Source organism: Trematomus bernacchii, unplaced genomic scaffold (genome assembly GCF_902827165.1).
Source record: "Trematomus bernacchii unplaced genomic scaffold, fTreBer1.1, whole genome shotgun sequence".
NCBI lineage: Eukaryota > Metazoa > Chordata > Actinopteri > Perciformes > Nototheniidae > Trematomus > Trematomus bernacchii.
The window spans coordinates 11,514,411-11,658,589 of NW_022987973.1; the positions used below are offsets into that span (position 1 = coordinate 11,514,411).

General features: G+C 40.8%; 5 protein-coding genes across 9 annotated transcripts; 4 read left to right on the plus strand and 1 right to left on the minus strand.

Moving 5' to 3' along the window:
- The first annotated feature begins 27,435 nt into the window (after positions 1-27,435).
- Positions 27,436-78,150, plus strand: LOC117471543 (ephrin type-A receptor 6-like). The gene is made up of 20 exons (XM_034116634.1): positions 27,436-27,774; positions 34,617-34,681; positions 42,901-43,029; positions 43,633-43,782; positions 43,889-44,050; positions 44,152-44,380; positions 52,901-53,056; positions 53,909-54,259; positions 64,486-64,610; positions 64,924-65,086; positions 66,476-66,581; positions 68,383-68,453; positions 73,096-73,221; positions 74,104-74,289; positions 74,389-74,450; positions 74,614-74,823; positions 74,940-75,089; positions 75,178-75,371; positions 75,824-75,973; positions 77,352-78,150. Exons 1-20 carry the CDS (start codon positions 27,696-27,698, stop codon positions 77,464-77,466), a joined length of 2,979 nt encoding a protein of 992 aa, XP_033972525.1. The 5' UTR covers positions 27,436-27,695; the 3' UTR covers positions 77,467-78,150.
- A 615-nt stretch (positions 78,151-78,765) lies between these two features.
- On the plus strand, positions 78,766-85,304 carry arl6 (ADP-ribosylation factor-like 6). The gene is made up of 8 exons (XM_034116636.1): positions 78,766-78,950; positions 80,122-80,275; positions 80,878-80,939; positions 81,136-81,204; positions 81,306-81,400; positions 81,565-81,694; positions 81,800-81,855; positions 83,061-85,304. The coding sequence occupies exons 2-8, from the start codon at positions 80,156-80,158 to the stop codon at positions 83,084-83,086; spliced, it is 558 nt and encodes a 185-aa protein (XP_033972527.1). The 5' UTR covers positions 78,766-78,950; positions 80,122-80,155; the 3' UTR covers positions 83,087-85,304.
- A 2,587-nt stretch (positions 85,305-87,891) lies between these two features.
- slc5a7a (solute carrier family 5 member 7a) lies at positions 87,892-93,815 on the plus strand. Its single transcript, XM_034116847.1, has 8 exons — positions 87,892-88,075; positions 89,048-89,161; positions 89,585-89,740; positions 89,853-90,001; positions 90,268-90,411; positions 90,749-90,902; positions 91,587-91,804; positions 91,929-93,815. The coding sequence occupies exons 1-8, from the start codon at positions 87,892-87,894 to the stop codon at positions 92,595-92,597; spliced, it is 1,788 nt and encodes a 595-aa protein (XP_033972738.1). The 3' UTR covers positions 92,598-93,815.
- A 10,226-nt stretch (positions 93,816-104,041) lies between these two features.
- Positions 104,042-105,705, plus strand: LOC117471710 (BTB/POZ domain-containing protein KCTD12-like). The gene has a single exon (XM_034116903.1). It carries the CDS (start codon positions 104,172-104,174, stop codon positions 104,973-104,975), a length of 804 nt encoding a protein of 267 aa, XP_033972794.1. The 5' UTR covers positions 104,042-104,171; the 3' UTR covers positions 104,976-105,705.
- Positions 105,706-114,735: 9,030 nt separating this feature from the next.
- lmo7b (LIM domain 7b) lies at positions 114,736-142,656 on the minus strand. 5 transcript variants are annotated; one of them, XM_034116433.1, is made up of 31 exons: positions 142,535-142,656; positions 142,277-142,363; positions 139,777-139,847; positions 139,508-139,577; positions 138,428-138,534; positions 137,928-137,958; positions 135,481-135,594; positions 135,242-135,392; positions 134,211-134,364; positions 128,109-128,168; positions 127,233-127,401; positions 125,314-125,459; positions 124,950-125,133; positions 124,229-124,855; positions 122,856-123,200; positions 122,333-122,447; positions 121,499-121,660; positions 121,194-121,360; positions 121,009-121,072; positions 120,850-120,909; positions 119,573-119,598; positions 119,332-119,439; positions 119,155-119,244; positions 118,551-118,738; positions 118,263-118,307; positions 117,877-117,929; positions 117,625-117,802; positions 117,313-117,498; positions 117,115-117,223; positions 115,626-115,728; positions 114,736-115,369 (listed from the first exon to the last, which is right to left on the minus strand). In XM_034116433.1, the coding sequence occupies exons 2-31, from the start codon at positions 142,343-142,345 to the stop codon at positions 115,347-115,349; spliced, it is 3,975 nt and encodes a 1,324-aa protein (XP_033972324.1). In that variant the 5' UTR covers positions 142,346-142,363; positions 142,535-142,656; the 3' UTR covers positions 114,736-115,346. The 5 variants fall into 5 exon arrangements, with proteins under 5 accessions (XP_033972324.1, XP_033972327.1, XP_033972326.1 ...); XM_034116436.1 differs by lacking the exon at positions 128,109-128,168; XM_034116435.1 differs by lacking the exon at positions 120,850-120,909.
- Between the last annotated feature and the right edge of the window lie 1,523 nt (positions 142,657-144,179).

Genomic DNA, 144,179 nt, shown 5'->3' on the forward strand with positions numbered 1-144,179 from the left:
GCCATGGCAACGGCATTTGAAAAATCTCAAAACTTTCCCGTAGATGTCTTCATGGCTGGACTGTTAGCACACATGTGAAGTTTTAGCACTTTTTGACAATTTTCATTGGAGTAAATAGCAATATCGTGTTTTATTGCAAGGGATGTGTTGCCATGGCAACAGCTTTTGAGGAAAACTCACTAATGGCACATAGACATGTTGAGGGCTGGACCATTATCTGTCATCTGAAGTCTGGTGGTGTTTTGACCATTTTCATATCAGTTACGACAACATCGTGTTTTTTGGCGAGGGATGCGTTTCCATGGAAACAGCTTATGGTGAGATCTCAGATTTGGCGTAGAGCTGTTGAGGCATGGACCGGTGATATACAAGTGAAGTTTGGGGACGATCGGACCGTGTCCATTGGGGTTACAGCGACATCGTGTTTCATGGCGAGGGATGTGTTTCCATGGAAACAGCATATGATGACACCCCATAATTGACATAGAGCTGTTGAGGGCTGGACCATTAACCATTATCTGAAGTCTGGTGCTGTTTTAGACCATTTGCATAGGTATCACGACAACATCGTGTTTTATGGCGAGGGATGCGTTTTCATGGCAACAGCCTATGGTGAGATCTCAGATTTGGCGTAGAGCTGTTAAGGCATGGACCGGTGATATAAAAGCAAAGTTTGGGGACGATCGGACCGTGTCCATTGGAGTTAAAGCAACATCGTGTTTTATGGCCAGGGATGTGTTTCCATGGAAACGGCATATGGTGACACCCCATAATTGACGTAGAGCTGTTGAGGGCAGGACCATTAACCATTATCTGAAGTCTGCTGCTGTTTTATGGTGAGGGATGCGTTGCCATAGTAACACCACATTACGTAACATCAGATTTGATGTAGAGCTGTGTTAACCATTATCTGAAGTCTGCTGCTCTGAGCATGTCAGTTGGAGTTATGACATCATCGTGTTCCATGACACAGGTGTTTATATTTGAGCTAACAACGTGTCCAGAGATCAAAGGTTTCCATGGTGAGAGTAAACAGTGAGAGGAGAGCATTTGCATTGTTCTGAATGAGAGATAAACCTCTTACATGTGAACGTTTTGTTGAAGAACCGTAACAGATATCGGTGAAATTTCAAAGCGTGAAGCATGTCAAGGAACTTGAATATCTGAAGTGTACTTTTTGTGTACTTTCGGGTTAATAATGTGGCCTTTTTGGCAGATTAACTAAAGGTGTGCGGCTGCTGTGGTGGGGAAAGATGAGGCTGAACTTACAATGGGGTTTAATGGAGACATGTTGAAAGTTTTTGTCACTTCATGCCCTCAAGAGGCATTTTGTTTAATTATTTTTGCTTAATTTTGTTTCATTTTTCAAGCTACGAGATGTTTTCCTACGTTTCTCATGAAAAATTATGTCTCAGGAATGTAGGGTTTGGGAATGATGGCAGGTTTAAAAGAAAATATGAAGGCAAAATTTAATCTGTCCTCCACTCTAGCTGTGACATCACACACTCTAAAATCTGGAGAAGGCCTCTTTACCAAGGTCTGAACAATGTTTAATATCTCTGAATCAGATTTCAAAGTTGTGTCAAACGAATAATGTCAGAAAGATGTGTCACATTTTAAAGTTGGAATGAGGTTTCTGAGTGAAAGTATGAAGGAACAGTTAGCAGTTGAAGTCGCATGAAGATTGTTCAAGTCTGTAGAGTTTCTCAATTGACTTCCATGTTAGAAATGTTATGAATTATGGGATATATCTCTGGAATTATGAAAGTTATGAATGAGAAAAGTAATAGCCATCGATTCCCGACCGAGCTGAACGTTTTGATGTTTGAACGGAGTTTCTGCGATGTGGAATGTGGGAGCAGAAGAGGCGCAAAATAACCCGGCGGAATAAAGAATTGCGTGCGTAGCATAACAAGTAGTTGGAATGCTGTATCAGCAACTAAATGATGCTCTAACGCTCTTTGTGGTCCCAGTCAGTCAGCAGGGGCCTCATTTATAACGCCTTGCGTAGGATTGACGTGAGAAGGTTGCTTACGTAGTACAAAGCAAAATAATAGGTACAGAAATGTTCCGACATTTTCCGATTCACAAAACATTGTGTACCGGCGAGGGAAGTGCGTACCGGCACTTCCTACGCCTGTTTCCCTTTATAAATCACAATCGACTCGAAATGCGGCGCAGCTTTTGCAGGCTTCACGTAACGCCCATATTTGCCTATAAATAGTCAAAGAAACGCCCATTCATTCATTCATTTTGACTGACTGCATGAAGAAGATCGCAGGAAATTACGACCGAACAGCTAAAAAAGACATCTCACACCGTGTCAGATTTTGGTTATTTTGGGGAGGTCGAGATAAATCAAATTGTTTGGTGGATGCAGTTTGAACCAGAGTAGCAGCATGGAGGTCGGATCGTCACCAAAATAAATAAATAAGTGGTCCGAAAAAAGTTAATGACAAAAAAAATACACATAACCTTCCTCAGGCAGTGTGTTTGTACCGGGGACAGGAGACACCCCCTTGATGAGAAACGGTAAGAAATTATCGGGGAATCCCTCCGGAGTGGAGTCATGACGACTGGATCTGAATTATTTTGTTGTATTTGGTGGTTTGTGTTCCAGCTGTCGATCAGCAACTATATATCCATAATCCACCAGTTAAAGGAAATACAACTAATGTGTTGTGTTATATTAGCTGTACAATTTACCACATATGGTGTTCTTAGTTTCCATACCTCCTGTGTTTACGAGCGACTTATCAAGTCTTGGCAAACGGCATAACACACGATTAAACGTGATAGTATATAAAACCATGCTCGTATCTACAACCTATAGAAATGCAAAACGGCGTCAGTTTAGACGTAATTCTGTCCTCCTACTTACCGCATCATTTATGAGAAAACATTTCATAACATTAACACAACATATTCGAGGTGGTTTTAAATAACATATCCGTATTTATTTATTTCTCCAAGTTATGTTTTTGTGTGCACTGAGGAGTCTCAAACAGGCGTTTGTTTAATCATTTTAAGATTGGCTTTAATCAATGTTTGAAAATGAATTCTTCATATGATAAATGAGAGGTAACATTTTATTTATTTCCACATATTTCTCTCCATTCTTCCTTCTGCCAACGGTGTCGCAGTTTCTCGTCTCTCCCGTTGTTGTGCTTAGTGCGTACGCATGGGTTAGAGTTTGCGTGGAGGACCGCACATTTTCCCGTCAAGTTAGTATTTTATAAATCGCAAACATTGCGTAGAAACTGGCGTATATCCCTTTATAAATGAGGCCCCAGGTGAGGAGTGATTATCCCCATCCAGAACTTAATGAGGAGTTCGTTTTTGACAGGTCACTCTGTCCTGGTATCATCAAAGACTTCTCGCTGGTGAAGCTGCTTCTTTTACTTCTACTACTACCTCGGCTATGAAGGATCACTACTCGTTTGTAATTATTTTCAATGGCATTTTGTGAAGTTTTGAGTTTCTGATACAAACAACAGTTTCAGAGCCCATCTTTACAACATGTAAACGCTGTCAGTTTTATCTGCTCTTCTATTCACTGTATGGCTCAGTGTTGAAGCCATGCTAACATTGGTAAGGATTTGGACAAAACGCCATACAAATTTCACATTCATGTTGATATGTTAATTTTTGTTGACATACTGATTTTTCTGCTTTTGTCATTGTGATGCCCCTGTGGGTTCATCTGGAGAGGGTGTGGCTGTGCTGCATCCTGCCACCTTGATTGCAGTAACTCAGGGCACCTGGGTCTGGTGCCCTGCAGCTATTTAAAGCCTCTCTGCTCCTCTCTGTCTTCCCTCTGCTTTTCCCTGCAGGCACCCGGTTCTGTTGAGTATGCTATTAGTTATTTCAGTTGCTTCACTTTGTGCACCTCAACACCCTCACACATACATGTCCATGCAACCCTCAGCCTGCACACACCTCATGCTTTACTTACTTTGCACTGAATTAATTTGGTTAATTTGATTTACTTGCTTAAATAAACATCTTTTGTTAACCGTTGATATGGTGTGTCTCCTCTTTGTTGTGGCCTTTTGAGCCAGGTCATAACAAATGGGGGCTCGTTCTACGGGTTATTTGTAGAAAGCTTGGTTAAAAGTTTGTGTAGTGCTCAGAGCACATGGTGTCGTTGAGAAGCTGATTAGTTTATGTGGTCCAGCTGTGTGCTGGCTTGGCGCTGCTATTGGGGGACACATCATGTCTTTTGTGTTTCAGGAAGATTTAGTGTCTGACATGGCGTGAGGTTTTGTGTGCCAATCAGAAGGTAAAATGTTGCTGTTTTATACGCTTTTGTAAAGGGATTTCCCCGCTAGGCTTAAGTGGCGTTTCCCCTTGGGTTCTATTTCGTATATGGCTTCGCCCTCTAAGGCTATCGCTATTGGGTAATCCCCGTGCAGCACTGAAACACTTGTAGTCCACGTCCGCCCGCAAGGTGGGCCCCACCCTCGGGCTCCCTTCCGGTATAAATAGGAAGGAGGCCCGACAATCTGCTCCCTCTTTTTCTTCAGCACCCCGTTACTGAAGCACAAGAGACACTTTCATTAACAGAGCAATCATGAGCAGCAATTGTATGAGAGATTGTCCCTCATGTGGCTCTGGATACATTATGAGTTACGACCAGCACACGATGTGCGAATCCTGCCTGGGGCCAGAGCACGCATACGCGGCTCTCAGCCAGCAGGTCGCATGCACACACTGTGCCCGTCTCCCCTCGGACGACAGGAAGCGAAGAGCGGACGCTCTCGCTGCTGCGGCCGAGGAGGACGATTGGCCCGTCCAGGCTTTCGAGCCCGTGGACGGCGGCCTCATGTCCCTGGAGCCGAGTGCCGGGCAGGTGTCGGACGACTCCTACCCCGCCTCCCTCCACGGTTCACCGTACGGTTCTCCCCTCCCTCCTCTCCCCCGGACGGGGGAGACAGAGTCGGAGCAGGGTGCCGGCTTGGCGGACGAGCACGCGGTCCCCTTCTCCGTCACCACCGCGCTGCCGGTGATAGGTGGCATCCTGGGGGAACTACCGGAGATCATATGCAAGGCGGCCGCCTGCAGAGGTCTCCCCGTTCCCCCAGCTCAGGAGAGGTGTGCTCCGGACGATATGGCCGGAGTTTTTTCGCGGGTGCAGACGGTCAGGAGTGACCCGGTCTGGCCACGCTTCCCCGCCATCAGGAGGTACCAGGAGGGGGCGGCGGCGAACCCGAGGACCCTGAAGGCTCCGGTGGCCACATTTGTTCCCCTCACCAAGGTGGAGGGGTTCACAGATGCTGGTTTCCCAGCCACCCCTTCTTTGGTGATCGCCGGACGGCGCCCTACGTTGGCCTCCCCCAGGGACCAGTATGTCGCCCGCCAGGCCGACCGGGTGCACCAGTGTGCCTTTCAGGCGTCGGCGGCGGCGAACAACATCGCGCTGCTCTCAAACTCGGTGGTGACGCTGGTGGAGCGGTCCACCACCTTGGCCGCTGATGAAGCGGAGGAGATCGGCAAGGCGGCCAGCACGGCGCTCACACTGTGCGCGTCAGTCGCTGTCTCCCAGGCGAGGATCGCCGCGTGGGTGACGCAGATTCAGCGCCACCTCTGGCTGCAGCAGGCGTCACTTACGGAGACGGCCAGGAAGGTGCTTCTGGACGCTCCAATCAGCCCGGACGGGCTGTTCGGACCCCAGTTCCACGCCATGGTGGAGTCCATGAAGTCGGCTGCAGAACAGGTGGACGACATCCGCCAGCACGTCAGCTGGCTCCAGCCTGCTGGGCGGCCACAGCGGCATCAACGCCCGCAGCAGCCGCAGCGTCCGACCCGGCCACAGCGGCAGGCGGAGAGACGCCCACAGCCGCGGCGTCAGGGTCCTTCAGCTGCTGCAGGGGCTCCGTCCCACGTCTCCGCTCCCCCAGAGACAAAGGGGTCTTCCAGCGGTGGGTCAACGGGGAGTGAGGCACTCCCGCTCTTGGTCTGCTCCACCAGAGCCTCCGAGGAAGCAGAGACGTTTTTGACGTGTTGGGGTTGTGTGGAAAATAAAAGGAGAGTTCATTTTCCAACTTTTTGTCTGAGTCATCAGTATCAAGTGTTTTCTCACCCCCCACTCTGTGTAAGAGCCTGCAGTTTTTAATCTATCGGTTAATAAACTGCAGAGTTCGCTAATTAAGCCAGCTGCCACCAATCTGTTGATTAGTAGACAGCAGGGCTCGCTGCAGAAGCCTGCTGGTTTTAAGCTCGGCATTCCTCTGTCCGAGATACGTCTCCTCCACACATAATAAGCCCATGAGCGCAGTTATGACGCCTCATGTGGACGTCACGGCACACACCTCCACTCATCCCCTGAGCTTGTACACGCCTCATGATGAGAGCCGGAGTGAAACGCAGCGGGTGGAGGCTCCCTCACAGCCCTTTTGCTCCAGGCCCACCTTGGGTTGCCTCACGGGCTGCGGCGGCGAGGGCTCTGACGTGGCTCGTCGCCATGACGACCACAACACATCTCGAGCATGTGCGCCCGCTCTCAGAGTGTTTCTCAGAGTGGTAGCGCGTGTGTCTGATGGACAGATAGATGAGCAGGCTGATCAGCAGAGGGTACACCCTGCAGTTCGCCTCTCTCCCCCCCCCCCCCCCCCACAGTTCAATGGGAATGTGTTCACCAGGAGGACTGGTTCACTTCCACCTGAAGGAGGATGCATACTTCCATACCCATCATCCCGAAACACAGGAAATTCCTGCGTTTCTCTTTTCAGGGAATATCAGACCAGACAATCGTCTGCTGTTTGGATGTTCCTGGCTCCTCGCATTTTGTGTAGAGAAGGCAGGAGCCACTACACAGAGGAGGGATGAGAATGAGGTTTTTCTCTGGACGACCTGCTATTTGCTGGCTCGCTCCAGCATGAGGAAGTCGCTTTACAGACGTTACATCTCGTATCGCATCTGTCAAAGCCTGGGTTTCATAATGAATTTGGAGAAGAGCTGCCCTCTCCCCTCTCAGACATTCATTTATCTGGGAGTGGAATTAAACTCAGCCAGCAGAGCCCGGCTCTTGCGGCAGCGAGTGGAGGAACTGCAGCGAGATCTCCTCCGGCGTGTCTAAACCCGCACAGCCCTCTCCGTGACGCAGCTGCTCGGCATTGGCGTCAGCTGGTCACGCGGTGATCCCCATGGGTCTCCCCCACAGGAGGAGACTCCAGAGGTGGGTCATTCGCTGCAGAAGCCTGCTGTTTTAACCTATTGGTTTATAAACTGCATAGCTTGCGGTATTCCTCTGTCCCAGATATGCCTCCTACAGAGCACGGTCATGACGACCATTACAGCATATCACAGAGAAGCCTCTCCCCCCCGCTGTTCCATGGGATACAAGACTCCTGTCATCCCAGGAACAGTGTCTTGCGCTCCATTCAGCGCTGCAGGAACTCCTGTTGAAAAAGGCATTTTTTCAAGGGAGGAAAATCAGGGGTGTTTACTCCCGTTATTTTCTAAAATCCCGGAAAAGAACGGGGGGAGTGAGACCCATCCTTGATCTGTCAGTATTCCCATGCTGACGATCAAACAGGTGCTGGAATGTGTTCACCAGGACGACTGGTTCACTTCCATAAACCGGAAGCACATATACTTCCATGTAACCTATCATCGTCCCGAAACTCAGGAAATTCCTGCGTTTCTCTTTTCAGGGAAATATCAGACCAGACAATCGTCTGCCGTTCGGATGTTCCCTGGCTCCTCGCATTTTTTCAAAGTGTATAGAAGACTGGAGCCACTACACAGAGGATGGATGAGAGAGTGTGGTTTTATCTGGACGACCTGCTATTGCTGGCTCGCTCCAGGGAGGAAGTCGCTTTACAGACGTTACATCTCGTATCGCATCTGTCAAAGCTTGGTTTCCATAATGGATTTGAAGAAGAGCTGTCCTCTTCCCCCCCAGACATTCATTTATCTGCGAGTGGAATAAAACTCAGCCAGCAGAGTGCGGCTCTCGCTGCAGCGAGTGGAGGAACTGACAGCTCCCTATCCAGCGTGTCACATCCCACAGCGTGGTGACAGCCCTCTCTGTGATACAGCTGCTCAGCATGACGTCAGCTGATCACGTGGGGATTCCCCGGGGTCTCCCCCACAGGAGGGGTCTCCAGAGGTAGTTCATTCGCCCACGCACCGACCCCGTGCGTCAGAGGTAAATGTGCTGGAGCTGTTCTCCGGGTTGGGAAGTATTCCAGCACTTCGCCCCGTTGCTGTACAATCAAACATGTGTTGATTCGCCCAGCCAACAGGCCACGGCAGCCTACCTCAATCGCCAGGGAGGACAGCCGTTTATGCTAACCCGGCTTCATGCCTAAGGCTAAGGTCATCACAAACTCTTTTAGGTCAAGAGTGATCACCCTGGCTGGCTTCTTTCCCCCTCCTCACAGGTCGGAGGAAGAAGCCACGTCTCATCTCAGCTGTCCTGCTATGTGGCGCGCACGGCTGCCTTGCGCCGTTCTCAGCGCCTGTTTGTGCATTATAGAGAGCGCTCGATAGGGCAGTCTCTATCTGCACAATGGCTGTCACACTGGCTGTGTGAAGCTGTGTCACATATGTCTCCGCTGGGGTGGATCTCCCGGAGAACATCAATGCGCACTCCACCAGAGGAATGTTTCCTCCTCCACGGCTTTGCACGGAGGAATGTCAGTGGAAGACATTTGCACTGCGGCATCTTGGTCTTCTCCCTGTTCATTTATTCAATTTTATTTGAGGGATGTCTCCCATTCCTCTCTGACACACCCTGTGCTGAGTGTCCTGTCAGAGTGAGTGACGTCAGGGATCCAGCTGTGCGCCTCTCTCCTGCCTCGGCACACGGAGAGTGGCCTGTATTTCCCTTTTATGAGAGGGACGTCCCCCTTTTTCCCCTGACACATTTCGTACGGAATGTCTTGTCAGAGTGAGTGATGTTGGGGACCCAGCTGTGCGCTCTCCTGCCTGTCTGCACGCAGAGAGCTGCTATTCCCCCTCCTTTCTGTCACTGGGCAAAGTGTGACCTTCGTCTCTACTTTCTCACAGCGGCAGGTATGTATTATTCCCAGCCTTCGTCCCCTCATGGTAAATATTCATGTTATGCTATATTCCAGGGACTGTGATGCGCCATTCGCATTGGGGCAATAGGCATGGGTTATTATCTGAGCAGGTGTGTCTGTGCTTCTTGTACCGGGGGGACCCAGTGGGGCGCAGACTACATCTTGCTTCGCCCTTAACCCAATAGCGATAGCCTTAGAGGGCGAAGCCATATACGAAATAGAACTGAAGTTACCTACTGTAACTCCAGCTTCTATGAGTGTTGGCGTAGCCTTCTAAGTTCTGGGCCCCACTGGCTCCACGAATAGCTGAAGAAAAGTTGTTTTGTGTGGGAGCAGATTGTCGGGCCTCCTTCCTATTTATACCGGAAGGGAGCCCGAGGGTGGGGCCCACCTTGCGGGCGGGCGTGGACTACAAGTGTTTCAGTGCTGCGCGGGTGCGCAGGGGGATTACCCAATAGCTATAGCCTTAGAGGGCTACGCCAATACTCATAGAAGCTGGAGTTACAGTAGGTAACTTCAGTTGAGTCTGTTCGTTTTTTTCATAGTGTTGTGACGACGTGGTTAGTGTCAGCTGTTTTCGGACAGCTGACTCGGGGGCACATCCGTGTGATTGTGTGGTGTTGCCTGCGTGCAGGTCGCTCCACAACTCCGCTGGGTTCCAGTGCGTAATTACCCGCCGCAAGCCACATGAAGACTAGGGGTGAGATTAGTAAGATTTTGGTTAGGCAGTTAGGGGGAAATTCTCTGTTGGGTTTGTCTTTTGCCCATGCGTGTTAGCAGTTTAACACATTGTTTTCTGATTGGTTATAGGTAATATATTATGGCTTCCTTGTCGGCGTTTGTGGATGCGCCCTCAGTGTCTTTCTTAGATGATTGCAAGAAGGCGCAGTTGGTCGAAATAGCAGAGCATTATGATATTGCTGTTGTAGGGAGCAAGCGGAAAGATGAGATTAAAGTTGTCATCGTGTCATCTTTGTTTGAGCAGGGTGTGTTGCAGAAGAGTGAGTATGGTGCGGCAGGGGTCGTGCCGGTAGTGGTTCAGACAGCTGGTTTGACGTTTGAGCAGCAAAAAGAGCTTTTGGCCGTGCAGTTTGAGCAGGAGAAGTTGAGGTTGGAGCAGGAGAAGTTAGAGGTGGAGAAGGTGCTAGAGGTGGAAAAGATGTGACATAGCAGGGAGAAAATGAAATGGGAGGTGGAACATGCTAGATTACGGTTGATTGGAGAGGGCAAGCTTTCTTCGGTGGGGGCTGGTTCTGATAGTTCGGCATCAGGTAGTGGCAATGTTATTTCTAACTTGCGGTTAGTGCCAAAGTTTAATGAGCGTGACCCTGACATTTTTTTCACTCTATTTGAACGCGTAGCTGCGGCAAGAAGCTGGTCAGATTCAGACAGAGTGCTGTTACTTCAGTGTGTACTCACTGGGCGAGCACAGGAGGCCTATTCAGCTATTTGTGGCGAAAATGCTTTGGACTATGCTAGAGTAAAATCAGTGGTGTTAAAATCATACGAACTGGTTCCTGAAGCGTATCGTCAGAAGTTGGGTCAAGGGGGATAAACAGACAAAAATGTGGAGTTTATCCGTGATTTGATTTCTCATTTTCAGCGGTGGTGCGCGGCAGCAAAGGTTACCAGTTTTGACGGTCTTTGTGAACTGATTGTATTGGAACAGTTTAAAGATGTTATCCCTCAGCGTGTGGCCACTTATGTAAATGAGCAGAAGCCTTCCACCACGCTTAGAGCTGCCGAATTAGCGGATGATTTTGTGTTGACGCAGAAGGGTAGTTTTATAGGGAAGTGTTCTAGGGGTGATTGGAGACGTGGAGAAGATGGTGGCTATTCCCGCGGTGGTGCAAAGGTTTCACCAGGCTCCTCCCGTAGATTTACAGGTACGGGCGACCCGAGGGCGCCAGAGTGGGCCTATGTAATTATTGCCGAGGAGAGGGTCATTGGAAGGATCAGTGTCCGTTGCTGGAACCTAAGGGGAAGCATCGTTTTTCATCACATGCTCCAGCCATGTGCTGTGCTCCAGTTCTCGCTGCGCCGCGCCTGGATGAGCCGTGAGCCTGCAGGAAGTGGAGGGGGTTGATAGGTCAGTTTGTTACTTCTCAAATAAGTTTAATTCGTACCAACTCAACTATTCGACAATCGAAAAGGAGACATTGGCCTTAATATGGGCCCTCCTGCACTTTGAGGTGTATGTGGGTTTTGGGAGTAGCCCAGTTGTAGTTTATACCGACCATAACCCCCTTACCTTTCTCTGTTCACTTAGCTGTCCGAACCGGCGTTTGATGAGGTGGGCCCTGTTTTGTTTTTTTGGGAATCCCTTTCTTAAGGGGGGGGGGGGGGGGTGTGATGCCCCTGTGGGTTCATCTGGAGAGGGTGTGGCTGTGCTGCATCCTGCCACCTTGATTGCAGTAACTCAGGGCACCTGGGTCTGGTGCCCTGCAGCTATTTAAAGCCTGCTCCTCTCTGTCTTCCGTCTGCTTTTTCCTGCAGGCACCCGGTTCTGTTGAGTATGCTATTAGTTATTTCAGTTGCTTCACTTTGTGCACCTCAACACCCTCACACATACATGTCCATGCAACCCTCACCCTGCATTTACACTACTGATACCACTGACGTCCACACCTCATGCTTTACTTACTTTGCACTGAATTAATTTGGTTAATTTGATTTACTTGCTGAAATAAACATCTTTTGTTAACCGTTGATATGGTGTGTCTCCTCTTTGTTGTGGCCTTTTGAGCCAGGTCATAACAGTCATCCTCAAACCATTTCTGGAACTTTCTGATACAGTCACCATGAATTGTCCAGAAAAAAGTAAATGTGGACTGTTATGCCCATTTGAATTATTATTGCGTCTTGCACCCCTCTATGACAGCAGGCTTTTCACCCCCAGTTTGAGTGAAGCCATTTGGAACGGCTATAAACACTTTGGCCGTCAGACAGGGTTGGATGTCACGCTGTTTATTGTTCATTTGTTTTACGCATAACTCTGCCTTTGTTTTTCTGATGGTCTGTGTCTCACGTCCCATATAAGTGCTACATAACACTCAAGTATAAAATGTTGTATATATTTCCATCTTAAGTGAAGTGTGCAAGAGCTAGAGGGCTTTTGAAAACCCAAAATATATGAGGAAGCCGGTTCTATAGGCTCAAGGCTTTTATTGGTCATACGTGCATAGCTACAGTGTAGTTATGACGATGAAAATCTTAGGTCACAGGCTCCTCCAACAGTGCAACACAATGAAATATTAATAATAATATAAAATATATTTCAGTGTCTGGAGCAACAAGCTGTGTCAATTTTCAATTCGAGGAAGCACGAGAACTGAAGTTATTCTGGTGGCTGGATTTAACCTATTTGTGTTGAGATATTGCTGGTTGTGAACAGAGCGTTTGCACAGTTTCTTTTGTGTCTGTGGGCTTTCTGTGACAAACGCACTTTATTAAATGTAGATTTAAGATCTGAATATGCATTTTTTTCCTTCACAAATAAACACATTTGAGAAATTAAAGAATCCAATTGTGTTTTCATTTCATGTTAATTTGTTATGAGCATGGGCAATGAGAAAATGTATTTTGACCCAATTTCAAAAAATGTTTTTCATGCTCCTTGTTCACCTTCAAGCTTTTTTTATTTTTGATACCGCTCTTTGACACAGCAAATATAATTTATAGATGTTGATTGAAAGACAATGGGGGCTGTAGCCCTTCACTCTGCATCATTCATTAGAATAATTGATTGTTAGTCAGCGCATGATGCAGCTGCTGAGCATCATGCGTGTTAGCCTCGTCTCTTCATGGCCCCTCAGCAGGAATCCATGATATCCTTTTACATTATGTATTATAGATATAATACATTGGAGAATAGAAAAATCTCATCCAAGATGATTTGCATTTCTAACAACTCGTTATCCAGTACTAGCCATTACTGTATGCGTTCAAAAGTACAGCTATGAGCTACAGGTCATGTTTTTACAATTGTACTTTTTAGTGTTTAAAATTAATTCTCTGTGGAGCGCAAATGCACTCAGTATATTTTGTGTAAATATGTAAATGAGAGTGTGATATCTCATTTCATTTCATTTCAAACCTTTATTTAACCAGATTGGTCCCATTGAGATCATAGATCTCTTTTTCAAGGGAGACCTGCAGCATATAGGTTCCACATGAAACATAAAACAATAAAGGACATCATACATTATATTTACAGGATACATTTACATAGTTATAGACATTTACAAGTACCCATAGTATCAACGAGCATTTCATTTAGCCTAGCTTTAAAAACATGCAGAGGAATGAGATTGCTCAGTTTCAATTCTTGCTGAAGATTGTTCCAAGCAAGTGGAGCTGCGCACATAAAAGCTGTCTTACCTAAGACAGTCCTTGCTCTTGGCACATCTAACAATACTACATCATGCGATCTCAGACAATAGCTGCTTGCAACTCTCTGTGTTATCAGAGAGCAGATATAATACAGGAGTTTACCCAACAAAGCTTTATAAATAAACGTGTACCAATGACTGAGCCTCCGTACAGTAAGTGATGGCAAACCTGCCTTGGCATACAGGGTACAGTGATGCGTAAGTGCTTTACAATTTGTGACAAATCTCAGTGCGCTGTGATAGGCGGCATCTAACTTGTTCAGGCAATGGGCAGGTGCATTCATATACAACAAATCACCATAGTCCAGCACAGGTAAAAAGGTCACAGTGACTAGCCTTTTCCTGGCCTCAAGTGAGAAACAGGACTTGTTTCTGAAAAAGAAACCTAGTCTAACCCTCAGCTTTTTAAGCAGGTTATTGACATGAAGTTTAAAAGTAAGACAATCATCAAGCCAGATACCTAGGTATTTATAACAGGCAACCACTTCTAGTACTTGTCCTCTAAAGGTTGTGTCTCATCTATGCAACAAAACCAGAGAGATCACCTTTTTTATTCAACACATTTTCCCTTAATAACCTTCTGCCCATGATATAATCTCTGACCACCAACAGATGGACGGACCAGAGATGCTGTAGCAGCTAATGTAGCTTAGAGTTGCAAGCCTCAACACTGAGTCTCTTTTTCAAGGGACGTCATGAGGTAATTTCTCAACAAAAGACTTAGAACAACTTTAGCAAACATTAAATGGGCTAATCGCTAAGACATGTAACAACAGCAGTAAGCGAATAAAATCATATATAAATTCCAGAGAGAAGTTTGGCCTGAAATTGAAGCTATGCCATTGGTCAGATAGTCACCTAAAACAGAGTCAGGATCTTCTTGAAAATGAATACCCACAACACTGTTTGTTGAAATTCAGCCACTTTTGAAACTGCACAAATAGCAAATTATCTTGCAGGAAACGTTAATAATATTCACACCAAAGTCTGTGTAATATGCCACCTTTGTTAAGATATCATGCTTTGAACAAATGTGTTGCTTGGACAGATGGACAGACTATTGGAATTGACAGCCTGTGGACCGCTTGTAGGGCAAAAGTGAAATTATGAAACTATATGAAAGCTGTTATGCTCCTTTTACTCTGTAGAGAGGTAAATGGTTTACAATTGACCATTATAATCAATAGCCACAGAGTCTCTTAAACAGCACGTAGAATGTAAGGATGAAGCAGAGAGGAAGACAAGACTTACAACATAAAATCATAAAAACAAAAGGGCTAAGGTTAGCTTTCATCCCAATCGTGCCAAACAAAAGTAATTGGAAGATTATGGTTATTATTAGTTATCGTACGTTATTGTACCAACAAGTCCTCCAACTCATACGACCAAATAGGTTGATTGTTCAAGCCCTTATTACGACCATATAGGTCGTTTGTTCAAGCGCTTAGTAAGACCTATAATCACGTTTTAAAGTTTTCGACCTCTAGTGCTCCCGTTGACTGCAAACGTTACAGAGGGTCCCAGCAGCTTCTACTAAAGCCAGTCCCCAACTCCGGGGACTTCCGTCCGGGGACTTCGGGTGGCAGTATACGCCGTTAAGTTGTTTGTGGCCTGCCAGTAAACCCAAAGCAGAAGAAGAAGAAGTGACGTCAGCGGCTTCATTTGCCTAATCCTCCCCCAGGGACTTATTCCGGTGTGAACGCGATCTGTACTTAGTTCATGAGAACTAAAGAGTTCTCATGAATTAATTCTGATGAACCTTTGTGGGAAAAGTACTGCGGTGTGAAAGCGCCTCATGTAAAGTTAGCGTCAACACTAGGGATGTCCCGATCACCTTTTTTTGCTCCCGATCCGATTCCGATCATTTGATTTTGACAATCTGCCGATACCGATTTTTCCCGATCCGATCTTTATGCAATGCATTAAGAGAAAAAAAAGGTAACAGATAACGGCTGGTCATCCAACGCGATGAATTCAGCTATCTTGGCTGTCATTTTTTTGGCCTTTTCACTGTTCTGGGGCAGTTTCTCTTTCCTTTTAAAAGTCTCTGAAAGTGTCGGTTGTTTCAGTGCCGTTACCTGAGTGGCCGCTGTGTACTCGTCGTGTAGTTGTTGGTGTTTGTATTAGATTGGTCGTGTTGAACGTAGCTCTGTTCTTTCCACCACGCGGAACCTCCGCCTTGCAAACATTGTATCTGGCTGTTGCACTGCCTTCGCTTTCAATTTTATAATACTTCCAAACTCCTGACATTTTCTCTGTCCCGACTCCCGAGTCACCAGCTGAACGTAGCCTCTTGTTAGCTTACTGCTACTATTAGACACTGCGCCCTGCCCACTCCGTTGCCGGATTTGAGAGATATAAGCAACCAGGTCTATGAAAACAAGCCCCAAAGAAGCAACACATACATGATGTTGAGTAATTTTAAACCAAAACTAAGGCCTCAGGATGACTTTAAGACGTGAACATGGTCATTTTTGTTTTGTAACATTAAATAAAATAATAAAAATATTTTATAAAAAAAAGAAAAAAAAAAAAAAAAAAAAATTCCCGATCCCCGATTTTTTTCTCCCGATTCCGATCTTTTGAAAATCACGTGATCGGCTCCGATCCCCGATCACGTGATCGGATCGGGACATCTCTAGTCAACACTCACAGGGTGAAAACAGTATTTCCGGTCTCGAAGTTTTCATAATAAAACCAATGATCAAATTATTTAACAGTGATATCTGCAGTACTCATCCACTAAAAAAACATCAGTTTATCCTTGTTAATTACACGACATTAATTGGTTTAAATTGTGTACAATGCTTTTGTATTTTTCCCATAGGTTTCCCATTTCTTTTTTCAGAGGTTTTGATAGGCTAAAACATCGAACTACCCATAATCCTGGATGTTTTAGCCGCAATGCACGTCGGGATATGGTGTTTATGCAATATGAAATTGAAAAAAAAAAATAATAATAAATAATAATACTTTATTCCGAGTGTTCTTGCTTTTCGCTTTGGAAGTCATCACATAACGGCATTGTAATACACGGTTCGGCTGCATTAAATATTACACATCTGCTGTAGTTCTTTATTTATAGAGCCCTGATGAGAAGACTTCTGGACAAACTGGAAGAAATGCCGCCGAAACTGAATACGTGACGTGGATCATAAATATATCAGCAATTACATAACATCTTCAATTTCTATGGATCCGTTCGAGTCCAGTTTTGGATAGTCTGCCGTGGTTCCATTCCATTTCAAAGAGCTGTTTGACGCTTGGCGTAACCTTGTCGCACTGCCACTCTAACATCCAATCACAGAGCTTGAGGACTAATCACAGGGTTTGTAAAGCAAGGCGGATGTTGTAGTCCCAAACGATAGCTGGGGATTCTGGGTAGTGTAGTGTCTTCGGAAACTCTGTAGTGTCTAAACTCCGAAAAAACTATTTGTTTCTCCGAATCGAAGGTTAAAAATACAAAAGCATTGTACACAATTTAAACCAATCAATATTGTGAAATTAACAAGGATAAACTGATGTTTTTTAGTGGATGAGTACTGCAGATATCACTGTGTAATCATTTGACAGTGAGGGGAATACTTCCGGTTTTATTATGAAAACTTCGAGACCGGAAATACTGTTTTCACCCCGTGAGGGTTGACGCTAACTTTACATGGAAGCTGCCGCATATACACGTTCTCCTGGCGAGACCTCAAATCATCTTCGTAATATCTATCAAACTATAGATCCTACACATCCACTGGACATAGATTATAAAAGTACAATATACACTTCTCGCCAGAAATCTAATCAAAAAGCATTTTAATGGCCAAACTATTGCACAATTTAGGATTTTCCAGAGAGGGTTATTTGTGAATAAAAGAATCTCCGGAGCGTTTGCAATCAACGGGAGCATGTTGTTTCTTACACGACCACTAGAGGTGCCACACTTTAAAACGTGACTCTGGGTCGTAAAAAGCTGCTGAACAATCGACCTATATGGTAGAGATGGCAAATCCGGATCCTTTTACGGACTCAGGGTCTTCTGAGTCAGTCATTGAAGAGATCCGGATCATACGAGTCATTTGAGTCATATGAGTCAGCATCACCAAGACCGTAGAAATCCTATCGGTGAAACCGAAAAGTTGATGCATTTCACGAGCATATTATTATTCCATATATTTTGAATATATATATATATTTGTATATATATATATATATATATATATATATATATATATATATATATATATATATATATATATATATATATATATATATATAATATCTGCATGCATATTTTCTATTTCGACATGTATATTTTATATTTTATATTTTATTTTATTTTTCTTTCTATTCTTGTATATTTTGTAGTTTTGTTTTATTGTAAAATGCCTTTTATGCTGCTGTAACAACAATTTCCCAATTTGGGATCAATAAAGTACTATCTATCTATCTATTAAACTGACGTTATATTAACCTCCGCTACACAGTGTATTTTGCTTTAATAAAAAATGTTGATCACAAAAAAAAGGATTATTTTGCGATTTGGCAAATCTGAGTCTGCTGTTGACTCGTGCATGAGAACGAGTCTGCTGGATCTCTGGATCTGCTGCTATATACGGCTCCGAGTCCGCACGAGTCTGCTCTGCTGTGTGTTGCACAGTGAGTCAGGATTTGCGAATCTGAGTCTGCTGTTGACTCGTGCATGACGACGAGTCTGCTGGATCTCTGGATCTGCTGCTATATGGTTACGGCTCCGAGTCCGCACGAGTCTGCTCTGCTGTGTGTTGCACAGTGAGTCAGGATTTGCGAATCTGAGTCTGTGGTTGACTCGTGCATGACGACGAGTCTGCTGGATCTCTGGATCTGCTGCTATATGGTTACGGCTCCGAGTCCGCACGAGTCTGATCCGCTGTGTGTTGCAGCGAGTCAGGATTTGCGAATCTGCGAATCTGCGAGTCTGCTGTTGACTCGTGCATAGCGCGGGAGCCGGGTGCTGGAGGAGGGGCTATGCTCGTGCACATGACGAGTATGGAATGGATCGCTGGATCTGCTATGCTATTACAGTTAGGAGCCGTCGGCTCCTCTGAGTCCCCACGAGTCTGCAGGAAGTTTCACTGATCCGCGTCCCCTCCCCTGAGCCAAACGATAACTTCTGGCAGGCAGCTATCCTGTATACTTGCTAAAGGGTAGGCAGATGGACTGGGGTACGTTGTAATGTGATTTTACATGTTATAAAGAGAGTAGCGAGTGACGCAATTTATAGTTTTAATTTGTACGTCACACCAAGTGTGGGACTCAAGGACTCGGGTTAATGGAGAGGGGAGACTCGTCACGACCAGCTCATTTCTAGGATCCGGGTTAATGATCCGGATGAATCAGGACTCGCCCATCTCTACTATATGGTCGTTTTTTGTAGGAGGACAGGCTGTATTGTACTGTACGTTTTAAACAAACTTATAGTTCTTTAAAAATACAATCCAAAATAGAGATTTCCGCTTTGTGTCTTACAAAGATTTTAGCAGAGCTGATGGGGTGGAATGGAAGTTGTTACTGGAAACATGAAACAGACATTTCAGAACAGTTTGATTTATTTAGCTTATTAATACATATTTGAATATTTACTAGGAAATCATGTTTATAATAAAACTGTCTTTTCTTTGCAGATGGTGCACAAATACTTTCCTGAACACACTATGGGTGTTTCTCAATGTAGAGGAAGGCTGCTCCAGAGCCACTATTTCAAGCATACTACGTCATCGAGTGCCGCCGAAGGACTGTTCTACCGAAGAATTCTACCGAGGCCGGCGTAGCGAGAAATTTCGAGGCTGCACATGTGTAGACTCTGCGGTCTTAAAATCCCCACAATGCTTTGCGCATGGACCAATTTCCAAATCTCCATTTAAGGCGGGGCCTCGCATATGACGCACACCTGCACACCTGTTAGCCTGTTCCACAATTCTTCGTTTTCCGAGGCTAGGAAGGATTCTTGCCTCGCTTCTGAAGCAAGTGACTCGGAAGACATGTGCTACCAAGCAAGCGTCCTCGGCATTGAGAAACACTCCGTGACTTTATTTCAAATCACTCAAGGCAGTCTGGTGTCACTGTCCATGGTGCTGGAATCAGTATTATGCTAGGTTCACACTGAGGTGCATGAACAGAAGAGATGAGCCCATTCCCTTCATTGGAAGGGGCCTTCTTTACGGGGCCCAAGTGGAAGTGAACAATGAACATTTCCATATAAATAATGACTCTATTTTCAAACCACATGGGTTAAAGTAGAATTCAGCTTCAAAAACACAACTAAAAACCTAATGAAAGCAACAATAATGCTCCAGTCTGTTGCCTATATTTGCCTATGCCATATAGGCCAACCCATAATAGCAACCTTGAACATGTTGGTTGGGCTTCTAGACAATGGTTCATAATGAGCATAATATGAAAACTGTGCATCTGCAACACCATTCATTTGCCCAAAGAAATACGAGAGATGGCTTTTGTTGTCAGCACCAACCGAAAATCACCAGCTAACATTGTTGAACTGCATGCCCTCCCTAATTGCTGCAATCCCATTGTCAATGCAGCCAGCCATTACTTGAGCTATCACTCAAATAGACAATGAGTGACTGATGAAACCCATCAGTCACCAAGCAGCACCTTTATCCTGTGACTCTGGAGTCAAAAGGGTCATCATACTTTCTCCCTCTGGAGTATTAATAATCATCTGCACTCACAGGCCATTAGTCAGGACAGGTAGAAGTGTTTGAAGCAAAAATTAAAAAAAGTGTGAGGTAGATTTGTCTTGAGTGAGCAGGAAGCACTGCTGAAACTATCAGCCATTATCTTGCATAAATATGGAATAAGGAAACCATTTTCAGTTTATTTCCTGTTTTTTGAGAAAAACACAATGTTGAATAACTGTTCTATCTCACACAGGCTCCGCCCTCTACTGGACGCTATGGGTAATACTCTCATCAATGATACGCGAGCGTTCACACACTGAAGTTGTATAAACGTAGCCGGCCAATCAGGGCGAGCCTACCTGACTGTCATCCTTTTCTCTTCAGTGAGCAGGACAACACCTGACAGAGAAAAGTAAAACGTTTGAAAGAAGAAGAAAGAAGTTATCATACCTTCATGGAGTCGCCACTTCTAGAGACCTGGGCCTGTCCTTCGTGCCCTGGCTTAAGCTGTTCTGATGAAAGTAAACACAGTGAAGGCGGTGCGTAAAAAGGCACAGCTGTTTGCGCGCTGGTGCTGCACTTCACCCCTAGATTCCACCGGGTCCGTCTGCATCGCGTTACGGCCGCATTACGGCTGCGCCGCGGCGTTCGCAAAGATCGCGGCCACTCTAGTCAATGGGTGCTATTCCACCAGACGCGCCGCGTTACGGCTCAGAAGCGTCCCAGAAGCGTCTCGGTGCTGGGCTCCGCTCAAAATAGGATTCAAGTCTATTTTTCAACGCGACACGAGGCGTTGCAGAGGCGCCGGGCAGGAAGTGGACCGGTCAGAGCATCCGGCCCATCCCCAAAATAAACTTATTTTGCAGACCCTATCCCTCCGTAGTCTTTCAAGTAGGAGGAGAAATGCCAGCGTTCTCCTCCGGTTTACAGGCACTGTGTAAATTATATATAGAATAATTATGATGATGAATGCATTTTTTTACTAAAATACAGCAACACATCTTTGATTCATGTCGTTTATAACTGGAATATTACAATTATTATTAACTTTGTCTGTACAAAGTAGCCTGTCCAGGAAATATGCCCAAATCAACTAAAACTGCGAGCCGGCAGGCAAGACGCTCCGCTTCTGAAATGCTTCTGAAACGCGCCCGGTAGGGTATGACGCCAGAGGAGGCCGGACCAAAACCACGGCGCAGCTGTGACGCGACGCAGGCGGACCTGCTGGAATCGAGGGGTCAGAGGCAGAGTTACGCGTCCCGCTGCCTCCTGATGCTGCAGCCATTTCATGAAGTGAAGGAGGTTTTCCTTCTATAACGGCCCGTCCACACAGCGGCGTGCGTTTAAGCTTGGCGGTGGGCGTGTCTGAAGCTTGGGGAGTTCTCGCGAGCAACGCGACCAACAACCAATCACATGAATCTCCCGCCCCCGACATACAGTTACGAAGTAAACTGGATATAAACTCCCCAAACAGGCGAAAACATACCAGTTTCACCCACTGTCTCTGCCACCTCCCTCCATGCCTGGCTCCTCCGGTTTGTATCCCGGTAGGTAAATAGGGACTGGTCGTAAAGCACCAGGTGATTCCCTACCGTTATAATTAATTTCTCCTCCATTTTTTGGAATATGAGGAAATGACCTGCGGTATGTCTCTCCCAGCATACACGCGGTTTGATTGGCTAGCGCTTGCACTGGCAGATTTTGCATTTTGATTGGCTGACGCTTCCACCGAAGCTTCAAAAGCTTCAAAAGTTGAACATTGCTCAACTTTTTGCAGCGAGCAACGCGAGCAAAGCTACGCTTCGCTCCCACAATGCAGTTCGGCGAAGCTTGACGTCACCCCATTCAAAGTGAATGGGCAGAAGCGTTGAAGCTTCATCGCACACCGCTGTGTGGACGGGCCGTGAAACAGCTGTGACCCCTAGATTCCACCGGGTCCGTCTGCGCCGCGTTACGGGCGCGTTACGGGCGCGTTACGGGCGCGTTACGGGCGCGTTACGGGCGCGTTACGGGCGCGTTACGACTACGCCACTGCGTTCGCAGCGATCGCGGCCACTCTAGTCAATGGGTGTTATTCCACCACACGCGCCGCGTCACGGCTGTCCCAGAAGCGTCTCGGCGCAGGGCTCCTCTAAAAATAGGATGAATCCTATTTTACACGATCCTACACGATTCCCCACTCGCCGCCCCAGTTGTAACTCCAGTAAAGGAGGCAGCCAGTGGGCGCGCGCATGTGAGTGTGATAAACCGCAGGAAGTGCTGTCAAAGCGTTATGCGGGTGCAGGGACATTATGGCCGGCGTGTTGTTGTCAGAAAACACACCTCGCCTAGTGTAATAGATTCATGCATTTCACCGTCTGTGTGAAGACGGCATTATGACGGAGCACGCGGCCCCACGAGAGCGTGCCGCGGTGCGTTCAAGGACCTCAGTAGAAAATCTGCCCTTTCTGTGTCAGCCCCTCATGGGCCAAACTTCCTTTTATGGAAGGTTTGGCGGCGGAGTGGGCCACCAGAGAGTACTACAGCTTCTTAGCTGCGGCTCCACAGCTGCTTGCATGTCCCCTAACACAGTTTTATGGGGAATGGAAGCTCAGCTGTGTACTGACAGAGTGGATGGACAGGACACTGAAACTGGGTTACTCACAGTTTTGCAGCGTCCCTCCTCCATTCAGGGGCATAAGGGAGGCAAATATATCATCCCAGGATGAGATAGGTTCCCTTTCAACAGAGATTCAGGCCCTGTTGCAAAAACAGGCTGTTTCTGTTGTGCACTCTCAGGACAGAGACAAGGGGCTTTACTCCATGCACTTCCTGGTTTCCAAGAAGACAGGAGAGTTCAGACCCATTCTGGATCTTCGCAGCCTGAATCAGCACATTGCCTGCAAAAAGTTCCATATGTAAACCAATTACTGGAACTACGGCAGCCGGGCGATTGGTTCACAACCATCGACCTGAAGGACGCTTACTTTCATGTCGAAATTGCTCCAAAGCACAGAAAGTATTTGCGTTTTGCCTTCCAGGGGGTAGCCTACGAGTACAACAGACTACCGTTAGGCTACTCCCTATCCCCACGCACGTTCAGCAAATGTGTGGCCACAGCGCTTCAGCCGCTTCACAACCATGGCATGAGGGTTTTCTTTTACGACCTCATAGTCATGTCCAGGTCCAGGGAAGGGGCAAACACAGCCCAATTGATCCAAGTGGGGATTGCGGTCAATTGGAAGAAGAGCAGTCCCATACCTCACCAGCAGGTGGAGTATCTGGGGATTTTGACGTGCCACCCTGTCAGAGAGCAGACAGGCATCCCTGCTTCAGGCAGTTTGCAGACTGCGACAGGGGGCAACGGTGACAGCTTTGACCATCATGCAGACTCTGGGTCTCATGGCGGCTGCTCACCTCGTGGTACCGCTGGGGTTACTGCATATGCGTCGCCTGCAGAGGTGGTTTGCCGGCCTTCGTTTAGATCCCAAGAGGCACAAACGACGTCTGGTGACCATCCCCCCCCTCAGTGGAGGGCAACCTCCGATACTGGGGGTCCCCAAAGCATCTGCGGAGGGGAACTCCACTGGGGCGGGTGACCTCCTACATCACGGTGTTCACAGATGCATCCGTGACAGGATGGGGGGGGGACCTGCCTAGAGAGAGCTATAGGTGGTGGGTGGCCTCTGACAGAAACTCGGCACATCAACCTTCTAGAGCTACAGGCAGTAGTACTGCTCCTACAGCACTGCAAACCCTTACTACAGGGCAAACATGTGCTGGTGAGGAGCGACAACCGCACCACAGAGGCTTACATCAACAGGCAGGACGGAGTCAGCTCCGCCGCCTTGTTTAGCGCAGCGGAGAACCTGTGGTTGTGGGCCTCAGAGAATGTTTTTATCTCTAAAGGCCCCCCACATTCCGGGACTGGAGAACAGGGGGGCCGGCCTCATGTCAAGAGCCGGGCCCCTGCCAGACGAATGGTGGTTCTGCCTGGCTCGGCAGGACAATCCACCCTTGGGGGTGGACACGTTTGCACACGAGCCATGGCCAATATAGCTGCTCTACGCCTTTCCACCGCAGGTGCAATAGGGGCGTTACCCACTCTGGGCCAACCTCTCCAGGCTTGGCTCCTGAGAGGGACAGGCCGAGAAGGGGTGGACTGTCTGACAATGTTATACAGACTATCCAGGCAGCAGGAGTGGGATCCACCACAGCCTGTTACAGGATGAAGTGGTTGGGATTCCAACGTTGGTGCGAGGAGGAGAGTCTAGAGCCTCTGTCCAGTACATTGGGCTCTATTCTGTCCTATTTACATGCTCTACGCCAGGGGTCGGCAACCTTTTTGATATGAAGTGCCATTAAAAAAATTAATTGTTATCAGCGTGCCAACGATCGAGAATGATCAACGGGGGGGGGGGGTTGAGGAGCTTGACGCTGGTGAACTATCAACAGGAGGGCGGGGGGGCCTCGCTGCGGGGAAGCAGTGTGTGGACCTGTCAGCACAACTTACATAATTCCGAATTTAACACGCACATTTAAATAATTGGTTTATACGGCAAAATAATAAGGACGATCGTCCGTTCTGTGATTCTCCAGAACACACATGTTATGATATTAGGGTCATGCAGAGTGAGATGAGATCGCTGTCCCTTTAAGAGAGAGAGAGAGAGGGGTGTGGCGTGTGCATGTGTGTGTGTGGATGGTAGAGCGAGAGTGAGCGAGCGTGTGTATGTTTCTGGAAGTGAAACGAGGCAGCAGAAAACAGAGGTCTGTGATGTATTTTGTGAAACAGAAGAACAGCTAAATAAATGCAACGGCCTCCCAAGAAGAGCTCGCCTCTCTCCAGTCATTTAAGCTAAAGTGGGTTATTGAACCTGAAGCTTGTTGCTTCTGCCCTCCTCGACTACGGTCTGGGAGCCGACAGGAAAGTTCAACACACAGATGGCCAGTCCGCCCCTTTGTAGCATATTATTTCAATGAGAGATGAGCAGATCGCCACTGGGCTTTCAACTAAAGACACAGCCACATAAAAACTGTGGTATTTGTACAGCTCCTTATGGGTACTGCAATTTGTGCTTTCCTCCGTGGTGAAACGATCAGCCCTGCACCACGGAGGAAAGCGGCAGAAAGTCACCTGGAGTTAAACAGAGCGGGGCTGCGCTGCGTGCATGGCTTCCTTCTGCAGGTAACGGGGAGACGCGCCCTGGCGGCGGTCTCGTTCAGGATCCGAAAATACAATTTAAATATTTTGCACACTTATTCCACTTATTCCTAGTGTGCCACTGGTTACGGTGCCGCGTGCCAGCATTGGCACGCGGCACCGTTGCCGACCCCTGCTCTACGCCTTTCCACCGCTGCGTCTCATTCTCCCCCTCCTGGAGAGGGTGAGACGAGAACGATTGTCAGTCGCCGCTCGGCGCCGTGGTACGCAGAGGTGACACAGATGATGGTGGGTCAGCCCTGGGCGGTTCCTCAAGTCTGGGGGGCGTTGTCTCAGGAAGCAGGTGCAATAGGGGCGTTACCCACTCTGGGCCAACCTCTCCAGGCTTGGTTCCTGAGAGGGACAGGCTAAGACGGGAGGGACTGTCTGACAAAGTTATTCAGACTATCCAGGCAGCAAGAGCAGGATCCACCACAGCCTGTTACAGGAGGAAGTGGTTGAGATTCCAGCAGTGGTGTGAAGAAAGGAGTCTAGAGCCTCTATCATGTACTCTATTCTGTCCTATTTACAGATACTGGTGGACAGGGGGCTTGCTCATTCCACAATGAAGGTGTATGCAGCAGCCATCTCGTCCTACCATGAGGGATTTGGCGGCAGGTCAGCCTTTAGTCAACCACTTATGGCGCGTTTTTTGCAGGGGGTCAGGAGACAGCGCCCAGTGGTGCATGTCTCCACCCCGAAATGGGATCTGCCGTTGGTGCTCGAGGTGCAGTCCATGCTCGAGGTGCAGTCCATGCACACTCTGCACGAGGTAAGCGTGTGAATGTGGGGGACACGGTACACTTACGTTCTCCCCATGCTCCTTAGGCACCTGGGAAACGTAGTGCGCAGTGTATAGTCACTTGCGCTGGCACCTGCAGGGTGGAGCTATGGGCTTATTCAGACCAGGTAAGCTGCGGCCCCGACTTCTCCACGGTCACAACCGGGTGATACGAAGTTGGGGTGCGGTGGCTGTTAACCAAAGGCCGGTCAGGGGCAGTGTGGCGGATCGATGTTGTAGGACGACAGGGCGTTTATCCATCGGGGCTCCACCCACTGTACCCATAGAGTCCAGTAGAGGGCGGAGCCTGTGTGAGATAGAACGGGGGGTTACGTATTGTAACCCTAGTTCTATAAGCACAGGCGGAGCCCTCTACCTAGGGGCCCTGTCTTTCCTATGCCGCTCGCTGAAGAGGGTAGGATGACAGTCAGGAGGCGTAGCCTCCTTATATACTGTGTGCCTGCACGCGCATTCAGGTAGGCTTGCCCTGATTGGCCGGCTAGGTTTGTACAACTTCAGTGTGTGAACGCTCGCGTGTCATTGATGAGAGTAGTACCCATAGAGTCCAGTAGAGGGCTCCGCCTGTGCTTATAGAACTAGGGTAGGGTAGGGTACCCCCCCCCCCTTGTGTTGCGTCATGTGATGGCAAGAGGAACAGTTAATTACAGTACTTGATAGGCTGCAGAGTATAGCTTTTAAATGTTCACTCACAGCAATGAAGTGACTCAGGATCATGTAAATTAATATGTGTGTGTGTGCAGCTTCAACCCAACATGCCCCATATCAACTTATACTATTAGTCTGCTCGCCTTCCTCTCCTGCCACCATAAATAGAAACTGGCCCAGACACATTACTATTCCAACAACATAATCCAATGCAGGTATAACCTAGGCTACATCATGGCACAGATGGGATACACTGACTTTAATAATGGCTTCATATTTCCTTCCATTTCCCCAGTGTATCCCCCTGAATCAATAACAGAGAAGCCCACGCATAGCTCTGATGGGAAGGACTGACCCTCGCGTTTACAAGAAGCCAAGTGAGAGATTTCACACAGACCAAGTTACATGTGCGCGCAGTGACTTGTGATTTAAAAACCGGCTCCTCACCTTGCGCCAGAAAGAGGGCGAGAGAGAGTGAGTGAGAGAGAGATAGAGAGAGAGCGAGGGGGGAGATGCACGCACGGATGCAGAGACACAGTGAGGGATGCATTGGCTGAAAGTGAAGCGGGAAGTCCGGGATTTTCCCTTTTCTCTCTCGATAAAAGGGGTACCAACTGTCAAACTAACTGACTTAAACACTACTACCTTGGGACACTTTGGGGATACTCTGCACCCGGCGACCTGTCCTTGTTTGAGTTTAAGACACGGACACTACTCCACTTATTTTGTTAGTTGTTAAACTCGCTACAGCTGAAGCAATCGGGCTCTTTGCGCGCAATGGCTGGCCGTTTATATCGTCTGGGATGGCTGAGAAATAAATAAGAACTCCTATGGATCTGAGAGTGACCTTCTGAGTGTGCGTACGGGGACGATTTCAGTAGCCTCTTACATGAAACCCCATATTTCCCTTTTGGGGATCTATTTAGGAGTCTGTGCAGCGTTTTAGTTCCGAGCGCACTTGTGTCTGACTCAACGATGTGCTCCGGGGGGAAATACTGTGTGCTTTTGTTTCTGTTCAGAAGTATTCTGTCGGACCCGGGAACCACAAACCAGGGTGAGTACAAAGAGCATTTAAACCACAAACTTAAGAACAAGGTTGGGTGCAACAAATCTGACAAATGTTGAGTATTTCCAGAAACACGGAACCTCTGCCCTCCCCATTACGCACAAGGTAACTTAATATTGTGCTGTTCAATCTCGTTTACGGTCTGCAATCATACCATGAATGTATAATGACATTAACATACACTTTAAACAAAATAAGAATAGTTCATGAATCTAGTGCAGTCACCTTATTTACATGTGTGATTAAGTGTAATCTTTTCAAAGGTGACACACACTAGGCTAAAGTAACAGTATAAAGTCTTAATTGTATCCATAATGATAGAATGACACTGGGTGACTTATTTTTTACCTCAGGCGTTTTACCATTCCCCATAAATGTAAATGTATTAGTTATTCAACAACCAATACATCGACATTGGACCCTATAGCATCGTTTTTTTAGTTGAGTGGAGGTTTGGTTTGAAATGTGCAAACAATTTAAACAATTTCATTATTTATAGTCTAAAAATGTATGTCAAATATTTAAATATGTTGTGTGAACCAATATATATCAGTCTGTGTTGCAGTATCTTACCTAACAATACTTTAAAGCTTACACAAAACCTTGTACACTAAAAATGGCAGTATAACAATGTGTTGGCTCTGATCTGGCTATGAATCTATAGAACAACACACATTTATGCATGTGCCGCCTAAAAATGCATTCAACAATGTTGGTTAAAACCAAAAGATCTCAGTATTGGTTTTAATCCTTTTATTTGTTGTTCTGATCACACACATCTCTGAAAGACTTAACATATGGCAGTATTAATAATGACTCACACACCTAGTCCTTCACTAAATATATGTATTTGATTCAGAAGTTAACAAGGAATCCACATTCAAAAATGTACAGCTTCACAATGCATGTGATATAGTCGATGTGTTGGAATCAAGTTCATTGATCTTAGCAGAGGCTCACGGTACTCCTCACTGATACTGAAGGCTAGTTTAAGAAACTCATCTTTAGCAGTAATAATCACGTGTTGGTTACTTTTAGTATCAATCTTACTCTGAATTTGTCAAAAAAATCTTGGTTCTTGTAGATCTAATCTCATCCAATCATTGATACCATATATCTTGTGATATCTTGGCCACTTTTCCAAAACGCTCAATCTCCTATTAACTTTGCCGAATTTTACCAAAAAAAACACATTGACAGCATTACATTTCCGTTTTCCTGATATCATTCATCTATCCTAATAACTGATGCTGTACAACTAGAGCACCCATCTTTAAAAGACTAAACATGCCAAAGTAAGTCATAATTTAGTACGTTGTTATCCACTTCATCTCAAAATATTTGAATGTTACAGTATGTTGCTGAAATACATTTACAGAATCAAAATGCACACCTGGGTTCTGTGTGCGGTACAGATTGAGATCTCCATCACCCAAATTATTAAGGCTCTGATACTTCACCATCCAAATCTGAGTGCACAGAAACATGGGCAAAGCCAGAGATCACAGAGTGTTACAGTAAATGGCAGCCTCTGGCCAACTCTGTCAAATGTCATAATTTAGAGTTTTTTCTGTCCCCCATGCTGAGTTCATTCATAGCTGATAATATTTTTCAATAATGGCCACACCAGATTCCTTTTACTTTAGCTATAATTATTTCCAAACATTATATATTTATTGTGTTGGACCATTAGTTTACACAGAATAATTTCCTGCTTTTCAAAATGTATTTTCTAGTCATATGGGCAGCATGTTGCATATTTATGAGAAACATGGGACATAATGATTTCATCTACAGTACACTCAGTCCATATCATAAGTCACATGGGAAATGGGTTTCCATGATGTTATCTGTTCTTGACATATTCCACCCTGCACATTTGCAGGGGTCAGTTTAATATTCCTTCCTGAATGTTTATGTCAAAGTCTCCTTCACTTCATTTGTGTGTGTGTGTGTGTGTGTGTGTGTGTGTGTGTGTGTGTGTGTGTGTGTGTGTGTGTGTGTGTGTGTGTGTGTGTGTGTGTGTGTGTGTGTGTGTGTGTGTGTGTGTGTGTGTGTGTGTGTGTGTGTGTGTGTGTGTGTGTGTGTGTGTGTGTGTGTGTGTGTGTGTGTGTGTGTTTGCTCAGTGTTCCCCTTAGGATGCCTGTCTGCCCGTGGTGGTGACAGGTTTGAAGGCGAGGGGATGCACAGGGGGAACTTTAGAAAAAGACAACATGAGGAGTTTAGAATTGAGTGAGAGCAGGCTTTTCTATATGTTAGCCGATGCAGTTTATCTGAGTGAGTTTGCTAGTGAATGTGAATTGAATATGAATGTATTCAGACTGAGGGAAGTGAGAGAGATGAGATGTAGTTTGTATATAACATGATATTAATTGGTATTTTAGCTGTTGTGAATGCAGTCAATATAAAGATACTTTACTATCAATTGTGTCAAATTAGGCCAGTTCTAGTTTAAGAAGTACGAAAAGTATACATGCCCCATCAAATGTCTTAACATAAACTGTGCAAATTAGCTGTAAATAAATGATTTCCTTAATCGACTATATACTTAAACCTTTCTTAGTTATCTAGTGTGTTTTTAAAAGGATCGGTCGGACATCTCGGTAACAGTTGACACAACAGTAGCGTGCTGCGTCGGGGCAGATGCTGCACTGTTTTCCTATTTTAATATATCAACTCTGTCATGATCAGGTGAATTAGATGTCAACTTTTATCATCATCTCATAAAGAAAATAATGACTGTTCCTCTCCCAATGGTCTTCTGTAACCACATCCTAGAAACAGAAAAAAAAGAGGACCCTTATATAATTTGTTGTCTCTGGCGGATTTAAGCCAAGCTTGTCTTCTTGGATAGACTCAGACAAATACTAACTTGGTTTAAATAGAAGGCTGTGTACTGAAGAGATGTGTGTAATCTATGCCACTATACAGTAAGTAGGTAGGCATTGACATGTGGTGCATGTGGACACAAGACAATAATATTTGGTGCAGGAGTGTTGGCAAGTATAAGGTCAAAAAAATGTATCACAATATAAGTCCAATAACATATAACTAGAAGAAGGTGTAACAAGCTAGCCTGGTTCTCTCCAAAACAAAAAGAAAGCCCACTTTTAAGTTTTATGTCTTTGATTTATCTGTAAAAATATCCAGCAACAAGTCGAGTTCTTTTCTCCTGTGACATTGAAGCCGTGACGTTCACAGTGCCTTTGTTTTGGACTGTGTTCACGGTCAGATGCTAAGATTACTCTGTTACTGGTTCAAACCTTTTGTTCAGTTTGATAGAACAATATGCCTATAAAAGCAGTTAGTCGTTAATGATTTATAGCTAAGCAACCGCCTATCAACAGCACAGTTATTACATCTTGAGTGTGTAAGTGAGCTTCAAGCAGGTAGAAACAAACTGAATGCCACAGATTAGCTGAAAAAGCACTCAATTCAGCTTCAGGATTTGATTGTTAAACATTTGTTTGCTGACACAATGAACATGTGCACCCGACAATGTCACTGCAAGTGTATCAGTAAGAGATCACATGAGAAAATGGGGCAGTTTATTGCTATAGAGATTATTTGTACCCACCATCTTTCTGAAATGTGATATTTATCCGATGGTCCTATAGCAAAAGATATTTGCAGATTACTATGCTCCCAGACACAATACCCAGACAGGAGTAATGTGATTTGCTTTCCTCCTGAGTGATAAAAATCTGTGTATCAAATTCAGCACCGTGGTCTTGGGTCATCTATTATTTCCTGGCTGCAAAGACAGTTGCAGGAATTTAATTATTTTATGACTACGATACTGTGTATGTATGTTTTGTGTGTGTGTGTGAGTGTTAGTGTGTGTGTAAGACACGGACAGAAACACAGTGAAGGGAGTTGTTGGGAAAGGTTTGCTGCTTTCAAACATGATATGGAACGGATCAGTCATACTAATGAAGGATAGTTTTTTTCTAGGCTAATTAAGTAAAAAATCCAAATCTCACAGTCTTTCTCTCTCTCTCCTCTCTGTGTCCAACTTTTGAACAGAACCAAGGCCATCTTATTATAACTCAGCCCTTAATTACCAGCAGGGGATCAAGGCTAAATTAAGTCTCTGTAAATACTGAAGCGGTTCATTTAGTCTCACCAAAATGTATCTGCTCTGGTTATCTGACTTGCTCTCAAAACAGAAGCAACCCCATTAAATTAGTCCAGATTTGGCAAAGTCCGCCGTAAACTGGAGTGACAGGTCGTCTGAAGATGTGACTCCTTCGTCGAGAGTGTCGACTGCATAAGTGGGATGGCACTTTATTGTTAGAGATTGTAATTAACTGGCTGTGTGGAGACAAAGGAAATTGCACATTTATCCTATCAAATTGGCTGAGGGGGCTTAGCGCGGGGCCAGATAATGGCTCATCATGCCTGAGCCGTGACCAGAGTGCAGACAGCTCGAGGATGTTACACCTGTATGCACACAATGTGGTCACAGAGTAACACAGTTGTTAACATGCTCATCCAAAAAGAAAACACCTAACACTAATGGCAAGATTAGAATACACCATGTTTACTTATTTTAACATGCTCACCGTGTCAAATTAGCTAGTATAGTCCTTCTTGGCATGACATGGCCGAGCGATGCTAAACTTTAGAACTGGACGAATCAGAGGTACGCTGTTTCACGACTTGCATAGAGTGGTGCAGGGATGACGTATTTACCCGGAAGTAAGCTGCACATGGGTTCCCTCGACAAAAAAGCAATGGGATTTCTCCATAGGATTTTGGAAAATAGCTCGAAATAAGGTCTGTGGAATACGAACCTGTTAGATAAATGCACGTTTTGTTCAGCCGGATAATATCCACATGTCTAACCTACTTTTTATAATTTTCGAATCGTATATCTAATCGCCAGAAGCAAAATGTTAACGTTATGATATAAACGAACTACAGCAGGGTCGCACGACTTCAACGTCACGCCAACTTGAGATCGATGTTCAAAAATACAGATTCAAAATTGTACAAGTTGAAGCATTTGTTTTAACAGTTTGCAGGAGGCAAGTACTTGCTTTCAAGCAGAACAGGGCAAACAAACTTAGCGGGAGTGTTTACGTGTTCGGCTTAATGACGTACAACGTCCTCGACAACTTCTGTAGTCCTATTCAGCCACTTGTTAACAACCATCATTTTTCAGACACGTAAACTCTTCAAGAATCACCACTGGGGTCACTGCTGATGTATTTAAGGTCGTAGAACAAAACGTGATCCGTCTCTTACATTGTTGTCAACCACAGACCTTATTTCGAGCTATTTTCCAAAATCCTATGGAGATATCCCATTGACTCCGAGACGAGGGAACCGGAGGTGGTAAAATGCTAACTCACTTCGGGTTTTAGTACTTGTCACTACACCACTCTATTGCTTGCAAAACCAGACAAAGGGAAAAGGAATATGAATTGGTACTCTTGTTGTTGATTGCAATGTATCTCAAATGCTGAGTAGTTTAGTTTCCAGTTAAGCAACGCTTCTTTTATTACTAAAATTAGCAAAGCCCCGAGTCTGCCAGAGGGTCAGGCTGATATTGTACAGTCGGAATTGGACATAAGGTAGACAGATGTGAATAAAGTCTTAAGCCAAAATGCAAAAAGTGGCTGTCCCTCATCATTAAAACATATAATTAGTCGGTTCATCTGTCTTTCATCTGTCTGTCCATCCACATTTTGTTGTGTCACACTGGATCGTGTTCAGATTGGCATCATGCGTTTCCTTGTTTGCTTACTGCGGATAATCTCTGCAGTGCACATTTGCCTTTTAGAACAATGAGGCCCAGATCGTCTTGTGCACTCATCTGTTCACTAATCCATTTATTGTTGTACATAACAACACTTTCCCAATTTGACAAAACATGTTCACACATCTCATTGCAGCTATCGCAAAACAGGAACGTCAATATTGTATGAAACTGCAAAACCCTGGATTACTTTTAGTGACTTTTAATATATATATATTTTTTTAATTATCACTCTATAACATATTTGCATGTCAACTACAGAATGGTGATTTAATTATGGCAAAACAATATGTTGTGTTTAGAGTAAGGCAACTAATACACATGAATGACGGTTGTTAATAAAAAGGCAAAAGATCAGATATGTTGCTTAAGGCAAACTCCCCTCCTGCATGAAAGATTTACCGTACACTTAACCAGCATTCCAAGCACATTGGTACTGATAGTTGCAACTGGACCTAAATTGTGAGTAATCATCCAATATGGGCATCATTTTTGGGATACAAGGCTTTGCTATCAAGAGATGAATTGGCTCAATGGCACTTTAGTGAAATTCCAATAATGTATTGATCCTAATTGAAAGGTTGTCCCCATTGATAAAAGATGAACTTATTTGTCTTAAATTGGCTATTGTTATCCTTTCATTAGGTCATATTTTTTTTGTTAAATATTTGAAGTTGTGTCTTTCTCCTTGATGCATCTTTGGCTCATCTTGATGTACACTCCTGACCTCTGAGAAGGAGAGTACTAATCTTCCAGACTTCCAGGTGGAGGGCGGATCCGTGGTAGTGTTGGTGTTCTTTCCTAAAAGCTGTTATTTCATAGCTGGTTGAATCCGATAAGGGCTTTACATCTCTGTCTGCTCCTCATTGACAGCTTGATAACTATTGTCTGCTCCCTTCTTATTTTGTCACCTCTATTTCGCTTCTTTTTAAATTCACTGCCCAACATCTCTCACACTCTCTCTTCCCCTCTCATGTCACACTTTGTGTTATATTGTCCTTCTTCCAACTTTTCTTCTCCATGACTTTCTTACATGACTTTCTTTTCTCCACCCCATTCTCTCTAGTGGTTCTGTTGGACACTACGACAGTGCTAGGCGAACTGGACTGGAATACATATCCTGTCAATGGGGTAAGTAACATTAGTAAATAAGAATATTCACAACAGTTTTTTGTGTCTGTTGTTCAGAAACTTGCCAATATTTGCCAGTCAAACAAGGGAGCAAAATGTATATTATACAACATGAAATATTACTGTTTGATAAACCAATGACTATTGGACATGAACATTGGACTCTTTGATGTTCATTGGACCTGAACATCCAAAGAGTCATAAACCTGACCTACAACCCCTTCCAACCTGAGCTAGAGTAGTCAAAGTTGTCAAAGTTTTGCTCAAACTGTAAGTGTCGGGGACAGACAGGAGACAGGACCCTGGGTCTCAGTATAAACATACAGGCAGCAGGCTTCATATTTTTCATGCCAACCTTTTTGACAGTATTCAGACCTACGTGTCATCCAGTGTCAACAACTCCGCAAAACAAATCTGCAAATATATAACCTCTATGCCAAGGTTAAAACCAGGATAAAAATAGTTGACAAGTGAAGTTTTTAAGGTGTCCAGGTTACATTACATTCTTTCAATGGTATTTTAATGCTTAACCTCAACATGTGCTTCATATTGGACTGTAGTTAAGTTAGCCAAGTCAGTCAGTATTATGTGAATGATAATATATACAGCATTGATGTCAAGGCTCTGACCTCCAACACAAGGAAGCATCAAGCAAGGCAGAGCTGGCAGTGAAGAGCGATAATACCATCTAGGTGGATGCTGTAGGGCTTTTGAAATGCTGAACAGTGTCAGCAGGAGCAGCAAGTGACAGCTTAGCTTTAGGGTGAGCAGCGTGGCAGCTGCCATGCAGAATGTGCAGAGCTTTGATGGCTTTAGTACACTACCACGATTAGTGTGTGTTGGAAATACAGTATGTTGCAATGAATGGAAGATGTCTATACCATGGCTATATGCTACTTTAAGTTCACTTTTCAACCAAATTTAGTCCAGTATTAACATATATGTGATGTTTTTTTAACCAGAAAACAATATAATATTTAACAATATCATGGTCTACATGTCAAAGTGGTAATTGCCTGGATAAACTCATGTGTCACCATCATCCTTTATTCTTGAAATGAGGATCCAAATCCAGTAAACGGAGGTTGTTAAGATGATCAGAATCAGAATCAAGGTACTAGAATTAGTTAAAACAGTAAAGTAAAGTAAAGTATGCAAGATTAAGTCGGCTTCTCCTGAATTGCATACATGCTTGTGCATACAGCAGACGTGGAAAAAAAACATATTAAATGTTCAGGGATATTGGTTATATTATGTCTTATTTAAACATCATACCTTGAACATAATGAAGGACTACTATGAAAGGCCACATTTCCACTAGCTTTTTGTGATGTTTTTAGTGAAAAGACCATTGTGTGAACATACACACTTCCTAGAGCAGGTATCACGTCTTTCAAATGTCACGCAATAAATACAGATTTGACCAAGCCTTTAACTAATTTAATTGTAGCAAATTATTTGTACAGAGTTGAGCATTTTAGAAAGTGGAAATGCCGTTGATTTAATTCTGACAAATATTTCAGCTAGGACTGAGCAATCATCAAAAACATGAATATTTTTCTATAATGTGTCTAATTCAGGACAAGATGTGGAAGCGGGACTGTTTGTGCTTTCAGGCCATTATTAAAAGTGTGATAAATCCTTTTGAGCAAAACCAATAAATAGAAACCAAGTACTGAGATATTTTCAGGGCCAAATACCAATATTGCAACAGCTTCTTCGCTACACACAGCCTACACAGGTTTTTGCTTTGGGGAGCAACAACGTCATTAATTGGTTTAACAAAAACACAACACCACCATCCAGATTCACAGCAAATCAATAATTCATTACAACTACAGAGATTATAATGATATTTTCATAACGCCTCTCTCACTCTCTTCCCCTTAGTCTGACAATGACAAATTGTCTTGTTCTAATCAAAGCCTCACACCTCTTAGCCTTGCTATTACAACAATATCTGTCTGTGCAACGTAGGTAAGTGCGTAAGAATGTGTGTAATGTCTTTTTCAAAGCCTAGCAACATGAAAGGTTAATACTCAAAATGATCACCTTGAAGGAACTCTACAATATTCATTTTTTTCCTCCCTGTACACATACAGATACAAATACAGGTGACCACTGGCTTACCCACTGAGAATAAAAAGATAGTTGTCAGGGTAACCAATACCAAAATAAATGTTAAAGTGTGTAGAACTGTAAATGGATTTGAGTGACTCACTGATATATGCTTCCCTGTGCTTTGTGGTACTTTTCCCTGACATCTCCTGATCTTTGAACTTTGAACTTTGAACAACTGGGGCCTCAAGTCCAGCAAGCTCAAAAAGGATTAAACAGGGAAACATGGGAATACTTCAAATGTTCAAAGTGTATTTAGGAATGCCATTATCTGTGCTCGATTAATGTAGCTGATGTGATATTCATAGATAGTTAACCTTATTACTTCCCGCAGTTAAATTAAAATGTCATATAGCAGCGAGATACATAAATAGGCATCGATGACAATGAAGCAAACACAGGTTAGAATTAAAGTTGAATATAAGTCAATCAATATGAACAATATTACAGTGTGCTTTTCCGAATGTTTAAAGTGTTCCAATATGAACTTGGTTGTGCAAAGGGTGGGAGGTTTAATCCATGATATAGCTTTGCCAGCATTTTGTCCTCTGCCATCTTCTTCAGTGAGACCAGCTTGGATACATTGACAGACCCAGTCGTCTTTAGAAGTGTATTCAGTCTGTTGGCCTTCTTTTGGTGCTCCCAACATCACACTGTGACAGGACTCTTTACACGATTCATCCCTATCAGACATTGAAGGACCTGAGCCTCCTCAGGGAGTAGTCAGCTCAGACCTTTCTTATACAGGCTATCTATGTGTTATATAGTTGGATGCCTAGTACTGGTTATTGATGCTCGATATGTCTGTCTAGTCAGCCCAATTAAGTGATACTGGTTTGTTGTTTCTTATATTTGTTGACACTGGTTGATCAGATTTAAGTAAATAGTAACTGAGTTTAGCTTCTTTTTTTGCTTTAGCTGATATAGGTACATGTGTGTTTTTGTTTACTTGTATTTATGGATGTGAATGAATAAATGAACAAATCACACTTTCATGATTTCAGTTGGATACCACAGTGACTGAAAAGAAGAATGACTGATGTATAAATACATCTAATACATGATGTAGTATTATTTTTTGTAGATTTATATTGTTCTAAAAGTCAGTGAAAGTTATGTGTCCCGCAGGCAGACAGTAGGTGGTTAATAAACCTGTCCTTCGATCGGCTTCAAGTCATCAGTTGTCTCGCATATTCTGGTACATGAAAACAAGTAATTGTCAAGTGTCAGTATGAGATTATGATTGAATAAAATGATCACATACTGTAGTTTATAGGTTGAGGCCAAATTCAAAAGCTCTCTTGAAGGGTGTAAGTATTCCTTGGCACTAACAGCACTGCATTTGCATTAAATGATCGCATTAAAGAGCACCTCTTTGCTCCCTTTCTGTTGAGCTCCCTTTTCACACAGTTCTTCTGCTGCCACATCCAGTGTAGTTATAGTTTAATAACATACATGAGCCATAAGTGGGCGAGGAGAGGGAACTGGCTGAGACGTCATGTAACACAAAATTAGAACGTACAACAGTGAACTTGTGTTGAATATAAAGTTGAAGTCACACTTTCACACCTAGCTTTATTCCCAGCCAATTGTAATTGTATTGTATAACTTTAGTGGCTGTCAAAGATTTCTGTGACGAGCCGAGTGCGTACCTTGAGTTGCAGAGAACAACTGTGCAAGAAAAACTAAAATCATCCCAACAAGAGGAGTTAGAAATGTTAGAAAACTGTAGAAAGTTTCCACTTTCTGGCTGTCTCTGCACGAGGCTTTGCAACAACTTCTTTATGTCAGGGGGAAGGCTAGTGTGTGTCTCTGTGAGTTCAGAAAAGGGCTCAGTTGGCATCGTCAGTTTTCAAATAAGGATGCAGAACACTACTTCACCTAAGAGGTAGGAGTCTACCCTGAAGCCCGGTGGAGACAGGATGTGTAATAAACATATTGGGATTTACATGCACAGGTGGCAGCTGTTCCGTCCAGTATTGAGTGCTGGGACAAAAACACTGCAGGGAGGAAACATGGGAGAAAACAGGCTGTACTGTGCTACAACAGCATCCATGTCAAGCAATGTGCATGGTTATTTTTGACTGGTTCTCATTATTTGTGATTTAGCAGTCACTGGAACAGATAAATAAACTATAAGAAGTAACAGAAACACGGATTAAACATGACAATTCAATTACTACAATTAATGATTATAAGAGGAAAATCAATAACATGCCGAAAAGGATTTGAAAACTTAAGTTGAAGCACACACCTTCCAAATCACAAAAACAATTTTAAAACCAGCTGATGGTTCATAGAGCTTCCCGTCATATGGCATGTTCAAAACTGAAATAACCATGCGTTTACATTAGTACAATAATAAATCATCAATGCAAATAAGTCCATTTTCATTTACTAAGCAATAATGTTGAAGTACTCCATGCTTCTTCGCCTCTCCTTCAAATCCCCTTTTGTATGCAGACACCATGGTCCTTAATTGCTGTGTTGGTTGCAGACTTGAAATCCCTTTGGACATTTAAAAGTGTGTCTGAACAAGAAAAAGCCATTAGGACGCTTAATGTGGGCCGGTCTAACTGTATGGTCATTGTGTTGATATGAGGTGTTTTTATTGCTTAATAAGTGAGAACAAACTCAAGGGTCACAAAGCCAAACTAATTAAGCCCCAAATTGTTTTTATACACCTGTAGTTTTCATTAGTAATTCGTCTCAGTCAGACTCCAAACAAAGTCAACAAATAACTTTTTTTACCAGCCAGATTTAAAAAAACTTGTACTGCACTCTCAAATCACAATATTATTGTAAATTCAATACATTAATGAATTAAACACCTTGTTCTCAAAACCTGTTTTCTGCCTGCTACAGTCTGCTAGGCCTGGGGATAATAGGCAAAGCGATTAGTAGGTGCATATCTGATTGCCTCAGAGCGCGTGGGCTGCAGCTCATCTTTCAAAATCGAGGTCTGCATTTGTTTTGTCTGCTCTGAACCATGCCACATCCCAAGGGGGCATTTTAGAACACCGAGGCACACAAAGTGACAAATTACCATTTTCGGTTGTTTGTATGCATAATGGAACTTCAATTACTTAATGCTGATCTTATGCAAACCAGAAAGCCTGCTTTATTTAAAGATACTGAGTCTCTGTTTCTGGTCTCTAAGGAGGGCACTGAAATGACAGAGTATATGTTACAGAAACTCCTCTCAAGTGTGTGAGTCTTGCTTGAACTATCAATTCCTTTCTATAATTTCTACAGCATTTCCACTTCGATACACTTGTAGGGAGTTTCAGCAGTAACATGCTGACTGGCATGATCATTACATTTGAGATTTTCAGTCATGCTAGTGTTACTAAGGATTGCAATGTATTTCTCTCAGTCAGTCAAACACTTTGGTCAAGACAGAAATATCTCAACTAACGGATCTATTGCCAAGGAAATTGCTACAGATATCCAAGTTCCATTAAGATGAACGTCACTTTGCTGCAAGTCATCCACTCTTTCTCCCCACCTTCCTTTAAGTTGCCAAATGCCCACCTGAACACAAATCAGTTCCTGTGTCCTGTAAACAGTTCTCCTGCTCTTACTGGCGATAAAGACATCTCTCGGAACATGTTCTGCGGGGAACAAAATCCACTGGTCTCATTCAGAGCAAAATGCATCCTAAAGTTCATCAAATCAAATGGGTCTTTGGTATCTTCGTAAGTTAGTCTGCTGCAATGCAGTGGAGGGATGGTAATACAAAGGGAACATGTTGTACTAAAAGAAACTTTGGAAGACACCTGTTTGATTTGTCTGTCTCAAACTGCAAACTTGAGCCACAACTTTAGCCAAAACCCCTCAAAGAAAAACCAAGAGGACTTAAATGCTAATAATACAACAAATAGAGTTATAACATTATGCTAATGTTTACATATCTGAACCTAGTTACATTATAATAAAGCTTATTGTATGAACATAGAACTGAATTCTATACCAAGGTGTTTCCTCCAGTTTTTGATTTTGCTCATTTGTTGCCATAGCAATGATATTTGATTACGTGACTTCAAAAGGCACGACGTAGCGTTATTGTCTGGCTAGAGTCTCAAACGAAAGAGGATGTGATTATGATTTATTCATTATTTAGCCTGTAGGCGTCACATAGAGCTAATTTAGATAGCTTGATTAATATTAGATTAATTACTACGCTCCAGTCAAGGTTAAAGTGTTTTTAATAATTAATATTAGAGAACACTCTACCTCAGTTTCAATTTCTCTACTACTCAATTCTGTCATCTACCTTCATCAGGTCCTTTGTTAAACATATTTAAGATGTTCATTAAGGACTTAGCAGCAACACCATGTGTGTGTGCATTCTAAAATTAAATTGTATGCATAGCACATTCGAGCAGTGACTTGCAAATGTTCTCCTATTGAACAGCCCATTTTGCAGATATCACTCAGATACAGAATTACATAATGTAGGTACCAACAAGGTAGAGAGTGAAATCAATAAGCAGTTGCAGAGTGCTTTCCATTTAGCTATTTATGCTTTCTCACGTCCTCCTTCCAGTCCACTCCTGGAAATGATCGTGGAAGAGGCTTCAGTGTCTTGCCTCTCGGAGAACACTGGGAGACATATTGGATAGTGACACCCTTTTAGTATTTAGTATTTCTGTACACATTTAGGGGATTGATCCTAACATAGACATAAAGATTTACAGACCAAAACCTTTGCAATAGGCTGAAAGGACCCTTTTATTTTGAGGGTTTGCCAAAAGTGTGTTATTGCCCACAATGACAACCGTAGTCTTGAACAGAACTCAGTATCCCATAATCCATTATGCAAGTTTGAGTGATCCATGTCAAGAGGTAAGGTAAAGGAAGGTGACATTGTATTTTTCTGGAATTTGCTCTCTTTTTCACTGGTTTATTCCATGTAACAGAACACATATGGAGACAGGCCAATGGAGGAATACATTATTCAGTTTGTTCTTTTTTAGCTTGAATATATTGTTAAGCACAGTGTTGTTAAGTGCATATTCTCTTTGTAACTTTAATGATAAATATGGCCATGAAAGTTTTGGAGTTGTTTATGAGTGGACTATTTTGTGTTGAAATGAGTCTCATCTGGGGTGGGCAGACCGCTCTCTGTGGGCAATCAAGATACATACTTACTGCTGACCTGTTCAGAGTGTTGAGCTGGTGTGAAAAAAGTATTTTCTTCTATAATAATCTAGCCTTCTGCACGTCATAGCCAAATGCTCACAGCTGCAGCATTTCCAAAAAATGTACCACATAATTATTAGATTTATTGAAAGGTTGTTTTTGTGTCATTTTCTCCCAGTGATGCCAAAATATACCTTCAACCCCAGCTTAAATTGTACTGAAATTATATTAAATCACAACCAATATATGCATGGCAGTGCAGTGTTTCAATTTGCTTTGTTCATATTATTAACTTGAGTATTGTTCAAAAAATGCATTATCTATACGTTTTCAATAAAACAGATGTAAATTAAGGCAATGTAAACACTTAGAAACGTTGTGTAGTGTTATCCAGTTATTGAGATATCACTTTTTCTAGCTGTGTAACTTACACAATCCCAGCCGTCCATTTGTTGTGACAGTAGTTGTGAGTAAGAGGTTCAGTAAATATACGTTTGAGCTTTGAAGCTGTGATCATCCAACCGTTAAAGTGAAGCAGACAAATGAAAGAGTCGGGCTGATGCAACACAAGGAAAACATTGGTGAGACTAACATGGTGCCTGTCAAACATCATGTTTCTATAGAAATTAGGTTTCACTACATGAAATACGAAATGCACAGGTTGTCCATTTTATATTACAGCCCTAAAGACAGATAATTAATCACCAACTCAAAAATTACTGGTGTCTTAAAGGGTCAGTTCACCCATGTGATCAAAAAGTATGATGGCATTAAGTAATTGGACATTCTTATTATTGCATACATGCCCGGCAGGAACTATTTAGCAAATATACTAGCGAACTAAACTGTCTAGATTGTCTATTTTTAGAAGCCATGTTGAGAGTGGTGGATAGATTTATTAAGATTGCTTTATGGCAAATGTACCCATACAGTCATTTCTTCCCTTATCTCTTCAGTGGGACGCCATCACAGAGATGGATGAGCAGAACAGACCGATTCACACCTTCCAGGTCTGCCACGTAATGGAGCCAAACCAGAACAACTGGCTGCGGTCGGGATGGATCCAGAGGCAGGCTGCACAGAGGGTCTGGACAACATCACAGCATTTCTTCAGACATTTAAATCAAATGAAGTAGTCTTGAAGCAGGGCTTGGTGGGACATTATCTTAAGGTTGGGAAAGTGTCAAATTAACTGGAGCAAATGCTATCTTATATGTTAAATAAGAGAAATAAATGTCAGGCACATGACATGACATAAGAAAAAATATGAACTAAATATGCGAAGAATTTCAATACAGAACAGTTCATAAGAAATCAAAGATCAAGAGCAAGATTTCTTCCTACTCATTACGTGGAGTACTGCTCATTAAGTCTGAAACAGAGCTGTATCAAAAGCCCCAGAAGTATTCATAGTTTGATCCCACCAAGTCAGTTTTTCAAAGACTGTTCACACATTTTATCTGATGAACATTCATAGGCTGTCATCCTTTTTTAGTATTGCTTATTGTTTTTGTTTACTTATTTAATATTATGAAATTCATTTATCTGATTCACTTAATTGATTTTTGTATAATATCTAAACAAAAAGCTGGAAATTGCTCTGGCTTTGTAGAGCTGACTACAAAATGTTTAATAGCCCTGTGTTTCTTATGTGTAATGAGCTTGCTTTTAAAAATATTTGAACTCAGGTGTATGTGGAGCTGCGTTTCACCCTGAGAGACTGTAACTCCATCCCTTGGGTGTCTGGCACCTGTAAGGAAACCTTCAACCTGTTCTACCTGCAGACAGAAGAGCCGCTCTCTGGAGGGACTCGCTTCAGGCCTACTGACTATGCCAAGGTTGGTTATTGGAGCCATACTGTATTATGAAAAATAGTGTTCCGTTGGGCTAATGGTATTAATCAGTAAGTATAATGAAGTTTGCTTGTTTCTTGTTGGCTTTAAGGTGGACACTATAGCGGCGGATGAGAGTTTTACACAGACAGATCTTGGCGATCGTGTTCTTCGCCTCAACACTGAGGTCAGGGAGGTGGGGCCGGTGACCCAGAGGGGCTTCTACTTAGCCTTCCAGGATGTTGGAGCGTGTATTGCTCTCGTGTCTGTTAAGGTCAGTGAACTGATGTGGAACAACTGATATTTGCATGAACGACAAAATCTATTTGTTTTTATTAAGACAGGCAGCTCACTTTAACTTCCTTTTACATAAAGGTGTTCTACAAACGCTGCCCATCGACTTTAAGGAACCTGGCAGCGTTTCCTGACACAGTGCCACATATGGACTCCTCCTCTCTGGTGGAGGTTAGGGGTGCATGTGTGGAGAATGCAGAAGAGAGAGACACACCCAAACTGTACTGTGGTGCTGACGGAGACTGGCTGGTACCCCTGGGCCGCTGTGTGTGTAGTATCGGCCACGAGGAGATAGATGGCTACTGCAAAGGTAAGTAATGTGTTTGTGTTACATTTAGCACAGAACACCAACTGTGTACTTAAACTAGAGATGCAGAGAACAATCAGATAGAGATAGAGAAATGGGGAGAAGGTAAGAGAGGAAAAGGCCTTGCATTACATTAGCAGATCTCTAGGGCCTCTCCAGTCAACTGCAGGCGTTTGAGTTTACAGAACTGCAACTCCCTCTTCTCTTTCTAAGATCCTGCATCCTTGTCTGATCCTCTCCATCCACATCTCTCCTCACAGCTCCACCTCCCCCCATCATCTTCTCTCCTCTCTTGTCCACTTTGTTTACGCTTCACATACACCCCGCCCTTCTTTCTCCTCCAAGTCCCTTTATTTGCTCTATTTTCATCCTTCCCTTTTAAGTCTCACTTTTGCTGTCTCTCATCACCAACCTCTTCTCCTATGGGATCGTATATAATATGAAGAGATTATTGGAGTCACCAAGGATTTAATGACATTTAAAAATAATTACTTCTGCTTTGATATCAATCTCTCTGGACTCTATCAATTATTTGGTTCAAATAGGGGATAATTTCCTGTAATAACAAACTGTTTTAGGTTTGCTGCTTTTATGTCTGCTGTTACATTTTAATCTGTCTTGATAAATGACATGATGTCGTAGATAAATGCAAACATCCACTTACATAACATTTACATAAACACTCAAATCCAACAACTTTGATAAATGCTTTCTTTAAAAGTTTTTTTTTTTTCTTTGTTTCAAATTACTTGTAGCATTTCTTATTAAATGTGGCCGATTGTTAGGGAAACCGATTAAGAAAAAGTTTTTCCAGAAAGAGTCTTTGGTATGGTTTCTCAATTAGACTGCAGACAAACTGGAGGCTAGCTGGCTAATTGCCTTCATTTGTTAGTTTCACAGCTAATTTAGCTCACACCTAGTATTTTTTAAAACTCTACCAACCCTGGCATTCATTAATGAAACTGGAACTGACTGTTGTCATTAAGGCAGGTGCTAATGGAGCCACGCTGCATGATTATAATTGCAGGGCACCTTTAGCGCCTTGCTACATTTGTAGATTTGCAGAACTCTCAGCTGGCTAGGCTGAAATTCCAGTAGGACCCCTGTGGTGATGTGGTTACTCAGGTTATTACAGAGAGATCTCCAACAGTCATTAGTAAAGCTGATATGTAGGCCACGCTGAAAGATCTCCAACATTTGTTCCACGGGGTAGTTTTTCTTTTTATCTTCTCCTCTTTTGCATGCTTCTTATGTATCCCTTTCCTCCCTACTTCATCCCAGATATGTATTTAAACAACACAGAAGCCTGTCACCAAACATTACTGACAGCAGCTTAGCAGCAGCACTCTCACTGTGTGCCGTGTAAATGTCCTACTTCTTTATTCTACCCGTTCCTCCCCTTTGGCTAACTGGAGCTTCTCTCGATTGTACTGTAGTTGCAACAGTGTCTAGGGGATCTTGGCAGCCGCTACATTGAATGGGTCAGTAACTCATGTAGCAGTAACCCACTTGGCACTTGAAAGCAATGTGCGTTTCTCTATCTATTAAGATGTGTTCTACATGTTCATCCTAAATTACAAACCCAAGTTGCCAACATTTTCTAGTTGACATTGCAGTATTGATATACATTGTGATATAAGCATATACAGTCTATGGATAATATATCATTACGTAAATTAAGAAATGTATTCAGCTACATCAAAGATAAAATACAGAGTTCATAACTTAGGAACCGGCAGCTGCCAAACTGTGCTATGTTCAGATTCATTCATGAGAATGCTGAACAGTGTTTTGAGTTGTACACAGTGACCTATTTGGTTGTTGTATACAGTTATTAAAAAGAATAGTCTCTGTAATGGTAACAAATAACTTACACATTACTACATGTCCAATGTCAACAGCATGTAAATACAAAAATATAAAACTTTTATAAGGCCTAAGCTACATACTACATTTTGATAGAGAAATACAGGTTGTTCCTGTTGTGTTCTAAATCTTTCCAAGAGTTATCTCTGCACTGGATATGAACATATGACATTACTGTGTCGGAAAAAACAACTATATTTCCCAAAATGGCTGTTCCTTTTTGAGTCCCCCTTCTCGGAAATACGGTTGTTGCATCTGGGGTAAATAAAACCAGGGATACTGCTGTGCTCCATGGTTACACTATACAGGAATTTTAGTCCAATTCTGAAATGTCAGGTAACATTTATCGACTTTTATCTGCTTTGCAATTCTCAAATGGCATCTTTGAACTCATTAACATGAGATTGCAAGAGTGTATCAATAGTAGCTACACACTATGGTCTTGAAAATAATGATTGATGGCTTTAATAAATAACAGATAATTATTATTTGTATCAATAATTTCCATAGGTCTTGCAGGGCTTGAGCTGTGATGAAGATGTGCACTTTGCAAGTAGTTGCAGGAAGTTTAGGCATGAACTTTAGGTGACTTCTGCTTTCTCCTCGTTTTCATTTTGGAACACTGCTTCAAAGGGTGCTGTGATCAAAGCTGTCTGAGAGGCAGCATGGGGAAAGAGCAAAAGAGGGAGAGAGAGAGAGCGAGAGAGAGAGCGAGAGTGAGAAAGAGAGAATAGGGAAAACCCCAGCGCTCCCAAATATAAGCAGAGCTCTGCGCCAACACGTCGTTCTTTCCCTCCCAGCTGCCTAAACAAAGGCATCAGCGCTTATGAAACCCTGCTTTCCACCCCGATAGCATTCTGCCAGACTGTTTTGACATCTCAATCGAGTGCTTTATTATTCCATTCCTTTCATTCAGTGTCAGCCACAAGAGGATTACTCAGAGATAGGTTGGTTATATCATGACCTAGATAAGGCAACATCATAGAGCTAATGCTATTTGTTCCACATCCTTTCGTCACACCATATTTAAAAAGGAGGCAGTGAATTATTGCAGAAGCTAATAGAGACGTCCTTTTGAATTCCATTTGAATCAGAATACATTTGCAGACAAGAACAAAAACCCATGAGTTGGCTAAGTGGTTACACAATAAAGAAAACATAATTTTTTAAGGTTTTAGCAAAACCTTTTGTATCATGCTTTTTGTTAACACCTCCTGTGTTTTTCATTAGGTTGATACAAACACAAACATGTTTCCCTTATTGCACCAGGAAGTGAGGAAGCTAGTAAAACAAGATTTTTTTTAATCAAACAACAATGTCCATTAGTATTCTCCATTTGCTCTTTTCTCCATGATCTATCCGTGCGAGTCCTCCAGAATTTAACAAAACTTAGCTTGCTCACTGATGACCTCTGCTGTCTTAAGACACAGGACTGATCAGGCAGGAAAAGTAACACTTGTGACCTTGAATTGGGGTAAAGTTGAATAGGAAATAAGGAAATCAATACATTCTCTTAGTTCAGTTGTATGGGAGAGCTTCAACCTCTTCTGTCCATTTGCAGACTGTGTTTACTGTGGCCTCTAACGCAGATCTGCCAGACTAGAGCATCACTCATTCTCTGTGAACTTCCCATCTGCATATCAAAGCTCAGAGTCCAGGGTAAACATAGTCTCTGGATCCATCTGTTTCTGACAACGTAAAGCCAAGAAAAAAAACGTCCAACTCTACACACCCAAACAACTCAAATTCTCTTAGTAGGCACGACATTACTTTACTGCAAATGTGAAGGTGATGAGCTTCCTTTGACTGAACCCCTGAAGGTTATCTTTTGGAACTCAAATCTCAAGCATGCTGCATAACCTAGAGATAGTTTAATCATTGCAAGGTATTTTTAATACTCTCAAATATTAATATTTCCATGGATCTTATTATGATGTTATTAGAAAAGAGACCACTTGCAATGATGTATACCCACAGAGAATTAGCACCCTACTCTGCAGCTTCCATCAGCTCTACAAAGATGTGCATTATCTTCCAGCTCATTGTTTTATTTTCAGCAAAAAAAAACACCAAAACCCACTTTTCAACACCACATCAGTAAGTACAGTAAGCAACTTGTTGTTGAACTTGCGCTAAAAAGCGAGAGTCATTTTTCAATTATTCCCTTTGTATTTGGTGAACACCAATAAAGAGGTAGTGAGTAAATTGCTTCAGATGACATCTATAGCTCTATATCAGCTGCTAGCTTGCACCTTAATGGCCAGAAAAACTACAATGTATGTTTATTAGAGTAAAACTTGAGTTACTCTACCTGTATGCAACTACAGTGTCTAATACTGCTAAGGATTACAAACAAATCTAAGAGAAGCTATGATGCCATTCCATATAGAATTAAGACATTGTGCTAGAAATTGTGAAAGTCTCATCGATAAAAAACTGTGATGGTATTTAAGCCTGCAACAATTAGTCAATAACTTGATACGTTGAAAAGGAATGGGCTAAATGTTACTTTGTAAAAGGTCGTTTTAGCAGAGAACCTTAAGCAAGACAATTTTTGTGAAGATGTTTTCACATAAATGAATATTAAAATGGATAATGGAGGGAATTAAGACCTATTTAACTCCTTGACCCTACCTCTTTAAAGTAGCTTATAAAACATATTTAAAACTAATAATCCTGATATTTTTTAGGAATCAAAGTAAATGTGGCGGGTCAATTTCCAGTTACATTTGAGTCGCCGAGAGGCTAAACTTGGCTATAAACTGTGACGCGTTTTCGAAGAGAAAGTCCATACTGAAGCAAGATAGTTTAACGATATTTAATAAACAAAATCATAACATAGTAACTATGGACAAAACCATCAACAGAAAAAATGACAGCACAAGCTCACCCTCTGTCATCCGCACTCGACATCAAACAGGTGACTTATATAACTAAAGCACACCCATGTGACAATTACCGGAAGTGCTCAACATTCAAACAACAAACAAACAAATAAAAGTGACGTAAACCAAAAATTATAATACAAATAATGAACTTGGGCTAAGTAGCGTTATGGCACCTACAGTAAATCTTTAAACAAAAAGAAGATGTATTTGCATATTTCCTTAGCATTTCAATTATGTGGTTTTATCCCAATAACCACTGTAGATGAAAGGATCACTTTTTGACCTTTTGATAGTTTACACTGACATGTTTTGTCAAAAATTTGACATCTTATCTGGGACCCACTTATATATTCCCAGCACTTCACCACATGAACATCACTGGTACAGCAGTATTAGATCTGAATGGAAATGTGTATTTTGTGTTCCTTTCATGAATAAGAATGTGTTCATGGCAAAAAAGCCAAAGAACTGAGACTGATAGAGTACAAATAAGATATCAATTCCCGCCAGTGTGTGTGCATATGTGTCAGAGACGTTTTCAAACCTTTTGAAAGAAATAGTGGTATGAGAATTGTAATTGCTTTTTGGTGGTGATTTTGCCAGCAAATACCAGAGAGGGGGGAGCAGCTGGAAATTCAAATGCATCGGTGGGTTTGTAGCCTTTGGCAGGAGCTCAGCATTGGAAGAAAGTAATAACCAAGTGATTGAGGTGCCTCAAAAATTGGAATCTTGCTGACAAATATACTCTTCCCATTACAAGCTAATCAGCAATGTGATTTTGGCAAGGATTTCTGTCTGCGTGTCAAACCCTCATCTCATCCATTATATACATATCTTTATACTCAATTATGTGCACCTGTTGCAGACAGTTATTTTTTCAGATATTGGACAGTCATCAAATTGTACTATCATTTGAGATGGCTGGGAACAAGAAATGAGTTACTTTCCAGTCGCTCATACAGGATTTGCTATTTCTAAGAAGGTCCGAGCTCAGGTAGGTCAAGTCTCAGTGGAAATGGATAAAGAGGAGATATATTCAAAACAGTCCAATTTAAAATTTCATCCAAATAATGTTCCATGCTGCTGGTGTGACATAGTTCACTACAGGTCTCTACACAGAATTGAATTATCAGTTGAATGAAAAACTGAAATGTTGATGGTATACGATTGAAAGTAGCACTGTTACAAATGTCTAGCCTCAGGTATGTTGAATCTGAATCTCAATTATTTTAGGAATATAAGTACCAGCAGCAGTTCAATTCAACTACTTTATTTACCAGGATAATCCACTGGAGCAGCTGGACACCATTCATAACAGTATATGAAACTCTTCACTGTATAATAAAAAGGGCTAATATCAACAAAAGGATTAGAGTGGTAATGTTTCTCAATGGAGGCAAGAATTGATCAGACAATAAAAGATGTATGTAATATGGTCTGTCACTAAGAAAATGAGGAAGAAAATAAATAAATGTGGCTCCCTACGGCTGTCATACAATAAAGGCTTGATTATATTTCCCAATGTTGCCTTTTATATCATTACATTGTCTGTCTAATAACTGGCATATTTACTTGATACTTTTTCAAATTACTCCACCCCATCCACAAACATATATTCTCATACAAATCACTGTAGAATACGTTATATACCAATGCCCATATAATATAATATTACTATTAGTGCTTTATTACTTTTCTGATTAGATGAGTCTGTGAAGGAGACAATCTGCAACAGTGTGCCACCTTCAGATATATCTTAGCTGAAGATTGAAGGGTAAGACAGCAGAAGACATGGGGAAAAGAAACATATTCAACAAAAAAACAAGAGAATCTAGCAGAGCAAAACAGTTTGAAACATTGGAGGGATAAGTAAAGGAGAATTGGTGGGAAAAAATGAAGGGAAAAGTCAAACAAGAAAGAACTTTAGAAGTAATGAGATAGGAGAGTGAACTGGGTTAAGGACAGGAAGATGGAGAATACCTAAGTAAGTAGAATGGACCATTTAAGTGGAGAGAGGTTTTAGTTTGGAAGCACGCTTTGCTTCGCTATTTTTTAACCTTCCCTACAAACAATACAAAGATACTTCTGCCTGTTTTCAAGGATATCTGGGAATGGGGTTTCTAAACCTGCTCAGCAAATTACCTTAGAAAACCTGTAAATGTTTATTTTTTTAAAGAGTAAAACCTTTTTATTTGCATAATATGACAAAAATATTAAGTCTCTTGTTCCAGCATTACATTGTTAAAGTTAAACTTGTGCAATGCCTGTTCTGCAGAGGTGGAAGTAGTACTTAAAGCTTGTACTTTAGGAAAAGTAGAAATACCAGAGAGTAGGAATACTCTGTTACAAGTAAAAGTCCTGCATTCAAAATCTAGCTAACAAGCTAACTTCAAATTAACACCTGATTCGTGATCTGCGAAACGTTAGTATGTTACCATCCAGCAAGTTTGCTAATAGTGTAAAGTTAATTAAAGCAAACAGTCCATTGGTTAAAGTAAAACGTATAACGTTGTTCATTTGTAGTTTCACAACGCAGTTATCGCAGTGTTGACTCAACATTTTGGAGGGAATCATGCTAGCTCTTACCTGGAATTGAATGGATAGGGTCCGGGTCGGGTAGACTGGTCTAGAAGGAAGGGCGCAGCATGCCTAGAGGGCTCCAAAAGCAGAACCTTTTCTCCGCCAAAAAGAGAACGATGATTACTGACGTGTAAAGCTTGCACTTAATCAACACATATTGCAATTTATTTGCTTTTTCATTTTTGAGTTTTGGATCTAGATTTGTGTCAGTTATTTGTCCATTTAAACTCATGCAGTTATGTTTCATATGGTTTTCCCTTAAACTGCATTCACATGATACGCGATGTGCCCTTTGGGCGCAGAGCCTTGCGGTGAAAATAGCTAGTTACTCGCGCCGCTTTATGCTGCTTTCATTTGATTAGTTGCACATCGAAAGGTCAGCTGTAAACGAGCTCAAAGTTGAAACAATTTGATCTTTGAACGCAGCTCTTGACAATTTCGAGCATTGCGCAACCTGTGCGCAACACCCACGGTAGTGCTTCTGCCTAGCCGGTTGGCACCGCTCTCTCCATGGAAACACAACGGCAACGCAGAGCCGTCCATCCGCTATCATGTGATGCAGCTTTATTGTGCCAGCGGTACACGCAGTACACTCGGTTTACCCAGTTCGTGTTGATATTCCCAGGTGAGGTGACGACGGGACTTAATGAGTTTTGCGTGTTGTCACTTGTCACCTTGCTACGTTAGCAGTTGATTGTTAGTGACCATTGCCTTTCAGGTGGTTGTTATACAATGTCCTAGTTTTCTGCGTTTGAAGAAACTGCATAGGCTACGTGGCTATGGCGAAATGAAGCACCTGTGGTGGAGCCGCACGAACAGTAAAGTCGGACTAATTCACCTCCTGTCAAGTAGACTAATGTGTAACGTATCGTTTTGGTGACTTTCCACAAGTGATAAGCCTACTACTAGGTATTTTTTTGTACACGTGTTTTTGGAAGAAAAGGAGCATTACAGGTGTGTGCCATTTGTTAGACTGGACAATGAACAGCAACATTTGCTAATAAGCATGTGGCTTTGTGAGCTACAATGATCCATAGTATCTCAAGAAATAAGGTCAGACCACAGGTGAGAACAGATCAGAAGCAGCTGGAAATATAATTAAATGTATGTGTGATGATGAAAAAGCAATCTCATGAGAAACATTAACTTTGTGTAACTGGCTTCTTCCTCCCCCTCTCTTTTTTACTAGCCTGTAAACCTGGCTTCTTCAAGGCATATGCTGGGAACACTAAATGCACCGATTGTCCACAACATAGCTCGAGCCATGACCAGGCCGCCACCATCTGTCACTGCGACAAAGGCTTCTACAGAGCTATCAAAGACTCCTCTGCCATGCCTTGTACGAGTAAGTAAAGTCGTTAAAAACAACTATTTAGTTTCTGTTTGCATGTCTGCAACTTATTTAAGTTAGTTTTGCCAACTATTACCCATCCATCTGCTTTTTTCATTCTGGCAAAATTATAGTCCTAAATGTTCAGATCTGTATCCATGTCTCAACTTTGCAAAAAACATTTATTATGATGTACGTAACTCATGGCAATAATACATTCTGACAGAAGCATCCATAAATGACAAGAAACATGGTGGACTGAAACACTTCACGCTCTGAAAGCTTGCCACGCTCACGCCTACACACAGATATTCAAAGACACACTCCAGTACAGATGATCACTTTGCCAAAATAGACATTGTGAAGTTTTGAAAATTGGAAAAAAAAATGTAATCTAATCTGTGTACCATCCAGGAAATTGACACATAGGCTATTGGAACAAAAATACTCCATAATAACTTGAAAGCCAAACACCTTCATACATAAACACACACACTTAATTGTGCACCTTTGCTGTGTTATTTCGATAGCACATATACTAAAAGATTGTGCACCTTTGCTGTCCTTTAATTGACAGATTTTGGTAATCATGTGTTCACTAGTTTTATCCTTGAGTTCAAACAAGTGGTATATAGTTGCTGTTATATTTAGTACTTATACGTATCATAGGAGTTCTTTCTCCTCATTTCATCATTGTATGATAAATGGTAGACTCCTAGTGGCTGTAAAGTCGGACATATCACAATGTGATCATTGATCATGTGTTTTGTCCACTCTTGTATTCAGTAAGACGATAACCAAACGCCTCTACAGTATATGTGTTATGCTGTTTTGCTTCAATTGTATTTCTGAAAAATCTCTCTCCAGGGCCTCCGTCGGCTCCCAGGAATCTGGTCTCGTTGATCAATGACACAGCTCTCTTCTTGCAGTGGATGCCTCCTAGCGATACAGGAGGCAGGAAGGACATCACTTACAACATCCTGTGCCAGCGCTGTGAGGAAAGAGATGGCGACAGTGGCGTGGCCCAGTGTGAACCATGTGAGCCAGACCTGCGGTTCATCCCGCGGCCGCTTGGTCTGACTGGAACCTCTGTGGCAATTTTAGATTTTGCAACACACGCCAACTACACCTTCCATGTGGAGGCAGCGAATGGCGTCTCTGGGCTGGGGGTGTCTCCACGCTCGCTGGCGAATGTTACCGTCAATACAAACCAAGCCGGTGAGTGACAGAGCTCTTCTTCACTTTAGTGCATCTTTCCAATTCTGTTTGATTTACTGTCTTCACATCCTGCTGTGGTAATTATGACGAGCAGATTCATTCATATTGATATTCACAAGTTGGATTAGATTTACAATTAATTAACAAATAAATTAAACAAATAATGATTATTTGATCAACAGACATTAACTTCAAATATTTGTTGTTGTCATTTATTAATTAAAAATGACACACAGAATTCAGAGTTTTCAACTTGGGCTCCACAGTCTCATTTGAACACTATTTTCGGATTAACCTATTTAAATTTTTTTGTATTATTAATAATTAGAACAGATTTTAGTTGCTGCAATTCATTATATAATATCAATCTATTTTAAAACATTTTGCAGGGCTGAAAAAGTACATAAGCTCCAAAACATTGCAATACATTAATCATTTTAATCCTGCTGGCACTGGCAAAATGGTCGTCTGGAATAGTGGGAATTTTTCCGATGGACCATTTAGCCAGTGCGATGGCAGGGAGCCAGGCCACACCGATACAAATGTTAACAAAATGTTAAAAAAGCAGGTTGCAAAAACTACCAGGATTCTTCACAAGCTCATCTTGCCAGAGTCAAAACTACCTAACTTGGATGAGCATTAGTCAAAGTCAACTTTATTGTCAATTTTTCAGTTTGTGTGTACAGACAGAGAGATCGAGATTAACAAGGTATTCAACAGAAACACTGAATTTTAACCACATTTTAATCACCTTTCTTGTAGTGCTTTGCTCCTGCATCCACCACATACCATTTGGGGCATTATTTTGAGCAGTGGCGAGCCGTGAGCTTTATACCTAGGCCCTCTGACCCCCACCAATTCCCTAGAAAAAAAGAAATAAAAAAGAGTTATTACGTCACAGCGTATACTTCAGCGGAATATCAAAACAACGGCCCAGGGTGCAAAACGCATCAATGACAGCGACCCTCTACCACACAAAACAACACCTGTGAACCCAATTTGTGTTATTTGACATTGAAAATGATATTGCATTGTGTTTGTTTCTTTCGTTGCAGTTGTATGTCTTAAGTGTAATTTGGCATGCTTTTATTTTGAAGGCGAGTTCACGCTGTTGACAGGAAGTTGTTGTTGCTATGGAAACAAGAAAAGTTTCACAGCGGGCGGAACTTGTCATAAAGTCCGCGATAATAAAACCCACCCATTTAGAGGGAAGATATGATTGGTCAATTGTACTGTCATTTGACATTACTCGCTCGTTCAGTTACTATAGCGGGCCCTCTGTGAATCGCAGAGAGGGCCAGACGAGCTTCTTTCATGTAACCCTTCACATTCAACAGAGTTTGAAGGATTTATTTCTTTGGAAATGTTATTTTAAATACAATTAAATCAAGTTTTTTTTCGGTAAAACTAATGAAAAATATAACAAAAATAATATTAAAAAAATATATATTTAAAAAAAATTTATTTTTTTTATTTTTTAGAATATCTTAGGCCCTCACAGAGGGCCTAGAGGGCCCTGACGGCTCGCCACTGATTTTGAGTATCTGTGGACTGGATTAGAGAGACAATGTTAGGCTAAATGCTTCTGCTCACTGATATTTATGCTGCCAATATGAAATTCCATGATTTTGGTGGATGGTGGCTGTTTATGCTGGCTGAATTCTTAATGATTACATGTATATGCTTTACATATGCATATTGAGTACTATAGTTACATAATACCTGACTCATTGCCCATGAATACTGGAGCAGATGGACATATTTATGCTACAATAAGAGAAACATTAATATATTCTGCCAATAGGTTTGCCTTTCTCTCTGAGCAACCCGTTTCTTATTCCACAGTCTCTGTGTCAATAGACGAAGCACATGTGAGGCGGTGTTTACACGAGAAGTGTTTACTTTTCTCTCACGTATAGCCCGTTCGTTCACACGAGGCCGTAACGGAACCGCGGAAACGGACCCCGCAAACGATAACGGGTCCCAAGGTGGATAGATCTGCAAACGGAACGCTCTGGGGGGCCAAACGGCTCAGTGTGTACGCCCTATACCAGGGGTCGGCAACCTTTTTGATATGAAGTGCCATTAAAAAAAAAAAAATGTTTATCAGCGTGCCGACGATCGTGAATTATCAACGGTAATGTAAATGCGTTTACATTAGGGATGCTCCGATCGCCGATCCGATCGAGTGGGCGGGTCCTATGGGGATCTTCCATTTAAAGAAATGTTTAAAACTCAGTTAATGGGGCTCATTCACTGGCGCTTCCACAAACAACAACCAACATAATTGTTACATTCAAATGAAGTAGCCTACATTATTCAAGTTTACATTAACTTTGGATAATAACACGGGAGAAATGAGCTGAAGCGCTCTCTTTTCCTCTCTCCCCCTCTCTCTCTCTCCTGACAGCCTGTCAGTATCTCATGCAGCTCACTGATCCAGTAATGAGTGACCCGACAGTGAAAAATACATATATTTATAACTAGTTCCAGAGGTAGATCAAATAGCTAAGTGTGTTAGGTCTAACTCTTGTGTGTTTTGCTCCTCTCACCGGTCCGTCACAGCGGGTGGAGCTGCAGGATTTCTGCTTCACACACGTTGCACCGCTATTTTATTGTCATTTTCGGACACCTTAAAATACTGCCAGACTGGTGAAGCCATTTTGGCGAGCTTGTTTTGCCGCACACAGAGAAAAGTGTCATGTATTTTACGTCTCGCGATCGGCATTTTTAGAGAGCACCGATCGATCGGCAGAGAGTGAGTATCGGCCGATATCGATCGCCACGCAAAAACTGCGGTATTTGTACAGCTCCTTATGGGTACTGCCATTTGTGAAGTGCTTTCCTCTGTGGTGAAACGATCAGCACTGCATTACGGAGGAAAGCGGCAGAAAGTCGCCTGGAGTTAAAGAGAGCGGGGCTGCACTGCGCGCATGGCTTCCTTCTGCAGGTAAAGGGGAGACGCGCTCTGGCGGCGGTCTCATTCAGGATCCGAAAATAAAATTTAAATATTTTGCACACTTATTCCACTTATTCCTAGTGTGCCACTGGTTACGGTGCCGCGTGCCAATGGTGGCACGCGTGCCAAGGGTTGCCGACCCCTGCCCTATACGATAATTTCCTGATAACGATGAAGCCATAGCCCCACCTCTGCTGCTCACTGCTGTAGCATGGTCAGTAGCTACTGTCAGTAGCTACTGCTAGTGCTACTGCTACTGACCATGCTACAGATGTTAGTGCAAAATCTACAGCTCGACCATGCTACAGATGTTAGTGCAAAATCTACAGCTCCTCTACCACAACCATCAGCAACAAGTGGACATGGAGAATTACATGAACTACATGTTGCTAAATCTACCGCAGGGCATAAACAGAAGGGCAACCATGGCAACCATGCTCGGGGGTCTTCTTCGCTGCTTTTGGTGTATTTTGTGGCAGAAGTACAGCGCCACTTACAGGCCCGGCATATGTACTACAGCGTCTCCAGCGCTTACGAGCGGTCTCGTGCGGAAGTACAGCGCCACTTACAGTCCCGGCATATGTACTACAGCGTTTCCAGTGGTCTCGTGTGCACGGACACGTTAAATAAGCCGAATGCGTGTGAACGGAAGACTTTTTTGATAACGAATTCGGTCCGTTTGCGCTCCCGTGTAAATGGGGTCTTAGGTCCTTCAATAGCTGACAGAGCCATTAAGATAAGATAAGATAGTACTTTTTAAGACCTTAACCTAGATATATTTTTGCATTATCTTGCTGACCTGATATTTACTACAGATAGATGTCCTCAAGGCAGCACTGTTTGAGGCTTGAATTGAAAAAATCAAGACATCTGAGTTCTACAGACTACTGGAACCTGAACCTGATCTTTTAAGGGCAAGAATATTAATGGAATAATAGATGGTGAAGGTTGAAATGAAGGAACGAAAGGGAGTGGATAAATAATAAATTATACTCTGATGTATGTGCGCATTTAATCTGCTTTCAGAAAGCCCAGCAAGAAGGTAGAAAGAAGACAGACGCTCATCAGTTGCTCAGATATATAAAAAATAGGATGCCATTATTGTAGCTGTAATATTGTAATGGTTTTTATTTTAGCTCACCATAAAAAATACCTTTGGATAAGGAAACTGAGGTGACTGGAAGAAAGTGCAGAGCATACCTTCATACAACAGTTTATCATATTTTCTTCTTTTCGAGTTTAACAATAGACAATATAGCAGGAGGAAAGTCTCTAAGACATAGGTCTGGTGCTGTGTGATATTACAACAAGACTACCAAGATTTGACAATGCTTACATGCTGATGATCATATTTACCATAACATTTGCTCATTATCAAAAAACACAAAGTACAGCTGAGGATGTATGTACTTAATCTGCACTGATCTGTAAGAAAATAAATATTTTAATTTAAATAATTGATTGTCCTGAAGGGGACGTGTATGTCTTTACAACATTACAAGGTATTCCATCTGATAATTGTTCCAAGTTCATTTTGTGATTTAAAAAAAAGCAAAACATTACCAAATATTCTCATTCTCTACCAACCTGTGTTTTTTGCTCTCCGTAAGGATTTAGCATAGTTGTGTTTATGCTTCTCTCTGTTCTTTAGGCCATGTGAAGTGCATGTATGTTGGGGAAAATGGTTCCAATTATAATGTCCAACTGAGAAAGGATGTGAATGAGGCTCCTTCTCATTTCAGTTAAATATTTCAACAGTCATTGTTTTTGGCAAATTTTCCTCTGGTAAAAACAGAACAAAAGCTTATCGGGTCAGTACGATTTTTAGAATTGTTTTGCTGATAGGCTGTCATCATACCATGGACACCAGGTGTCAGGTGTGTTTGAGTTTCTCCCTGGAAAAGGATGCTAGATTGAAGGGAGGAAGTTGGAATGCAAAATAATCTGTGCAGAGGAGAAAAGCAGCCTGTGGGGATGTTTCCATTACGATGTTTTGGAATGGATTAACTTGTCAAACCCCCTTTCCTCAGTAGACACAGTGTATCCACACACAGATAGACACGCATTCAAACAAGCAGGCAATCAAATCCATGCACATATGACATCTGCTATCCATGTACCATCTACAGCATTGCATACTGTCAGCCAGCGCTTCCCTCTGTTCGCTCCTGTTTTTCCTCTCTCCCACTCATATGTGCCATATATAAGCCATATAGGCAGTATGCATGTGTGTGTGAGTGTGTGTATATACCTACCTGTATATATCAGTGTCATGCATGTGCCATATTCTCAACGACTCCTAAAATATAAATGAATAAGTAATGTGCATATGGAATCAGCTACATAGATGAAAACATGAAGGAATCTTCTTTATTGATTGATTCAATTCTTCAGAGCACCATATGTCTGTTAAGTGCACAACACTTGTCAAGCACTCCAAAACATACTTTACATTCAAATGAGGTGCAACAGTCATTGAGTTGAGAGAGAAAGGCTGGTTGTAAATCTGTGCCTGTCTTAGCTTGTGTTTGGATGGACTCGGGTTGGACTGGCTCATTTACAATTAGGGCAGATGCTGCAAGTTGATTCATGTAATTGATTGTGATATTATGTCAACGATAGAATAATAGCCAATCAAAAGCAGAATTAGCAATTAACTGGATTTTTCGTTGGAAGAAGGGGGGAGACTTTGTTTACTGTTGGCATGCTATCTGTTTGTAAATTGCATATTAATGCCTCATTATGCTTTTAATTATACTAAATGTATTAATCAGGCTTACTAATAATGTGCTCTTCCCTTCTGCCTGTGTGCTTGTCTAACCTTGATAGGTTATAATGCCCATGCACGATCACTCTTTGGACAGAATGAAGTGTGTTATTGCCTTCTACGATATGTTATACTGGAGTTATCATTCAATTGTTTAGCTTGTCATAGATTCTCTGAGGACACATTTGATAACTTTGAATGGCTCTTTGTGCACACTCTCCTCCTCACTTTTCAAAGGAGGATGCTGGTGTTCTGCTTGTTGAGGATGATGAAGGTCATCCCTTGTCATAACGCCTTTCAAGGCAGCAACGCAGAGCGGAGTGAGCAGGATGATCTGTGTGTCTATGAACAGCCAACTGCACTCCACTCAAAATACACTGTAGTTATTGCTCAGCAGAGCGTTTCTCACCACAGTTCCTCCCACAAAGTTCACTGCAGTATTCTGTGAGGAGAGAACATTTGTGTAAGGTGTTTGTTGCACCAAGGAAAACTGTGCTCCTACAACAAGAGCAGAGAGATAACCACAAATATAGATACAAGTCATTCTTATGTAAGCTAAAAGATCACGTCCTAGAAGAGGCTCAAATTGTGCCTATTGAGAATCTGAAAGTTTGGACTGTGTGTTTTATGTTTGTTGTACAGGTTAGCTTTTATATTTGTGAAGCCCTGAACAATCTAAATTAATTAATGGTATTACACATCTCATTGATTCAAATCAATTGCAAAATGTGAGATTGAATGATGTATTGATCCTTTGCTGAAATAATCTAATTTAAACAGCTGCTGGTTTGAATGATTAAATCCCTGCAGAGTTGTGCTCATTGTCTTTCAGTTTTATCCAGACTCCACTGCTTTGTGCTACGCTGCTACAGAGCTCACATTACTACATTCATAAGTGTGCATACAGTATATTGCCTATGGTATCTAATTGGACTAGCTGCTCACGCACCAAGTTCATCATGAATGAACCCTCCAATCAAAGACAAGTCAGTAGATGCTGTTGACCTTTTTTTAACATGGACATTGGGCACAGTATCTGGCATTGATGGTACTGTCGATCATTTGGTGCTGTTTTACCACAGTTTGTGTTAGCACATGTATAACAGGTTTACAGTTGCATCAAAATGTTGGTTTAGTTCATAGTTGACTCTTCGCAATGATTTGAAAGTTAGCAACCAGACGTTAATGAAGAATTCAGTATTTTTTCTTAAACCTTCAGTTTGGCTTGGTGCTCTGGGTCATTGGATATTTTAAAAGGTTTATTTCTCAAAATATAGGACAACAATTTCTCACATATTTTTATAATCCCTCTTCTAGCATAAGTCAGCTTTGAAGAACAATGTTAAAAAAAATGAATACAAATGATTTTACACAACATACAAATGTACATATGAGCTGTTGCTGTGGAGATGTTTATTACATTTCATATGGACCTCAAGTCCATCCCATACTGGAAATGACTGACTATTTATTTGTCCATTTTTTGTATTTAACTTCAAATTCCAGTACAAGCAGAAATGGTCTTGGCTCTGGTTGTGGTCAACATTAGTATTTATTTTACAAGACAATTACAACAATAGTCAGGCAAATTTCTCACATGCCTAATACACATGTAAATATTTCCCACTGTTTGGTGGTGTCCTGATTCAGGAGATTTTCTCTCTTTTTACATTTGCTCTTTTCCCCTTTCCCCCAGTGGATTCTCTTGTTTTCATCTCCTTTGCTCTGGGAATAAGGCTGACGTCTATTTATATGCTCAGATGCTGGAGAGATGCAAGCCTGTGGGAATTCTTTACAGCTCTCCCTGTTCACTCTTTCTCTCTATCTCACTCTCTTTCTCTCTCACTCCCTCTCTTGTTCTTTCCCTCATCTTTTTTTTTTTAGCATCTGTAGTTCAGGGTTAACCTATTTGTTCATGCTGCCAATAAATCAACTACAGAGCTACTGGGTTCTCAATTATCTTTTGATGTGTGGATGGTGATTGGACTTTAATGACCCTAATTGTGTTCTTTGAGCTTCAAAGCAGCAGATTTCTAACCAGTCGATTGATTTATTGATTTATGAACCCAAAGTAACATAAGAGTTCAGAGGGTGTTTAGAGAGTTTCCTCACATTGAAAATATATCCACGCACAGAAAACTCTACTCCTGAAGCACAGTCACACACACACACACACACACACACACACACACACACACACACACACACACACACATATATATATATATATATATATATATATATATATATATATATATATATATATATATATATATATACACATGCTGATAGATACATAATATTAAACTGAAATCCCCTCTGGTAGTGTAATTCTCACGGAAATGTTATTCCAAGTGGGCAATGCATATTAGATTGGTGCAGAATAAAAAAAAAAAACATTATTTCTAATTTAAGAAATGTTGCTTAAAAATGTAAGAACCCATTATTTTCATCCACACACTCGAGTTAAATATTCACTTTACGTTTTGAATTCGAAGTCTGTTTTTTATGATTTTGATGATTTCAAGCAATTAATTCTCTTGGCTTTAAATAAACGTAAAAACTTGAAATAAGTAATCGCATGCATAACTGTTTTATTTTGTACAATATTTATTTAATAACAAAACATGAGTTTCACCCTGATTTCAACTGTAGAACTCTCTTCTGGTCTTACACATTTTCTAAAAAAGTCATCTATATATATCACTTCATTAAAAACTGATAATGATAATAATCAGCAAATAAGTCATCAACCTGTTGATGGTCAGTGGAGCTTTTTAATAAAAAATGTTTGGTTTTGGATAACAGTGCTCCCATTGTATTGGCAATATAATCCTACATCATCAGACGGAAATGATAAAATATATCCACTGCAAAATCTGAATGGCTTTTAGCTACCTGTCAGATATTTCACCTTGATAAATTGCTGTTAGATTTGTTTATAGGAACTGTCGTTTAACATTGTGAGCTTTGGAATAATGCCTGAGCAGATACTGTGCTGGTCATGATTACTCTGAATCCTTCAGGAATGCCAGGGATGACATTCATAAAGCAACTGCCTTGAATTTGTCTTTGCCTCGCCTGTACACTTTTGCACTGCAGTGCTCTGTCAATACATGGTGTATAGTGTTGTTGGTGTGTCTGCTGTTTGCCATTAATAACTGCAGCAGGTACAGACAGAGGCTAGAGGTTTTCCTCAACATCTCCAGGCGCTGTGTTCAGCTCAGACACCAGCTGCCACCTGCAAAGAGAGGGCACATGTTACCGGGAATAACATGGATGACAGGGCAAAATGTTTAATAGGCAGTGCAGTCCAATGATAGTCATGTAAGAAGTGTAAGATATTACTCGATATGACAAACCTTCATTCAGTTATCAAGAGTTGTCATAACAAGGTTTTGTGGTGCTGTGTCACTAACATTAAGGTTCATAAACGTTTAAACAGACTCAAATCAGGAGTCTGCATGTGACTGAATTGTATTTGCTATAGTCAGCATCAAAATCTCTCTTCACGTGTGCACCATTTTTCTCTCTGCCCTCATTTTGTTTTAATACAAGTCGATACGGTTGACTTGTTAGACTGTGTAGGGGCGTGTCTAGGCTGAGCTGCTGTGAGAAAATCTTGGCCTTTTGTCAAAATGTTTAAGTCGCAACTGAAGCCCAACACATTCAGCTTGATGGAGCCAAACGTCAGCTCCCTGAAGTGCCACATTCTGTCTCTGGCTTTCTGTGTATACTAGTACTGGTTATGTGTGCATGTGGATAGTTAAAGACATAAACCTGGGTTTAATTTGTATTCCAACAATGATCTCCAAACCGCACACCGAAAACAAAAGGACTGGATGTAGTAGTTTGCCAAATCATATTCTGTTCAACTGGAAGCTTTATGAATAATTGATGGAAAATATTTGAATCTCTGCTGTGTAATTTGTGTCTCCTCAGCAGGCTGTCCGAATTATTCCCTCAAATTCAGCATCAATGACAAACATGACAAACCGTAGCTGCAGGTCTAGTGGTTGGGTTAGCAAAAATGTGTCTCTCAGGCCGTACATCAAACTGGACCTGGACAGTGTTATGGTTGTTTTTCTTGGCCCTCCTGAAACATACTAAAACCATTTATCTTCCAAACTACAACAAGGTTCTTACATTTCTCAAAAGTTGTTTTATATTTCAGGGTTTTTCTTTTTCTGTTTGGAGCTTTGACACTTTTTGTTCAACATTTTTTTTTTTCTGATGGCTGGATATACTTTAGAAACTGTGCTGTTGTGGTTGTGTCTCTGATGTCAGTAGATTCACTTTAGAGTTCACTGCAGTGGCTTGAGCAATAAATGTATGGAATCGCTCATTTCCTCATACCCCCAGACCTCTCCGACAGGTGACGGGGGAGGAGTACCACTCTATGGCACACCACTCTTAGTACATAACTCAGTCACTAATCAAAATAAGTCGTTATGTTGTTTTCAGAGTTGAAATCCCTAATATCTCTGAATGTACCCTCAGGTCCTGCTCTGGTGGCTGTAGTCAGGAAAGACTGGGCCTCTGAAAACAGCATCGCCCTCTCCTGGTCAGAAGTTGAACAGCTTCCCTCAGACAAAGTGGACTATGAAGTCAAATACTTTGAGAAGGTAAAGTGTTTTATCATATTTTAAAAGACAGTTTGACAGTTTCTTTGATACGTTTATGTGTAAATTCCTTGGTGTTAAATGGTTTGAATTAGTTATTCAAGCACTGTAATGCACCACAAGTGATTACATACAAAGATAACAATGTCCATGTTAGCATGCAGCCGTACGTAAATGCCGAGCCTCCATTATGTATTGCTTTCTGGACTTTGTTCACCATCTGCTCAAACGGATGAAAATATTGTGCTTTGATAATGGGTTTATGGAATCACTGTTTGTGTCTCCGGCCTAAACTTGATCCTTTTTATCTTTTTAGGAGCAAGAGCAGCTGAGCTACTCATCGACACGGACCAGAAACCCCAGCGTGGTGGTGAGAGGCCTCAGACCCTCCACTGTCTATGTCTTCCACGTTCGCGTCCGCACTGCTGCTGGCTACACAGCGTACAGCCCCAACTTTGAGTTTGCTACTGCGGCTGAGGGTATGACTTCGGGGAGTGAGCATGAGGCAATTGTGTCTTTGTTTGTGTTTACACTGGCTGTGTTTTCAGACTAACAGCAATGACGTTCAGCCGTCCAGTCAGTAGGATTTGTGTTGAAAATGTAATGGATGTATTGTTTTGCGTTTTAAAACAATGCACAGGAGAGTGTTAAAGCCAAGGATGTGAAGTCATCAGTGATGATCAACAACCTTATAAAATCCCAAGAGACATTTTATGGTCATTTTCTGTTATGGATCAGTGGAACTCATCAGTGCTTCTTCAGGCATGAGCCATTTATTAAAATGTTTATAAGCTCTGTAAGTTCTTGATGCAGATATTACGCTCTGCTGATTCTAATCCTGAAATATGCAGGAACGCACATCCTCCTACAAGATACACACTTTAGGTTATGAATATGTAAATGTCCACCTACTCTCATACCACCATATGCCAGTGCATCTAATGTAATTCCATTTATATACTTAGATCTTGCTTCTACAAGTGTGCCATCTACTCTCACCTTATTCTACCCATTAGTAGTACTGTAGTGCCACTGATTTAGACCTTTTTCAAAGGTTTCCTTTTTACAGTCGCTGCATTTTATACGAGCAGTTGGGGAAGGCCAACAATGTTAAAAAAGTACATCTTAAATGTAAAATGGGAGTTTTTATTACTAATTGCATTTGTTGATTCCAACAGACTTCACTGAGATGTCAGGGATTTATCAATACATATTTCTGGCTTCTATCTCCTGCTACCCCCTGCTTTTGAGTTAAACATAAATAAATAAACTGCTGAAGATGATTTTTGCGAGACAATAATATGGGAAAATGCACAATACAATTATTTTAAACTTCGCCAATACAGTGTAAAAGTCTTATAATGATCATCATTAAACTGTTCAACCTCCTCATTTTTCATAGATCTATTTTGTTGTTTGCTTACAGCCAAATATGCAGAATAGTTTAAAGCCGTGTTTATTTATGTGTAGGAGTTACAGACTATCCAACATACTGGATTATGGATTATGACTGACCTGAATTCATATCAGAAGAAGAGATATAATTAGACATTTGAATTAGTTTTTTTATTGGACTTTTATTTATTAATGCGGTTGCGTTCATAATTTTAAGAAGGGAAACCTGAGGAAGCAAAAGCATACAATATTCTGCCTTCTATTGCTTTTTAAAATATATTGAAGAATAAAGAGAAAGTTAAAATGTAACAACACAATACCTAAAATATTATGTTTCATCCACTGGGTTAGTAATTTTCAGCAGCTTTGTATCGTGAAGTAGTGTCAGTTGTCTGGTTTAAACTATGACAGACAGCTGGTTTTATTAACACGTACTGACTGTGTTGGTCTTGTTTTGTAATGACTCTCCTCAGATCCTGATATCGCTGATCAGGGTCAAGTTCTGGTGGTGGTCACAGCGGCTGTAGGAGGCTTCTCCCTGTTGGTCATCCTAACACTCTTCCTCCTCATCACTGGACGGTAAAAAAACCCTCTTGCTCTTTGGGGCTGGCTCATTGTTAACACTGTACACACACACACACACACACACACACACACACACACACACACACACACACACACACACACACACACACACACACACACACACACACACACACACACACACACACACACACACACACACACACACACACACACACACACACACACACTTCAGCTTCACATAATCTCCAGAGACGCTACAACCAGAAGGCTGTTAATGGACTCTCTTTTTGCCACCGACCAGACACTCTTATTTTCCAAATGGCTGAACCAATTTTCTGCCTAATTACTCAGCGTGTAATGCATGTACCAGCAGTTTGCTGCATTCCATTAACTTCCACAGGTTAGCTCAGACCATTGTTCTCAGTCTGCCTCTGGTTTACAGGGTTTTACCACTGGAAATACTTATTCATAAACAATGAATAATGGCGCAGAATCTGTATGCAATTTGTTTGAATTTATACCTTATTATGGTATAAGATTAAGTGTTATTTGAAAACACAATGTGCAAACTTAATTTGCTGAAAAATCATAATATGAACTGTCTCACAAAGAAAAAAAGATGCAGGTGTTTCCCGGATGATGTCAATAAACAGATTCTGCATATCAATGCAAAATCCATGCAAAGGAGCAAGAAATTGGTGATGGAATGCGCTTTGGCTTCTGTTTATAATCTGAGTTTCATTGACTAATCATGTTTGAGCGGGCTTTGGTTTCATGCAGTTAGACAGTCAGTGTTGGGAGAAAAAGAGGCCAAAATGCAATCTCGCAATCATCCATCCTGAAGATTTGTGTGTTTTCCTTATTTCAACATATGCAATGGATGTACTTTTGTAATAGGTTGAATTTCTTGGAAGTTACATTATTTGGATATACACTCCTGCTATTTCTGGAGTCTGTCATTACCATACCTTAAAATGTGAACATTACTGATAGTTATAAAGATTGAAGGCAATATTACTGTATATATGATACCACATCACAGCTTATAAGATCTGTTTGTCAGAAACCTGTTCCTGTCCTGAGTAAACTACAGAGATGTAAATAATTTTTTGTATATTGTTTTAGCCTTATCAGCTGCCAAGAATTGGCCACACAAAACAGTACAGAGCCAGACTGCATGATGTAAATGAAAAGTAACAATGCCTGCTTGAACTTACTTTTCTCTATCACATATGTTCATTTAAGTGTAAATATCATAAAGTTTGTTTAATCTAAACAGGCATATCAAATATTTTCATATAAACTTTCCTAAGGCACATGTTTTAAAGTATCAGCACATTTTGATCCGATGATGACATGGTATCTTTTTTACATGGAGGATGCAAATGTTCCATAGCTACCTTTGTCCAGACTCTTTCTCTCTATGGAGACTAAGCCTTGAAAGCCATGAATTTGTAAGACTGTGAGTGGGATAAAAGCAAAGAAATGGAAGTAAATAAAAAAGAATTACATAAGTGCAAGGGCAAAAATGACTACTTAAAGAATGACTTATTCCGCCAGAGATGTCTTTGCAAACCAAATGATTGGTGATGTGGCAGCAATTTCTGCTGGTGGAAAAAAAGTGTTCACTTATCCACCTTTTGTCATGAGGGCAGTGAACCTGTTAGTTAAGTGTCTTCTGCTGATAATTTCAAATCATTTATAGGGTGAGACCTCTGAGAGGGAGAAGAAGGTGATGAAAAAGACTGGGATGAACATTAGACTAGAGGAGTATTTATATGGGGATGAAGTGTTTAATACTCTGTGGCACAAACTCTGTGGTTCTTCTTTACAGGTGTCAGGGGTACATTAAAGCCAGGATGAAGTCAGAGGAGAAGAGGAGGACTCGCTTCCGCAGTGGACACGGTACTGTACATCTAAAGATATGAATATAGTTTTTATTGTGTAAGTCTGCTTATATATGTGGTTTTTACAATAGCTTGTATGGGTTTCATTATTGGTGGACCAACATCGTTTTTTCAATGGCCTATATACTGTATAATGTTTATATATATATTGTTGTTTTTTTGCATCTAATAATATTCAACGATTTAATAATGATACCAAATGAGATACAAAATTGCTGAACCATAACTTTATTGTATCACTGTTAATTGTCTCTGTTTGCTTAACCCTTGTGTAGTGTTCATATTTTTGTTATTCAGCCAGTGTTCGTGGGTCTGGTGGACCCGCTGCCTTTTTGGGCTTCAATTCAACACAATCAAACTATTTTATGTTAAAATACTCATCATACATACATACATATTTGCCCTTTTACATTTGTTAGATCACATTAAAGGTAGGGTAGGTAAGTTTGAGAAACCGGCTCGAGATCGCTAGAATTTGAAAATACACAACCGGAGAAAATCTGCCACTTCCTTACAGAGCCCCTCCTCCAACACACACGAACGCGCACATGACCAATGAGGGCACGAGATAAATGTGTGCACAGATGGAAGGCTGACAGGCAGGTAGGCTATCCAGTTATTTTAGCCGGGCCGGCTCAAATGATTGGTCGTGCTTTTTACAGTATTACAGCTTCCACAGATGACATTTTTTTATGGATTTTTTGTCAAAGCACTTAAGATATTCATTGCTATCGGGATGTTAAGAGCATTCCATGGAATATAACAAAAAGTGTATCTCGAGCCGGTTTCTCAAACTTACCTACCCTACCTTTAATGAATTAAAGTGCTACTTGTTTTTTCTGACCGGCTGGTCCTGTGGCTTGTCTTTTTTTTGTAACTAGCTGATGCTCAATCTCATCCTCTATTTCAAAGTCACTGTCAGACTCAGAATTCTCAGAAATGTGATCTTCACATTCTGAAACATCTTCCTCTTCCTCTAGTCTACATCATCATCAAATGGTTGTCTCTCTTCCAAAATCATTTGCAAGGCCCTCTGAGCAGAGAATCTTTTGGCCATCTTGATCAGTTGTGATAAGGACCCAAACTGGCGAAGCTTTATTTATTGTGTCTCGCATATACAGTCTATGGTCTCGCCCTAAATTTGCAGCTGGGATAGAATGTGAAAAAAAATTAAGATTGGTTCCCGCAAGACATAATGCGGGAATGTGAGAGCATACAGGTGCCGGTGCTTGAATTTATCAACAATGTTGCAACCTTGTGCGGGAATGTCAGGGGCAGAAACACAAAAGTCTCGCACACGCACACGCACACGCACACGCTTTATTTAGATAAATAATTAAACCGGGTCCCACAGACCCGAACACCATACAAGGGTTAAGTGGATTAGCACTCTGTGTGCTGTGCAGTTTTTAAGAAAGAAAATACAAAAATGTATCGACTAAATAAATGTCCACACCTAATCAAAAAAATCAGTGTCAAAATATAAGAATGAAAAATAGATAGATTTGTACTGCACCTACTGTGATGGAAACTTCTGAAGCAATGGAGACGAGACTTAGAGAGACACAGGGAGAGCAGGAACTTTGATGGCAAACCCTGATGGTTTATTTGGAGCTTCGAGGTGTCACAGCGGTTGCCAAAACCAATTCTGAAGAGCTCTACCCCAGACCCCTGTATTCTGCTAGTTCTGAGAGAATAATCAACATGCTGCATAACAAGATAAAACAGGAGGAGCACTATAACACCTCTATCAGCTGACGCCAACAGGCAGGAATAGGGAGAGAAAACACTGAGAGCACATCAGCCCAAGGTTGCAGGCCTGTGCTCAGTGAGGGCATGCCTCACTGTTTGTACTGCAGTACAACCTGATAAACTGATGAACTGGGTCAAAGTTATGGGCCTAGAAAAATATTTCCCCAACACCTATATGGACAAAAGCATTGGACCACTCATTGAATTCAGGCGTTTCATTCAGTCCCATTGCCACAGGTATATAAAATCAAGCACCTAGCCATGCAGTCTGCCTTTACAAACATTTGTGAAAGAATGGGTCGTTCTACAGAGCTAACTGAATGCAAACGTGGTACTGTAATGTGATGGCACGTTGCAGCAGTTGCAGTTTTCTTCTCTCTTGTTCACTTTGCAATAAGTGGTATTATTGCAAAGGGGAAACGTTTAGGAACCACAGCAACTCAGCCTCCAAGTGGCAGACCACGGAAAGTTACAGAGCGGGGTCGCTGAGTGCTGAGGTAAAGTGCTGAGCTAGTGCTTAAAAGCCGCCAAAGCTCTGCTGACTAAATAACTGCAGAGTTCCAAACCAGCTCTTGCATTAATATCAGCACCAAAAGTGTGCGCCGGGAGCTTCATGGCATGGGCTTCCATGGCCGAGCTGCTACATGCAAGCCTTACATCATCAAGCACAATGCCAAGCGTCGGATGGAGTGGTGTAAAGCACGCCGCCACTGGACTCTGGAGCAGTGGAAACGTGTTCTGTGGAGCGACCAATCACGCTTCTCTATCTGGCAGTCTGATGGACGACTCTGGGTTTGGAGAATGCCAGGAGAACGTTACCTGCCTGACTGCATTGTGCCGACTGTAAAGTTTGGTGGTGGAGGAGGGATAATAATAAAGGAAGTGTTTTTTTCTGGGGTTGGCCTAGGCAAATCTTAATGCTTCATTTTACCAAGTCAATATTGACTATTCTATGCTTCAAACTTTGTGGAAACAGTTTGGGGAAGGCCCTTTTCTGTTCCAGCATGACTGTGCCCCAGTGAACAAAGCAAGGTCCTAAAGGCACGGTTGGATGAGTTTGCTGTGGAAGAACTTGACCTGCCCGCACAGAGCCCTGACCTCGACCCCATTGAACACCTTTGGGATGAACTAGAACAGAGATTGCGAGCCAGGCCCTCTCGTCCAACATCAGTGTCTAACCTCACAAATGCTCTTCTGAAAAATTCCCACAGACACTCTCCAAAATCTTGTAGAAAGCCTTCCCAGAAGAGTGGAAGCTGTTATAGCTGCAAAGGGGGGACCAACTTCATATCAATGCCTATGAATTTGAAGGGGATCTCATAAAAGCTCCTGTAAGTGTAATGTGTAGGTGTTCCAATACTTTTGTCCTTATAGTGTTAGCAAAAAGCATCTATCAGTAAATGGCAGCATCTTCCTGTTTTGAAGAGACAACACCAATTTGGAAACCTGAATACAACAATAAACAATGTTAGTGTAGTGGCCTCCCCTAGTATTGGTTCCATGAAATGGAGGTAACCACTGTAATGTTTGCACAGTTACAGGATTGATCGGAGTGTGGTCCTACATTTGTAGATAAAATCGATTGGCCCCACAGGGGAGGCGTTTAATTCTTGAACGGTGACACAACATTGTTCTGTTATTTACTAAGACAGTTCAGTGACACATTGAAGGATCGATCTGAGGCCTGCAGGAACACAAGTGATGCTCTTGAGACAAATCTAACCACTCTATCATCTGTGTGCCTGTCAGTTCTTAATTTGTTCTCCTTTTCCTACAATGTACCTAAAGTTGGATAGAATTTGCTTCAGATCCATTTTATTGTTTAGTATATTAATGTTGCGTATCATCAGTCATCTTATTTTACTTGCAACACATGACAAAGAATGATAAGAATCTTTCTAATACAAATACACGATAAAGCCTTTTCTTCAAATATTATCAACATCATTTAAGTAGAATCCTTTGCCTCCCTGCTGTCTGTCTTTGTTGCTGTGGTGTGCTGTGGAGGCATCACCTAGGCAGGTTCAACAAACTGTAAGAAAAGGCATTTTCTAATATAGAGCCGAGCTTAGACGCCCAGGAGACAGAGGTAGAGTGTAGACCCCAAAATGGAAGGTTTCTTAGACAAAGCCTTCAACCCTCTATTGGAGCTGACACAGCTATAAAGTACATTTAGTCCCCAGCTCATCTGCTGGAGGTGTACCAGGGGCTGTTATCATTTGTGCCAGTCATCATGCACAGTGCTCACTGCAGCAGCGTCCCAGCCTCAGCCAGGAGGATTCTGAGGCCTGTAATGTCTTCATACGCTGCTCTGGGGCATTTTTAAGCCCCTTTTGCTTTCTTTCAATTTGTTTGTGTTTTCTCTTCGTGCCTTGACAAAATGACAGAAAATGTTTACAGTATAATACAAGCATACAGTATACAACATTCATTATCAACTCATATAGTTGAATCAACTTCTCTCGCATAGCAAAATGAAACAAATAAACAACATTTATGTATTCTTCATACTAACGTCTTAATGCATGCAAACAATTGAGCAAGGGAGTAGAAGATGCAGTTGAGCAAAATGCAAATCTTTTTGTTTTTTTACATAAATCGTTTAAGAAAGTATACTAAGCTCTGTGTTTGGGGTTTTACTATGGTATATGGTGGGATCAAGATGGATAGAACTTGATTGCATCATGTTGCAGAGGTGCTCTTGTATTATGTCCAAGTCTTGTGTTTACAAAGGGGATTCACAAATCATGTGAACCATGTTTCCGTTTTCATAATGACGAAGAAGAGCTGATGGTGCCACATCTGTAAACCTCTGAGGTGTTACATTGACATTTCGGCAAAATGTTCATGTGTCAATACTTTTATTTTTAACATTGCTTCTCTTTCAGTCCCCTTCTCAGGGATAAAGTCTTATGTGGATCCAGATACATATGAAGACCCCACTCAGGCTGTCGAGGAATTTGCCAAAGAGATAGAACCCTCATACATATGCATTGAGAGGGTGATTGGTGCAGGTAAAATGGATAAAAACATGTAAAAACTGTACGTACACACATGTATCCAAGCATCAACTCATACTGCAATGTACATGCATTTCCTGCTTTCATGGCAGGAACAGCACAGAGGTCCCCTGTTTGCAAGAGAAATACATAACACCAGATAGAAGAGGTTATATAATGCAATTATGTTAATCTACGTATGTCCTAAACTCCTATTAAGGGTTACACAGGCATTTTGTAAAAATGGTTGTGAAACAGCTGTGGTAGAGTAATTGTCACATTTTACGTTGAGTAACATCTTTATTTTATGAGAAACCTCATAAAGTTTGAATTAAACATTGTACAGCCACTCTTAGAAAGCTGATTCTAAAGAAATGCATAGTATTGTAAAGGCAGTGCTGCTGACTATGGATAATAATGTTCGCTGGATCGTTACATCTAACAGATTGTGTCTGCTATTTAGCCCATGAGTAATTATGATGGTGCCTCCCATTGATCTAGTTTCTGTAACATGGGCTCCATCTGGTGGAGGCAATGTGTCTTCCACAGATCTTTAAATGGCAAGGCAACTGCAGGAGTCCGTACTGAATTGTGTTAACACAATTATCTGTTTTACATTTTGAAGTTTTAGACTAACAAACTGTGAATCACAATATTTATTTCACCTCCTTTCTTACAGGCAAACACATTAAAATGTCCCAATTTGGGATCAATCATGTATCTCATCTTGAAGTCTATCTTATACTTTACAAAGAACAGGAAATTATATGGGCAGTAGATATGCAATACATGTATTGTTTTCACAATTTCATTATGTTGCTGTGAATACTATTTTGAATCAGTCTTATTATATATGGCAGATGCACCATTGAATGCATTGTGTTGTTTTTATGACAGGTGAATTTGGAGAAGTCTGTAGTGGTCGGTTGCGCATACCTGGAAGGGTGGACATTGCTGTGGCAATAAAGACACTTAAAGGTGGCTATATAGAACAGCAGAGGAGGGACTTTCTGCGAGAGGCTTCAATAATGGGACAGTTTGACAACCCCAACATCATCCGGCTGGAGGGAGTGGTCACTAGGAGTAAGCTGTGTTACTGTGTTTCGCATAGCATCAGCTCATTCCTCTTTAGTCTCTTTTCTTTATTTGTCACTTAACTCCTGTCTTTTGCCTTTCCCTCAGGCAGACCAGTAATGATCGTCGTTGAGTACATGGAAAATGGATCACTTGATTCCTTCCTCCGGGTGAGAGGATAAAATATGTTACAGATGTTTATTTTTATTTAACCAGGAGCCAAAGACTAATTGAGATTAAAAATCTTACTGTACCTGTAAACCTGTTCCCTAAGATAATATTTTCCAACATACATCATATTGATCCTCTCTATCTCTCCCACAACCACTCCAGACACGTGACGGACAGTTCACAGTGCTCCAGCTGGTGGGCATGCTGCGCGGCATCGTAGTTGGCATGACCTTTCTTTCAGAAATTGGTTACATTCACAGAGACCTCGCAGCTCGCAACATCTTGGTGGATGAAAGCCTGGTGTGCAAGGTGTCTGATTTTGGTATGACCAGAGTCCTAGAAGATGACAGTGAAGCAGCCTACACTGCTACAGTGAGTGTGGATCTACAGTTACAGTTACTGCAGGATACTACTGTATAACCTCATTACAGTTAGAAATGCTGAACACCTCATTAATACGTTTTTTCTGTGTTTTTTTTTTGTGTCAGGGAGGAAAGATTCCAATACGCTGGACAGCACCAGAGGCTATTGCTTATGGAAAGTTTTCCACATCTAGTGATGTATGGAGCTACGCCATTGTCATGTGGGAAGTGATGTCATATGGTGAGAGGCCCTACTGGGAGATGTCCAATCAAGATGTAAGCGGCTGACTACATTATACCATCAAAACCATTACAAATAATTTGCATTGGTCATTTGTATTTAACTCATTGATGTTTCTCTCAGGTCATTTTATCAATTGAAGAAGGCTATCGTCTGCCCGCACCAATGGGCTGCCCTGTTACTCTGCACCAGTTAATGTTGCACTGCTGGCAGAAGGAGTCTAACCTGAGACCACGCTTCAACAACGTGCTCTCTTTCCTGGACAAACTCATAATTAATCCCAGTAATCTGCTGGCTCTGGTGAATGATGGGCAGAGGTTAGTATCAACATATACAAACATTTAGCAAAGGACCATACTGGTGATTTTGCAGTTTTAAACGGAAAGAGCTAAATTGATTATTCCATACATTTATTTTAATAAAGTTACCAACTGCTGCTTTAGTTAAGCGTTGACAGCTTGAAAAGACTCTGTAAATGTGATAGAGAGGTGTCAGTAGATGAGAATAATATAGTTTAACATGGGGAATATATGTAAAAGCTGCAATATTAACTGTGATTAAAGGCTCATATTATGCTAATTTCTGCAAGTTCATTTTGATACCACACCTCAGACAATAACCTTGACCCTTTTTTAAGGCAGCTTAAGAAATGTGTCTGAAAATGATTTGTAATAATGTTGTTGAAAACCACTGGCATGGCAATTTGAACAAAATATTTAGATCAACAATATGTTAACTTGTATTTCCAACTTTCTATTTGTCTCCATAGTTACCCTGACTCCCCAGAAGACATGCCAGACTACCCTCTTTTCATCTCTATTGGCGACTGGCTTGACTCCATCAAAATGAGCCAGTATAAGAACAACTTCCTTGCAGCAGGATACACAACACTGGATTCCATTTCAACCATGAGTATAGAGTGAGTGAAGCCACATTTTACAGTGCAGCTACAGCAGTGGCGTCGCCTGGCCTGGGCATCCGGGGCTTTAGCCCCGAATGTTTTTTCTGTAGCCCCGGACAATTCTCCCTCAATAATATAATACATTGACCGTGCTTTACGTGAACCTCATCATGACACAAGAGAGGACGGCAGGAATGTAATTTCCCGTGTTCAGTGAATGCAACAGAGGCATGACACCAGACCAATCAGAGAGTTGCATGGAAATAAACGTGCGTTTGTGTCATTCAAGCTCGGCTCTGTGTGTGTGTGGCAATAGCGCATTTAGTGTGATAGAGAGAGAGAGAGGGAGAGAGAGAGGGAGAGAGAGAGAGAGAGAGGGAGAGAGAGAGAGAGAGAGAGAGAGAGGGGAGAGAGAGAGGGAGAGAGAGAGAGAGAGGGACCGGTGCCAGCAGGGACCGTGTTGTTAGCATCTGGTTAGCTAGCTGATAAACGGACATAAGGAGCTGTTTGTTCCACAAGAAGCTGGAGGAGTCCTCTGCTGACAGACTGAGAGACTCAGGTGAGCTAAAGGACTCTCTGAGTGTTTAGATAGTTTACTTTAGTCTAAGTTATCTCAGTGGGTCTCAAACGGTTTGGTCACAAATGATTCAAAAGATTATTTCCGCGGCACACGTTTATATGATCATTATAGTTATAAAAATAAAGAGAATAAAGGAAAAACAGTTATGAAATACTATATGGCAGTAAAACAAGAATAGAGTTTAAAAGGGGAGTGATTTGTAAAATATCCTTAAAGAAAAAGTAAATCTGTTTACAGTTTTGTTTCAATGTCTTCTCTTAATGTTGCTCTCAAAGTGCACCAGATTGATGCTTTTAACTTCAATATTTAAAAAAAAATCTTCCCGGGGGAGCATCCCCCCGGACCCCCCTAGAGGATGTTAGGTCCCCCCCTCCACTCATAAAAAATAGCACTTTACCCCTGCCTATATGCCGTGAGCTGATTATCGAGCCTTCATTGTAACAGTCGCGAGTATACTGTGTGTGTGCGTGTGGGGAGTGTTGCAGTAGAATATTCCACTGTAGCGCCGCCGCCACTGTGGGCTAAGCCCCGAATGTTTTCAGGTCCAGGCGACGCCCCTGAGCTACAGTATCAAAAAGCCCACTAAAAGGAAACAAGCATCAAAGGAACAGAAAAAGGGTGGAACTGTAATAACATTGATATCACTTTTAACCATCAGCAAGAAATGTTCTGTACAGTATGTATATGTATGTGTTACTATATAACTGCTAGTGTAACAATACAGTATGTTGTCCTTCCTTTCTAAATGTATTTTTTGTTCATATTATAATAATGTGCTTGTTTCAGGTTTAATACAAAACTTCTTCTCCTCTACAGGGACATTAGACGTATCGGGATCTGCTTAATTGGCCACCAGAGGAGAATCATAAGCAGCATACAGTCTCTTCGCCTGCAGCTTCACCACATCCAACAGAGCGGCTTTCAAGTGTGAGACCCTTGCACAAACACAGACTGTGTGTCTGACACACCGAGCCGGAAACAAGACCGACTTCCTTGGCATCGTCATGTAACTAATTGCACAAACACCAGACTATAAGGTGTAGCAGGTAACACTCGCTGCTCCTGTGGGAGTGCTCCGCTGCTAGACACACATATGGTCTAGTTAATTCACTCATCATCGTTTGGACCACCATCAATAGAGCCTCCACAACAACCAACCTCTGTCACCGTCGGCCAAATGCGGTCTCTCTATTAGCTCAGCAACCACTAGCATTCACTTGAATGTAGGACTTATTTTCTCTATTGTCCGTTCAAGTGTTCACCAATACCTCTTCTCTTTCCAAGTGACAATCCAATGGTTTCTATTGACTTTGATTGGTCTCAAGACAGTTACCTCATGACCAGAGAAGATGTGGATAGGATAGAAGGTACGGTAACAATGGTACAGTATGCGATTTTAGTGACAAAGATTCAAGCTGGTTACTGAAACAATTCGTCAGGAATAAAGATCAACAGAATAGTAAATACAATCATGTTTTTTGAGCTTAAGACCGCTGAATGTCAAAAGATTTTATAGAGATGTATATACGTTCTATCCTCATGATAATGCAGTATGTCTTGTACAAAAAGTCTTGTGAAAGTTGTATGTTTTATTCAGTATGGTTGTTCCTTAATAAACAATCCTATTTTAATACTTTGTTTTCTCTCAGACTCTAACCACACAAGGCTCAAATCTCACACACACACACACACGCACACGTATCCATGGAAGCATGCTCTCTCTCTCAAACACACATGCAATATAACTGTCCTCTTAATTGTCACTCAGGAGATTGACACGTTTTCTGGACATGCAGAACTGTCAGGTGAATTTGTGGAACAGGTGCTTACAGTATGGTAGGTTAGATGACATAAGATGTCATTTTTGACAAATTTGAACAATATTCAATTGTTCAACCTGTCCATATTTTACTATAATTGTCCTTTGGAGTTTACATAAATTAAAATACAAATGCGAGATAAAGCAAACACTGCTTAATGAAATACTCACAAAATTGGTAAATGAAACAAGAACATGTGAATAAATAGAAGCTGACTGCATTTGATATATGGCAGGGCTTCAGTTTTATTTTTGCTCGACATACACTTGGGCTGTAGTTTGTGTTTTTTGTATTTGTGTTTCAGTTTTCTCCATTATTTCTGTCTTTCTTACTTTGTTGTTTCATTCCCTTTACTACAGCAGCAGGTGGGAGGAAGCCTTGTTTGGCCGGCAGGGGGCAGGCTTAAATCAGCAGGTCAGCTGGTCTCCCAGCAACACGGTGTAAATAACTTGTTGATTCCCTGTGGGCTGCTGGAGAGCATGAAAGAGCTGAGGAGAAATGAATGAAACACTGATTTGACCCTGGTCATTTAATGAGCTAGATTAAGGCACGGTAAGGTGCATCCTGGAAGCAAGACCCCGAGGCAAAAGTACAGGTACAAATCCAGCTTTACAATACCCTTTTGGAGAGGATAATATAAGCTAACGTTAGCTATCACGTTAGCGTTTACTGTAGCGCTATAGCGTACGATAGTTTATCTATTCAGCTTACTACACACTGTCTTATGTTGTCTTGTAGAATTAGCGATACAAATTGTTCTGGATGATTTACCTGAGGTTTTAGTAGTTCATGCCCATGTTAACATAGCAAGCTGAAGTAATAACCTAGCGGCTAGACGATAGCTGAGGCTAGCTAGCAACAGTAATAACGAGATTAACCACACAGCTGTTAGTGAACGTTAATGACGTTAGAACCTGGTAAGAGCCTTCTAAGCACGTTAGGCTAAGCTAACGGTTAACTAATAAAGGCAACGAGATAATGCGTTTCTTTCTGAAATGCCCAGTTATAAACACGAAAGCCTTCTGTTATCGCTAACATTAAATCAGGTGAAATGTCTTGTAAGGAGTTGGATGTATTTGCTAATTAACCATGTTTAATGTTCTCAAGGAAAACGTTACTCGGTTAGCTTTAGACAGTTTAACTATGCAATGGGAAGGGAAATGCGGTTCAAACCAAAACCACATTCAAAGGAGCAAAACCAAATTGGAGGATAAGATTACGCCAATTAAGTAATTGTAAATGAGTAAAATCAAACATCACCTTTTATTTTGTTATGAGGCTGCATGTAACTATTCCTCAGGAAGATCCACTGAGGAGATTCCTCTCCCAAGATGGACAGAAGTGCAATATATGTCGAGTATGCAGAACAGACCAAAATAATAACAGTATATGTTGTACAATCCATGTCACAAAATGTGAATTAGAACATGTGAAAAAGATGGATCCAGAAGGTTGTCAAGCAGCTTCTAGATGTGGCCAGCATCAGATCTTGAGCCACATAACCTCCAAAATGTAAGCTGGAAAGAAGACAGGCTACTCAAACACAAAAAAAGCACACAAACATACAGGAAGATATCAAATATAGTTCACAAATAGGAGGTCAGCAGCGCCGAATAAATAGCAGTGTAGAAATGCAAAACTGTCACTCTGTAGTAGCTGCTTCAATAGAGGTGCTAATGTAGACCTGTGAAACAACTGAACTGCAATATGTGTATAAGCCGGTGTTACCATTTCTTTTAAGATAATGTATGGCCTGTTTCTTGTAGGTCAAACAGGCAGCTGATGGTTGCTTGCTAGCAAATGGGGCTGTTTGACAAGTTGGCAGCATGGCTGGGGTTGAAGAAGGAGGTAAATGTTCTTTGTCTCGGTTTGGACAACAGTGGAAAAACCACCATCATCAACCAGCTGAAGCCTGCTAATGTAAGTCTGACCAACACTTTCTACACATTGCACCTTTAGGTAGCATTGTTGTATTTCTGATATAACTAAGGTATGCATGTTTCACTCAAAACAGATGGGTTAAGTACAGTACAGAGGTGTCAATAAAAACTGGTTTAGATTCAAATTCTTTATTCACATTTCATTCGGTTTTAATTGGGCCTGGTCCAACGTAACAAAGAGCCTGGTTTATCTTGATGACTGTTTTAAAACAGCCAGATCTTTCTTGACACACCAGTTCTGAAAACTGCAAACGGGGCAAAGTTCTCCCATCTCTCTCTGCCACTCATCTGGAGAATCAAAATCCACAACGTGATCTGACATTTTGTGACAATTCGTTTGAAACCGTTATACAGATGTACTGCTGTCACAGCTGTATGTTTACAGAGTTTTGTTACGGCTTCAAACATGGCTCAGCCTATTATAATCAAGGCGTGTAACTATCCATTTTATAATCATCTTTAAATGTATCTACAGAACACTTGTGATTTTTTGCAGGTTAATGGCTACCGGGAAATAGATGTTTCTAATGTATTCTCATTATTAAGGTTTTTATTTAAAATATGCTGCGTTTGTTTTTCCAGGCCCAGGCACAAGACATCGTCCCAACTATTGGCTTCAGCATTGAGAAGTTTAAGACATCCAGGTAGCTGTTGATCATTAAACAACAATGTGTTGGTCTTTCAATTAAACTGGTCATCCAAAAAATGTTATGTCATCTTCTAATACTAGTATATTTCTGACTTAAATAAATGAATATCATATTGAAGAATTCCATGTGTTTATTCAAACTATACAATGGCAATGAGCGTGTAAAAGCGTTCTCTCTTCTCTTCTTGTAGTCTGTCCTTCACAGTGTTTGACATGTCTGGTCAAGGCAGGTACAGAAACCTTTGGGAACACTACTACAAGTGAGTGTTCTTGCATTTAAAGAAACATAAAAACCAATTCTAGTTGCTGTTAGATGTTCATATTAATTATTATGTTCTCTTTCTTTTCTCTTCTTTCTCAGGGAAGGCCAGGCTATCATATTTGTCATTGATAGTGTAGACAAACTGAGGATGGTAGTAGCCAAAGAAGAACTGGACACATTACTAAACCACCCTGGTACGCTCATATGTTACAGTTTTTAAAAATGTCAACACATTTTTTTTTTGCCAACAACAGATATCTAATATTTACTACTCAAGTTGTCTAGATTTCACATTGTTCCTTACAAGTACAACAGAATGAAATTGCTGATTTATACCACTAACTTCCTCTCACTACAGATATTAAACACAGGAGGATTCCCATCCTGTTCTTTGCAAACAAGATGGATGTCAGGGATGCTCTGTCTTCTGTCAAGGTCTCACAGCTGCTGTGTTTGGCAAATATCAAGGACAAACCCTGGCACATCTGGTATGAACATACATGCAGTAGTGTTTCCATACAAGTATCCAAAGATGTGAAAAAGCCCTAAAAGGATTTTTGTTTTTACTAATCGGACGTGTGGATTTGTTTCAGTGCCACTGATGCTCTGAAAGGAGAAGGTTTACAGGAGGGAGTCGACTGGCTACAAGGTATGATGAGAGTGTGTGTGGTCGATTGTGATCTGCTGGCTGCTTATCCCACAGTGCAGTTTATTAGACATTTTAGGATAAAACAAATGAATGCACAAGAGCTTATTTCCATTGAGGTCCTTTGGGTGTAGTTGTGTAGTGTTCCACTTCATCAACATATGTTTTTTTTCTTTCTATCACGTATAACGCTCGCATTCAAATCCTTCCATAGATCAAATCATACAGTGAGTACTGGGTGTGTTGTAAGTGTGGTGGTATTTAGTATGTTAATGCATAGCTATAAAAGTGTATGTAAACCCCCTTTTCCTTACCATGTTTACTGTGTTTCTATGACGTTAGTCTTAAAATAGCTGAGTGAGCAAATGTTTAATCTGGACCAGGGGTCGGCAACCCCTGGCACGCGTGCCACCGTAACCAGTGGCACACTAGGAATAAGTGTGCAAAATATTTACATTTTATTTTCGGATCCTGAACGAGACCGCCGCCAGAGCGCGTCTCCCCGTTACCTGCAGAAGGAAGCCACGCACGCAACGCAGCCCCGCTCTCTTTAACTCCAGGCGACTTTCTGCCGCTTTCCTCCGTGGTGCAGTGCTGATCGTTTCACCAGAGGAAAGCACTTCACAAATTGCAGTACCCATAAGGAGCTGTACAAATGCAGCAGTTTTTGCGTGGCTGTGTCTTTAGTTGAAAGCCCAGTGGCGATCTGCTCATCTCTCATCGAAATAACATTCTACACAGGGGCAGACTGGCCATGTGTGTTCTGGAGAATCAGAGAACGGACGATCGTCCTTATTATTATGCCGTTTAAACCAATTATTTAAATTTGTTTGTTAAATTCGGCATCATGTAAGTTGCGCTGACAGGTCCACACACTGCTTCCCCGCAGCGAGGCTCCCCCGCCCTCCTGTTGACAGTTCACGAGCGTCGAGCTCTTCACGTGTGGCGCCTTATAATGTGTCGCTTATCTCTGTGATTTAAAGTCAGTTTGGATTCATGGCATGTACAAGAAGTCCAATCACCCATAGAAACGTCTCCTCTAGTGTCATCCATTCCTCTGTTGGTGATCCACATGTTGTATTTGGGTTCCTCCGATATGAGAAACAGTGGTAGATAAATTACACAGTTTGGTTTTGTTGTTTTTACACAACTTGTTCTATATTTAGCTGTATTTAGCTATATATTCAGTGTTTTCCTTTTATTTCCAGATCAAATCAAGACAATGAGAACGTGAAGGAATGAAGATGGATGTGCTGGAAGAAGCAGCATTCATCCAAGTCTTATGTGAAGATTGGTTGACTCTGTTTTCAGAGGTACCATGGGACAGTGATGTTTTTAATTTGGTATTTAGATGGTCAAATAAAATCATTAAATTATTACATGATTCTTCTGGTACTAGTAATGAAAGTACAAATGATACCACTGATAATGCCAAGTCAATGAGAAACATAGAAATTGGAAACTTTAACACATTTTTTTGCAACTTGTTTTCTTTTCAGCGTTTTGAGTTCAAGCTAATAATGTGTTTATTAGCTTTAACTCTCTTTCTAAAGGGGGAGTTACATTTAAACAAAAACATCTATTTATATTATCCCTTCCACTCTTAATATTGTTGTCTACCAGGCCCAGAGGGAACATGATGAGCAACAACACATTATTTTGATTGGTGCTGTCTTCATTTTAGGGAGCATGGATACCTGGAAGGTTTGTAAAAAAGACATGGTTGGGTATGTCATGTTGTATGTGTTAGCCCCTTAACTCTCCCATGTGTTCCACAAATGATATGTGCCAGATTCCTGGAGGAGAAAGCACATGTTTTACAGCTGGTTGATTCAGATTCACACCACATTATACCATTTGTGCGCTTCTCCACTGGCAAAAAAAACAATATTAGATATTTGTGGCCTGATGTGCTACAATCATATTAATTTCCACACAGCAGGGAATACATGCTCAGATTGAATGTCCACTAATTGAAATCAGGTGGCAGTCTCTGCCTGTCTCAAGCCTCCATGCATCAGATAAAAAAAACGTTTAGCAGTGACGTTAAGTACGTGCAATCTGTGTGTATGGGCTATTGCATACAAAATAACGTATAAACTGATACAACTATTGTTATGAAGTGAATGTAAAGTGAATTAGTTTGCTTAAAAATCAGAACTTGTCTTTACAAAGTTATTTCAACCAGTGTTATTTTTTTACTTTGCCTTACTCTATTGCCCAAGTAAAAACCTAATAATATAATTTACTCATTCTACTCCAGTGATTCAAAGGCACACCACTAGAACAAGGAAAACCATCTGCTCAGTCTGCACACAGTTTTTAATGCAATCCTTTGATCATCTGCTTTAGTCTCTGACTGAAAGCTTGCATTAAAAACAATTGCTGTACAGATCAGAGTGTGTGTTTGCTTTTAGCTTTTGTGCATCACCTCATCTGAACTTAATAGAAAGGAAGGGGTGTTACTGTTTCTGAGTAATGTCAGGGCAAAGAGTATCAACTGACCAACATGTACATTCAAATATTTTAAATAATAGTGTTTTATATAATATACATACGCAGCTTTATCATGTTCTTTAATTTCTCTTCTGCAGAACTATTTTAATAACCACTATGTAGTCAGAAAATATCAGCTTGATATCACCCATGGGTGTAGACACTGTAAAATGTACGACAAGAATGCATGGGGTGGATAGGATGAAAAAACGATTCCTTTACGTTTTGTTTTTGTTTAGTTATTTAAGTCGTGAGTGAATGAAAAGAAAAATCATGCTTCGTCGGGGCCACCAACAGATCTACCAATCCTTCATATCAAGTACTTTATTTTAGTTTGAAGACAAGAAACACAAGCTGGAAAGTGTAGTTTTGTTGCTTTTTGAAATATATAACTATGGTTTATTTTGCAAGTAGACATAACCAATGGAAATGGATCTTCCTGTTACTTTAAGCCCACTCATATCAGTGTCTTCGTGTAGACCACTGGGGGACGCCCAAGTCCAAGATATTGAAATTGTGCTTGTAGGTGCTTTAAGGTCACCACATTGATTTTGTAATATATTGTCTATTTCTAACTAAGACATTTCAGAGTGAAGATTTACTTTCCAGGTTCATATCCTTAAGACACCATATGTTATCCATAACAAGGAGAGGAGTCCTGTGAGACCATGTTTCATATTCTCCTGACATCTAATTCAAAACGAAGACCCTGTGAGCACTAGTTCACTTTAGCATCAGATATGTTATAGATTGTTACTAAATTAACTTTGTTGTTGATAACATTGTACGTGTTTATTTTTAAGAATAAATACTGTGTAAAATGAATATTGGTTCATGATTTGGAAACATGACTCATGCTATCTTCTCGTGCTTTCTGTCTCTCTCATTCTATGTACCTCTCTCACGAACATCTCGAGCGTGCCAGCAACAGCTGCTCATTAAACATTGAGTCCTCAGCCCTGTAGAATGTATTTGGTTAAACATAAACATTTGTCGGTTGTACAAGTTGATTCCATTTTTTATTATTTGTAGTGACACATTGTGTTAATCCGTTAAAATAAAGAAGGAACCGTGTAGTTAGCATCATCAAGCCTCAAACAAGTAGATACTCAGCCTCAGTGTTTGGTTTGAGAAAGTGTCAAGTTCATGTGGCAGCCATCTGTCAAACATGCAGTTAGAAAGCTGTCCAGCTGTCTTCCGGATGTTTTAGATTTTGGCATCAGTATCAGACTGAATCAGATGTCAAACTTAATCACAGTCAAGTTAACAGTATTGCGATTGCTTAACTTTATTTGTGGCAAACTGATCAAAGATTGAATTAGAAGTTATATGGCCCATAGTGTTATTAATAGAAAAAACTTCAGAAATAAAAAATGTATTAGAAAATGAAATGACCCACAAATGAACGATTACAATGTGAAATGAATGAATATTTATCAAAAAATAATTAGCGTATATTTCACATCTCACAAGACTTCACGATGCAGTCCTATCAACCGATACAATTAAACACAATTTAAATGATGTCCAACAATGTAAACCTTCAAATACAGAATATATTGGCCTCTGTCCTTGGTGCTCAAACGGGTTTGTTGCCACAAGGGGGCACTGTGTGTTTCTACAGGTCAAAAAATAACCTCGTCAGTCTTTCCCTTTATGAGCTGAGACCTCAGACCTCTTTAGCAAAGAACTACTCCTTTACACCGTCCTCATAGTGTGTGTGTGTGTGTGTGTGTGTGTGTGTGTGTGTGTGTGTGTGTGTGTGTGTGTGTGTGTTTTAGCTTCTTCTTTTAAAGTCAGACTGTATCATTAAATCTCTCCAGCAGCTCTTCAGGATCCATCCTAATTGGATGTCTGTCAGTTTTAACAAGAGTAGCCGAGATTAAACGATTTAAAGCAGAGGCAGCCATTAAGTAGACGCAGTTGCTTGATATATCCAGAAGAGAAAGTGGCAGGCATACATACCCAAATGGTTTCTAATTGCTCAAAGATGGGGAGCATTTCAGTCAAATAATTATTCCACTTTGGGCCCAAGTTTCGAGGTTAACAAGCCTGGGTGAGATCCAATTCTTGATGAGCGTTACATTAAAGCACCTTTTTGCGTTCGTCATTCGCACCAATACTCTGCTCCTGTTGAGCAAACTTAATTGCGGTTGTAAGGTAAAATGCCAGCTGTATAGATGGTGACAGCTGATAAAAGGCCACATGAAGTATGGCTGCGCAATTAGGGCCGTTACGCGTCCGGTCTGGAGGAACAGGAGCCACTGGAAGCATATACTTCAAGCACAAAGTAGTACAATAAAGATAATAAAATAAAACGGTGATAATAAAATACATATTAAGCTATTAAGAGGTACAAAAATAGTAATACAAAAAACAAACAACAATCCACATTGAGCGAAGGAATCTCTCCCACGTCCTCAGCCAGTAGCCTACACTCTGACGTGTTTCCATGCAAGGTGCTTAATAAGAACGACGTTTGGTTCCTCTGACGTGTGTATCAGCCCGCTGACGGCACATGCCCCCTTATAAGCCTCGTAAGTCACCCGGAGACCTCCACCAACGTTTCATTTCACTGTTCCTCGCGGTGCAAAGGGGGAAACAAGGCTCTTAAAAACATCCAACTGTTCTGCTCTCTTTTTCCATACTCAGGTGCCCCAGCACATGACTTTAGAAATACTTAAGGTAAGTTCTGCATGTGTTTTCTAAGCTTTGGTAAACTGTTTGACTGCGTTTATCATATTTTAGAGTATGATATATTTTTTATTTGAGCAGGACCAAAGTGCAGATCTTCATGTTGAGGGTCATTATCCACAATATCATTTGGATAAGGCTGTTTTGAACCAAGGGTGTTTATATCTTAGTCGTGAATGCTGTGCGTAATTGGAATTTTACGCGCAAGTGTCCGGATAGAAGGACAAACAACGAAAAGAGAAAAAGGGTTTGATCAAAATGCGCAGCTAGAAGACAAACTGCGATTATTTTCAAAAATGTTCACATATTTGTTTGATTATTTTCTTAAAAATGTATATAGGAAATAACATTTAGGCATAATTTTGTGTGAATTAAAGGGAATGTATTTTAACTTCATTTTTCTTTGTTTGAAGGAATATAAATAGATTAATAGAGCCGCCAGGTTTGTTTTTTTATACATTTTCACGTTACTTTTCTGAAAATGAAGAGGGAGATTCGACGCAAATAACCTGTTCTGAGTTTGGAGAGACATGCTTATATAGCTTTCATGACCAATCGACCGCATTGAGTCCATTAAATCAGCTAATTAAACATTTGTGGTGGCTATTTTATTACAGCATTCCCGTTCAACAAGTCAATGCAGTTTTGAACATCTGATCCAACTACAACCAGCTGAAAATCTAAAATGTATCTTTATATTAAACGAACCGAAAACTCAAAATGGTGCAGAAGCTTAATCCCAATTTATTGTTCTTTTTTATTATTATTTTATTTACATATGATACTTTTGTATCCGTGTGGCAGCAGGTCTCCATGCCCTCCCGTTCCTAGCGGCATACCGGTGCGACAATGACCATCCATGTAGAGGGGCTTGTGGCTATCGCGATCTTCTATCTACTGATCCTGGTTGTGGGCATCTGGGCGGCATGGAAGAACAAACACTCCGGGGAGGCGGAGGGGACCAACCGCAGCGAGACCATCATGGTGGGAGGGAGAGACATCGGATTATTTGTCGGTGGATTTACCATGACAGGTAAAGTTTGTATGTAATGCTCAATAAAACTGTGATTTTATTAGGGATGTTTCTTTAAAAAAGGCTTTAAAGTTTATGTTGTGGCAATTTAGCACTCACAACAGGAAATAATGAAACAGAGGAATCAATAAAACACAAACACAGATATAGTTGATCAATTATTATTTCGTTGTACAACAATCAATAATAATGAGGAAAACATTACCTTTGCTCTCAAGCAGTGATAGTAATGCTCCAACAAAGTAGAAATTTCACACAGTCTATATAGGTTTCTAAATGACACACGAACATTTTCCCTAACCATGTTTAACTAGCACACGAACATCATGTTTTCCAAATGGACGCACCAACATCAGAGCAACATGTATGTTCCAGATGTCGAAAGGTCATTATCTCATGACGTCTTTAGGAGTCTTGCAGGATATGAATTTCCCCATTAACAACACATATCCTACGTTTGCACATGAACGCAAACACTTTCTTTACATTAACTAACACACGAACCTCTATAACGATGATTAGAATCTAATCAGCCTCTTTATACTTCCTCTCACATTGGGTCAGTTTGACTTAACGTGGGTACATCTGCTGATAATTGCAAAGACCATTGATAATTAGCAAAGAGACTCATGGGCCTCTTCTAAATCTGGAAACTGTAATTCAATAACATACAGTCATTATAGTTATATTGAGAAGGTCCAAGACTTGACATAACATTTGCATTGTAATCTCTAGACAAGTTTATTCTTTCCTTTTTTTGTACGCGTAAAGAATCAGATGTTTTTTGCTGAACAGAATTGTTTGAGTATTTTTGTTTTACTTAAATAAATGGCAATTAAACTCTGTTAGACTCTGTCATACATTTTGTAAGAACTTCTCAGATATCTCTACTCCTACTAAAATGGTCAAGTTAAATGTTATTTTAAATCTGCGTTTTCTCCACTGACATGTTTCTTGTGTACGATTTTCCAGCGACCTGGGTTGGAGGAGGATATATAAATGGCACAGCTGAGTATGTGTATCTACCTGATTATGGCTTGGCTTGGGCACAAGCTCCCTTTGGATATGCCCTCAGCCTTGTTGTGGGTGAGTTGTTAAATCACTATAAAACACATGCTTAATATTACTTGTGTTCAGGCGTATAACAATAGATTTTTGTTAGTTGTTTCTACGTTTATACATTTAAACTTACCTAGTGACTACATACCTGATTGCAATTATTGAGGTGCTTATACTGTAAAACCGTCACTGGTGCCATTCATCCTTATAAGAGGGCTAACTCTAACTCCCCTTGTTAAATCCTAAACCTGGTTTTCACTGTAGATTATCAGCCTCTTTTTTGTTTCATTATTAGTTTTGTCAATTTTAACAGATGAATTAAAAGAAACTGTGCAAAATTAAGCCATTTGAATATACATGAGGGCAAACTTGAGTACAAGAGGCAGTTTAATCTAGACCTATGGCCTGTGGATGGCTGGTACCTTCTAATGTATCCACTCTTTGTCTCAGGTGGCCTTTTTTTCGCTAAGCCCATGCGCTCAAGAGGTTACGTCACCATGTTGGACCCCTTCCAGCAGATATATGGGAAACGTATGGGTGGACTCCTCTTCATACCTGCACTCATGGGAGAGATCTTCTGGTCTGCTGCCATCTTATCTGCCCTTGGTAAGTTTCTGTCAACAATACAAAAAAGATTATTGTGGGATCATATGATTAAAGTGAGTGTTGTCTATATGATGTTGCAGTGACCATAATACCTGTTTGCTCATGACCATAGGTGCCACTCTGAGTGTCATTGTGGACATCAACATCAAGATGTCAGTGGTTATCTCAGCTCTCATTGCAATCTTTTACACCCTGGTTGGAGGACTTTACTCTGTGGCCTATACTGACGTGGTGCAGCTCATCTGTATCTTTATCGGCCTGGTACGTTTATGTTGAGCAGTAGTAAGAGTATTGATTGTCAATAGTGTCATTAGATTTGGTTCTTGAGTAGATGTATTACATTTCTTGCACAACATGTACTTTGACCTTGACCTTAAAAATGCTAAAACACTCTAACTAATTTTCACATATGAAAGGTGCAAAGTGTGACAAAAATGAATTTGTGACAAATTCTCCAGAAGTTATTTTACCATTTTGCTTATAGGTATTTGGTGTTTATTGCTGTGCTTGTTTCTGGTTGTCTGCAGTGGATCAGTGTCCCTTTTGCTTTGACCAACCCCGCGGTGTCAGACATCACCGTTACTGCGGTGAAGCAGGTGTACCAGTCTCCTTGGAGAGGCAGCATCGGCAAGAACGACACCTGGGTCTGGATCGACAACTTCTGCCTCCTGGTACAGTCACCAGTTATTCACCTCTGAATTGTATAACCAATAATTGGTCTGCTTACTAATTAACTAACTAACTAAATACCATCAAGTTGAGTAGACAGTCAGAGAATGAATCAGTCATTAAAAATGGAATATATTCCAGCTCTTTTCAAAATCAGTGGGTTCTTATGAAGAGGAATTTCATGCCCTCCTGTTAAATGTGTTTTACAAAGTGTTTACTTTCCAGATTAAGAGTCTAAGGCTAAGTCCCAGTGAGGCACATTTGTGAGTTTGGGCTATAAAGCCAAAAGAGAACTAAAGTTATGCGAGTGTTATTCACTGGTCTTTAAATGTGCTACAGATGCTTGGAGGAATACCCTGGCAGGTGTATTTCCAGAGGGTCCTGTCGGCCTCCTCGGCCACCTACGCCCAGGTCCTCTCCTTCCTGGCTGCTTTCGGGTGCCTGGTCATGGCCGTGCCCTCCGTTCTCATCGGGGCCATTGGGGCCTCCACAGGTTAGAGAGCTCACAGTCTGTGTTTGTGGTTGTTTTGGGGAGGGGGATGCTCTGGGTGGGTACATGTTGCCCTTAGATCTAAAAAGAGCCTGGTAAATAGCAGCTGGTGCACCTCATCCATAATGAAGCAAGATGCCATTTAATAACCACACTAGCTGTGTACATATTACATTAGAGGGAGGCAAGGGACCAAATTAGTGGTTTGATCTCCAGATTTCCAGGCGTAGGATTCCTCAGTGAACACCAGGATATACAACTTTATTTTGTCTCGTTTTATCATGAAATTAATAATCACAAGCAAACATTATTACACAATCGAAATGACACAGGTCTTGGTCAAGTTCAACCTTGCTTATATGTATTTCCAGTCAATTGTTTTTTACTTGAGTTTGATACTATTCTAAAACTGATTTCATGAGCATAAACATTGAAAAAAAAAAAAATAGAAACTAAGTGAAAAATAAATATTGCAATGCTAATAGTTGTGCATGTTTTGTAGCAATTGTATGTTTTACAATATGATGAGTAATCTAAGGCTTACATTGTATTTTACATAATAGTTAATAGAATTTCCGAAAAATTGGAAAAGTTGGTTTCTCTGGAGGCGAGATTAATATTTATTTATGTCACAGTACATGTATACTAGGCACACTGGATATGTCATGTGATCTCTCTGTTGCTCAGACTGGAACCAGACGAGTTATGGGGCCATCGCTCCTAAAGATAGGGACCAAGCCGACATGATTCTACCCATCGTGCTCCAACATCTTTGCCCTCCATTCGTCTCTTTCTTCGGACTTGGTGCAGTGTCTGCAGCTGTCATGTCCTCCGCAGACTCATCCATCCTTTCAGCAAGCTCCATGTTTGCCAGGAACATCTACCAACTTGCTTTCAGACAGTCCGTAAGTACCTGTGTTTGCCCTGAAGTCATCTGAAGTTTTCTGTCAGAGTTTATACAGAACCCATGTTTCTTTGACTGTCCTGCACATGTCACAATCCTTTCTTCATTCTTCTCTACCTCCTTAGGCGTCTGACCGTGAGATCGTATGGGTGATGCGCATCACTATCTTTGTATTCGGTGGCCTTGCTACACTGATGGCGCTTGTGACCGGGACAGTTTACGGGCTGTGGTACCTGAGCTCAGATCTGGTTTACGTCATCATCTTCCCCCAGCTGATCAGCGTGCTCTTTGTCAAAGGCACCAACACGTACGGCTCTGTGGCTGCCTACCTGTTCGGCATGCTGCTGCGTATAGGTGGAGGTGAGCCCTACCTGCGGATGCCCCCTTTCATTTATTACCCTGGATGGACCACTGAGCAGAGGATACACCACATGACCGGAGAGATGGAGGATGTGGTTGTCCAGAAGTTCCCCTTTAAGACCGTCTCCATGTTGGCCTCCTTTCTGGGTAACGTTGCTGTCTCCTACCTGGCAAAGTACCTGTTTGAGAGCGGCAAGATTTCACACAAATACGACTTCCTGGATGCAGTGGTGTCCAAGCACAGTGGAGAGATTATGGATAAGACGACGCTTGTGACCCGTGGAAACAACATTGGGCTGTCGGAGATGGCGCCCGTCAAACCGCGGCTGAGCGTGACCTTGGCGGCGGCCTTCAAACGGCGAGACACACTGGCGGCTGAAACAGTGGAGGAGGAGGATGAGTCCAGCCCTGATTCCTCCCACCATGATGAATAATGACAATCTCAGGATGTTATTTAAAAAAGAAAAAAACTTGAGAGTGAACTGTCAGAGAACTGGTTACTCTGTCTGACCTTCCAAAAAGAAAAAGGACGAGCAAACATCCGCCCTTGGGACTACAGAAGTACCACAACCAGCATGTGGTGATACCAGCCACATGGCGGATGTATAAAGTAGCAGCCTGCTAATGTCAGGACATGAAGTTCTCTTTCTGTGAAATACATCAAGCATTCACTCATATAGTACTTAGATAGTAGGGTGTACAGCATCCGTTTTGATTGGTCGACTTAAAGAAAACTGTCTTATTTTAAATGATTTTTTCCTTATTTATCACTAAGAAAAAAGCAGATCAAACTGGAGGAGACGTGAGTGCAGATAGAGATGCTGCATGCAGTTTCTGCAGAGGAGAAGTAGTGCAATATTTGATGAGGTAGGAAATGGCAAGTATTTAACAAGAAGCAAGTGATGGCACAAGCATAGTTGGAAGGTGGAGGGTTTACTGTATGTACCACATCAATAAAAGCAATAACACATACACATAGTTTGAACGCCTGTTCAAAATAGGATTGTGAGAGTGGAAGGAAAAAAGGAAAAGGAAAACAAAAGTAAGAAAAACCCTCAACTCATTAAGTTTGATACAGTTTTGACAGGCTTATTCACAAAAACTGGTAAACACATGATGACTGTGAATCAGGAAAGAAACAATCATTGTATTAAGCTAAGTAGAAAATATACAAGTAGCAAGAGTAGTTGACTTGAAGCATTAGCTGATATTCTCTTTAATGTCAGGTGTAGATTTTATTCATAACTATCAGTGTAAATTAGTGTTTAAAATGATCTTATATTAAGCTGCCTTAATGAAGCTCGTAAAAACAGAAAGTTGAATTCCCACAGTTCTGACAGGACTCTGGCTCGGAACAAAGACTTGAATATGAATGTAACCTCTACAAAAAGATCTCAATATATCGAGTAGTGAACTTCTACTGCTGTTTGTGTATGTTTTGTTTGTGATTTTGCAAAGTCAAGCAGTAGCTATTGTAAACAATGTGGCGGCAGGTCCTGCTTCACGTATATATTCAGCAGTACAGAATATTTTCACTGTGAAGTGTATGTTTGTATAAATATGGAGAATAATACATAGATAACAAATTATGCTGTTTAAAAATGTTCATATAAGATAGAAAGGATGCTGTCTAAATGTTTATTTATTTTTGATGTCATAAAAGATGAAACAATAAAAAAAGAACAAAATATTTCAGGAAAATATATAAATTCTACTTTTGGAGCAAGATAAAATTGGTATGACACATTTCTTCTTCTGACAAACACTGAATACTGGAGTCATTATGTTATCTAATTTATTTTAAAATTATTTAAACATTTTAATTAATTAAAATGATATTTCTTAGCTGTTTATTGGTGGTGATGCTGAAACATGAAAAACATCGTGGATGAGAATGTGAGGCATGGGATGACTTTGAACAAAGCTATGTTGACTTGTGTTTAACCAATCATTTTACTGTTGGATTGTCGTATGTTTTTAAACTTAACTTTAAAGGTACAATTATCTTGAGAGAAAGAGCAATTATCAGATTTTGCTGTCCTAGTCTGTAATTATTGTACGGCCCTGTTAGAGGGTCCTTGTTTAAAAGGGATATATTTTTCCATATTTTATTGTTAAGCTTAAAATATTGTATCTCAAGCTTCAGACTTTCATCTGTCTGTTATTGTAAAACATGTATATGCATTTTTTAGGTTAACATATTTCTTTAGAAAAAGGTTGCATTTGCAGGCGGCCCCAGCTCTTCTTGTCTGTCGGGCCCTTCAGCTAGCTGGATGGTAGGCGGACAATGAGAACATGTCCGAAAACGTGACTGAAATTACAATCGCTTGGCTTGCATCTTTGTTCCTCTCCACGGCCACAGTGAAAGACGGCATCTTAAAATAGCTCTGCTCTCTGGTTATTTACATTATCTTAAGTGCTGTACTCTCTCGTCTGGGACTCGGGGAGGAGCCATGCGGCGGTGGGTGGGGCAGGAAAGGCAGGAAAGATGGACTTGGGCAGGGGGGTTAGAAGGGTTGTAGCTTACTGGCACCCGTTACCATAAAATCCACCAACGGATGCGCAGGAATGACGCAGGTGCCCCACCCATCCACCGCACCTCCTCCCTCCATCACTGGTGTCCTTTGTGACGTCCTTGAGAACTAAGAGCAATCCCGTAAAAAGAGCAGAGGGTGGAGGAAGGGAGAGTGTCCCATCTCCATTCATAGAAAGTGCCTCAGAGAGCACTCATGATAATTAACAATTATGAAGGAAAACGGTCGCTTGTCCAAAAGTCAATCCATTTATTCAAGGCTTTGCGGGTGAGGGGGAGAACGTTGGGGGATGGCGTTTACTTTCTTCTAGAGAGCATTTGGATGTGAACCAAAACAGATGTAATCGTGTATAACTACTGGATATATTTAGAATGTCCTATGATGTCTTTCCAGCAGTCATTGATAATGCCAGTGAACACTTTTGTTCTACATGTTCAAATTCTTTGGGCCTTTTTGTTTGTCTTTTCTTCTACCAAAGCTAATATTTACTTTATTTTAACAGTAAGAACTCCAGATTATGTCATTTTGCTTTCGTATTTATTAAATTAAAGTTGAGTCACTCAACTGGTTAAAGACCATGAAAGTTACCCCTTCAAACCTCTCGCACATATGTTTTGGTATTCTTGGACAGGTGGAATATTGTTTATTATATGATGTACTTATATCAGAAAGGAGAACCAGCAGACTTTAACTCTGGCTGATGGAATCTGAAAATGAACCTTTTTTCTTTCACTAACTTTTTATCTGCTACAGCTGTCTATTTTATATTCCCAGACTATCCTCAGAAGATAAGAAGGAATTCTTGGAATCAAGATCCCATTCGAGCACTTTTCCTCAACGAGGACATGACGAGATGAGATTAAAGAGCCGACCGTGCAGTCAGATATACATCTAGCATGCTGGAGTCAGGCTACCTTCAGAGAGAGGACTTGAAGCAAGGAGACTGTCCAGGTATCACACTGCTGGCTGCTGATTTGTAATCTGAAATATTTTTTATTTAACTCAGACCCACATTTGCCCTTTTTCCAGCCTGAACACCTGTGGTAAATCTAGCTAATTTCAACTATCAGACTAGGCTACCACGTTACATAAATGAGGTCAACATAATAGCATCAACAAAAATAATAAAAAAAAAAGATTCCATTGCAACAATGCCTGAAATATTACCATGAACTCAACAACATTTTCATTTAAGGACTACACAGTAGAACAATAAACATTCCCTACAATATCATAGTAGAAAATGTAGTTTTAGTTTAAAGGGGCACTCCACCAATTGAAGACGTGACGCTCAGCTTACTAATCATAAGAACAGTTGCATAATGCCTGCAATATAAACTGGCCGTATGCAGTATGAAAAATGGAAATGTACCTGGCAGGGACTGCTCATGAAAGACACTATTTAATCACATTAAGACAGTTTAAGTATCCTACAATTTTGGAGAATGACTCATACTAGCAGACACAAAAAATCTATATACCTCTACCGCTCCTGCTCCCATTTTTTCCTTTCTTTAAGGGGCCTTAAGCTACCACATCATACTTGTGCAAGTTGCATACCGGGGTGTGATTGGATTCCACATCTGGGTGTCACAAAATCCTGCTTATATATGCAGAGAAAATGTTCTACGTCAGCAGATCCAAACATCCATCATTCGGCACAGTGAGGGTCAAACATCGAAATGAATGAACAATATCTTTAACTCGTGTTTTAAGTTGAGGGGGTGCTTTAAATGTATTATTGTAAGTACAGAAACAGTTAAAAATGTGTGATTTGAACAGGATGTATGTAGAGCATCGAACATGGTTTCCTAATCAGATTGTCTCTTCTCCAGAAATCGTGACACACGGCAGCTCATATCTCATCTGGCTGAGGCACCATCACATTGGCGGGGCCCCTATTTATGTCCCTCTTAAGTAATGTCCCCTGTAATGTAATTGCAAGGCATCTAATTGAAACATCGGAGGAGAGGGAGGGATGCAGAAGAAGAAGAATTGATGTAGGTTTCAAAGGGATATATGACAAGTGTGTGGTAAATGTAGAAGAAAAATATTTGGCACAGACATCATGTCATGTCTAATTGTTTCCCACATATCTCTCCATCTCTTCCATTAGTCCCTCCAAGCAACTGAGGACCATCTTTAGCAAAATGAATGTAGCGACTGCTCTAATTCAATCAGCCCGAGACTTAATTATAGGACCAGCCTTGTTTTGCTCGGGCCGGCTGCAGGTAGAACCGTCTGGGGCTCACCGAGAGGAAGAGGCGACTGCTCCTCCAACCGCAAACCCCTCTGAGTCTAAATGAGTCCGAGCCATGAATCAGCTTCTCTCATTGGGAATTAGAGCTGTGACTAAAACAGTTACTCAGATCCTCCGAGACTAGATTTTACAAGTCATTAGGTTCATGGACGTATGAAGAGTCAGTGGTGCAGGGATTGAGAATGAGACACAAAAAAGAGCTTTTGCATGAGAAGTTCGATTTCATAAGGGGCTACAGATATGTATTTGCTCAAATATATTCCTGCAAGAGTTTCACTTTGTTTCACATTACCCTCTTGCGTAGCCTTGCCAAATAACTCACAAAATTGCTTTACATTTTTACAATTTGATTATACAATTGATCACCAACTTACAAATTATTATAATGTCAATTGCTTGATTTCTTAAACCCAAATGTTAGGGTTGAATCAGAACAGAGAAGATGAATTGATGCAGTTAAAACTATAATATTGCTGTATTAAAGGTGGGGTAGGTAATTTTGGAGAAACCAGCTCGAGTGCGTTAGAATTTGAAAATACACAGCCGGAAGAAATCTGCCACTTCCTTACAGAGCCCCTCCTCCAACACACACAAACGCACACATGACCAATGAGGGCACGAGATAAGTTTGTGCACAGATGGAAGGCTGACAGGCAGGTAGGCCATCCAGTTATTTTAGCTGGTCCGGCTAAAATGATTGGTCGTGCTTTTTACAGTACTACGGCTTCCACAGATGAATTTTTTTTATGGATTTTTTGTCAAAGCACTTAAGATATTCATTGCTATCGGGATGTTAAGAGCATTCCATGGAATATAACAAAAAGTGTATCTCAAGCCGGTTTCTCAAACTTACCTACCCCACCTTTAATGTAGGATTTACTGTGAAAAGGTAAACTCTAGACTGTTTTAACCATATTAACAATAATACAACATATTTGATTAACAAAATGAAAACTTATTATTTACAGTATGGGAATCAGTTACTTCCTTACAAAAATAATTTAATTATGAAAATCTTATTGTTAAAATGTGGTAATAAACCTGCAAACAGTTCACATACAGATGCTTTCAATTGTGTGCTAGGTGACATTTCAAGGCCAAATTAAGAAATGTTGCATATTGTTTTGAAAATTGAGCCAAAGCAACTGTAACAGATGCATGTGAACATGTATGTATACAGACTTGTCATATGAAGGCTGTCCTGCCGTACATCATGTCCCCCTTCAGCCCTTCTCTTTTCTAAAGACAGCGAGAAAGGGGCGGCTGGATGGACGGTCAATTTCCCATCCCATAGAAAGTCAGTGGGGAGAATAATGTAACATCTAAACACACACACACACACACACACACACACACACACACACACACAAAAGCACACACACACACACACACACACACACACACACACACACACACACACACACACACACACACACACACACACACACACACACACACACAAAAGCACACACACAAAAGCACACATTAGCCCCAGGGGACTTATTCACTCCCAGAATGAAGACGTTAAGGGAGGGAGGGTGGACGGGACCCACGTGAACAATTCACATGCACACAAGGGCCCTCGTGGTGGTGAAGGGTGGGGGGTTCATGACACAAAGTAACATGGCCTTAAGGTTTGGACGAAAGAGAAATCAAGATATGTTTTTATTGTAAGTCCATCACATCGGGGATTTGGTTTCAGATTTTGGTTTCGACAGTGTAACATTGATTTGTTGTAGGTTTAATGTAGGAGGTTCCGCGTTAAGGGACTGTAATGGTGAAGCACAAGAGAAGAAACAAAGGACAAAGACAGGAAGAAAATGTTAGGACAGTTGTCGTGCCTCTTAGCTCATCACGACGCACATCCAGCCTCGAGCCCCGCCCGGTGTGTTTGAACGTCTTTAGTATCACGATCAGTGCCATGGCTAAGTCTGAGCCAGAGGATCCATTAGAGCTGATTGAAGAGCACAAGGGTACAGACGTAACCCTGAGAGAAGGTGACAAGAACACACACACACGCACGCACGCACGCACACACACACACACACACACACACACACACACACACACACACACACACACACACACACACACACACACACACACACACCACACACACACACACACACACACTTTAGAAGCTAAAAGGTCCAGAGTGTGAGTGTGAGTGTGTGTGTGTGTGTGTGTGCGTGCATGCGTGTGTGTGTGTGTGTGTGTGGTCCCCATGGAATCAATTATTACAGAGTTATAACTTGGTTTGACGTTTGGTTTAGGTTAGTCTCCATAAATGTAAGTCAATGTTATGACCTCTAAAATGGCAGACACACGACTTTATGATTTATTAATCTGCTAGTGCATATTTCGTAATACTGACCCTATGAGAAAAGCAGCTGTAAATGTATCTGAACTGAGCAGCTCTGCAAAACCTTTCAAGATTGGTTGAATAATATTTAGAAGTTCTGCTAGATTCTAGTGGCATAGTGTGTGTGTGTGTGTGTGTGTGTGTGTGTGTGTGTGTGTGTGTGTGTGTGTGTGTGTGTGTGTGTGTGTGTGTGTGTGTGTGTGTGTGTAAACTAAATGGACACCTAAATATAGAAGGAAAAATGCCTAGGTGTTACTAATAACACAAGTGATGGCTCTGCATAGACCCTGAAACTGCCACCCCCCATCATTGCTTTCATTCTTTATAGCTGGGTTTAAAGTGTGTTCTGTGAAAAAGGTTTATAAGCTCCATGTGTTATGTTCTATGTTCTGTTCAATATGTTTAATCTATTTTATTTTTGCGATCAGGGTGACTAATTCCATTAAAAAAAAGCACAATCTTAAGTGTATATGATTTGGCAGCATCTAGTGTTGAGTTGCAGATTGCAGCCAACTGAAAACCCCATCCAACTCCCAGGAACAACCCGGCTAGGACAGTTTGACAGAGGAGAGGGTTTAGTTCGATACAGTTGGAAAGATATTGATACATTTGAACTTGACGGATCAATACATCAAAAAACTAAACATTCTTGAATCACAAAAAAACTTCTCTCAACAACCTTAATGGGTAAACAACAAGCTACACCCTAATTGTCATAAAAACCCCACTAATTTGAGCTGGGCCCAGGGACTAAGTGCAACAGTGAAAATACATAGTGCAAACATTTTCAATAATAACCCCGTCATGGGCTACAGTACCATGCTACCAACATCATTGTACTCGTTAATGGTCTCCTGTTAGTTAAACTGCACCAATACGTTTGAAAAAATAATGAATTTGCTTTGTTTTGCTGAACATTTTTATTGAAAACAGTTAATTACTTTCCCGTCTGTTATTCAGTAAAATGCTAGCAAAACCATTTCACTACATTAATGTTCTCCCACTGGTTGTATATAATTTTTAAGAAATAAGCTTTTTCAAACATTTAAATAATTGTTTGTTTTGGGAAACATTGAATAACTCCACTTTTATACATTCAAGTTCTACCAACACCACTTAGCACATTAACTGTCTCCTGTTTGTCAACAACAACACCAATTGGTTTGGAAAAATATGCTTTGCTTAATTTTGTTGAACATTGTTTATGTCTGTCATACAGTAAAACGCTAGCAAAACACATTTATGGACTACCAGTGGTCAAACTACAACACTTAATTTGAAGAAATATGCTTTTAAATAATTGTAATATTTATTTTATTTTTTGAAATATTTAATAACTCCACTGTTAGACATTCAAGTGCCGCCAAAATCACCTAGCACATGTCTCCTGCGTTATACTACACTACTAAGTTCGGAGAAATGTGCTTTCCCTGTTTTTGGTGATTGTTTTGTGGAAAATATTCAATAACTTCTGAACTAGAGGGTTTTCTGTCTTTGGTTGTGTAAGAGAGGAGTAGGTTCACTGGAGAGGAGGTGAGAGGAGGTGAGAGAGGGGAGACAAACCATGGATGATGGGCCGGGTGCTTTAGAGAGCACAGAGACAGTGTTGATGGGGTCAGGCTCCAGCACATTGCAGACTGACAGTGTTTGGCTGGGTGTCACATCAGGACGCAGCGTTATGTCACAGGCAGAAGGTCACATGATTGCTCACAGTCGTAATACAGCATTTCACACACACACACACACACACACACACACACACACACACACACACACACACACACACACACAAAAACATACATACACACATAGACACACAAACACACACAGGCAAAAACACACATAAACATACAAACACACAGCGTGCAAGTGCTGAAAAGTCACTGTAATCCAACATAACTTCCAAAATGTGTCCCCCCTTCAATATGCCTTAGCCTACATCAACATACAAACCATTCAATCAGGATATAACATTTCATAATGTATACCTAAATAACCAAAACCAAATGATGAATGTCTAAGACTGTTATAGAGGGAATCTCAGAAGGATAATTAAACGAGTTGCAATATCTTAACCTTCATATTCTTGCAATTGCTGAAAAGCTACACTTTACAACTTCATCTGTCCAATTATCTGCAGCCAGAGTGAGAGAAATGTTAACCTTTAAGACCATAGCACAGATATGAGGTCCAGTCTGGACAGAGGACAACTGTTAGGTGTATATGCAGAGAAAGAGATTTGATCATTTATTTTATAATAACAAAGGATTTGTTATATCTGTTTTTTGGTAATCAAAATGGAAAACATTTCACACATACCCATAAACAGTCATGGTGCCTTTATTTTATACAGTGGTCAGTTTTACATTTGTTGGGACATTTATGAATAATACTTTTTTTTAACTTTTTAATCTATTTATTTATTCGCTTGCATTGCCAGTCATCTTGAAGTTGGGCTTGAGGTTGTACACAAGTAGTATCGTCACTCAAAAACAACCTGCTTCTTCATTAATTGTCCACTAGATGTCACTCTAATCTTAAGTTTGAGATATCTCGAGGAGAAACGCCAATAATCATTTTAATGTCTTTGATGGAGCTTGTAATGTGCTAATAAAAGGAAGACTTAATTTATTTCATGACACGATGGAACAATCATTGTTTGTATGTCATTTTTGTATATTTGGACCAAAATGATTCAACATAAAACATATAAAAGTATTTTAGTGCTTAATTTGAGCTTCTTTGTTTTCATAGAGTTTATTTAAACATACATTATTCCTGGATTTGACAGAATACACAGATGTTTTAACTCAGTTTTGCTTCATCAAAATATTTACCTTCATTTCCATGTTTTGTGTCTTATCTTTAAATCAACACAGTTTTCTTTCAGACCTTCAAAAACTCTGCAAGATTTATTCCATAATCATATTTATTGTACAACTGCATCAACAGGATTTTGACTGTAAGATTGTTATGGTTGTTTTCATGTACTGTATTATTTCTGGAGACTGTAGCTGTATCTCTAAATGTTTTTGTGTTGTTTCCAAAAATGCAGATGGATATTTAGCAACATTTTCTCTCAAAAGTATGCTTTTTATGCATTAAACTAAATCACACATTGTATATAGCAGGCCAATTACTCAGATGATGAGCGATAGTGTCAGTGGTTCTCCTCAGCAGAAATACTGATGTGCTATCTGAAATATGATACAGCCAACACTGCACTTCAAGAGTAAATCAAAGAGCTCTTTGGTGTTAAGCTAAAAATCAATCTTGGGTTAAGACTCATGTGGATTTGAGGAAGAGTCTTTTAAGGGGATTGTGAAGACAGCACAGGTCCGTCAGACCAGCTTTATTTTACCCTTTAGGTTTTTGAGACATTGTGTGAACTGACCTTTGCCTGTTATTATATTAGTGCAGGGGTGTACACACAAAGACCCCAGACACAAATCTCCCCTCTCAGTTGTACAGGAGTGTTGGGTTCTTGCAATTTATCTTAGAAACAAAATAATGACTCCTAGCCAAGGACATGTTTTTATCATTGGTTACAATATAAATAACTTGAGCATTCCTTTGCTAAGAAAGCAGTGTTCAAAAAAAGTGGGAGGGCCGAGGATTGAATCCCTGGGGGCCCAGAATACAAATGTTCCATGGCAAAATTGACAACATAATGTACCCTGTACAAAACCTATTTATCATGCATTAGGTCTCTTTGAACTCTGAGCACAGTTATTAGGCATGGACCCGAACATAACTCTAACCATGAATGACTTCTGCTACTCAGGATCATGTGATGTGATTGAAAGCAGAACAACTAAAGTACTAAATGCATTATGTGGTGAAAGTTGTTTCCCAGGTCAAGAATGAACTTTAAACCTCATGTAATAAACAAAGAAGAATCACAAGGTGTTTATGATGACTCCACTTATGTGCCAGGTTTATGACGAAAGCACAGTGCTCTATGTAAACATAATGAATGGAGAGTTGTTTCATAAAGTCTTCTTCATAGTAACAGCTTCACTGCTTCTATGAATTAACCAATTGCCTCTAAACAGACCACAGTCTTTCTCTTTCTGCAGCCTGAAGGAATAATGTTCATGAACTTAAGTCACATTTCGACATTTCTTACTGTTTTGCACGCTGCTACAGAAAGACACACGTTTCCTGTTACAGAGATAAACACATCCTTACTGGACTTATCATAAAGGCATTACAGCAGGCAATACAGATGTTAACCATCCATTGTGACAAAAGGCTACTACATTATAAACAGTTGTAATAATAAGTTAACTGAATAATATTCACATTATCAGGACAATTTAAGTCATAATGCACTATGTTTGCATCATATAGCATACCTGGATTATGTGTTCTTCTGTTAAAAAACACAATCATGAAACTCTGCTTTAACGTTTGGTAGTTGAAACTGTAACAGTGCATGTTTTAAGATGTGCATGTTTTGCATGTAAACATCTTGATACTGTAATAGGCCAGCTGTTGGGACATTTAGTTAATACAAAATATATTTCCTAGTGCATGATATCAGTCTTCTCATCCAACTCTTGGAAGGACAATGTTGTTTTCTAAGAACATGTATACCTATTTGTCACCCCAATGCATGCATGATGTCAAGGTTTACAAGTATGACGTTGAGTTTTACAAAGGGCCCTCGAAGGCACCATTATGTTTTTGCAGAGCTTTCCAGTGAACAGTTAATGTCTCTGGTGGCCGTCCTTTTTCCTTCTCCTCCCACACAGCCACACAGCCACACCAGTAAACACACATTACTGTACAGTGAGTGAGTAGCTGTCCGTCCGTGTTAGGGCTCTTACAGGGACACAACGAAAGAGAGATGGCTCAAACCGACAGCCAAAGTTCAACTTTCCCCGAGATAGTGGAGTTAAACGTGGGTGGGCAGGTGTATGTGACCCGGCTTGAAACTCTCACTGCGGTCCCCAACTCTCTGCTGTGGACCAAGTTCACCCAGAGCTCCCCGGGAGACCTGCCTAAAGACGGAAAGGGCCGCTTCTTCTTCGACCGGGACGGCTTTCTCTTCCGCTACATTTTGGACTACATGCGGGACTCTGAGCTTTTCTTGCCCGAATTTTTCAAAGAGAGGAGACGACTGCAAAAAGAAGCGGAATTCTTCCAGTTACCAGAGCTGTCGAAGCGACTGGCATCGGGCAGCAAAGACAGCTTGTTCACGGAGGACAGTGGGGAGCCGGAGGAGGCTGAGCTCAGCTCCCCGGTCACCTCCTCCTCCTCCTCCTCGGGCACTACGCTGCGCTCTCCTGGGGCCAGCGCCGGCTACATCACCATTGGGTACAGAGGCAGCTACACTATCGGGAGGGACATCCAGGCAGACGCTAAGTTCCGCAGGGTTGCCAGAATTACCGTGTGCAGCAAGATATCTCTGGCTAAAGAGGTTTTTGGAGAAACCTTGAATGAGAGCCGCGACCCGGACCGCCCTGCTGACAAATACACCGCCAGGTATTACCTCAAGTATAACTTTCTGGAGCAGGCGTTTGACCGGCTGGCAGAGGCTGGTTTCCACATGGTGGCCTGTAACTCCACCGGGACCTGCTCATACGGCAGCAACGACCCGGGGGAAGACAAACTGTGGACTAGTTACACCGAGTATGTTTTCTCCCGATGAAGTGACTGAAGACTGATGTCTGGTACATTCCTGCTCACGATCTCAGTTAACAATTGGAGCAATATTAGTTACAATAGTTATTTCTTTAACGTTTCATTAACATTCCAAATTGGCTCTTCCAGCGTTCATTGTCTTGTGTTTTTGTAACTATCTGCTCTGTGAACCAGCCCGAGTTAAACTTTTCTGCTATTTTGTCCTCTGTTCTGCAAGAGGAGCACACTCCACTATGAAACCTAAATGTCATTGCTAAGTGAGGAGTAAAAGGCAAACCTACTTTTATATGTCATTAACTGGTCGAGTTGGCCTATTAGCCTTTTTGGCTTTCACAGAGACTGCTTTGTTCTTATCTAATGACATGTTTACTCAAGGTGGCAGAAATGTAAGAAGCTGGTTTCTTTTGATCCCCACTGAACTATACTTGCATTGTCAGTAGTGGAGAGGCCGTTGGAACACCAAACACTAGGAATGTTCTGTAAATAGCCTAATGTTTAACTAAATTCGGGAGTCTTTAATGTTGGGATTGATGGATAAGAACAAAATGTGCTTCTTTGATATTCTACCTTAACATACTATATTACTTTTTTTGTATTATCAACCACACTTGTGGTATCACTGTTTTCAAGATGCTACAGTTATGTTACATCTATGAGCTGTTGTCATCGTTTTTCTTTCTAGGTATAAAGCTATAGCAAATAAAGTGTGACATCGTAAAAGTATTCATCCCCTTGAATTCACTGTGTATTTGATTTGTCTGAATACATTTTTTTTTTCTTCTTATCAGGTCACCAATTTTGTTGGTGCTTTCACTATGAAAAGCATTTTAGAAGTTGATGAGATTAGAAAATTGTATTTGGACATTGTGATCATGGGATTTCCCTCCAACATTCATTACATTACATTTTATTTAGCTGATACTTTTATCCAAAGCGATTTACAATAAGTACAAGAACCATAAAGATTCAAAGTCGGAACAACAAAGAAAGTGCAGATATATTCACTTCAAACAAGATCATACCATAGTAAATGCTGGTGAATTAGTTACAAGATATAGACGTTAAGAACCAAACCACGGGAAACGATGACGAACTGACAAAGAGCACAAGGGAAAGCAAGACTAAATACACACAAGGGTAATCACAAAACAAGACACAGCTGGGTAGGAGAAGTGAAACGGGCAGCAGGTGAACACAATAAGACAGGAGGGAAACTAAAGACAGGAAGTAAAACTAGACAAGACACAAGAGGTAATACAAAAATAAATAAACAGACTGTGACACAAATCCACCCCAACCTCAGTAGACTATATTGGCACAAAATAGTAATTTCATTTAATTTGTTCTGAATTAAATCAGATTGTATTGTTTTTAACATTAGATGTCAACAACACATAATGAATTCAGAGGTCACTGAATTAAGAAGAGAGAGAGTTTTAACAGAAGAACACGAAATCCAGGTATGCTATGACACATTGTCCTGATAATGTGCAACTTGTTGTAACTGTTACAGTGTAGATAGTACATTTGATCAAACTCAGTTTGCTGTCAAGTCATGTGTTTCCTAGTAAAGACTGAAGTCATGCTACTAGAATACACAAATGATGGACCTTTCTCTTTTACATGAAAACTCAATTGTGCTGATTACTGCTTATTACAAATTATTTAAACTAAATTTAGGAAGAGTGAACTTGTATTTACCCTCATATAGGTTGAAATGAATATACAACTTTTACAAATTCCTGTCAAATCAGTTTCAGCTAAATTGCCTCTCCTTATACTTTAGCATGATTTATGTCCAGTCCAAGATAAAAGCCAACAAATTGTAGCCAAAATAAAAACTTGGTAGCCGATCTGGCAGAGCATAGCAGAGTGTCTCTGTGCGACACAGAAGAGCTCTGTTATCTCCCCCGAGCAGGATGGGAAGGAGGAGGAGGGGGAGAGGGGATTTGTCTTTGGCTGACAAGTACAGTAATCAAATGTCTGTTCTCTCATGGGTTCCTGGGGCACAAATCCAAATTATCCAAGGATCAAGTCTAATGAAAAAGGACTTTGTGTGGGCTGTGTAAGGCAGTACTTGAACAAATGTGTAAAAATAAGCCAAGTTCAGAAAGATGAAAAATATGGCCTGTTTTGATTGATTTGTTCCTTACGTAACTCTATATGCAAACAAAATCATATAAAAATATACACAGCCACAGCCACAGCCACTGAAATTCGCACATACACACACTCCCACACACACTTCTGCCACCAATGAGCTTTTGTAAGAGCTTCAAAGATAGACATGTCAACACAAGAGACCTCATATCTGCTGTCAGCTGTAGCTGCCATCTGGACAGGAAAAAGGAAGGATCGACCGCAACTCTTCCTCTAGTGCGATCTCCAGAAACAGGTCACAATACTGCTCCGCTGTCTTCGACAAAAACACAGCAACTGGGGCTCATAAAGTCAGACACATTGGTCTTAACTGTATGTCTTACTTTGAATGATTTAGGAGAAAACAATAATGGATGAATGCTTTAAATTGCTGAGTGGCAATGACACCCTATGAAATGTTATGATTAAATTATCAGAGTAGGGTAGCGTAGAATCCAACAATTTCCATGTGCAGCCATCACTACTGCAATGTCTGAGCCAAATGACTACCTACCTTCATGTACATTTTGATTATATAACTAGAGTGAATATGTCAATGTTTCTCAATATTGTAGTGAACCAGCACCCTTAAGGCAATGAATTTCACATGTTTTACTTTATGGTAAAATGTTTACTACATCATATGCAGAAAACAAATCTTATAGCACAACAGGCCATTCTTTACCTGCATATTACACGGCTTATGCAGCTTGAGTATAACCCATATAAATCAATTGTATCCCTGTTATTTTACATTAAATCACATGGACATTTATCAACTTGAATATTCTCAAAGTTTCGCAAAACAGATAAGACACATACAACACTTCCTTAAATGTATTTTTTGTTAGTTGCTCTAATCACTGACTGTTGTATTATAATACTGACCTTGTGTGTGGTGTGTATTGTGTGTGTGTCCTTGATAAAAACACCCCCGAAACACATTTCACTTTATGTATGCTACTTCTTTGCTGTAAACCAAGCACACACACACACACACACACACACACACACACACACACACACACACACACACACACACACACACACACACACACACACACACACACACACACACACACACACACACACACACACACACACACACACACACACACACACACACACACACACACACACACACACACACACACACACACACACACACACACACACACACACACACACACACAGAGATAAAAGAACACACAGCGTGCAGGATGGAGACAGATAAAGAGAGCCACATTAGCCAATTTGCAGAGTTGGAGATAACACAGCTTTCTTCATATCAGCCTCTATGTGTTAAATCTATCACATTTTCTCTCGCAGTATCTGCCTTCAGCTCACTGCAACCTACATGTCTTATTTTTTTGTATTCTAATATAGACACATTACACTGTTCACAAAGAGAACAACACATGAATAATTAATGAATTCGATGTGTTTCTCTCTGTTTAAGTGTGAGAGCTGAAAATACAATAGTTTGGCCTTTGGCTAAAGATAAGAACATTCTGCCTCATTTTACATTTTATCTGAAATGTCCTATTTACAGCAGAGCTCTTTCAAAGCCAATGGCAGCAGTGGCTGCTCAATCACCAATACTTTATTGCAGGATTTCTTAAATGCAGGCTTAGTTGTGAAGAAAAAGAGTAGGAAATTAGGTAACCTTGCAGAATTTTTCTTTTTTCTTTTACCAACTTGAGAAATTAATAAACACTGATTATAGATTCAACAACGAAACAAGACTAAACATTTCCAGAAAGAAGTGAGGATGGGTTATTTTCTAATTATACAGTATTTTCTGAAGAACTAACAGAAATGTTTTGGCTCTCCCTAACATTAGTTCCAAAGCCAGAACAAAGCTAATTACTGTAATAGAAAGCCAGCAAGCAACACATTTTACAATCCTTTAATCCCTTTAAATCTACTTAAAATGGCAATAAGTCTTTATCAACTAAACAAGGATTTCACTGAACACAAAACAATATAACATCTGCCTACCAGAACCCCAAAATATCCCTAATGACAATAGGAGCTACACTTTTTAGTCAATTAGCTAACAGGCTGTAGCTTTATGTACAGGCATACGAGTGGTATACAAAATCAAATGTTGTCCCTTTACATTCTGTAAAGTTTCGTATTAAATGCAGTAAAGCAGGACAAATCTGAGCTTCCTCTTTCTAAAGGTGTTTTTCTGTTCTTGAAGTTTTTATCATTGTTTCAGTTGCATTGGAAATGTTTACATTTTCCATTATACTGAGCACCTGTATGACTTAAAATTTGAACTTGACATTTCAATATTGATCTTGGAAACAGCAACAAAAGAATCTCAACTCAAGGTCCATTTACTCACTGGTTCTCAAGCTTGTTTCAGAGCTCTTTAATCTCTTCAGTAATACGAGCAAACACTTCCCTGTTTGATAAAACCGTAATAGGATTTGCAGCCATTGCCTGTTAATGTAGAGTAAACATATTGTAACAAAGCATATCGTAGGCTTACACCACTGCAGACTCATTCTGTTAGTGTTTGCCACCTGAACCAATCACTATCCCAGTAAAGTGTTTGTATTACCAGGCAGTTAAACCATTAACGCTCCATACATTACTTCAATCATTAACAGTGATTCTGAATTGTGTTCAACTAAAAACACATGTTTTTAAGGCAAGCATTAGTTACTCACTATAGTAAATATGATATGTTGCTTTGTTTGGAGTGTGATAACAAGCCACAATCTATAATGTTACAGGCTGTTTCTTGAATATTGACACTCCTTCCCCGTGGCAATGCGATGAAGATAACTTTCATCCTGTAACATAACTCAGTTTTATTATCGGACAGTTTTGTTATGATAAGAGATTATGCGTCTTGATATAACCTAATTTCCTCTTCAGTTACAAGAAGTGAAATCTTGCAGTGCAGTTTATTATAGGATTCATCATTTTTTTGTGTGTGAGCAGGTTCAGGTGAGAGAACCGCATGAAGATGTTCCCTTCAGGGGAGAAAAGGTCAGCTGCAGGCAAATAAAAACGATAATAAACTCTAGGTTTAATTTAGCCTCTCCCTAACAGACTCTGTTAAGGGCAGTGTGACATAACCCTGCTTCAACTTGCGAAATCCGAGCAATAAAATAAGACACACCTGCACATCTTCTGCTATCTTGCAGCTAAAGCCACAGCAATGCAATTCCCAATTATAAAAAAACTCAGCTCATATCCTGTTTTTAAAACAGAAGTAAGAACTTTATAAAGTACAGCCTTGTTTTATTACTTGCAGCAGCATTAAGGTCTGTAATTCTGCTCCAAATATGGGCTTACATATTATTGTATTAATTCTAACTGGCTCAACAAATGTTATAGTGGAAGAATCAAGCTGCAGTCATGAGCCTTTGAAAATTCAAATGACTTTTTTCAAGTAAAGAACATTTTGTGCAAGACAACGTTAAAATAAAAACAACCAGTTTTTTTAACCTAAATATATAAACTGGAATCCATTCACAGTAAGAATGCATGAAATTACAGTAAACAATTTGCTACATTTTGGTGCTTAAAATATTTGTAGAATTCTCTGCGTCAATTTGTTATGGCTTTTTTGTAAACTGTTAAGCTGCATGTCATCAGCCGGGGGAGGGGGAACCATAAAACCCAGGTCTAGCTGCAGACAGACGGATTAAAACTTGTGATCCTCCAGTGTCCATGTTATCCGTCTCCTGCAAATATTCAACCTCAGTATTCTGAGCATAAAGCTCTGTCTCCCTGTCTGCTCTCTGTAGTTTTGTTGGATAGAGGCAGGGTGTAAATGTCGCCAGCCTCCGCTGAGCTGCTTTCAGCTCCCAGCAGCAGACCGGAGATTGGTACAGCTCCCAGTGACAAAGCTGAGCCTTGCACTGTGCCGGTAAACTAAAAGGTAAAAGGCTGCCCGCATCAATCAGCTGCAGGGAACAGAAAGCAAGAGAGGAAGCATCCTCCTCCCCTGCTGTGGCTGCAGCCAGCTTCCTCTCACAAGAAGTGCAGCCCAACATCTCCCTCCCTCCAGGGCTGTCTGAAAGGGCAAGATGTGGAGGGAAGTGTGTCTGGGAGATTGCTACTAAGGTCATTTTAATTTGAGCTTTAAGGCCATCTCATGAATAGAAAGTTACTACATTATTGTTGGTTTTGTGCACTGGTTCAACAAAGCAATACCTGCTATTTGAATCCAAATAAATTGGCTTTTTAAAAACAGAGAATGGAAAAAGTATAGCAATGGCCGTCTGTCCTTCATTTTGGTCCACTTTAACATCTCAACAACTATTCAATGGATTTCCTCAACCTTTGGTAACACAATTAATGTCCCCATCTAAAAAAAAAAGTCATAACTTTGATGATCTCTTGACCTCCATATACTGTAGGGCCATCATCAGGTCAAAATGTGTCCAATATTTGACATTTGATTATGAACCAAACTGATGAGATCACCATTAGCCTTTTTGTTCCGTGCAAATTAATCAGTGTTTGCATGCTAACACCAGGAGGGTGAACACAGTAATCATTAGATCTGCTAAACATCAGCAGGTTAAGGTCATTGTGAGCATGTTAGCATGCAGAGTTAGCATTAAGGTCAAAGAGCCTCACAGAGCTGCTAGCAAGGCTGCATCATAATTGGCTAGATATTCAGTCGTTTTCCATTTTAGAATATGTTAATTGCCAGCACCTGCATTTAGCTATGTTTGTAAGAGTAATTAACTGATATTTAATCAAGGTAAAGGAAGCTAAAGTTATTCTTCAAAGAAGCGTCAACCTTTGTATTGCCTTTATGCATGACACATATGAAATTAAGTCATAATAGTAGCTTAAGTGAGGACTGTAAAAACAGACTCAAGGTGTCCTGCATGTATGTCTGTTGAGTTGGACGTCTTTATGTCACTCAGCCTGTCTGGTAGGGCTCTGGACAATGTTAGAGCAGAGGACACTGTCCAGATATCCACGGGGCCCAGACACGCACCCTTCCTCTTTACTGTTTCCTGTGTCAGCTGTTTGATTGCGTTTTAACGTCAAGTTGTGTTACACACTCAACTGTTTCCTGTGTTAAGAGAAATAGGTCTCAATCGTAATTAAATCTCAAAAGGAGCAGTTTGTGTGGATCTGAGAGCTTATTGTGTGTAGGTGTGGGTTTACTGTGGGCAGTGTGGGCTCCCACACGAGACACTTGTGGGCAAGCTGTGTTGGCCATGGCACGTCATCAACATGTACATTTCAGTTGCTCAAAGTTAATCTTATTCACTCGGCAAACCTCATAGAATAGGTTTTTTATGTATTGGATAAAAACTAAGAAAATAAGCATGTGTTAGCAAAGATAAACATTATTAAAAGATGTCTTCAGAGAATTGACTAGGAGAGAGTCAGTAGACGCCGGGCAACGTTTTGCTCATGAGAAAGCATGTGGCCATCTGAACAGAAAACCTCCCACAGAACCTTTCCGGGGAGAGTTTTAATGAGAAACAATTGCATACAGCCACACAGGCAGCATAGGGAATATTCTTTGCCAAAGATTAGGGTCATGCTTTTCCACTTGGCTACTGTGCATCATAAACCAGAAAAACAGCAACAGTAGTTCTTAAGAAATGTTCCAGTGATGATCAAGACAGATCTCTTCTATCATGTGTCTCATCATGGTAACCTATTCAGATTTGCACTTGTCAGTTAAACATTTCAAATCTTACTGGATTTGATTTTTGCAAAAAGGAAGCTTTAAATCAATCCCGTAAATCTTTTAGCCCTCAAGCTAAATTTGAACTAATGTCTCCTGCCCGTTCAGTTACACTCCACTTTTTTTTCACTGTCCTGTGATATTTAAAATGGGTCAGGCTGGAGTCACAAGAGTCATCTAAAACAGATGGAGCATGTCAGCGCTAAAAGAGGTCTCTGTGTGTGCCTTTAGGGAACTGATCTCTCCCCTTCAAAAAGACCAGGTCAGAGTTAACCATGAAAACATTTTCCCTCCATCAGGCCAAACATGCTTGATGACCGATGTTTAACGTCTCAGTTTGAATGTCTCTGGTGCAAAGAGAACTCCAAGAACCATGTAGTTGCTGCAAAGACAATATAGATAACAAATAAAAGATTTTCTGGCTGCTGCCTTTAATCACCCACACTATCTGAATTTAAAGGTGAAATAAAGACAACCGTGACAGGAGAGTGTCAGTGAGGTATGTGCGAGCTGTTGCAAATGTGTGATTTCCATTGCCAAACAACTTCCTCTTGAGGAAGAAATACTGCTTTATGCTGCTCCAGTACTGATCACTCACATATGTCACATTACTGCAATGTGCCTTGGTGATCTCAAACTCATAACAAACTTCTCAAATATCCACATCTCACTATGACTTTTTGTTTACCACAGTGAAAACACAACCACAGACTCATCCCAAACTAAATGCTTTAGGTCACTTCTCCATTAAAAGGCCTGAGGACAGACAACGTTCTCTTGCTTAACCAATTTCCTGTAAAAAGGTCAGTTCACCCAAATTGCACAAAACATCCTGCTTGCAACACAATGGCATACAAAAGCACAAACAAGTTTGAAAAGGTTTTGGTTTAAGTTAATGGACAATGTATACTCGCTGCAGTGTGAAAGTGTTTCAAAAATGTTTTACAGATATTCCGAAAGGCAAAAGAGATCCTTTATACTTTAAGAAGTGCACTGTCTCAGCTGTTTATAAATACAGATTCTGGTTTCCATTAGTACGTATTGCCAAAAATTGAAAGCAGTTGGACTGTCAAGAAATACAGTAACATACAAGGAACAGATATGTCCTTATCTCTGTTTAACCAAACACCACTAACGTCTACTAACATCACTAGAGTCGGATATAGAAAGAAAGATAAATCTTCTTAAAAGTATATACAGTATGTAATCACAACAAATATTCATGTATTTGAAGCAAAAACATTTATTGAGGATGTGGTGGGTGGCACAGATAACAGAATAAATACCAAGGTTTCTTTTAAACTTACCTGATAAACATGAGAAACTGACTAAAAGGGTTATTTTTCAGCTCCTAACCCACAAACCTTACTGCATAAAAGCAAACGGGCACACATAATATAGTCAAATTGTATTTCTAAATTGTGTTTATACATTCATCACAAATGAAATGCTAGTGAATTAAAGAAATAAAATGTTGCATTACACAAAAGATTAGAAGATGAACAAAAGGTCATACACAAAATCAGAGCAAGCAGAACATTGTTGACATTTAACGACTAGAGATGAGAGTCATGGCTGCAGGGTACTTTCAGATATTTAAATAATTGTTTATTTACCTCATATAAAAATGTGCTGCATCCGTGTACTGTAGCTGCTGTTAATTATTGGATTCCCATTACTAGATGCCATCGTTTTAACTAGAAAAATATATTAGTGATAGTGGCAAGTTTCTGTAGTTAACTAGTTTCAATGTCTTAAATGTTGCCATCATTAAACATCAAAATATTGTAGATTACAGATCTTAAATATTCAAACCATGTGTTACAGCTTACATCATTTGGGCATATATAAAGTTCATGTGTAAGCACATTATGAGATTCACATTCTTTTTTACTATGAGACCAATGATGCCACCCTCTGGTAGAGAAAGGAATAACAAATACCGTAATATTTAGTGCACTTTATTTACAAAGACATAATCAGTTACATTCCCATTTTTACTTGAGAAATACATATTGTATAAACAAGTTATTTATCCCAAAGTGCACTTGGTGAGTTTACAATAGAACAGAAAGGGCTTCAGTAAGCTACCAGTTAAAATGTGCCTCAGTACAAAGGTTATATTACCAAGGAAGATCTGTTATCTTTAATGCACTATTGGACAAATATATCACACAAGGATGACGAAAAGCAACACCAACGATAAAATAAAGGCCTAAATCAAACTTATAATTCCCATTATTACTTTATTTCATATATTAAATCTACATAATCTTGGAAACAACTTCGCAAATTAACAGGTCATGTGCACTAAGTACATTATTAAACCACATGTGATTAAAAAACAGCCATAAGAGTCTACTTTACATGTGGATCCACAGGCTGTCATGATTTTGTATCACAGGATAGAGTTACAGTTTTACCGGTCATTAATGTGGGAGAAGCATCATGTCTCAGCTGTGTGGACGATGATTCCTCTGTGTTTTACAGTTTTATGAAACAGAAGTTCCCAGCGATTGTGACGCTTAATCTGTGATCTGGAGTATGCTGTCTTGGTCACATGGAGGGGGGACCAGCAGCTAAAATGTTAATATGCATTATTAATAACAGTTAATTAAATGTACGTTTCCTGGTGAGTTATTAAGCACAGTCAAAGAACATTTGGTTGAAGTGGGTGATTACTGCTATGAAATTGGCAATAAAAAAACGATTTTATGGAGGAAGAAAGAACAAAGCTGTAGTGGGAAAGCTAGTGACATGAGGTACAGAAACTGTGAGGTGCGATAAGTTTCAGAGAGAATCAGACTTATTGTTTAAGAAAAGCCAAATACTCACACTTGAGTTGGAAATAGCACGGCTCACAGTGGGGCTTCCTGTTTCGGATTCGAACCTGGACTCCAGTCTCACTTCCTCCGAGATGTCGGTGGCAGCCCACACACTGGGAAAAGAAGAAAGTGGTGAGAAGACAAACCTAAAAAAGGACTACCTAAAGTTCATCAGTCGGAGCTGTGACGTGGGCTTTCTGTGACCAAATCATTTCACCAGATTATCTGCCACCAAAGCATGGAAACTTTTGTTCTGCATTAAACACACAAACATTATATATATATTGTGTGTTTAATGCAGAACAAAAGTTTATATATATATATATATGGAAACCTTTGTTCTGTATTAAACACACAAACATTATATATATATTGTGTGTTTAATGCAGAACAAAAGTATATATATATACATACATATATATATATACATATTCTAAGTGCTGTGTGTGTCTGTAACTTATATGGAGCAGAGTTTTACAAAAGAAAAGGAATTCACTTTAACGTCTACATGCTAATGGATATACAGGCTGTCTACATATGTGAGTTCTCTGCAGGTGAGATTTCACAATAAGCATCTAAAAGCAAAGCGGGACAGCGGGATGAACTCTTCAAATAAACCAATCACATGAAGAAAACTAGAGACAGAGAGAGAAATAGCACACAGGACTACAACACCAGACATGACCCGAGGCCAGATACCTTATGAAGACGAAGAAGAAAAAAGAAAACTAGGCAGCAAAGATAGAAGCGTTGAAATGCTTCTGCTAGCAGGCGCTTAAGGGTTATTTTGTTGTAACTACAGTTATGAGATACTCCTGTTGACCTCGCCAAAGGTGCGGTCACATTAGTCTTCAGTCCAATTACATTTTACTACAATAAGCACAGAAAAAAGGTGTCATGTCACATATCTGACATGAGTAAAACAGTGTAGAATAATTTTTGAATTATGTAGGTCTTAGTATAGTTTCCATCCAAATGTAGCGTACATTTCAAGAATACATTTTAGGTTGCTCGTGACTTGTATTAATTAATTGAAAGATGAATGAGAGTAACTAAGATCCCCATGTGGAAAATGGGATGAAATAATCGCTCATTTGTATAATTTATTATCCTGAATGTCCATATGTCATTTTTCTATTTATTTTATTTCTAAATCATCACAACTGTATTTGACTTTTCTCTGTAAAGCATTTTGCTATGGACGTGCCATTTCAAAACAAGCTCTATAAATACATCTTGATTGACTTGTTTATTTTCATCATGTTCATATTTAGTTTTCAACAGCTGCCACTTTATCTCTTAATAAATTATTTTTAATATTCTGTGATTTGAGGTTTTTAAGATTTCTTGCTTTTTCACTCATGCACATTTTCACTTTGTGCATTCAAATACCAAACAGTTGGAAGGAGATCATAAGGCTTTAAGTCTGGCAGTATAATATTGTGAATTGGGACTGGAGCTACTGTAACCGCACCATGACCCCGGTCATGACCCCTCACCTTGAAACAGGCGAGGTGGAAGCAGAGACTAAGGGTCTCTATGACAATGGCTGCCCCACTACCCAGGACACGCTCACACACACAGCAAGTCCTCCTGCCACTGACCATCCTGGGGCAGCACATGTTACAGTGTGAGGCAAAAAAGAATAACACAATGCAACAGAAGATACATACTCTTTACGTCTATGAACTAAATACCTGGGGTGATGGGAGGAATCAAATGTACTTTTCTGGGATAGTATTGATCCAGTGCTGTAGCGAGAGGAGGAGTTCCTGCTGGGGACACAGTAGCCTGCAGCCGCTGACTGTGGACGAGGGTAACTAAAGGTAGCGACCGAGGGGTGGGACTGACGGAGAGTATCCAGGTCATCCAGAGACTCATACCTGCAGAGAAGATGTCACATGTCAGAAATAAGAGGGAACATGAAATAACAGGGGGGAAAGGCCATTACCAAGTTTTGTGAAACAAAAAAGGGAAAGTAGCGTCCCACTAGGTCCAACTACACTCACCTCTTCATGGGAACCCCAACATAGATAGGCTCTTTGTAAAAGCTGCTGGTGCGCTGCCGAATCCAACTGTTGTCAGTCAGAAGAAGAGTCCTTTTCTTCATCTCCTGCAAAATCAGCTGCCTTTCTTTCTCAGCGTTAGACGCATACTGTCCTTTTCTTTTCCTCTCATCACCTGGACCTATCAAAGTTTGAGGGTTTAGCCCAGTACAACACATGAACCGAGGGGAATATTACAATAGAAGGTATACTGACCTCTTGTCTGTTTGTGGGTACTAGCTAATGCCGGGGTAGAGAAGGATTTTGCCCTATGGGAATGAAAAAACGTATCACACAGATATTACTACCCTGTAAATATTTGTTTTACTTTGGAAAAAAGGGCTTGCACCAATTTGGTTGCATGCAGATGTTTGCTTAAAAGGTGGGTTACTTTTTTACAAGAGGGAAAGTTAGTTGTTAATAATGCCCACCTATAATACACAAAAATAGCCAATCATCTTGGGTTTTATGAATTATTTTAGAACAAAACAATCATGCTATGCTTGCAGACATAATACAATAGGATATTTTATGCAAAAGCTTTACATTGAGAACTATAAGGTAACAAGTGCAAAGTCATTTTGAGCCAGTCTTGTTCTGACCTGTGTGCAGAGGACAGCTTAACAAAGCCACAGGAGTCCTCAGGCCTGAGGTGAAGCATGGAAAGACCCAGCAGAAGCAGGAGGAAGCACAACAGGTCAGCAAAGTAGAAAAGATCATGACAAGACAGAAAAAAGCACATGTTATTTATGCAAGTATTAATTAAATCCCTCAAACATGTCATGCAATAGTAAGCATTGTGATTCTACATGTATATAATACTGTTACACCCAGCAAGGATGGATAAGAGCTAACACCGTTGTTGAAGAGGGGAGAAAAAGCTGATTTACCAGGCTGGCCCAGATATCTTGTCATGCTGCTCTCCTTGTGCATTACTTTGAGGTGTGGTCCCTTCATCTTTCAGCTCATCTCGGTCAGAGCTCTTCTCTGCTTGTATGTTTTTGTTTGTAAATCCATTCACATGGAGTTGGGTGCTGGCAGTGCTCTCACCACCATTGGTCCTTTCAAACGTTTTTTGCTGTTAATGCATGAATAAAGAGACAAGAAAATTATTTCCATTCGATAGAAAAACCACTGCGAATTTACAGGGACTCTCAACTGAATCAGAGTGTTTCCGACAACAATTTGAAAAAACAGCGAAAGCAAGAAACTGTGCATCTTATTAGCAGTGAAGGTGAGATTTAGCACAGTAACTACAGATGTGTCACAGCTGCAGATATAAAATACTTATACGAGTCGTACATGATCACATTGTTAGGATCTTGATTAAAAAACATTCTACAAGTAAAGAATAGGTTTTGTAGATATTTCTGTCAAGGGTAACATTTGTATTTTGTTTCCTTTAGATGAACGTTTGATATAATATGTTTTTCGATCACTATAACTGCCAACTTGTGCTGTTTGATAAAAGCTCAGAGGACCAATCAACCTTACCCCTGGCTTCCAGCAAACCTCCCCCTTTGCATCTTGCTGTGCCCTCCGCCACTCGGACTCAAGCCTCTCCTGATCCCGCCTGTATTGCTCCTAAAAAAAAACAAGCACCCAGACTTTACATAAAGACTAACAAGCAGTGTGTCGGGCTGATTCTTTTGTTGGAAGGATAGTGTTCACCTGTAGGAGGAGCTCCTGCTCTTCCTGCCACTTCTCCTGACGCCTCCGATCCCCCTCGCGGTCCCACGACCAGCTGGATGAGGAGGGGCTGAGGGATGGCACCTGGAGCTGGTGATGCACAAACAGACTGCCGGCTCAAACATGATCATAGTGAAGCGCACAAACTCTTTCAACGCATATGCATAACTTCTGTTTGAACACGCATACAAGCATCCTTTGATCAAGTGCTGTGGTAACTTACATCAGATATTGCAGATTCTGACCCTCCTGCGAGAGATAAAAAAACAGGTCAGCAGAAAGATCAAGTCATGTGTAATGTCGTTTAGGATACACACATCACACAATGGCAGGGGAAACATTAGAAGACTTGAAATCCATGCAAGCACTATGGTTTATATGCATCGTGTTTTGCCTCTTTAGCGTCTTTGCACTAGATACATTGCAGACACACTCGACTTTAGTTCATCCCGCTGACCTCAACACATGTTTTATAGCATATTAGTACGTGGCACAAACACTTTGGTTACATCTTTAGCTAGAAACAGTATTAACATTAAACATGGACCTTACAGTTTCTGGAAGTTAGCCACATAGTAAACAATATTTAAGTGTACTGCCCTGCTTGATTCCCGAGTGGCTAAAAAACAATATTCACTGTAGAACAAATAATACCAAACATGTTGGACAAAATTAATACAATTATAAGTTTGTGTCACTCAATCATTGGTCATAACTATGAAATGACATATGGCTCACAAAGAGAGTTGTTTAGATTCATTCTGTAGACCTACAAATTGCCACTATTCCTGACCAAGGATTAGCAAGCCTGCTAACATATCCCCAGCCTAAAGAAAATGCACAAAAATACTGAAACAAAAGTAGTACAGAAACAATTCAGCAAGGAGCAAGGCATGCTACAGTAAATCAAAAAGGTATTCACAGGACAACACACATGTGCTTTGTTCAGCTCTTGCTGATGCTCCACAGCATGATGCTTCGAGTAGAGTTAAGACAAACACTGCACACAATGCAAACATTTACCACACAAGTAAACCCATGAGCTGAATCCTGCAGAGCCTGAAGAGAGAAGCCATTGTAGTAGGAAACACATCAGAGTCATCACAATCACAAAGGAAAGCATTATGAATGTACTTATTGTACATACAATGAGCAGTAAAAGCAGCATCTGTTGCTAAATCACATGGAGTGGTATATAGTCAGTGCTGTCAACTCTGCAGTTACCATGTAAAGCCAATAGAAGCATAATTTCATCCCCCAGGTCATATAACTATCAATAGATTTTTTGATGGAGAAATAACACTGAACTTTAATTAATAATACTACAATTACAATAGTAAGAATACTGTTAAAGTACCTACAGTAATTACTGATCATAATAGTTTTTTATTTAACTTATTCAACTGATTTAATAATTTGCATTCATTACATACCCAATAATTAACCAAGCCAAGCACCAGCTGCCAAAGCTGCGACACACAAGTCAAATAAGAATTTTACCTTTCTGTTTGAAAAACTCTTCCCTCCTTTTCTGATTTTTCCTACTAATAATATTATAATCTACATGAAGGGGAAGGACAGATATAGTGAGCAATTCAGAAAATACAGTACTTAAGGAGTTTTCTTTTAATAAAAAAGTACATGTTTGTAATGTTTTACCTTTACTTCCTGCTGTCTTGTGGCTGTCAGCAGGCTCTCCGTGAATGACTTTACTTTGTAAAACCTGGCATGGTGAAAGAACACCAACATTGACCCGATGAACACCTCTTATTAGGTGACACTATCAAAAGCTTTGTGCATCCATTTTTGATTTGAAGTGATTTACTGGCTTAAACATTGCTCACATCGTCTGTCTGCCCATTGAATTTCCTGACTGGGGTTTCTGAAGAGGTACCACTGATGGCATGGCGATCAGGGCAACCTATCAGAGAGGGCCCTGCAGAAGTCAGATTGAGGGTCACCCTGCTGCGGCCTGGCTGCTTGTGATGACTCTCCTCACTGGTGCTCCAATCTAATGAAAACAACCAGCCATCAAACCTAACACCACACTGCGTTTGTGCCCACTGTTTGGGGGTTAGAGGTACAATTATCACAAATAATTAAAAAGGTGGTTAAGGTACAACCATCTTTTTTTGGGTCATCATCTTACCCTTGTTGCCGTAGCGCCTTATGTCCATGGTCAGATGGCCGTTTTGCAGGGAAGATGTCATGTTATCCTTCCACTGGTTGTAGTTCAAATGTGCCACCGCAACTCCATTAACAGCCACAATTTCATCGTCCACACACAGCTGGCACTGCTCCGCCGGACTGCCTGAGGAGGGAGGGACAGGCGTCAGGGAAATGAAGAAAGATGAGGATGGCAAAACATTAAAAAAATAAAAAAAAGGTACCAGCTTCAGAAATGATTTGTTCCGCACAGACTGAGCTGCGGTATTGAGGACAAGGTTGCCATTTCAAATTGAAAAGTAGGCCAGTAAGCCAAAACTACATAGAGCAAGTTGACACCATACTATCTTCCTATTAAATATTTATGTTTTGGTCTTAAAAACATAAATCACACTTTGTAGTTTCCCCTGGTTTTATCCATGTTAAGTAGATGAACACAAAATACACATTAACACCCAATTTCACTGTTCATGTTTCAATAATAAAAAGAGACTTCTCTTTTCCCAGGCACATGATAACTTGCTTTGTTTAATCTAAAATTGTCTCAGTCAGATCCTTTTTATGTTTAGTGACAGTTTTTCATTCCTCTGTGTGTGCTGAGACCTGTCAGTGTCTTAAATTCCTGTCCTATTTGTAAGTGCATGAGGTTAGCACAAACAGATACACATTTAGAGCACAATGTAGCACTGCCAGCTCATCACTAAAATGTCTTGTTTCTCAATAGCCTACCATTCAAAGCAAAGACTCAACACGATCAACGTAACCATAGTGAGACAATATTTCAGCAATTAATACATAAATATAGCACAAGTCTTACCAGGCTGAATGAATTTGACTCTCGCCCCTCTAGAGTCCCAATGCGTCTGGAAACCAAAGTCTGGTCTACTGTTGGGTTTGAGAGTCAGGCTGACTCTCATGTCACTGTGATCCACCTGAAACACAGACACACGTAAAGGTGACACCCTGTGATCCAATGTCCTCTGCTTCCTGGCGGAAACTAGATCCTTCAGAATCCTGCTACACAGATATATCAAGAGATCCACACCAGTTTATTATGTACGATATGGTGAAATAGTAACAATGAAATTAATTTACTGGCTCAAAGTCTTTAATTTTATAATACAATATTAAAATGTGTCAATTATTAAATCACAACCAATAAAAGTGCCTGAAAAAAATATTTTCTAACCATTCACCTGAGTTCATTTCCTTTATCTATTCATAGACAGGCACCATCGCTGAATAAAATTGAATTGATCTCTATTTTAAATAAATAAATCCTGTCAACAAAACATTTCAAGTTCAACCGAGTTGCATCAATATACATAAAGACAACACACCTTTGGGAGGTCAATGCTTGCACTAGATTGGAGAGTGGAGCCTGTGTTGTTTTGGGTCTGCAGGCTTGAATGAGGCTGCGGTACTAGCTGGGTTTGTGTGTTCTGTTGATGGTGATATCCAATGGTCTGGAAGGAGCTCTGACTGGAGAGAGTGGCACCTTTCACCTCCTCCTCCTCCTGCTCTGGACCACTCTGCTGCGCCTGGTTAGCTTTCTTTTGTCTGACTGTAACATGCTGAACCTTCAAATGGGTGGTAGCAGTCTGTCTTTTAAGAGAAGATTTGTTGGTGGGAGAAAGAGATTCCTCTTTCTCACTATCCATCAGCAGACCCTGGTTGTTGTCTACCTGGAGATTTAACAAAGACAGGATGTGATTCGGAAGGCAGTACAAACACATTTAATTGCAGCATTGGTATGTGACTGCTAATTTAAGACAGTCTGTACTGAATGCCAACAAAAAAGACTTGTGTAAAAAAAAAAAAAAAGAAATGTAATCCTGTTGACGCTGTTCACAATGGTGCAGCAGTATTTCTATTATTAATGAGCAGGGCGATCCAAAGAAAACAAAAAGGTAACACAAGCTCACTCACTTATAGTACACACATGTACATGCCCCCAAACACCCACACAAGCACAGAGGAGATGCTCTCATTACATTAACTAGCGTGAGCTGCAAAGGAACATTGCCTTAAACATGTTCCTTTGCAGCCTCCTGAGCAGCAGCCTTCCATTAAGACAGACATATAACTGTCTAAACTTTCAAATGTAATGAGCAGGTGGCAAGTCGTTATCCTTAAAAAGCATTGACACAAAAATGCAAAATTTCACACAGAGAATGCAGAGATACACCCATGTACCGTTTACATCTGTCCCTAGACAGTATTACAGGTTTATCTGAAGGCAAAAGTGGGGTAGAGTGGTAGGTAAAAATCAATGGTTAGAGCTGGTTAATGTTTTATGTACACCTACCTTTATGCCAGGAAATTACCTCTAATCCATTTATTTTTCAGGAGAAAAGCAGTAATGTAGTGGTGATATTTAAAAGAAACGATGTATTATCCACTATGAGAACTCCAACATAAAGTTATATTGTTGTCTAAAAACACAAATCCACCGCTGCACCACGTTAAGCGTGTCTTTGTTATCAAGACAAAGGGAGCTGTAGTTTACTCTTACACTGACGTAAATACTTGTTAGTGTGCAAATCTGCATTTATAAGCTGCCTAACATTTTCCAACAGATGCACAAATTCCAATTATGTATTTTTGTAATGAAAGATGTTTTTTCCACCAATTTTCTTTACAAACATTTGGACTAAACACTGTACGAAAAAACCCAACAACCGTTCAATACCATTGATAAAAATGAACTCACGTTGAACAGTCTCGGCAGAGAGGACACCCTGGACTTGGTCCCAAAGGGCCTGGCTGTGATTGCAGAGGAGAGACGAGACGAGCCCTCGGACCTCCGGTAACCACGAGGGAGGCTGGCAGAGCCGGACCAGGACCCAATTTTGGACATAAAGTTGTAGCCAGCCGCAGCCTGCTGGCCACTGCCATGTTCCACAGCTGGTTCCCAGGACATCTTCTGGCTCTCTTCCTGGGACTTGTGGTTTTTGTGGGACAAGTCCTCCAGACCATCAACTCCCGCCTGATCAGTGCAAAAAGCAGGAACTTTTGGATTACCGCATAATGGCTCCTTGTGACTCGACATGGATTCTGTAGGTTCCCGGGTTTTCGTTGACTTCGTGGTCACCTTTGGCTGTATGGTTGTGACCAGAGTGGAGATTTGGTTTGTTAACACATTTACTGACTGGGCCTCTTCAGAAGTGGGCTGGACAGGAGCTGGGCTTCCCTGTACTTTGACTTGGGCCTGGAAGCTGAAAGGGCCGTCCAGAGAAGGAGTGGTGACTTCTGCTCCATGTGAAGCCAAGGAGGCAAAGTGAGTCTCCTCTCCCAGGATGTTTGCCTCAGAGGCAGGCATGGCTCCAACAGAAGATCCCTGAGCATAACAAAATATATATATATTTGCCATGTCACATTCAAGAAAACATTTAATATGAGGGAGGCAAAGCATGACACATCTGTAAACGTACCCGAGTGTGGGATGAGTTCTGGGAGCTAAGTGGAGCCTGGGGACTGAAAGGTGGCTCTGTGGCGTAACTGCGGGCCAGCAGAGCCCGAGTATGTGGCCGGAGATCAGAGCTCAAGGATCTTGAATGGGGAGAGGTGCTGTGAGGACGAGGAGCAGGGAAATGCCTGCGAGGGGACTGCTGGTCGCTGGGGAATTGAAATGTAAGGAAAGAGGAGCCCATGTAATAAAGAAAGAGGGGGGGGGGTGGTGTCATATTACATGAGTTCACTGTGGCATACAGAAAGTTGATCAAGGGAGGTCAGCAGCTTTCAATACACACTTTAAATAAATCCTTGGTAACCACAGGGTTTTTTAGCAGGACCCACCTCTTTATCAGTCCACCTTGTGCTTTGTTCTTCTCAAATTTAATCCCAGCCCCATTGGCCATTTGAGTAATGACATGCTCTCTGTCTAGAGACTTCCTGCGGTCAGACTTTGTGCTCGTGCGACGATTCTTCCACTTTGAGAAGTCCTGAAACAAAAGGCACAGCACGATTACCCTGTACATCCCTAACGTATTTTTGTTAAGATCTGATGTTTATTTTTGACCTTGGGAACGGTGGATGACAAAATCTCAAATGTAACCCTTAGATGCATAAGTGGGTCTTTTGTGACCCGGTGAGGTGGTTTTCTTGAAGTATCTTTGTAATTCAAATGTTTTATCATTTCATATTCCAGCTATGCCTCAAAAAACATGTTTTGGATATCATGCCATTCAAATGTTTTTATTTACATTTTAAGAAATTGTAGTTTTTGTATTACTACCCCAAGCTTCCATAAGTGGGTCAAACATGACCCGCATGCATTTTCTATGGAATCCTATGGGAACCTTTGATTCTTATCACCTGTTGCTGTCAGGAATACATTCACTGTAGACCACACAGACTACATCACAAGTGACACCTCTCAGGAAGATTATTTTACACAGCAAGATCTGATACCTGTCAGTATTATTATAATAATAATAATAAATTATATTTTTAAAGGGCTTTTCAAGGACTCAAAATCGCTTTACAATATAAGGGGGGGGGGGGGGGGCTATGAGTAGACGGAGGAGAAGAGATGAGTTTTGAAAAGGGACTGGAATACTGTGAGGGACTGGAATAGCGGAGATCCTGGGGGAGGGAATTCCAGAGCCTGGGAGCTGCCACAGAAAAGGCTCTGTCCCCAAAGCTGCCTAGTTTGGACTTGGGGGGACAGGGGTCCGGCTGAGGTGGATCTGAGGGATCAGTGAGATAGGGGGTGGGGTCAGATGGTGGAGGGCTTTGTAGGTGAGGGCCAGTATTTTGTAGTTGATGCATTGGGAGACGGGAAGCCAGTGAAGGTCTTTGAGGACTGGGGTGATGTGGTGCCATGATCTGGAGTGTGTGAGGAGTCGGGCGGCTACATGTTTTACAATTTGGAGTCTATCGAGGGAGGGGGAGCGGATGCCGTAGAGAAGTGAGTTACAGTAGTCAAGGCGGAAGGAAATTAAGGTAGGATAAGTCGTTCAGCTGCAGGTAAGAGAGGGTTGGATCTTTGCGGTTTTGTGGAGGGGGTAAAATTAGGATTTGACCGAGAGGGGGGGATGTTGTAGATGATGAAGAGGAGGGGGCCGAGTACTGATCCCGTGGGAACGCCTTGGGGGACTGAGGCTGTGGCAGAGGAGTGTTTGTGGAGGGAGATCGGTCTTATCGGTCTGATTATCTTCATTTTTTACCTCAGAAAATATTTGATGTCATCAAATTGATGTGTGTGTGTGTGTGTGTGTGTGTGTGTGTGTGTGTGTGTACATGATAGTTTTCTGCTTTTCAATTATAAATTATGTTCAAAACGTTTTTTTTCAAAATGTAAATCTTTTTTTTATTTTTATTATAAATAGTGAAAAATTAAATATAAAATATTTCTTGTGTGAACCAAAATATAATACAAGTGATTTTTCTTAACCGAAATGACAAAAAAACACATTATTATTATTCTCATACGGGTCATTTTTGACCCACTTATGGAAGAGTGTAGGGTCCAGTCACTCGTGCATCCAAGGGTTATTTAAAAAGATTCATTTTTTGGCATTACCATATTCAGATCTACTATTGTAATCCTCAGCATTTGCAATAGTTGTATTGAAATGTTCAAACTTTAAGATAACTTAAAGGACTTTTCTATTTCAATTTAAAAGTTGAGGTTGAAAGTTAAAATGCTCCCAAACAGCTTCTAAATGGATGCGTCAGTGAGATTGTTTTGTGAACAGCTTTTCTAGTCTTACATCTTGCCACTGTGCTTCACTGTCCTTGGCAGCAACACTACACCTCCGTTTGTCTTCTTGATTCCACTCGTTGGCCATGTTCATGTCCAGGTCTTCATCATAGATGGTGTGCTCACCAGGAAGCTTACGCACAGGGTAAACCATCGGGATGTCACTGAGTGATTTGCTCCTGGTTATGAAAGACAAAAAGGAACATCATGGAAATAAATAAAAGATATACAGAGTAAACAAAGATGGCATTAATCAAACACTGCAGCAATGCCATGGAGCAGAACAAGCATGATGAATAGCAGTAATGCAAAGCAGTTCAAACAAACATGCCATTCTACATTGACAACTAGTCCATGCATGTGCTTAATGTCAGCTTACACATAAACAAACAGAATATACTGCACACCACAGTATTAACAGCTGCAACACGACACATTCTGCATCCACACAACAGAATCCTTAGCAAAGTGCCAGAGAAGAGATGCAAGTCAAACAACGCAGCAGATGTTGCTGTCTGTGTAACAACAGCCATGACTTGTAACAAGTAAAACCACTGCTGTAGGCACGAGGAAACGTCAGATGTGACACTGAAATAACTTAAAGCAGTATTTAGCAGGTAATATATCAGAACTGTGACATCATTTTATGAAAAAGTAACCAAGACTGTGATTACACAGTCCTCTAGTTTGTCATAAATAATGTCAAGTCTGGGCCCAGAAAATTAATGATGAGGATTTCTTGTGATTCATCTTCATGAAAAAGGCTAAATGTTTTGCGGCGCAATATTATTTTGAAGAGAAACTAAAAACAACCAGATGAAGCAGCAGCAAAGCAGATATGTTGGGAGCAGTCTCAGACACCTTTGCCCAAAGCTTTAGGACTCACCAAATCCAGCCAGGGTTGACCTGAACTGCTCTCTCAGGTCTGACCTGGCTTTGATATGCTCTACAGAACCAAAGAAACACACATGAAGACTGATGAAGGGCATTTTGCATCTAATGCACCTGGTGTGACAAAAGGCAACACAACAACATAGTACGATGAAGGCCAGACGGGCCATACTAAACCTAAAATACATGTATATAGAGAGAAGGCATGAGAAGTGTACTTGAAGACAAAAAAAGGAAATGTTTGATGACAGATACAACACATATGGCTTTAATGCCAGAGACGTAATACAAACCTTCTAAACACAGAACATCTTGGCAGAAAGAGTGAGTTTAATGCAAAAAATATTTTAGTCAGTTTATTGACCTACTTTTGTATCTGTTCCACAGCCATATTCACACTGAAAGTAAACTGGAAAACATTAGCGCCGCCGCTGGCACAAAAGATGTTTTGAATGACATGATTCTGTTATGGCTATCAAAGTATGACACAACACATGAGTCATGTGTTTCACAATTATGCACCAATGAGTCACTCAGCATGATGCTGTTAAAACGTCCTCACCAGGAATAAGGTGCCAAAGTAAATGCCATGCTATACACAGTGCAGCAGTTAGGAAAACAATCAGTTCAAATTCAAAGCACACATTTAATTTTCCCTGATACAATCGTTGATAAACAAGGCTACATTTGCATATGAAAATTAAGTAGTGTGCTGATGGATTAAAGATTTGCAAATGTAAGAGTAACAGGTGCACTTCGGTACATGCTGAGAGAACAAGTAGAATAGTGTGTTAGTGCTCAAAGTCAATAGGTTGTGCAGAATGTGTGTGCACATTAGCTGTGGATCTTCAGGATGAATGTTCAGGCCTGGCAGAGAGTATCCCGGAGGTTTTGAGGCTTGAGAGTTGGCAGAGACGTTTTGTACACTGACAGATGCCACAAGCCAGGAAATGAAGTCACTTCCTCAAAGAACCCAAAGCTTTACAGCTAGTCAGAGAAAGGGAATAGAAGATGAATGAAATTATTACCACATCTTATATAAACACATTACAGCAAACTTAAAAAATAAAGTTTTCTAAGAGGAAGAAATTAGATATAAATTTGCAAGGCATTTGATTTTGCAGCTTTAGCTTATGTCATTTTTGTTTTTCTCGCATAGTAGTGCTAGCTATTCCAACAGCAAAACTAAAACCTAGTTTGCTGGTATAGTTAAGCTGGATTAAGTAACTGCTATCAAACCCTATAGCTGAATACAATAATCAACATTGCACCACATGCCATTAAGTCACACAGCAGGTTATTCTGGCACTATAGAAAAGGTTTTAAGTTAGATTTCCCTAAAGGAAGTACAATAAGTCATATTTGAGCCATGGCATTAACCTTTTTTTGATTATTTAAAAAAAAAAAGGGTACCATTAATACTTTCTTCTTAAGTAAAGCATCACATTTCGTAAATATAAAAGCCAACAGCAACAACGGAAAACTGCAGGTTCAGCGTTGCCTTGTATTAGTAAATAAAGTATTTGAACCTTCGAAAGCTTTAACACTGAGAACAGCCCTGCATCACAGAGCAGTAAAACCAGCCAACAGACCTTAAGCCTAGCATTTTACGATACCAAGGTCTTCTCTGGGAGCCCAGGAAGATTGTTCGCACACGAGTCTCCTCTTCTGGAGTCCACATTTTGGGTAAGTAGCGGTCATAGTTGGGGTTGTTAGATGTCTGATGAAGGGTCTGCTGCACTCGCCGGAAATACAAATCGTCCAGGACAGGATCGGCGTCAGCATAATCGTCCTCGGAGTCTTCCTCACACAGAGCGCTCAAGAAAAGCTCTTCATCAATGGCGCTTATTGGAGGACATGTAGTGAGGTAGGGTTGAGGAGAGAGAGAGTCTTCTTCAATGCTGCAGCAAAGAGTGTTACACCCACATCTATGTTTATGATCACTTTGGATAAAATAGTAACACCAAGTATCAGAGAATCTCCAAGCAGCGCACAAGTACTGTAGTAATAGCAGAAGCTTAGTTGAAGATTATTGTATTGAGGCAAACTTAGTCTTTTGAGGATAAGGTTAGAGAAACACAATACTTTTCGATTTTCAAGCGTTGGAGGGTAGGTAGTGTGATAAAGCAATTACTGAGCCAAGCAGGGCACGGGAAACGCTTTGGCCTGCTTTGTCATATATTGTTGTCTACTGTATTTTGGAATTTCTGAAGACTGTCAGTTTAAAAAAAAAAGAAGAAAACTATAGGCACTGACAACATTCACAAGCTCAAACATATTCCCAAGAGTCAAAATAAAAATGTCAGTAACTAGCCCAATTTGTTTTACTTTGAAAACGTAAACAATAAGCTGGGAAGTTGTAAAAGAGTTTGACAGAGTAGTTTTTATCAGGAAAGAAGTATTAATATAAGCTTTAAATACAATAGAGTAGCGAAGTCCCTCCCTTTCCGGTGGACCTCCATGGGACCTTATTTCGGAAAAATTATGTATTGAAGTCAATGGCGAGAGAAACGTTATCTTTCGATCCCGTTTGAATTGTGCCACGAATTACATGATGTTTGTCAATTTAAAAGATAATTTTGCAAGTAAAAAAAATATATTTTGCCGTAAAACTGTGAAGTAAGACTTTTTTTGTGTGAAACCGGTCAATGAACGGTCTGGTCTAGTCTCGCACAACAACACACGTCACCAAGATGGCCGTCACTACTGTCTTGTCAAACAAGGGATTGACTACCCTCACTATCACCACAATGAAACACGTCCAGAAGAATGTCATGCAAAGCTGCCTGCCTGCCTTCCTTCGATTCTCCCTGAACTGCCTGATCTTTTTAATGTTCAATGTTAACCATTTGTGCAGATAGCATGAAGTAATAAAAGATCGCCGATGCTAATGTAGCGTTAGCATGTCTCCCTCGGGGGCATCCGGGCTTAAAGGTGTATTATAGAATGATCACACCGGTATGACAGTACTCTTCAAAGGTTTCACGAAATATGACTACTACTCTACTGTTTAACACTTTGGTTAACTTAAAGGGGACCTATCATGCAAAATGCACTTTTGTACGTCTTTTATACATGAATATGTGTCCCCGGTGTTCCAGGGAACTCACCAAGTGTCAGAAAACACAACCCTCTCTATTTTCCTCCATAGCCAAATCTCTAAAAAAGGGACTGCAACGGATCTGATAAAAACTGATCCAGATTTGAACACTTTACTGATGTCAGGAAAGTGGCGCTACGGCTATTGGGCCAACTCTCCACCTATCAGGGGAATGTGGGGTTGGGCCACGGCCGGCCATTGCCGCTCGAAAGCGCTGGAGACGCTGTAGTACATATGCCAGGCCTGTAAGTGGCGCTGTAGTCTGCCACAAAAGCAGCGAAGAAGACTTCCCGCGCATGGTTACCATGGTTACCCTTCTGTTTATTCTCCGCTGTGGCTTTTTTTCTCCCTCCCCGAGGCAAGCGTTTGCTCCCGCTGCGTTAATTCAATGCAATCCCTCCCCGTTGAGGCAAGCAGTGTAATTCTCTCCGGTTAGTCCACCAGCAGATGACAAACACCCACCTCTCCGCCTCTTCCAAGGAACGAGGGGACCGTGCGGCAGAGTTTCAGTTTCTTTCGCCGGTCAAGATGTCCGTTAAAGTTTAAATTTTCCGGACAAAATTAGAAAAGTGCCGGTCAAAGGTCTTCTTTGTTATTTATTGAGCTTTAAAACAAATGAATAACGACTCTATATAATAATAGGCTATAATAAAACACGGAAGACGGAGATCTATTTTTATCACCCTCTTCTTACAGCCCAGCAGCTGTTCAGAGCGCGCTCCCCTCTCCTGCAGGGGGGCGTGGTCAGCTGCAGCTCACAGAATCAGCCCCCTGCAAAAACAGTGCTGGAGAACAGCAAATAGAGCAAAATGAGGCATGGCTTAAAATCATGATCTGTTTGGTATTTTGAAAACAGAAACGTATAAATATACCTTATATAGGTATGGCCCTACAATATATAATTTAAATATAGCATTATAGGTCCACTTTAATGTTACTTCATGTTAAGGCTAATACAAATGACAAGGCTAAGCCGGCTGTAATGCTAACTAACGTGCTTGCTACTAGCTAGGTAGCTAACTTGATCCAGCCAGCCACTCCTGGGGCCTATACTACGAAGCAAGATTTTCGTTTAGCAAGCTAACTTCAGGGGTTTCCGGTCCTACGAAGCTGGTTCACTTTTTAGCAGGCTAGATAACTTATTCTGAACGGCTAGCCTCCGGAGCAGGATAGGTTCCAGGATAAAAGCACTGCCTGCTGACCAATCAGAGCTCATTGTGCAGAGTTTAAAGCGATCAATTCATATGACAGGAGAAAGGAAATATAGTTTAAACTGCCGTTGCAGGAAAGACGGCCGGCCAAAATCACCGACTGTGTGAACGTGAAAATGAATAAAATATCAGCTCCCATCTTCAGAGCAATCTGACTATTATAACATTAGCGTTAAGAAAGCTTACTTAAATATCTGCCACGACATAAGTAACCGGATCAAAGTAACATTACGTAGCCTACAGTCCGCGGCACTGTGAGTGCAGACGTCGATGTGTCCCATTATCATTCATATCACATCATAATGTATCATATATTTCCTTATCTGAGTCAGCTTCTTGAGCCGTATCTGGCCGTGCAACACACAGTGTCACATACTGTATGCAGAAGTATTATTTTAACACATTAAGTTGACGAAACACTCGAGTCAAATGTAATTAAAGTCAGATCCACTCGTGTCTTAGACGGGGCAGTGATATCATAAACCTGTTGATGTACGCATTCAAACACTTTTTCTTTTACCAGCTGTAGCCTATTCACCTTGCAGCTGCAACTATGTGGCTTTTATCCTGGATAAAGTGTTTAAGTCATGGATGTTTAAAGTCTTCATATTTGTCTAATATTAGTTGACTTTTCATTCAGGAAATATATGACGCGCTGCGCTGTCAGTACACGGCTTCTCCATGTTTCTGATTGGTCGAACACTCCAAATACCACCCCTTTTATGTAAACGCGCACCTAACTAGATAGGACACGGCTGGCTTGAGCGATCGAGTTTATAGCCAGCGTCGTAGGACCGTTTAGCGAGAGCGGGTTTTTTTTGGATTTAGTCAACCGGATAACTCAAAACATATCCAGGATATGTTGAACTAGATTCGTAGTATACCCCCCTGGTCCTTTCATCAGACCGGAAGCTAAATAACGAGTAAGACCCATTGCTGGTATGATTACAGTCTGGTACAAAGCACACAGGCATATTGTAAAAGTTATCTTAGCTATCTCTTATATTTAGTGGAGGAAAACAATTATGACATCACTTACGCGACTCTGGGATTTGTAGTCTTTCTAGTTGCATATTTTTCATAGTCTTATATTTCAACAGTTTTACGACAAACTCTGACTTTTTTGACATGGAAATGATTTTTTAAGATTGACAAACATCATACGTGTAATTCATGGCACAATTCAAACGGGATCGAAAGATACGTTTTCTCTCCCCATTGACTTCAAAACATATTTTTTCCGAAATAAGTAGAAGGGCGGGACTTCGCGTCTATACAAATAATGATCACCTTGTGTATGTTTTGTGAAATGTGACTTTTTCTACTTTTTCTAGAGATGTTCATGAATACGTGTTGGTTGTGCTTTAGGGCTTAGTGCAAAGAAAAGAAAAAACACAAGAAACACCAAACCGTTTTAGAGCAGATTAATCCCTAACTGATTTGACAACCTTGACATTTTTGTTCCAAAATTAGTTTAAACCAAGAACAATCCATGTCATGATGCAATGATAGTGTTGAAGAAAGTTATTTTATCACAGCATATTTTGAGAGATTATAAAGACAACAGTTTCCTCAGTAATTTGTTACTGTTGAATTGGAAGTTAAACCATATGTTCAAGTGGACATTACAAGTAAAGGAGGGACATATGCAAGTGTTAAAACCAATCACACATTTAAAGATCTAATGAGGAAGAGAATGTTAAAAAATATATAATTGCAGCTGGATTAGTGAGTTAGTGGCACTAAATGAAGTCTCTCTGTATAGAAGCAGACACATTTGCAGTACCTGGAAATTGGACCTTCGCAGCCCCTTCCACTCTCCTCCCGTCCTTGTTTTCTCCGTAGGAGTGGATGTGGGATATAACCTTTGTTTTGCTGGGTGGAGGGCTGTGTGGTCTCCATCTTGAACACCTGCTCAGCTTCCGCGTCACTTCCCCAACCTTGAAACAAGTGGAAATTGAGCAACAGATAAAGTTCAAAGCCTGGAGAACTGAAAACTCAAGCTCAAATCATCTAAGAAGAAAACTCACTGAGCCGAAAGAGTGAGTTTGGATATCAGAACATAACAGAATAACCTTTAGTGGGTGACTGAGTCTTAGCACAGCATAAATATTTTTGCCCTCTCCCATCACAAACACTTCTATCACCACAGTGTGGAACTTGCAACAATCTATCACTGACGTGCATACAGAGCGGCTAAGGAGAGCGCAGACGAATGAGATATTGAGTAAGAAGATCAGAATGTTGTTGATCCAAGTACATTTGGGAATATTTGTATTTCTTGATAGATATATTTATTTTTTGGCATGTCCTTTTGTAGACTGACAGTAGAAGGTAGATAATTTTTGTGGATGAAAAGAAGTTTGTTTATACAATGTCTTTCTCTCTAGCCAAAGTTGCAGCAGCCATTTGTTTAGCAGGGTAAGCTTACACAAAGAAAAAGAGCCAGTAGAACAAAAAACTCCATCGAAATAAAGTTTGAAGCAAAAAGACTGCAGTGTTTTATTGTCAAGTGATTACAGCAAATTGCAGCAGATACACTACACAGTAATTGTCTTTTACTGCCAGCAGTGCAAACAATTAGCATCATATAACAGCCGAATGGTGGTGATATAAAAATGGCTAGTAGATTTTAAATCATTCATCAACCAAACAAAAAGAACGGTTATCAAGTAGGCATTTGGCCAGTGGACAAAAAAGTTAATGTTTTGCACCCTTCAGCCAACCCAAACCACAACACACTTCAGTTGGTGTGGCGTAAACAAGTCACTGGTTGATGGTGGGGGGGTTTGATGGAGAAATAATTGGTAAACATACCTTCACTGCTTTGGTGGAGGACTCGAGAATCCAGAGAGTCGAGGCTGTCCAAAGAAATCTGAGTCTTATAGTTCGGTATCATGCGTCGAATCTCCTCCCTCTCCGGGTACCAGCTCTCCTTCACAAACGAATGACTGCCCTCGTCTAGAGCCTGGGTTTGGAAGGCAGGGTTAATGTTCATAATAACAAATATAGATAAGGCACTAGAACGGTGTTTAAAGCTTAGATGAGCAGCTCACCTTGGACAAGGCTAATCCTAGCAGCCCTTCAAAAGCCTTGACGTTGAGCTGCGGACCGCTGTAGAAGGAGTCCTGGTGAGCCTTGCGACCTAACCAGTAGATTGTGACGAGAACCTGAGAAAGACAGAAATTAAAGAAATGTGAAAGAGTGGATAAAGACCCATCAGCGACCAAACCTAGGCATCTTCTCCAACATGTAAAGAAGGAACGTGAAGGGTTTCGTCCTGACTCGTTTAACCCTATCCAGTAGTGGCTAAGACCCAACATGAAGTTTTGGTTTTTACATATGGAGATTTACATTTTTGACCAATAAGCATTTAGGCCAACAAACAAAAACGGTACTAGTGTTTTAAATTGTCCGTTCCAAATGTCATGTCAATCCATCAAATAGAGTTTTTGATATTTCTGGACCAAAGTGGTGGACCGACTGATCAGCAATGCCATTTCAAGGGCCTGGTTTCATCCATTGCTAAATATACTGTTAACTTGTCAATTTAATCTGCCAAAAGTACAATCAATTTGTGTTTTTGTCCTCCTAAATGTATGCACCTAAAAGTGACCCATTAGCCAAAGGAAATACTGATCAGGCATGTTGCCTTCAAGAGAAATTAAAAAACCTTATTCTTGAAACAAGATGCTGTTGAAGTCCTACCTGACCCAATTAGAAAAGACATTGAGTACTGGCCTGGCATAAGTGTTTTATTATTATTATTGTTTCAGAAAGCAAAGGGTTTTAGACACATTTTGTCATTTGCCTTGAGGCTAGAGATATTTTGTTTGACGGACAGCCTGTCTCCCTGGCAGAGCAGCAGCTAGTGCTGCAAAGGGATTATCCACAACACTATGCGACAGAATTTCTCTATCTGTATCGCAACAAAGTCATCATATAGCAGTCAGCAGATTGAATAAATCCGGGGACTTGAGAGATTTGAATAATTGAATAAATATTTCATAGCACAATGCTCATTAGATGGAAAAGATGAGAATTCAGAGTGATATTAGATTTTTTTTTTGTTTGGATACCACATTATGCTTTATTCGTGTCTGCAGTGGCACGGAGATACAAACATAATCTTTCAGTTCCAGCCATTGTTGTCAAGTCGCAATAAAGTGTTGAGGTTTTAAGCACACATTATGTACAGAGACAAAGTGTAATATGCAGTTTATCCAATATTTATTCTGTTGGCCATCTTAGCCTGTTTAAATCATTGGAGCTGAAATTGGTTTCAGTTTATCCTCATCTGTACAACCTGAGAGTAAACAAGTATGAAGCACATGGACAGGACCCGATCATTATTATTTAATAGCTTGCCACCTACCCAATGCCAAGGAAAACATTACACTGCACACAACAAGTCAACATATATTAATCTTATCTAATGGTGTCATGTGCCGCGTATGATTCTATTCGTTGTAAATTATTTATGAACCCTTAAATCTCTCATCATATCCTGTTAGTTTGCTCTAACGCTCATCAATGTTGAGCATTATGGCATTTGCAGACACTTTCCTAGAACATGATAATGAGATTAAGTGTAATAAATCTTCACCGTTATGATAAACATGTTTATAAACCATCCCTACAAATAAAGAAAGCAGTTGTCACTTAATTTGAATGTTTAGAGTGCAGCAGTACGTGTCCTCATTATTCCACATTGCATCACTGCTCCCTGGGAAAAACAGTGAGGAACAGCTCTGGTTTGCAACTTTAAAATGTACTGCACGAATAACTCTTAAATTATTTATGCGTATGTGGGTGGAGATCTGCATGAAAAGTGCGGACTTCAATGGACGCAAATTGACCTTAATTAGTTCATTCAAAGAAAAATGCTACAACTATTTTGGAGAAAGAGTGCTCTGACAAACAGCCTCATTACTGGGCCCAAGTTGTCAGCTATTGTGCGATTTAAATGAGGCTTCCCACATAACCAAACAACTTCATAAGCTTTGACACATGTCAAATACCAGCAGTGCACACAAGCGTGAACATACAGTACTCGCATGTTCTTCACACACACACACACAAAACAAACTCACTATTGTTGCAGTTTACAGAGACTTGTACAAATTAAGACCGAGATAAAAATAAATCGACACTTTGGCACAGCCTTTCTGGGGGTTTATTGCCAGATTGTTGTGATCAGCCCCAAACTCTATCTGTAAAACAGTTCCCATGATCATCATTCATCTGAGTCTTCATGCTGCATGGGTGTTAGCGTCAGGAGCTGGATGGTGCTACTGTAACTGTGTGGAAGAATGGATTTGAACTGCTGACTATCTCCCATGTAGTTATATTCAGTAGTAATGTAAGGTGTCAATTAAAATGGAACAAGACAGAGTTGCTTTTAAACTCATTGGTCAAGAGAGGGAGTCATACATGAATGATGATAAATAATATAAAAAAAACATTGAAACGGAGGAATAAAAGTAATCCTGGTCAAACTCACATTTTTGAGTCTTCTATTGGTTTCATCCCGCCTAAAATAAATAGAAAAAAATACATCATGATCCTGCAATTACTGGTATGACAGCAGATACAGTTGTGTCACTTGTTCTCGAAACAAGATACTCTAGAGAGCTGTTAGGGGGAAAAAATGACAATGACATTGCAAGCCTTCTCATTTGCAATGCTCTACTAATCAGCTACTTATCAGAATGTATACATGCTATCAGCTTGAATAAAGCAGCAGCTTGTCATCAGGCAAAGCTTGTACCTTTAGACATTCAAAGCAGCTGTGAGACAAACTATAAACCCTTATTTCAGCACAGTTATTGCAGTAATAATACCACAGTGTTAAATGTGACCAACACTGCCTGTACAGAAAACATTAGATCAAGACAACACGGTAATATTTGCATGCGAGTTGACCTTTAGAAGTAAAAGGTGTGCTTCTCTGTGCTGTCATGAGCACCTGTAGCTTAAGCAGTGACATGGCACTCAATGTACCTGAGTGTTGCACGAGAGGACAGGTCCTGCAGGTCTCCGGGATGAAACAGCTGAGACACATTCAGTCCAAGTTTCCCACAGGCTTTCAGGAAGACATTCACATTATCCTGGAGATTAACAGCAGAGAGACAGCCAAATGAGAGCATGAAGAGAAAAAGAGGCTGTTTGGGTAAGCTTGTTTAAAGCTAGCACCAGCAACATTATCAGATTGGTTTTGATAACTAAAAGAATAAATAATTAAGAGTTTAAAACAACGCCTGTTCTAAAATGCATTACCAGTAGGGCTAGATTATTAGTGTTATCAATAATTGATAAAAATAGTAAAATACACTTTTGAATTGCAGTTTGTCCACTTGCCACTAGAGGCTGCCAATCTGCCACAATGGGATCTGACTAAGCCTCCTCATCTTATTTAGAAAGCCTACATTTATTGTAACATTTCCTCTTAATCATTTTCAAAACTAATCATAGTGACATACAGAAAGTGGCTGTGGACATACTCTGACAATGACACAATTACAAATCTCTATTAAGGGGTTCAAAGTTCAGCAAGCAGTATAATAGGTATTTAAATGGCTACTTGCTGTCATGAAAAATATATATTTTAAGTATGGTTCCTGGTCTAAGACATTCAAAATCCCCAGTATGGTCCTTTAGATTGTCAAAGTAAAGTAACTGCAGACTCCCTGCTCTCTGTGCGTCTCACCTCCACCAGGCTCTGTATGTTTATTGGCCCCTGATGGGAGGTTGCAATTGATCTTTTCCTGCCCTTGCTTTGGGCAGTTTAGGCAATTATACTTGTATGAAGTCTTTGCAAACAGCCTGAAGCCAAAATAAAAATCTGCATTTTTATTTATGCTGAATAAACAACAAAAACTTTACATATGCTGTTTCAGGATCATTCACACTGTGGCAACTGTGTCTCTCGCTGCATTAAACAGGAAACCACAATGCGTCAAAACTTCCTGGCTAAGGTGTCGTCTTCTTTTCACAGTGAAGGCTGCATTCACCACACCACCAGGCTACCTTTACATGCACACACACAGAGACATTGTCATAACTGTAAGATGTAATACTCACCAGACCAGCAATGGGAGTAGAAAGCCTGTTTACTCTCTTAATGATGCCGGGTTTCAACCGGTTAATCAAGCTGCGAGGAAAAACTCAAATTAAAAACAGGAAGAGCTCACATATACTTAACTTTATCCGGAAGATAATTGGGATGAAATTGTATCACCTGGGTCCCATTGCACAAAATAAGCTACATAGAGAACATTTTTATGAATCTCAAATTTTATCCTAAAAAATGTAAATATGACATTGTAAAAGTGTTGTGCATCATTACTCACTCGCAAAGCAGGACTCCGTTCTCTAAGGCAGCACGGAAGTCATTGCAACCAAAGCATTTTCCAGTGACTTCCTAAAAAACATCAGCAGGAGTAAAATGCATTAACTTTCATCATTAACTTGCATTAATATTAGAGTATATGGTCTGTTAATGCAAACCAAATGAGAAACACCATTCACATCAACACATTTTCTACTAAAGCACAATATAGTAGTTTGTGCAACATTTGTTTTTGAATATAAATGTCCCTTTAGCTTCACAAAACTGTGTTAGTATGAACACAAGGTGTACGCATAGTATAAAGCAGTATTGAAATGTATAAGTACTTTAATTGAAAAAGTTTCAAGTTTTCAGTTTCACTTTCATGAACTCCTGCTTAAATGCACTGTTTAGTGGCTTGTTGTGAAAAAAACTAAACAACTCTGGTTGAATTGAGGAGAACAAGGTCCTGGTTGAAAGGAGTTATTAAGTGCACAGCGCAGGCATTTCCCAGTTTCTGAAAAAGAACAAATAAGTAAATTAAGTGAGATACTGTTAAGATTCAGCTGAATATTCATCCAGCAAACAGGTCATCGCAGTAATCGCAAAATATCTACAGAGCAAAACAGCTATTAAGGCTATTAAAATAATGTATGTGGACAAGCATTTCTACAGAAAAAACATCAAATATGTTTTTTGATCAAAACAAATAATACAACACAATCTAAATGATTCTACATGGCAGAAGCAGGCACAAGGCCTAGGGAGCTTTGTAATGAGGACATAAAAATGGGGCTATTAAGGTTCGGCTACATAACTAACAGAGGGCCCCAAAAGGTTATTCTTCTCACTAATTAGTCCCCCCAGGAATCCACAATAACAATTCATTTCCAGTAGAACTGGGCAGCGGGCACGGAGCGCATGATTCTCAGAGGAAACAGACAATGCAGTCCCAGGTTAACACCATAAAACACAATAATGTGGTCAGGCTTTGGTCAGTTCTACGGCACAAACACTTTTAATTGGTCATTCCAATAAACAACTGTCCCTGTGAATCCACAGATTGCATTGTTTTCTGTTTTTTGGTGTGAATTGAAGATTCATCTTTTGAAAAGGGAATTCTAAAATCCAAAAAGGATCAAACACTTGCCTACTGAGATTAAAATACAGGCTTCAGTACTGAATCAATGTGATCTACAGTAGTTCTGACATGACGTCTATAGACGTTCTTCTGTCTCTTACAAGAAAGTAAACTGAATATTTGGATATTGGACTTTTGATCTGATAAAAAAGACATTTGAGGATGGGCCCTACAGTAGGGCTTCTACATTATTACGGAACATTTTCACTATTAGGATATTTTTTTTAAGACAAAGCGTTTAATTTAGCAAACAGTTTGCTATAAATATTGTCCATGTTGCAGTCCGAGGTAATTTAAAGGAAGATTGCATTTGTCTGGTTGAGAAATTGGACTGCTTATAAATTGGACTGTGTTACAGAGTTGAATGATAAACAGTTACAATTTATGGACACTTGAATACATGGAAGCTTATTCTCCTGCATTCAGAATATCAGTGCTAACACCTTACCAATTGGTTTGGCACAAGGGAGAGTTTATGACACCATTTACATGAACATTTTCCTAAAAACAGCATGCTTTACTTTCCTCTTGCCACACACAAACACCATTGCAGGAAAATAGAAGGGGTAAAATTGGCATGGGCTTACTGCCAAAATGGCTCTGGACAGGATTTTCATAATGATCCACTCAGACACAACTGACATCAATGGTCCCATTTAGAGTTGGTCAACATTGAGTGCCCACAGTTGACAAGTTGAATGTATTGTTTATGATTTAAAGATAACAACTTGAACAATGTTTGGACATGAGCAACATATAGCAAGAAAGTAAATGCATTGCTATACAAACCACATCCTTCAAAAACGTGTGCATGAAGAAACCTGCCTACACCACATATCAGTGGACACACTGAATAACAAACCACACAGTGTATTGCTTTTCTTTAAAATAAAAAATCTAATTATTTGCATGCCTTCCATGTGCATTTTTTCTGAGGCTTCCTGAGAATGTTCTAGTGACTAGAGGTCATAGAGTGGTTGCACAGATAAAAATTGATGTGACTAGAGTCTAGTCAAATAAATTGTTATCTGTGCAACCACAGAAGATTGTCTCATAGGGCTTTCTATGTCAGGAGGCAAGCTCTTACTGTACCTGAGTCTTATCAAGGTATGGCCTATTTTGCATTTGAACTCAAAGATATGTTTGTAAATGCAGTTTTAAACAGGAGTACAGACATCAACTGTTTTAGAGAGTTTAAGTAGGCTACTTATGATACAAACAATCTGTTTAGGTGGAAACGTCTGCCACTGAAATTTGTAAAACATTTCCTGTCTTGTTGGGTTAAACTGCTGACAGGACACATCTGCATGGTTGTTTGCACAGGGATAAGTAAATGAGCAAACATACAAAATGAAAACACAGATGAAAGTGAAACATGTACCTGAATCCAGCGTTGAGCCTCGTTGAAGGCGTCTGCACAGCTGACACTGGTCTGCTGGCGCCACTCCATCGTTTATCTTCTCAACAACTGAAAAAGGCAAAAGAGGTCACATTTAGTTAAACTCATTAATTAAGGAGCGACCACACCATGAACCACCACAGAGCGTATCAAATAGGTTTAATTAATGTCAACAAACATGAGGAAACTGCATTCAATTGGATTTACCCAAAAATAAACAAAAACGGCTCATTTAGTCACCTTGTGCTGTGTGTAGCTGCTCACCGGTGAAAGTTCCCCGCTAATTGACAGCCAGTTTATCAGCCGACACAAGTTCTGCCACACACTTTGTATCACTGACAAGTTCCGCTTATTGGTTGAAGGGGACAGGAAGGTCTCCGCCCCCTTCCAAGCTACAATCAAAGTTTTGAGCTGAAGTGAAACCGAGAGGAGGATCTGCAGGGTGCCGTCGCCCCTCTGCTGGCCTGGGGCTGTGTGACACATTTAAGCACATTTTACGCATATAATGTAGTACAGGGCCTAACCCAAGGCAAACAAATTAAGTGAAAATGATACACATTTAGGTACATCAAATGAACATAATTATAGACAACAAATACAATTATAGGACAGCACTAAGTTGCTAAAAAATAAGAAAATGACCCAATGACACAAAAATGTGTTAATGAAAGATTGTCAGCTGATTTGAACTTAGTTCGAAAAATCTAAATATATTCCAAATATATATTTTCAATTTCCAATAAATTGTGTCTTCAATAATGATGATGATGATGATTAATATTCTTATTATATTGCTACGACCGCCAAAACTCGAGGCAAAATAAGAGGACATGATCTAGGGTTCTGAGTACCAGTTATACTGTAGTCTTGTGACCAATAAGATAGCCTGCATCTTTTGTTGTTTGTTTGCATTTAGTGGCCCTTGTTCAGCTTAATCCTCTGGATTCAGGCCTCATGTCTGATCCAACAGACACCATTATTGCATATAACTCATTAACTTCAGAGGATGATGAGCATTTAAATGGCAAATGTGTCAAATAAAATGTTTATGTGGGCTACAGATACAGAAACAATCCGCTTCTGTCTCTACTTTCTTTCTTTCCTTGACATCCTCTGTGCTTTTTGAGGTAGCAGCAGCCTGATAATGAATGCAAAACATGACAGTGTCATTTCAAAGGCAGGTGTCTTCACTCTCTTTGCTTTTTGTATTGAAGTGAATAGGGACAATCTAATGTTCACACATGAACTGCATATGTCTTCATGCAAATTAATAGTAAATTGTTTTTCTTTTGTAAGGCATAATGAGAACCTGATGTGTAGGCCTCATCTTGTATTACAGCATATGCTCATTTCAATCCAATTTCCTGCCAAATGCCCAAAGAGGTGCACTTTAAGGGAAACAAGGGATGTGATAGAACCAAATAATTTAAAAGTAAAATTAGGTGCAGAGGTGTTGGACACTGTAGACAATGTAATGAGATGCATATTAAGAGCACAGAGAACCTAATGTGAATCAATAATCTACACAGACTTTCAATTTATTATCCTAACCAGCCAAATTAAAAGATAATTGTCTGCACCACTTGGTAGTAATATTACTCCAACAGAACAATGAGGATTGGCTTTTTTTTTCTTAAATCCTTAATCTTCTGGTTTACTTTTATGACGAAGAGTATCCTCAATGTTCAGACATTACATTTAAGATGTTCACAAAACATATTTTGAATACAGTACATCCAAGGACAAGTGCAAAGACACTCTTTCCATTTAATTTGTAAATAACAGTAGGTTGCAATACATTAATAATTTTCAGATTATTTCTCTTGTTCTGTTTCTGCACCTTCACTGTGCTTACAATGTGGAAAAAGATTCTGTTCACTGTCGT

Excerpts from the sequence above, each read along its gene's own strand:
- LOC117471543 (XM_034116634.1), top strand. The coding sequence starts at position 27,696 with ATGTGCTCCGGGGGGAAATACTGTGTGCTTTTGTTTCTGTTCAGAAGT. Across the intron at positions 43,030-43,632 it reads AGAGGCAGGCTGCACAGAGG|GTGTATGTGGAGCTGCGTTT; the intron begins GTCTGGACAACA and ends ATTTGAACTCAG. Across the intron at positions 75,974-77,351 it reads ATTTCAACCATGAGTATAGA|GGACATTAGACGTATCGGGA; the intron begins GTGAGTGAAGCC and ends TCTCCTCTACAG.
- lmo7b (XM_034116433.1), bottom strand. The coding sequence starts at position 142,345 with ATGGAGTGGCGCCAGCAGACCAGTGTCAGCTGTGCAGACGCCTTCAAC. Across the intron at positions 137,959-138,427 it reads TCCTCTCGTGCAACACTCAG|GCGGGATGAAACCAATAGAA; the intron begins GTACATTGAGTG and ends TATTTATTTTAG. Across the intron at positions 120,910-121,008 it reads CAAGACAGCAGGAAGTAAAG|ATTATAATATTATTAGTAGG; the intron begins GTAAAACATTAC and ends CCCTTCATGTAG.
- slc5a7a (XM_034116847.1), top strand. The coding sequence starts at position 87,892 with ATGACCATCCATGTAGAGGGGCTTGTGGCTATCGCGATCTTCTATCTA. Across the intron at positions 90,412-90,748 it reads TCGACAACTTCTGCCTCCTG|ATGCTTGGAGGAATACCCTG; the intron begins GTACAGTCACCA and ends AATGTGCTACAG. Across the intron at positions 90,903-91,586 it reads GGCCATTGGGGCCTCCACAG|ACTGGAACCAGACGAGTTAT; the intron begins GTTAGAGAGCTC and ends TCTGTTGCTCAG.
- LOC117471710 (XM_034116903.1), top strand. The coding sequence starts at position 104,172 with ATGGCTCAAACCGACAGCCAAAGTTCAACTTTCCCCGAGATAGTGGAG.
- arl6 (XM_034116636.1), top strand. The coding sequence starts at position 80,156 with ATGGGGCTGTTTGACAAGTTGGCAGCATGGCTGGGGTTGAAGAAGGAG. Across the intron at positions 80,940-81,135 it reads GAGAAGTTTAAGACATCCAG|TCTGTCCTTCACAGTGTTTG; the intron begins GTAGCTGTTGAT and ends CTCTTCTTGTAG. Across the intron at positions 81,856-83,060 it reads GGGAGTCGACTGGCTACAAG|ATCAAATCAAGACAATGAGA; the intron begins GTATGATGAGAG and ends TTTTATTTCCAG.